The 144,179-nt window shown below is 35.2% G+C and overlaps 2 protein-coding genes across 2 annotated transcripts; one reads left to right on the plus strand and one right to left on the minus strand.

Annotated features, from left to right (window-relative positions):
- Window positions 1-42,185: 42,185 nt before the first annotated feature.
- On the plus strand, window positions 42,186-82,702 carry LOC132560264 (gamma-aminobutyric acid type B receptor subunit 2-like). The gene is made up of 17 exons (XM_060224926.1): window positions 42,186-42,248; window positions 42,399-42,536; window positions 54,449-54,619; window positions 55,190-55,300; window positions 55,663-55,728; window positions 67,834-68,025; window positions 68,317-68,541; window positions 68,739-68,799; window positions 69,060-69,149; window positions 70,202-70,352; window positions 71,944-72,076; window positions 72,613-72,729; window positions 74,695-74,817; window positions 75,749-76,084; window positions 76,487-76,642; window positions 80,130-80,281; window positions 81,880-82,702. The coding sequence occupies exons 1-17, from the start codon at window positions 42,186-42,188 to the stop codon at window positions 82,700-82,702; spliced, it is 3,108 nt and encodes a 1,035-aa protein (XP_060080909.1).
- A 6,573-nt stretch (window positions 82,703-89,275) lies between these two features.
- On the minus strand, window positions 89,276-107,115 carry LOC132560277 (uncharacterized). Its single transcript, XM_060224939.1, has 19 exons — window positions 106,642-107,115; window positions 102,956-103,081; window positions 99,306-99,577; window positions 98,614-98,925; window positions 97,915-97,977; window positions 97,663-97,728; window positions 97,357-97,431; window positions 96,845-97,090; window positions 96,309-96,560; window positions 95,015-95,275; window positions 94,524-94,769; window positions 94,102-94,290; window positions 93,296-93,520; window positions 92,551-92,679; window positions 91,348-91,551; window positions 90,780-90,981; window positions 90,362-90,457; window positions 90,021-90,122; window positions 89,276-89,657 (listed from the first exon to the last, which is right to left on the minus strand). Exons 1-19 carry the CDS (start codon window positions 107,113-107,115, stop codon window positions 89,367-89,369), a joined length of 3,831 nt encoding a protein of 1,276 aa, XP_060080922.1. The 3' UTR covers window positions 89,276-89,366.
- Between the last annotated feature and the right edge of the window lie 37,064 nt (window positions 107,116-144,179).

A 144,179-nucleotide genomic window follows, 5' to 3' on the forward strand; every position in this document is an offset into this window, starting at 1 on the left:
CTCATTTCACGACAGGTTCTTCATTTCCGGTCTTATTTGAGGACAGGTTCTTCATTCCCGGTCTCAATTTAGGACACACTCTTCATTTCTGGTCTCATTTCACGATAGGTTCTTCATTCCCGGTTTCAATTGAGGACACACTCTTCAATTCCGGTCTCATTTTTAGGACACACTCTTCATTCCCGGTCTCATTTGAGGACACGCTCTTCATTTCCGGTCTCATTTAAGGACACGCTCTTCATTTCCGGTCTCATTTAAGGACACACTCTTCATTTCCGGTCTCATTTAAGGGCACACTCTTCATTTCCGGTCTCATTTAAGGACACACTCTTACAGGCCATTCTTTTTACTCTGTTGTCTGTGCCGCCTTCTAGTACAATCTAATACCTGGTGACGAACGAATGGTAGGTAAAACACTTTCTCTAGAGACTTGCATATGAGTTTAGGTAAGACATTTAAGACTGTAACCTTGTTTGGGATCTCCAATTCATTGTCTATATCATTGTAAGACATTTAAGTCTGTAACGTTGCTTGGAATCTTCAATTCATTGTCTATATCATTGTAAGACATTTCAGTCTGTAACGTTGCATAGAATCTCCAATTCATTGTCTATATCATTGTGAGACATTTAAGTCTGTAACGTTGCATAGAATCTCCAATTCATTGTCTATATCATTGTAAGACATTTAAGTCTGTAACGTTACATGGAATCTCCAATTCATTGTCTATATCATTGTAAGATATTTAAGTCTGTAACGTTGCATAGAATCTCCAATTCATTGTCTATATCATTGTGAGACATTTAAGTCTGTAACGTTGCATAGAATCTCCAATTCATTGTCTATATAATTGTAAGACATTTAAGTCTGTAACGTTACATGGAATCCCCAATTCATTGTCTATATCATTGTAAGATATTTAAGTCTGTAACGTTACATGGAATCTCCAATTCATTGTCTATATCATTGTAAGACATTTAAGTCTGTAACGTTGCTTGGAATCTTCATACTCTATATGTCAGCTTGTATGCCCTATCGTGTTTTCTAATACTGTAAATCATTTATATTTCGCGTGGGATTCGATTTCGCAATAATACGCGAGGGGAGACAATTGCGAATTAAAATATCTCGCTATTACTTTACGAAATCTCTGGATGGTATTCATGTTGATATGATTAGGGTTTTATAGCGTACAGGTCTCTAAAGGCTCATCATTTCCTGAATTTAAAATCATTTCTAGATCAGTGTTCGCAAATTCATGTTTTCGCGAAGATGTCTGAAGTATTTGCGAAATCTAGGTGTTTTACAGTAGTTACAATATCAGTTATACAGAGTGTTGCAAACAGCAAAATGAAATTATTTCCTAAACAAAGCTTATGACTCATTCGCCGGGATACTTACGCAATCGCTTCATATAAATAAAATGTGAAAAATGAAACTAGAAAAAAGAATATGTTGTTTAATTACATTTCCTTTTATCAAAAGAGGAAGTTGTGAGCATGTCTGATCCGATTTCCATCGACAGGAGCATTTAATTTAGCTATTATGTACATAATGAGCGTGCGGAAATATTTTGTAGGCGGATTTCGATGAGGAAATTTTTCTTTGCAATAACCGAAACAAGCATTTGTCATCACTGGTTACGAAATAAGAAGGAAACATCTGTGTCATACAATGAGCAACACGGAAGGAGCTAAACTAGTACGTTAAGGGAATAAGGTAACCGTAGGACGTAACAAGATAATATAAGCGGTATGACCAGCAGTGATAATTTACCACATAGTCTGGCAAGTATTGATGACTGGAATCGGAAAATATCTACACGTCTGTTGCCAGATTCCATCATACTAATACTGTACTTGGTGGTAGGGGTTCTAGGAAACTCTATTGTATTATATATATACATATTCCGCTTTAAAGAAAACAAAGAGGATCGCTTCTTCATACCAGCTCTGGCAGTGGTGGATTTGGTGACATGTATCGCAGGAACGTCGATGAGTATTTCTGTGAATATGCTTCCTGTTAAATACTACAATGATGAAGCGTGCAAGATTTCAAGCTTTCTATTGATGATCTTTACAATGGCGTCGATGTGTCTACTTTTGGTAATATCCTTTCACAGATATATGAAAATATGTAAACCTTTTAGCAAGCAGGTGACGTTGTATTGGAAAAAGGTTACTTTGATTCTAATCTCTGTTTTATCAGTGTTGATATCTTGGCCATGTCTCCTTTTCTATGGATCTAGAGAGATCATTAACGACAATACGAATGCGACTGGATATCGATGTACGAGTATTCAAGGTCCCGGCACATCTACAGAACCACTTATTTTTAAGTCGGTTGTTTTTGTTGTGAGTGTATCTATTCTACTCTCCCTAATAACATTCTACATCCTTATAGCAAAAACTGTCTCCAAACACATGAACAACCAGAGAAGCATGTGCACTAAATCTGCATCAAGTTGTTTGCCACAAAAGGTTACACAGAATACCTCCTCCATAATAGGAACCTCGGACAACCTATATTTGCCTGGACAAACATGTTCGTCAACAGAGGCTTATGCCAAAGCTACAAATGTGCGTTGCAGCCATCAGGGGGCTGGTCACAGAGCCGAGGTACGTTTAACACTCATATTCATGGTGATAACATTCATTTTTGTCGTCGGATTTGTTCCAAAGGCGATTTTAATGATTACTGAATCTCTAAATGAGAAATTTTGGATTGAGTTGAACGACGAAGAAATGGGAGGATACCGATTTCTGTACACGCTATTTTATGTTAACAACATTGTCAACCCGATCATCTACAGCTTTTTCGACAAAACCTTCCGTGAGAAGTTGAAGGAGTCTTTCCGTACCTGTACCGGAAAGCAAAAGTAACTACAGTGCAGTTAAACATTGATAACAATGACAGCTAACGCTATCAAAATTGTCTTTTAAATCTTTAGCAGCTACATGTTTTAGACCTGTTTAATACAAATAATAACAATTAAGAGATGACAAATATTTGAGTGATAGTTTTAATAGAAAAAAAAAAAAAAAAAAAAAAAAACAGAATAAAGCTTGGAAGGGTAATAATCGTAATCTCTAATTTACATCTACCATTACCAACAGAATGAGTTTTTGTTGGATTTTCAGTTTAGATTCTGTTAATCAGTGTATGTTATTTATCTATTGATGATGAGAATGAAACAAATCTGTGAAATATCCTTTATTTTTAGTATTGATTAGAAGGAAAATGATGTACGAAAACAAATTGCAGTGTAGTAATGAAAAGAATAAGAAAGATAAAGGTAAAAATGACACTGACATTGCAATTATCCATGATTCAGAAACAGTTAAAAATCATGAACAAATGTTAAACAGAATATCGTAGATGGCTGACACCTACCCTGAGTTGATCTCGTTTGAATGTCGCGTTATATAATCAGTTATGTCCAGCTGAGATATCAACTTTTGTCCGACACACTTAAGTCAAGGAAACATTGAATGTACGAGATAAGAAAAAACATACGACGTTCTGAGTCAGAAACGTCTTTATCTAAGATATGACGCGAGTGTATATCTTGATAATTTTAATAGCAACCAACTTGTTTCAAAATGGAGGTCAATAAAACAGTGAAGAAAATTCCGACATGTTTATGAATCGTAATCCAATCCCAAGTCTATAAAACTAGGTCAAAATATGGACAAAAGGAAAATTTACACAAAGACTTATTACGTAGGGGATATAGGTAAATGGTATTTCAGATAAATTTTCTTGTAATTCCATTCCAAGTCTAGTGATACCACTCGATGTGATATTTCTTTTTATTATAAGTCATTATTAAGTATTTGTAGATACAAAATTAAATTATGATTTATTTTGACAAAACACCTAAATATCTTATACACATTAATGAGAAAACTATTTCACATTAAAATTTACTTCTATTTCGTTATAATGGAATTAGTTGATATAATATAGAATTTAATATACATATATTAAATATTATCACTATATAATAGCACGAATATAAGTCATTTCAAGGCCATGGTTGTATACTGTTATATGAAGAAAGGGAGTGTTTCTACGTGACGAATGCGAAAGATCAGATATCTATTTAATTTTGTTTTAATTTTTTTTCCCGTTTATATCCCCACGATCTCTTTTTAGGCTAAACATACTCAGTACGTACAGCCTATTGCGACGGCCTTTCAGACAAAATTTACCGATCCTGGCCTTCTCCTTGGCTGAAATATCGAAAAGAGTTAGAGCCCTCAAGCGGCAATTTTCTGCATAAATAATGCCGCGATCTTTTAAATCGCTATTTTAAAAGCATCCACAATAAGTTTATTTTTTTAAATAACAATACGATTACTATATATTTTTTAAAAAAGAAGCACAGTGTGGTTGAACTATTGATAAATTTTGAACAATATATTTTACGGAATTTCAACAAAGCATCAGGACCCGACGGTATTAGTCACAAAATGCTAAAGTTACTATCTACTGAAATTTCTGTACCATTATCTATCATTTTCAATTATTCCTTATCATCTGGTATATGTCCACATGGCTGGAAAATTGCCCATGTTATGCCCGTATTTAAAGCTAATGATCCAAGTATTGTTTCAAACTATAGGCCTATTTCATTGTTAAGTTGTTTGGGTAAGCTATTTGAGCGTGTTGTTTATAAACACATATACAATCATTTAGTACAAAATGATCTTATCTATAAATACCAATAAGGTTTCTTACCCAACCATTCTACAACCCATCAACTCATTGAATTATATTACTCAATAATTACTTCTTTGGAAAAATATGAGCATACTGTTTTGATTTTTTGTGATTTCTCGAAGGCCTTCGACCGAGTGTGGCACAAAGGTCTTCTACACAAACTAGAGAAATATGGCATTTCTGGAAAACTTCTTCTTTGGATACGTAACTATCTCTATGAAAGAAAACAGGCAGTTTTTTATAAAAGATGCACTTTCTTCGTACAAACCTATAAATGCCGGTGTACCCCAAGGTTCAGTCCTTGGGCCACTCTTCTTCTTAATGTACATAAATGATATTTCTTGCGAACTTATCTCCCTATCTAGACTTTTCGCTGATGATACATCCCTCTCTTATTCCTCTAGTAATTTAAATCAAATTGAATCCGCGTCAAGATCTGATCTCAGAAAACTTGAAACTTGGTCTAAAGATTGGCTGATGTCCTTCAATCCCATAAAAACCGAAGCCCTTATCATTTCAAATCTTCAACTTCCTTTTGTCCCCTCTTTCATTTTCGACAACAAACCTATCAAAATCACCAATCAGCATAAACACTTAGGTGTTATTATTTCTAACGACGGTAAATGGAACCTACATGTAGATTATATTGTTAGTAAAATCTCAAAATATATTGCAACCCTACGTAAATTAAAACTCATATTGAATAGACATAATTTAAAGAAATTATTCTTAACTTATATCCGACCACTTCTTGAATATGCATGTGAGGTATGGTGCAACTGTAGTGAAACAAATTCCCTGTCATTAGAAAAAATCCAATTAGAAGCTGCCAGAATAGTCACAGGTTTACCTATTTACACAAAAATAGATTTTCTTTATAGAGAAACAGGATGGTTACCTCTTTCAAAAAGAAGAGAAGCTAGGAAGCTCTCCCTCTTTTACTCTATAGTTAACAACTTGGCACCTGATTTCCTTATTGATTTATTACCTGATATTGTTGGTAACTTAGTTCCCTATAATTTAAGACGAGCCCATTTAATGAGAGATCAACAATTCCGTTTACAAATATCTCATAATTCTTTTTTTCCTTCTGCAACTAATCTTTGGAACAACCTGAACAATGATATTAGAAATTCACCCACTTTAAATTCTTTCAAGCTAAATCTTTAAAAATCTATGTATGTGAATAGTACTCTCCACAAGCAATTTATTAGTTATGGCTCCAGAAAATTAAATATCATCCACTGTCGTCTCCGAAACCGTGCAAGTCCACTCAATTATGATCTTTTTTATGGCAACTCTTGTAAATTCACCAGAGTGTCAATGTGGGCACCCGTGTGAAGATTCTTATCATCTTTTTTTAATTGTCCTTTATATGCTGATCAACGTAGAGCACTATACTAAGAATTAATATGGTATGACGGTATTGCTAATGTAAATATTCTTTGCAATGGTGACTCTAATATCTCTGTGGATGATAACCTTAAAATGGCCAAATCGGTCCAAACATTCCTAGGAAGGTCAGGAAGATTCACTTAAATTCTCTCTCCTCCTCCCCCCCCCTTTTTTCTCTTTCTCTCTCTCTCCCCCATGCTACTTCCCTCTTTCTATCTCTCTTTCCCTATGCCACACCCTGTTCTTATCTCTCTGCCTGTTTCTTCATTTTTTGTCCACTTATACATTTTACATAAAAAGACTATGATAATAGTTTCATGTCACCACGTGACCATATTTATGTAAATGTTTATGTGTATGTTGTAGGAGAAGTAATTTATAAGTTGGTAAAACTTACTGACTAATCCTATTGTCAATGTCATTGTCAATAAAATATGTTTAAACTAAACTACGGAATTTGCTCACGGACATCTCCGACCTGTGCTGTTGAAGAAGATCGAGCTGACGTGATTCTTATCGCCTGCTGTGAATATTCCTAGAAAACAACCATATTAACCGTAAGCAGAGATAAGTCTCTGCCGTAAGTAAGCGAAAAAAATGGTTTCTTGTATCTTCAAAGTTTATTGTAACTGCGTGACTTGATTTATAGTTTATTTACTGTATGGCGGCTTATGAATCCTTCTCGACATGACGTAAGCGTACAGAACACTGTACGTGCGAGTTGGCGCTATGATAAGAAGCTAGTCTGGGGGCTTGGTTTGAATTATTAACTAACAACACTTATAAACAAACAAAACTTACAAACAGAACATCAATTTTGCTTTAATCCTTGTCGTTGTGGCAAGATCGTCTTAATATATAACATCATTTTACCTCATTAGACGTCACAAAATTGGACTGTTCGTCCCACGCGCTTACCCGCCGATATGACATTTTTTTCAGGTTTTTCACACCCACCGCCATGACACTTTTTCAAATTTTTGCAGATAAAAAGTTTGCGCTTCGTAGGCAAGGTACAATTGGTGCTCACGATTTATAACTAATATATTTTTAATACTGTTGACTTTGTTATAACTTATATTTTTTGTCTTTTAGTTTTATTTGATAAAGGTTGATTGTGCTGATTTCTCTAGGTTTGTTAATGTGTATCAAAGTTCCTTGAAATGAAAATATTCCTTCAAACAAAACGCGTATAAAAAAAACAAAATATTCATGTCTATAATTATCAATTAACTAGGACGAAATATTTCCATAACATATTTATTCATTGCGTGTCATGGTGACATTACCTTATGCATTGGAGATCAGAAATAGTAGTAGCTATAGTGAAAATATCGTAAATTTTGTATATATATTGAAGTCTACTTTAATCTCATAGAACTATGCCTTTATAGACATAATTACTGGAATAAAAATCTAACCATGATACTTCAAGGAAGATAGGCATGTAAATACATTTAATGTAATTATTTACACTTTTATCTATCTGAAATGCTGTGTACACCTTATATACTTTCCTCAACTACAAATTTAATTATAATAAGTAAGGACTATTACTTTGCAATACATTTAAAATAGAGAAGTAGGTATAAAGTCCTTTCGATTTGTCTAAATCCTCATATTGATAGGATAGTAATTGCAACATCTTGGGGATTTCAAACGTTTTATTTAGTCAACTTCATCATAGAGCTATTTATCATTTGGCTTGTTGGCGATAAATATATGGTTGTGTTTATTTTGTTATTATATTCTTTTACCTATTTTGATTTGTTCACATTATTGTCGTCAATTTGAAATATGAATTAAAGAAGATATAAAATCGCTTAAAATTAAGGAAAATAGCCTCTGGTTCTCTTATTTTAGTAATTTTTGCATTCCAAAGTGTACGAGTATGGGGAAAGTAGTATATATTAGCGGTTATTTGTGAACATTTTTTCAATACGTTTAGCCTCTGGGTACTTTCAGTACTTTGATTGTTTATGTCATGGTTCTCAAGTACGATGAGTACAGTTGTTTAATAGAGAAGCAGGTGTAAAGTTGGGCAATTATAATGGCTATCTTTCCAGTTATTCATAAAATCGATTCAGCTGTCAAGTTATTATCAACAAATGATAATGTGATGAACAGAACTTCACAAGTAGACATCGTAGACATAAATAAATCATACTTGCGATGACAGGACGTTTTTGATGAGTTTATATAAATGTATACCACGGTCGTCCTGGAATGGCGTTTATGGTAGGAAATAAATGACAGACCATTTCAGTCAAACAACATATCCTCACTATGTATCGTACCTTAAATTAAAACATCTTGGTTAGTTTATACCGCTGAATTACTATCAATCTATGAGGAAGTTACACATGTATGTTAATGAGCTGACACTCTACTTACTGACATTATATGTCAAAAGTACGTCAATCCTTATATTGTTATGTGTTTTCATGTTTCCTTTTAAACATTATATTTGCAGTTGCATTTTTATGACTTAAACACTACATTTATGATCCACTATTCCATGAAAATGTTGAAAATGGCCTTTAATCGTTTACATAAAAAAGTATTGTAAAGCAAAGTTAATTTTTTCTTTCCGATCAATATTTTTATTCATTAATCGTTAAACCTTCATTAGACAGTAAATATAAAGCATGAGGAAGCAAACTGAATATACATGTACAATCAATGTTTTTATTCATAAAAATAAGTTAAACTTTTATTCATAAGGAAACATTAAGTAAACACCCTGAACACTTCTGTACAATCAGAGTTTTTCATTGAAAAATAGTTAATACTTTATTGTTCATTATATATAAAGCAATATAAAGCATGCATACATAACCTTACGGTTTACTTGATATGCCAAAATTTTAACTTTATGCTGTATACTCCTACCTCCATCACATTTGAACGGACAATCAAAAGTACTGAACACAGCAAACGCAAGACAAACAATGCAAACTGTTTTGCTTTAACGGATACTGAACTTACAAAAAATGCGTAGAGGACGAACCAAATAAATTTGAAAGTATAAGATAAATAAAGTAAAATAACACTTATCATTATTTTCTGTTAATCAGATTACACATATCGTAATCGACATAAAAGCACGTTTTACTGTCGAGTGCTGATGTGCTAAAAGTACATACCCACATGGTTAACGACTCCCGCTGTTTCTGAACGCATACCTAGAGAGCATTGTCTAGCTAGACAGGTAAAGTAAGATGTATCATCGATATAATGCTGAGTTATTAGCTTATATTTCATTTGGGATTGATGTTTTGGCCTCCTTAAATCTGATGGAAGCTGGTGAGGCTTACTTTAAAATCACTCCTCGTTTTTAAATGTGAAATGCAACCAGGGGCCAGTTTCAATTCATATGCATAACATACAAGTGTAGACAAATGTTTCTCTCAAGCTGAATGATAAATCTGCTTCGTCTATTCTTTCCTGAACTCTCTTGACTCGTTCTGATGTATATATGGATCCGCCTGTACGCTTTTTGGAACTGTAACTTAACTTGTCGTAAGAATCTTCCATCTGCAAATAGAAACCTGATTTCTGCCGAGTTAGTCGATATCGTGTTACTGTTAAGTAGTTGATGCTGACAATACCAATTCTTTAAAGAGTAGAGATGCAGCCAAACAAATGTTAACACCTCGAGTGATACCTTTTATTTATTCACCATGGTGGTCGGATGGTGCAGTGGTAACGCACTCTCCTTTCACCTAGCTGTCCGGGGTTCGATTCCCGGAACGGACGTGAAAAGGTAAGAGGTCACCTGCCCGACCACGCTTACACTTGGGCCAACAAGAGTGATGAGCATAAGTTAAAATAACCTGTTTCGCAATTGTTGTAAAATAAATAACGTTTATATTGGTATATTTACAAGAAGCAACATGTTCAGGACTATGATGAATTTATCAAAGTTTTAAATATATAATGTGTGTACTTCATCTTATCTAAAATTGCTAAACATCCCCAACTACTTTGACATAACTGTCTTCATTTAGTATGCCACGAAGACCACTTACGGAATCTTCCCTCTAACCTTGGTATCATTAGTGTATCTAACTAAATTATCAACAACTGTCTCGGCAGATTTGTATTGTCAATGTATTTGTTACAAATACTGCATTATCGATTTGATGTTGCAGAATAAGTAAGATCTCAAACAGTCAGTCTGTTTGGATTTCAGTCAGATCTGTTGATGTCTACCTGATCATTATCTTTATCAGTATCACTACACGAATCAATGTCTCTGGACATATATGTTTCTTAACATATCTAAGATAATGTCTTGCACATAGACATGGGCGATTATTTTCTGCCTTACCTATCACTTCAGACACAGAAATATCATTTCACCCAATCTTGGGAACGACGGACATATTTTCCAGTACCTAGTTTATCATATACATATATCTCACACTGTAACCCAGACAAATGCAAGAATATTCCAGTCTTGATAGTTAAGATAAACAATAACAAAAACAAATTATGTTATATAATGGTTCCGCCAAACACAATTTCAACAAAAAAATAAAACTTTTACTAACAATAAGAATTGTAAAAAAACTCACAGCCAATTTTTATCAGCGGAAGCAATTGTAACATTCTGGTGACGACAGGACAGCTTCACCAGCATATACAAAAGTTCGAATGTGTTGTCTATGTAGTCATGTTTTGTCATTTTGTGTAATATTCATGAAGGGATTTCTCAAATCAATATATTACAAGAAGTTGGTCAAGGGGATTTCTTTGATAATAAATACATATGTTTATCAGAACATAAAATTTGACGTTTGATCAAACCATGATTTGTCCCCCTTCCTATACTTAGATTCATAGTTATCTTCCAGAACAACTAATTGTTCAGAGAGGAAGTGCAAGGGTATGTCAGATCTTGTCACAACGTTATCTACTGAAGGTTGATAACTTATCGCTCGGTGACACGTCGCCAAATTAAATAGAAATATTTCAGATATCAGTCTTTAGGATATTCTTTATATTGCCATTCATAGATATTAAAAGAATATTTAAAACAACTTGTTCTTCAATTTTTTTTATTTGTTTACTTAAGCGACATGAACGCAATTTTTGACGTCGTTGTCTCTGTGTACAGGTACAATGAACAGTGTTTTAAAATCAATCAGTGACCACATTTTCAACGTAAATCCCTTGTTAATCACTGAACAGTTTTTCTTTCGTAATGTTAGCAATGATTTTATCAGACTTATTCTTACAATAAAAGATCAATGGAAATTCATACTTAAGCATCTTATTTATTCAAGTATTTCACAATACAATATTTAGGTTATGATTTCTAAAAATAAGATTACTTTTATACAAGGATCAACAAAGAAAATACCGACATGTTAATCTTATTCCAAATCCAAATTCAGTGACATTAGGGCAAAATGAGAGCAAGAGAGATTAAAAGATTCTTGAAAAAGTAAAAAAAAAAAAAAATCCCCCCCCAAAAAAAAAAAAACAAACAATCCGGTAGGAGTCTTCTGGTTCATCGACAACACCCACCATATCATGTTCCCAAATGTGACCTAAGTATACAACAACGGAGTCAACAGGCAAATCGGACTTCCCGGGGAACCCCACGTGGTCAGGCAGGTGAGCCCATAACTATTCACATCCGTTCCGGAAATCGAACCCCGGACGTGGAATACGCAATCCGGCCAACCAATACTCAACATGTTTTATTATCTACATTACCAACTCTTGAGAGGATCCTTTCAATGGAACAGGCTGCTTAACTTATGATGTCCATTTTACTATGTTTAGGTCCAGTGGGAATTAAATAAATCGTCGTTCATGTTACTAACATATTTTCTGAACTGATATAAAGTTATGTTAATTTTCATGTCTCTATTAACTTTAAAAACAAAGTGCAGTGGTGTTCGGCACCTGCAAAAAACTCCTAGTTAAGACTTTCTCTCACAATGACGAAATGTGGCCATCACCTCTCATCAGAACCGCCGCTTTTAGATTCCATAGATGATTGGATTGATGATGGTGTTAACGTAGACAAGAATATACATAAATCGATGTCCAGTTATCGCAGGGTAATCAAGATGTATCCATGAAGTCTCGTTTAGAAATTCATACAACAATATTACCATCCGTAAAAGGTAGCACTTCGGATCTTTGATCGGCTGCAGCATCCACAGCAATAGCTGTGGGTAAATATTTCCTTTTTGCGGTTGATTTATTTTTAAGACACCTGTCGATTTCCATTTTTTCTCTGATGACGATTAAGCATTTGTGTCACCATCACCAATTGTATTTTTCTTAGCAAAGACAGAATTTGATTTCATCAATATGTGTTGCACACATCTGTGTCATTGAAGGGTCGCTATGCACTATCGTTATTGTCATTGGGAATCTAAGTACCAAACACTTCATGGCAGTCCTAGAATACGGCCTGTTCATATCAGTTTTCATATTCCGTTTTTTTAAATGTTAATCATGTTTTTGTATTTTTACACTTGATTAAGTTATTTCTTTCATTATACAAATGCTATCCACTTATAACATCACACCAGTTAGAAAACCCACCCTTGTCCCATTTAACATCAGCTCTTTTACTAATATATATATGCTCTACCAATTAAAATGATATTTTTTGTATACAGATACTTCAGAGCCATCCCTTATTAAAGATGATTGAGTATTAAATCTACAATACTGCTATGGGTTGAAGAATTCTAAAATTTACAAATGACATAAAATATTCGTCGTTTCAGAATAAAATAGATGAATAAAAGTAAATGCGCAAATAGGAATATCGTGAACAGGAAAAATATTTTTAACGCATTTGAATCCGTTCTCCAACTTTTAGAAGTATACCGATAACAACATATTACGGAGTAAGGAGAGGTGTCTATAGGAAGGACTGGCAGTAATTTTCTATATTAGTTTATTTTTAGTGCATAAATGCATGATATATCTATTAATTCGACCTGATCGGTATGTGAACTTTGAAACGCTCGCCTTTGAAACACGTTTGATATGATTATATTTCAGGGTTGTCTCGAAGAGATAAGCTCATAAAATTAAATTGAAAATAGTAAAGTGTATGCATGCATCTACATCAAGTTAAAGCACCTGTTTGTTAACGATATACCATGCAGAACAACCATTTGTGTAACATTTAATATAATTGCCTTCTTCTTCTGTCTAGCATTGTACATACTAGAGACATTTATGAGTTTCGTCATCTCATCACACTGGCGTGATGATTCTAAGCAGATGCTTCTTATTGAAGGTATTTAAAGGTAATCGGAGACTTCCTCGTATCGCTAAAATGTGTATCTCAATCAACATAATTATAACACATATATAAAGGTCTGGGAAATTATGGGACGTATTTGACAGGTTCCACGTTGAGGGCGCATTTGCATGTCCCCCACAATTACATTCACATAAACTGAACTGAAATTGCACAAAAAAAAAAAAAAAAAAATATTCCTGAATGAGGTCACTATATGTACGGTCACTGAACCCAATGTTTCAAACCTGGTAGCAATTTTGATTTCGATTTTTGATTTTATTTCGATTTCAAAATAAATACAGTGGTTATGAATCAATCGCCTTACTAAAACAGATAATTAAAAACGATTTATCAATTACTGCATCCAACAAGGTTTGATACAATACTGACCATTCATATTAAGTATACCGAAAACTTATTGTTCAAATGTAATGTTATAGAAGAACGATATCAAGAAGGTCATAGTCTTTTGAATGTAAGTTTCGCTCAATATCGCTTATGAAGCAGTGTATGGATGATGAAACACTGATGTAGTGTCTAGGTGATGGAACATTGATGTAGTGTCTAAATGATGGAATATCGATTTTTTGTAGTTTGTGCTTATGAGAGAAAACTTTGATGAAGTGTCTTAGTGGAGGAGTATTGATGAAGTGTCTTAGTGGAGGAGTATTAATTAAGCGTCTTAGTGGTGGAGTATTGATGAAGTTTCTTAGTGGAGGAGTATTGATGAAGTGTCTTAGTTGTGGAGTGTTAATGAAGTGTCTTATGGTGAAGCATTGATGAAGTGTCTTAGTGATGGAATATTTAGTTTGTAGTGTGTGTGTGGATGGAGAATGGGATGGGGGACATTGATGTAGTGTCTAGGTGATGGAACATTGATGTAGTGTCTAAATGATGGAATATTGATTTTGTAGCTTTTGCTTAATTTGGGGGACTTTGATGAAGTGTCTTAGTGGTGGAGTATTGATGAAGTGTCTTAGTGGTGGAATAATAAGTTTTTAGGGTGTGTGTGTGGTTGGTAATTGGTTGGGGGATATTGAAGTAGTGTCTAGGTGATGAAACATTGATGTAGTGTCTAAGTGATGGAATATTGATTTTGTAGCTTGTGTGTATGGAAGTGGACACTGATGTCACGGCTAGAGGCTGAAACACTGATAGAGTGTCGGGTCGCTTCCACATTGATCATGTATTGTCTGGGCCATGAAATCACAAATAAATATCTGATTGATTGAACATTGATTATGTAGTGAGTGAGTGATCGTATATAGATGTATGTCTGGATAATGTAACATTGTAGACACAATATCAATGTTCCATCACCTAGACACTACATCAATATTCCATCACCATGACACTACATCAATGTTACATCACCATGACACTACATCAATGTTACATATGTAGTGACACTACATCAATGTTCCATGATGTGACACTACATCAATGTTACATCACCATGACACTACATCAATGTTCCATCACCTAGACACTTCATCAATGTTCCATCACCTAGACACTACATCAATGTTACATCACCCAGACACTACATCAATGTTCCATCACCAAGACACTACATCAATGTTACATCACCATGACACTACATCAATGTTCCATCACCAAGACACTACATCAATGTTACACCACCCAGACACTACATCAATGTTACATCACCATGACACTACATCAATGTTCCATCACCATGACACTACATCAATGTTACATCACCCTGACACTACATCAATGTTACATCACCAAGACACTACATCAATGTTACATCACCCAGACACTACATCAATGTTACATCACCATGACACTACATCAATGTTACATCACCATGACACTACATCAATGTTACATCACCAAGACACTACATCAATGTTACATCACCAAGACACTACATCAATGTTACATCACCCAGACACTACATCAATGTTCCATCACCAAGACACTACATCAATGTTACACAACCCAGACACTACATCAATGTTCCATCACCATGACACTACATCAATGTTCCATCACCAAGACACAACATCAATGTTACATCACCAAGACACAACATCAATGTTCCATCACCAAGACACTACATCCATGTTCCATCACCCAGACACTACATCAATGTTCCATCACCTAGACACTACATCAATGTTCCATCACCAAGACACAACATCAATGTTTCACCAACCAGACTCTGCATCAATGTTACACCACCCAGACACCGCATCAATGTTACACCACACAGACACCGCATCAATGTTTCACCACCCAGACACTGCATCAATGTTACACCACCCAGACACCACATCAATGTTTCACCACCCAGACACCACATCAATGTTACACCACTCAGACACTGCATCAATGTTACACCACCCAGACACCGCATCAATGTTACACCACCCAGACACCGCATCAATGTTTCACCACCCAGACACTGCATCAATGTTACACCAACCAGACACTGCATCAATGTTACACCACCCAGACACCGCATCAATGTTTCACCACCCAGACACTGCATCAATGTTACACCAACCAGACACTACATCAATGTGGTGTAATATTGATGTAGTGTCTGGGTAGTGTAACATTGATGCGGTGTCTGGGTGGTGAAACATTGATGTAGTGTCTGAGTGGTGTAACATTGATATAGTGTCTGGGTGGTTAAAAATTGATGTAGTGTCTGAGTGGTGTAACATTGATGCGGTGTCTGGGTGGTGAAACATTGATGTAGTGTCTGAGTGGTGTAACATTGATGTAGTGTCTGGGTGGTGTAACATTAATGTAGTGTCTTGGTGATGGAACATTGATGCGGTGTGTGGGTTTTGGGAAACATTGATGCAGTGTCTCGGTGGTTAACATTGATGTAGTGTCTGGGTTGCACAACATTACATGTAGTGTGTGAGTGATGGACATTTTTATTATGTTTGGGTGATGGAACATGGTGGAGGTGCTTAAGTGGTGTAATATTCATGTAACATCTTGGTAATTGGGCATTGATGTAATATCTGATAATGGGGTATTGGTGTTATGATCGGGTTATTGAATAATGATGTGGTGAATTGGTGATATTCAGATTGATGTAGTGTCTCAGGGAATAGATAATTGATATGGTGTTGTAGTACATCTAAGCGATGATGTATTGATACAATGGATCGGTCAAATGCAAATGGAACATTGATGTAAATACCGTTAATCTTGATCTCTAGTTAATGAGCCATTGTTTATGTTTCCTTGATGTATTTGCAATGATTAAATACTTTGGAATAAGGCCATCGAAGTGAAGCTTTGTAAGTGATTATACTGTTTGTAATTACGAAGAAAGGATACTGGGAAATGATACATTGTCTGGGGCAGAACCAGCGACGTGATGTCTCGGGTGTGCGGAAGCATTTGATATAAATTTACTTGAGACCATTTCTTAAAAAGGGGTTTTAGCTGCATTGGGAAGGAGGCGAATCCACCTTAGAAATAGCATCATCTCTAATTGATAAATAAACAAAACGACCATTCACTAAAACACACGAATAACACACGTAAAGGGTGTAGTCACAATACAACTTACAATAACAACAGGTCATTATCTAACGATGCACTCACTATATGAGTGTTGTTTTTATTGATTCAGTTTTTAATTCTATCATCTTGAACACTTTGGTCCTCTAGAAGCTCTTGAAGTACCCCTTACAGTGCTAGGGCTTTCGGAAGGCAAATTATATGATGATTTCACGACCTATCCGGAAATACTACGTGGGGTAGCATGCAATATCGTTACAGTATACACTAGAACGTTCAATATACGTCTACACCAGTTCAATATCTAGACACTCGTTCTCTGCTTATACTTCATACAGGAGGCTAGGAAATGGAGTTATCATGTACGTGCCTGGCACTGTTTTCTCTGTAAATGATACCAGTTACGAAAATTACATTCAATCTCCAATTTTTTCCCATTTTTATCACATTTCGATATCATGGCTACTGGCCAGATATTTTGATATAAACCATATCCTAGTCAATCCATTCTCAATTATAGTCTTAATAGTTCAGGTCTAACGCATAGGATAAGTGAAGATTACAACGTCAGCATTCCACAGGCAATCGTTTTTGTTATGGTCCTCAGCAATCAGTGACCGTCGGGATTTCCAGTGATATGTTTTGCTTAGAGTTGTTTAAAATCAGTAGCGACATTTCTCCTATAGCATCTGTTGTGTTCAATTCCCGCCAGTAATAACATCGAGTGTTATCGTCTGCTAGATGACACGTGCTACAAGTTACACACGAGCACCCAATGGGTGTTATAACTCAGAGTAGTTCGATCTTGTGGGTTTGGATATTTGGTCAAATGGCCATACGTTCTTAGTGGATGTGTAAATATATCAAACTAAAAAAGTTGAAGGATATCACTTTGTGAACAATACATCATGGCTTGACATATTTGTTGGAATCGTGAAGCGATGAAAACTTTGGAAGTAGCGTTATTAGGTATTTGTATTTGGATTCGGAATTCTATTACAAAGAATGGTCGTTGCGCCAACACGGTTGATTGTATTCGGCGTTTTGTTGTCAATGGAATTAGGCAATTTACACGCGAATGATATGACTGGCGAGTCTTCCGGTAATTTCTCAGATTCGTCCTGGGATTTCTACATATCCACAGAGATTGCATCAACAACTGAAAGTGAAAAACTTATTTTACAGGTAGCAGACATAAAAACTACCAGCGTAACCATTACTGGTAATAACACAAATGTGACATTGGACTCAAGGTCCTGTCCACAACAGCCCACTAATAAACACATGCAGGAACACAATATGCAACTGACAAGAAATATAACAGATAATGTGTTATATATTGGTGGACTGTTTGACATCCGGGGATCAAGGGCTTCCTGGATGGGGAATAGTGAACTTAAAGCGGCAGAAGCTGCAATACGAAACATTAACGAATTAAAATTCCTTGATGGATTTAGTTTGCAGCTCTTGGAGAATGATACTCAGGTAGGTTGATGTAAGATATATATATATATATGTACTCGAGTAAAATCATTCTATCATTGTTGCTCACTTTGATTGAATTTCAAAGCTTTAGCTTAAATTTGTTATGAATGCCAAGTCCGAAAGCTTGACGATGCGTTAAAGTAATATTTCCAAAAGACTGAATCGATCGATTTTATTTTTGATGGTCGTTAGTTTGTCTGCTGGTTCTGTTATTGTACACCTCGCTCTCCATTGAGAACGTGATATTACTTACTTGGATTGGTCAAAATTTACATGGCAGGTGTCGTCTATGAAGACGCTTACTCTTCTGGAACGCTTGGTCTTATCCTCATTATACTTTTGATATTTTCTTGTTGTTTTGTGGTAGTTGGATATTTTCGTGGTAAAATGATTTGATGACAGTTATTCCAGTGGTAATTTAATTGTTTTTAGACATTTTCCAGGTAGCTACATATTGTTGTGATAATGCACTTCAATGGGAACAAGAAATTGAAGATATTGTAACGGTAAAATATTTCAATGGTAGCTTGGCTTAGTTGTGATAAGATATTTGATAGTATCTATATATTTTGTTGTAGTTATATATTTACTAATATTGACGTGGTAAAATATATCAACGCTTGCGTGCTGTAAGCTATGTTTCAATAAGCTGTTTTCATGGCTTAGTTATGGTAAGATATTTTATGTCACTATATACTGATGAGCAAATTATCTTAATCTCTAAAAGGAATGTATTAAAATGTTTTACTGGTAGCTAGGTATTGTTGTAGTGAGACATTTTAATGGTAGCTAGGTATTGTTGTAGTGAGATTTTTATTGATTGCTAGGTATTGTCGTAGTGATATTTTTTAATGGTATCTAGGTATTGTCCTATGGTGAAATGATTTAATGGTAGATAAGAATTGTCGTAGAGAAATGTTTTAATGGTAGCTAGATATTGTCGTATGGTGAAATGTTTTAATGGTAGCTAGGTATTGTCGTAGTGAGATGTTTACTAGTAGCTTGGTATTGTCGTAATGAGATGTTTTAATGGTAGCTAGGTATGGTCGTAGTGAGATGTTTTAATGGTAGCTAGGTATTGTTGTAGTGAGATTTTTTAATGGTATCTAAGTATTGTCCTATGGTGAAATGATTTAATGGTAGGTAGGTATTGTCGTAGCGAGATGTTTTAATGATAGCTAGATATTGTCGTAGTGCAATGTTTTAATGATAGCTAGATATTGTCGTAGTGCAATGATTTAATGGTAGCTAGGTATTATCGTAGTGAGATGTTTTAATGGTAGCTAGGTATTGTCGTGTGGTGAAATGTTTTAATGGTAGCTAGGTATTGTCGAAGTGAAATGTTTTAATGGCAGCTAGGTATTGTCGTAGTGAAATGTTTTAATGGTAGCTAGGTATTGTCGTATGATGAGATGATTAAATGGTAGCTAGGTATTGTCATATGGTGAAATGTTTTGATGGCAGCTAGGTATTGTATAGTGAAATGATTTAATGGTAGCTAGGTATTGTCGTAGCGAGATGTTTTAATGATAGCTAGATATTGTCGTAGTGCAATGATTTAATGGTAGCTAGGTATTGTCGTAGTGAAATAATTAAATGGTATCTAGGTATTGTCCTATGGTGAAATGATTTAATGGTAGATAAGAATTGTCGTAGAGAAATGTTTTAAGGGTAGCTAGGTATTGTCGTGTGGTGAAATATTTTAATGGTAGCTAGGTATTGTCGCAGTGAGATGTTTTAATGGTAGCTAAGTATTGTCGTAGTGAGATGTTTTAAGGGTAGCTAGGTATTGTCGTGTGGTGAAATGTTTTAATGGTAGCTAGGTATTGTCGTATGGTGGAATGTTTTAATGGTAGCTAGGTATTGTCGTAGTGAGATGTTTTAAGGGTAGCTAGGTATTGTCATAGTGAGATTTTTATTGATTGTTAGGTATTGTCGTAGTGAGATGTTTTAATGGTATCTAAGTATTGTCGTAGTGAGATTTTTTAATGGTATCTAGGTATTGTCGTAGTGCAATGATTTAATGGTAGCTAGGTATTGTCGTAGTGAGATTTTTTAATGGTATCTAGGTATTGTCCTATGGTGAAATGATTTAATGGTAGATAGGTATTGTCGTAGAGAAATGATTTAATGGTACCTAGGTATTGTCGTATGATGAAATGTTTTAATGGTAGCTAGGTATTGTCGTAGTGAGATGTTTAATAGTAGCTTGGTATTGTCGTAATGCGTAATGAAATGTTTTAATGGTATCTAGGTATTGTCATATGGTGAAATGTTTTAATGGTAGCTAGATATTGTCGTAGTGAAATGCTTTAATGGTAGCTAGGTATTATCGTAATGAGATGTTTTGATGGTATTTAGGTATTGTCGTAGTGAGGTGTTTTAATGGTATTTAGGTATTGTCGTAGTGAAATAATTAAATGATAGCTAAGTATTTTAGCAGTGAGACATTTGAATGGTAGCTAGGTAATGTCGTAGTGAAATGTTTTAATGGTAGCTAGGTATTGTCGCAGTGAGATGTTTTAATGGTAGCTAGGTATTGTCGTTGTGAGGTGATTTAATGGTAGCTAGGTATTGTCGTAGAGAGATGTTTTAATGGTAGCTAGGTATTGTCGTAGTGAGATGTTTTAATGGTAGCTAGCTATTGTCGTATGGTGAAATGTTTCTATGGTAGCTAGGTATTGTCGTAGTGAGATGTTTTAATGGTAGCTAGGTATTGTCGTAGTGAGATATTTAATGGTAGCTAGATAGTGTCGCAGTGAGATGTTTTAATGGTAGCTAGGTATTGTTGTAGTGAGATTTTTATTGATTGCTAGGTATTGTCGTAGCGAGATGTTTTAATGGTATCTAGGTATTATCGTTGTGTTTTTCTGTTATGTAATTATTGTGGCCAAATGCTATCATGAGAGCTAAATATTGTAATGATCACACAATGATTATGCTTATTAAGTTGTGTGATATCTATGAATGCACACCGGATATTATTTATAATCATAAACATCGGTAGCAATATTGTGTTGTCGCAGGCTATTTAATGGTAGATGGAGAGTCTTGTGGCGCAGTGGTAACGAGGTCGCATTTCACATAGCCACCCACGGTTCGATTCTCTGGTGGATGTAGAAAGGTATGGGGTCACGTGCCTAACCACGTGGGTTTTTCATTGAGTGTTCTTGTATCGTCTTCAGTAAGACCCCAATCTTTATCAGTTAGAAACTAAGATTTCAGACCGAGGTTGTGTATGTTCAATAGTAGCACGAGTGATTGCTCAAAATTAACAGCAGTATAAAAAAATAAATCATATTTCCGTTTATCATCATTTGATATAACGAGAAATGCGCTGATTACTTAGGCGTACCATACAAGAAATAATCCAACTGACCTAGTAAGTTTATGATAACTATACTTCTCCTTTGTCCTCTGACTTGTGTATGGAATCGAATGCCGTCATACGTATATTATACAGTCATTGAAGTTTAGCTAACCGACAACTAAGTAAACAATATCATACAGATGTATCATCCTTTAATCTCCATAACTACTTATTTCAATGAGAAAACCAGCATACGGCAGGTATAAAGAAAATGATGAATTTCCCCTAAAATGATAATATAAACACAAATAGCCAGCTAACAGCTGTTTATAAGTAATATATAGGTAGCATTTCCTACCTATTGGCAGTTCAAACAAGGACATCATCAACCTTTCTGACCGAATCCTCTATGATACTATAATATTTGGAGCTAATGAGACGTAACTCTGAATGATTCAATCTCGACATTTGATCAAGCTATGTGTATAATTGATGACTGTCAATGTCAGGATCACACACCACAGGTAGCACTGACTCATGAAGTGATGATAAGAGAGCAATATCTGTCCAGCCACAGTATCGTACACAATAACGAATGTATGCATGACGACGTATTTCATCAGAAGACGTTTTATCTACATAGATATTCTTATTAATGATAAATGTAATTCTGCCTTCGCTGTAGGAATATCAAAATCGAGCATATATAGTAAGAATGACAGTGAAATTGATGGTGAAGATAACATCACGTGAGGGAGAGGCCATCTGGATACATTGTATACACTGCCTTTTCACGAAGCTGGTCATGGTGGCTCTCTAGATACATTGTATACACTGCCTTTTCACGAAGCTGGTCATGGTGGCGTTCTAGATACATTGTATACACTGCCTTTTCACGAAGCTGGTCATGGTGGCGTTCTAGATACATTGTATACACTGCCGCCTTTTCACGAAGCTGGTCATGGTGGCGTTCTAGATACATTGTATACACTGCCTTTTCACGAAGCTGGTCATGGTGGCTCTCTAGATACATTGTATACACTGCCTTTTCACGAAGCTGGTCATGGTGGCTCTCTAGATACATTGTATACACTGCCTTTTCACGAGCTGGTCAGCTGGTCATGGTGGCGTTCTAGATGCATTGTATACACTGCCTTTTCACGAAGCTGGTCATGGTGGCGTTCTAGATACATTGTATACACTGCCGCCTTTTCACGAAGCTGGTCATGGTGGCGTTCTAGATACATTGTATACACTGCCTTTTCACGAAGCTGGTCATGGTGGCTCTCTAGATACATTGTATACACTGCCTTTTCACGAAGCTGGTCATGGTGGCTCTCTAGATACATTGTATACACTGCCTTTTCACGAAGCTGGTCATGGTGGCTCTCTAGATACATTGTATACACTGCCTTTTCACGAAGCTGGTCATGGTGGCGTTCTAGATGCATTGTATACACTGCCTTTTCACGAAGCTGGTCATGGTGGCGTTCTAGATACATTGTATACACTGCCGCCTTTTCACGAAGCTGGTCATGGTGGCGTTCTAGATACATTGTATACACTGCCTTTTCACGAAGCTGGTCATGGTGGCTCTCTAGATACATTGTATACACTGCCTTTTCACGAAGCTGGTCATGGTGGCGTGGCTCTCTAGATACATTGTATACACTGCCTTTTCACGAAGCTGGTCATGGTGGCTCTCTAGATACATTGTATACACTGCCTTTTCACGAAGCTGGTCATGGTGGCTATCTAGATACATTGTATACACTGCCTTTTCACGAAGCTGGTCATGGTGGCTCTCTAGATGCATTGTATACACTGCCTTTTCACGAAGCTGGTCATGGTGGCGTTCTAGATGCATTGTATACACTGCCTTTTCACGAAGCTGGTCATGGTGGCGTTCTAGATACACTGTATACACTGCCTTTTCACGAAGCTGGTCATGGTGGCGTTCTAGATACATTGTATACACTGCCTTTTCACGAAGCTGGTCATGGTGGCTCTCTAGATACATTGTATACACTGCCTTTTCACGAAGCTGGTCATGGTGGCTCTCTAGATACATTGTATACACTGCCTTTTCACGAAGCTGGTCATGATGGCTCTCTAGATACATTGTATACACTGTCTTTTCCCGAAGCTGGTCATGGTGGCGTTCTAGATACATTGTATACACTGCCTTTTCACGAAGCTGGTCATGGTGGCTTTCTACTTTTTGATAATAACCGGTGGTACCAACGTTGTATACTGGACCATGGAAACGACCAACCAATTTTCGGAAGCTAAGAATCATTACCAATGAAAAGGATATCTGTAAGCAAATTCACAATGTGATCTCTTGATAAATGAACCGACAACGAATAATCAAGTAAAGGGTTATTAATTGTTTAATCGATGCAGAAAGTCAACTAAATCTTTCTTTGTTGGAAACGTAGGACAATCAGTAGATATATTTAGTATTGATGCATTTACACTATTGATAAAGTGAAAAAAGGTTCTGATATAACTAAAAATATTCAATTATGTATGTTCTTTTGATTCGAATTTAGGGGCTGGACCTTTATTTTTCGGTGATATTTTCGGCTGCCCATTATCAAGACATTCGCCTAATTCAAGAAGTTGCATAATCTTTTACACTATATTACATCTGCTTCTGTTACTTTTGTTTCCACATAATGGTCATTGTCTGCTGTTTGATATGAAAGAAAAAAAAATGCAATAATATTTAGACTACAGTTATGTTTAGAGAATACTTTATTGTTTATATTTAAGTTACATCCATGCACAAGTGGCATTGAGATGTATCTAGTAATGGAGACATCTAAAACATGAAACAGTTGATACGATAATTGTGATGTCAAGTACAATGGGACGCGTGTCAGTTATGCTATCATAGTTTCATTGCCTTCCTAGTACTAGTGTAATAGGACGGTGGCGGGCAAATATAAATATCAATACAAATGAACAAAATAAATATTCATGCAAGGTTTATAGACCAAGGTGTTTCTGGTGTCATTTCATCTACGTCTTATTTGTGAATTTTGATATTAACCACGATCCTTTACAGTTCATGATCATACACTTGACCAACATTTGCAAGGAGGAAATCAGGGAGGAAACAGAAAGCGTTAACTTTCCCGGAACACCTGGTCTTATCATATTTGTTCTTTGACGATGACATTCATGTTAATAATTCATTTTCTTTGTACGGAAGTTTCGAATGAAACGCTGCATTAGTGGAAAGACAGTCGGAATGATTAATATACCCCACTGAGTTCAAGCGTCACGGTTGTTTCAATATCATGTCTTGTTCTCAATTCCGAGACTTCCGTACAAATTATTGATATCTGACAGGTAAACTTCTAAGACAATGTTTTGAGAGATGCATGTTGGTGACCTCATTGAGAAATGTTCTATATTCATTTGCGATATGGAGATGGACATGTTCGATGCTCGTTAGTATGTAAGGTAATTCTAATGTGTTAATCTTAGTCTCATGTGGGAACGTAATATTACTTTCTTATATAGACCAAACTTTATATATAGGAAGCTGACGATGAAGCAGAAGACTCTACCCGTTCGGAAACCCCTAGAATTATACTACTCGTACGTTTACAGGAGTCTCCGTGTTAACCTGTGTTTTGTCCGTATTTTGTTTTACGGTTATATACTTTGATTTGAGTTAAAATTTTGTTGACATGTGGGAATTTCTTAGTTGTTTCTGGTGATTTAAAGACGATTATTGGACATGTTCCCGAACTGAACTAGTATGTAAATTCTGTGTTCTCATTTACCGATTTAACAATTAAATTACTTATTAGGTCTTATTTAATACATTAAAGTACAGATAACTTTGTTATAAACTACCCAGTTTAACCTGAAGCGGAATAACTTTGTTTATAAACTCATAAAACGCTCAAAAGCGTTGATGATAAGACCTGAGAGTTTATTTTTCTATCACAGACACGACCCGGTAAATGGATTTCGAAGTTGTTTGTAATCGGACATAACACTCGAGTTGGAACGGTGTAACAGAAGCACGCCAAACAGACATTTTTTCAACGAGCATCATAAATATACCACAGAATATAATGATGGGTCATGGAAATTTAACACTTACTGATAGCCCGTTCTTAACACTAACCTAATACCCAATATGTACGGTTGTCACGGAAACTTTATTGTTTGAAATTTACACGTAACTTAAAGAGGTCTGCACAGAACCGCACTGCGGCAGTCATTTTTTTTTTATCCCGCAACAATTTCATAAATTTGTTATAGATTTGAATTTTTGTACTTCAAAAAAGGAAAAATAACAAAAAACCAAAAACAAAAAAGCACAAACGACAATGCTTATGATAAGACGGCCTATCAAACTCATACGAAAAATATTCACTTCATTCTGAAGACAAAGCAAACTCTCGGACAACACTATCCATATCGGCAATAAAAATATATCATATCTGATCGGGACCATACTATCTGTACTGTTTTGTGGGCAAGGAATGAATTGCAGTATATTGGATAGACTACAGTATAAGGTTTAGTATGTAGTATTATGGAAACGACTACAATATTTCGTATGGACTATAGCGTAATGAATGGACAACAATATAAAGTATGGCCTGTTTTTTATTGGATGGATTAGGCATGGCATTGCTATCTGAAATACAAATATGAGTTTTTGTTGCATTTACTTGTGGTTTATTTAGGTTTTACTGCTTGTGCACGAAAAAAAAGAAATGGTTAAAGTGACTAAGCACAAGGAATGTTCGTGAAATGATTGTTAAAATGAAAAATTACTTCACGTGTGTTTGACATAATGGCCATATTACATTGCGGTCCGTACATTGTAGACAAATCTGTTTTTCGTTCATAAAATTCCCGTTCAGATATTAAAACCTTGTGAACACATTATTGGCAATACTTGTTTGACATGATTCGGTTCGATTTGGAATTGACACAAAAAGCAATAAGTTTTGATACGCCATGGGTCTGAGATAGCATTCAACACAAGTCAGGCATGTAGTTTTTTTTTTTTTTTTTTTTTGGACATTGTAAATTTCCACTTTTTTCTTGTGTAATCCACAAAGCATGTTTATTTGAGCTTTTCACTGCTTTTAATTGGCATTCACAAGCTATGAAAAAATGAAAGACAAATTCGCATTCAATGAAGCGCATTGGTGCTCCATGTTGAATTTGCATTGATCCTGTTGGCATTCATAGTCCATGAATGCCAACTGAAAACAGTTCAGTTATCGTTTTATCTTATCATATCATAGACTTGTACACAGTAAGAACTGGAGTGAGTTCTTGGTAGAAGTCGATTTCTTCGGCAGTACTTATTCACGAAGTCAATCGTCCCCGATTTGTTTAAAGCATATATTTGAGCCATTTGAAAAATATATGATTTTAATGTATGGTCGTAATTGCTCACTTTGTCTTTGTATCGTGTATCGACCTGCTATTTTTGACTAGTCCGGGATTATTGGTCGCCTATTGCGTGTGATGAAAGCTGAATGACATTCGCCGCGAGTGCACATTTCCTCAGCACCGTAGTGTAGGGATTCTATATCGAGCTGTCCGTTAATTCTTCGCTGGCGTTATCCATCAGCTCGAACGATTAATATAGACACTTTAAAGGTGGCAATGCCAAAATCGAGTTTCAACCCGACCATACATCACACATCGCCATACACGGCTTTTTTGTACAGTTTGGCCATTATATTCAAGTCGATTGAAGTATAGCACCAACTGTATTGAAAATGTCTTACGCAACCGTCATAGAATGAAACGAAAACTACTAAAAGTGTTAGAAAATCATTATTCCTCATCAGTCCTTTGTCGAGACTAGTTAACACCAGATAACCAAAGTGAATTGAATTGATTACATGGATGGAATTAGTGAGAGAGGCTCAATATAGCGGCCTGCTAGGATCTGAGTGCAAGCTGTTGCAATATGATGCCACATATGATTGTATAGTAGATGACAAAACAGCATTGGTAACCGCCAGCCATATAATTGGCAAGATCAATCACGGTTTCATGTGTTTATATTGTACGGTCAGACAATCAAATCTAAAGTTCTTTCTCTGCTTAGAGGTTTTAAATCTAACCAGACTTTGATGAAAACGTCATCCCTGATAGGAACATACATATTACGGGAAGACTTTACTTTGCTTAATTTATGATCCTCCCTAGTCTATACAAAAACATGAATTCACTCCCGTCTAGACTGTCATATAAAATGTTCTCGGACAGAAAAGGTTCGTTGTCTCCCACGGGGAGCATCGCTAATTTACTGATCAAGCTTGATGAGGAAGTACAGTTCTATATCACAGACACGTACCTTTAGTAGATTGACATATATTTTGGCTATAACATAATGCTTTTATATAGATTGTTGATATACATCTGACAATAAACAGAATGGGAAAAAATAGGTACGTACGCAAATGGGATGAGACGTCGACATTGATAAGTGTTTGTGGATTCTACTTTATATAACTTATTACGTCCTTTTGTCAATATCCTTATGTTATGTTATGTTATGTTATCCTTTATGTCAATGCCTTTTTGTCAATGTCTTTATGTCAATGTCCTTATGTCAATGTCTTTATGTCAATGTCCTTATGTCAATGTTTTTTTATGTCAATGTCCTTATGTTAACGTCATGATGCAAACGTCATTATTCAACGTCCTTATGTAAAATTCTTTATTCAACTTTCTTATATAAACATCCTTACTTGACGTCCTTATCTTAACGCCCTGATGTTAATGCCCTTGTGTAAACGTCATTATTTAACGTCCTTATATAAACATCCTTACTTGACGTGCTTATGCTAACATCCTTATATATACATCCTTATTCAACGTCCTTATATTAACGTCCTTATATCAACATCCTTATTTAACGTCCTTATATAAACATCCTTACTTGACGTCCTTATCTTAACGTCCTTATGTTAACGTCCTTATATAAACATCCTTATTTGACGTCCATATATAAACGTCATTATTTGACATCCTTATATATACATCATTATTTGACGTTCTTATCTTAACGTCCTTATGTTAACGTCCTTATATAAACATCCTTATTTAACGTCCTTATATAAACATCCTTATGTAAACGTCCTTATATATTATTTAACGTCTTATTTTATATATATACATCCTTATTTAACGTCCTTATTTGACGTCCTTATATAAACATCCTTTTTTATCGTCCTTATATAAACATCCTTATTCAACGTCCTTATATACATCCTTATTTAATGTCCTTTTTTAACGTCCTTACATAAACATCCTTATTTGACGTCCTCCATGACGTATTCCATGATAAAATTGATTAAATTAGAAATAATCATGTACATGGTTATCAACTTGCTACACGTATCAGAAATATATTTTCGTGTAACATCTGTACAGAATCCAATTTGAACGTGTGCAACCATAAAGCTATTGGTTGATGTAGAATCTAAGGGAGTCCGTTTAACAAGTATGATGCCTGTTAGTAATAAGACCCCGTGCATTCTGTTTTTATCCCGGTTGAAATGGTGATAATTTAGACAGACATAATATCGATTTATCAGCAATTGAACACGTTAACTCTCCAGATGTAGATATATCCCTGAGGTATGCAGACTAATTAGGATACATGCCAGCATGACACGCACGTAATGTAAATCCAAACACATTAAGCAGAAGTTTATATAAAATAGTTGTGAAAAATGATATGCTTCTCTTTCAATAACTGTCAATTTGCAGATCCAACTTCGCATTTTTTTCCGTAAACATTGATAACGATATGGATAAAATAATTTCTGTCGTCTATCCTTTTTTCTCGACGGAGATAGTTTAGCCAAATAAATATGTAAGTGCTTTAGAAGATTTTGAATCTTCCATACACAATGATAATTTTCATGTTGCTGTAGTTAGATAGGTTGAGGAGGCATGTAGTCAGAAGTTGTGAATATTTATCATTTTACAACTATGAAGTATATCAGTGATAAACGCTGTTATTTTACAAACGGATACTCCTACTTACTGTCTTACAAGCAATCGAAACTCACTGGTATTTTTATCTGCTTTTTCCTGTTTCGAAATTATTTCTTCATATGAAGCTGTTTGGTAATAACCTGTTTTGAATGATTGCTGACTGACCCTGAAGCTATTGTTGGTATACAATAATATTGCAGAAGGACAAAGTTGAAGGCCATATTATTAAATACGCAGTTTTTTTTTAAATATGTACAGATAACTTCATACAATCATCAACTCTTTGTTGGTAAATACGAGGCTTTGTCGACCTGAGAAAGTTGATAATTCCCTTGGCCACAGGACACGGCATTTAAGATGCATTAAAAAAACCCAGAAAAGGTCTTCTCATTTGTTAAAAGTATGTCGTGTCAAGGAAATTCTCTATTTTTTGACTGGGTTATAAATTTGCGATGTTACCTCTTGTGCAGGAATTCGACGGCGTCAGGATTACATTACATTTCGTTGAAACCTGTGGGTGGCCTCAGAGCCAATCATGGGAGAAGGATTTTCTGAGTCATGTAACAAACATCATTATGGGTTGTGCAAAAAGTTATACAAATGGGCGGTGCCTTTCAAAACTTTGCAAAAGCTGAAATCAGGAAGGAGATCATATTTTTAGTAAACAAATTTCTTGTCGAGTTTAGTGGTAAAATCTCCCAAGAGACTATAGGTATACTCTCTGTGTCTCTCAGCAGACTTGTGATATTTGCAATTTCCGTTAAGTGAATATACCATTTGTAGATAGCAACATTCATGTTTCTCTGGCGTATGGTGTTAACATGTAGCACATGGTTCGATATTCAATAATCTGTATCACTATTTTCACGATTTTCGTTATCGATAGATAAACTTCTTCTAAGACTCGTAAGTGATACTAAAGGCTTAACGTGTGGAAACTTTGAAGGCGTGTAAATAAGACACAAATTGATCGCAAACTATCGAAACTCAAATGGGAAGTTGGAGGAACCCCAGTGAAATCAATGGACACGACGAAGGAAGATATGATGATCCATTAATTTACAAAGAAAGTAGATGTTCACTTATTGATAAGGCAGTGTAAACACTGACGTACCACTACCTGATCATTGCTTCCGCTGCCATAACTCGACTAAGAACCGGAAATGACCGAGAACATCGGTAAATCAATAAAACGGATTAATATTCGATGGATATAGAAACGAAATTAATTGAAAAGTGGAAAGAAACGTGAACTGGCCATGGGTAACATTTTCCCCTAATCCTATTTCCGAATGGATTCTTTGTGGATTGTGACAATGAGATATTCATTAAGAGAATTGTAAGGTTATCGCGTTAGTAAATGGAATTCGGGGATTTCGGGAATGAGGTTTTCTCATCCGTCACTTTGATATTGACCGCCAGCTGGAGATCATTGTTTGGACGTTGTACTTTATTAGACGGTGTTTTCTCGACTATTTGGACATTATTACTTTGGTATAATAAATTTCTATTTCTTGCAGCAATATCGCGATTGAAATTAGCTAAAGGGAACATTCCAGCATGATCCAGCGCCTACTGGTATAGGCATTGTATTTCTTAACAATATAAAGTGCACGAGACCAAAGACAAAACAAGCTTTAAAATTGCATGTCGAAGTAACTTTATGTAACACACAGCCATTGAACGATGTAATACCGATGTTGAAATATATGTGATTTATTCAACGATGGCAAAATGTTTACTTCTTAATGTTGATAAAAGTTTTGATAAATTCTGCAAACGTTATGTTATAATTCTAGGTCTTTTCATTAAACACGTAAATGAGTTTCTTTAATGATATAACATTTCCAATTTCCCAAAATATATCTACCTATGTTATCATAGAATATCTATCAAAATTATTCAGTATTTTCGGTATTGATATTGTAGCCGTTTTTTTGTTTTTGTTTGTTTTTTTTGTTGATAAATTCCAATTTCCAATTGATAGTCGTCAATTTTTCACATGTTTTAACTGATAGTTGGTTAAACAAACCAAAACTACCAAATACCAACATGTCAACATAATCGTACTCAAAACTTAAATTCAATAAAACTGGAACAAAATACGAACAGAAGAAGTTTCACCCTTGTAAACCTGGGGGAAACAAGGTATGCAACAACGGGACGAATAGGTAAATTAACAAGCATCAAACACGTCTAGCTTCATATCGCACAAAGTAGTAAAATATTTCTTAATGAGTTTGTCCGTCAGTTGACAACCTTTACGATAAACGTTATAACGGGAATAAACTCTTGGATATCGAGTGAACTGCGACCTGTAAACCGTATGTAAACACCACAGGTTGGAAATGCATGAGTGTTGCTGTCCAGAAAAAGAAAATTCATAATAGGGAAATTGAAATCATAACAGCTTGGTGGAAAGCTGTCCATGGTAGTTTCGTAGTAATGATATGATCGGGATAACCGGCTGGGTAGAAGAGTGGAAGAGATATTCTATCATCTCAATATCAAGGAGTTAAACGTCTCTTCTGTAATCCTGTTGACTTTCAGAAATGCGTGTTTCTGTTTTCAATATTTTGCATGATTGCTGTGACGTGATACGTACGAAAAGGGAAATACCCCACCTAAAATTAGAATGAGATAAGGGAATCTCACAGCTATAGGGTTGAGATTTGTTGAGTTGTCTTTTCGAGCTTTGTGTACTAATGGCAATATAACCAGAGAGATTCAATGTAGCTTTACCTTATGGTCTTGTACAGTAGATAGATACAAAATCGACTGGTTCATTCCCGACAACGTCCAGATATAGCATTATAAGATTGGATTCAACATGATCACATTAAGAGTGATATGACGTAACACATTATTTTGAGACCCTAGATATAGATTGTATGATGTATTGGCTAGTCTCACTCAGTTTGGGAATGTCGTGTTCATCATTCACTTCGTAGAGGCTAGGAATAAGAACAAGAGATCTTGTTGTCAGCCATGATGGATAGCTGGGGAAGTAAGACTATGTCATTGAGCCACAAGGGGACGTGAGAGTCAAATTAGCCTAGATAAACCACGGACATTATTTTCACCTTTAGTATAAAAAGTTGTGAAAAATATACGAAATTGGAAAATGTCATTGACCTCAGAGAAACCAGAGGACAGACGTACTAAGGCTATCGTAACAGAATGATACTTACGTTATATATGTATCAACTGCAACGGTCAGGATGCTTATAATATTAATACTTTACAGTGAACACCATGCATTGCTTGGTGTTACTATATCAAACTTCAGGCTGAAATAATAAAAGATAAAAATAAATAAATGGAAACACCGTTTTAATGTAGCATGTACCACATTTTATCTTAGGAAAACAACTGTTTTGTAATAATCTTTGAACTATGGTTTCAATATTTTGAGGTCAGTGTAATAGAAACATTTATGAATTACTATCAGTATGGAAAATCATATCAGTAGTGTTACATACTGATTTGCACTATGGCATATGTATTACTGTACTAGTGCAATATGTTTATTCTAAAGCCTAAGAATAACCCATGTATTTATGTCACAAACATGACACTATAGCCAAACACTTATGTGTTATCATACGAATAGTTATAACACTTTCATTATAGTCAAACGTGCACTATCTCGATAACCAACATATAACATTTCACTCCTACATTAAATACACTGCCAGGCATAATACCCACGAACGTTCAAAATATTTCAAAATTAAGTCATTGCAATGTGTATGTATTATTAAAATATGGAAATTCTTCAATTGGACATTTTTGCTATGTTGCATTTTGTTAGAAAATATTCTGTAAACTGACAAGAATTTTACACTGAAGCTGAAGCAAATGTTTTTCGAGTCATCATTTTCATCAGTGTCATTTTATATCGCAACAGTAAGAGATTAGTTTGATAGAACGTTTTTAGAAAATACACATACTATTTTCAAAACTCTCAAGAGTAATATTTTCAGAAGTTAGAATCATATCAAGAGGTTGTTTTATGCACATAAGTAAAAAAAATATGTTGTTTGATCATGTTATAAGGTCAATGTTCGGCTCGCATGGTATAATTAAAAAAATGCATTAATGAAGAGTTTGTATAATTATTTAACACACAATCCACCTGTTATCCAGGGAATGGTTTTGCGTGTATGTCTCCAGTGTGATATACCCTGGAGCATTTTTCATTGGTTTAGCCAGTCAGGAATCGATTTTGATGTCATATTACGGACAGTGCTGTAACGCCACGAATTGGAAATGACGCAAATAAAATGGCGGTCTCCATGTGATTTTTTCATCCACATTTTTACTGTCGAAGTATACGTTTATGCGTTATGTGGGAAAAAGGCAAGAAAATATTAACATGGCAACACAATTACATCTCAAATTAAATGAAATTAGTTAAATATGAATCTGGTGTTCCGGAAGAGTACGCGTCTTTCTGCTTCATCGACGACTCCCATCATGGTCAATCTAAGTGAGTGATGTCAGTTTCGCAAACGACAATAAGGTATACACAACGGAATCAACAGAAAAACGAACGAGCATCAACCACGTCAGCTTCATATTGTACAAAAACAAGAATATTTCTAAATGAGATCGCTATCACGACCGTAAAACTTCCCCATAATTTTCATTAATCTGCATCTTTTGAAACGCTGCATTACCAGATTGTCCGTCAGTTGACGACTTCTTGCACGCAAATCGTAATAATAGGAACAGGCCGTCGCATATCGAATTGACTATTTAATTTTTATATTTTTTTAAGTGAGACACTTCTTGAAATTTTAATAATTGCTTGGAAAGAGTTGGAAAAAAAAAAAAAAAAAAAAATTCCGAGTCGTTTTACAAAATTTCATAAGAAATGAAAACCCGCATAATATCTTATATATATGTGGTGTTATTTTGGCAAAAGGCTGACTTTTTAAAACAATCCCATACTAAAAACTACAGTTGTTTGCATGTATTTACTCGGCTTTGACGGTGAATGTATACTATACCTATTGCTAAAACCACTTGGGTAAAACATGATAGATCAGCTCCTCTAGCATGCTATATATCATTTCCAAGTATTACCTTTCATAAAGACGTCCGTGATTCGATTCCCTGCGTGGACGTGTAAATGGACAATGCCACCTGGAAGTTCCCTGGGTTCTGCTGATAGTTTGGTAGCAATCGTCAATAAACAGATAGTGTTTATATAATTCAACAATAAACACCTAAACAGTAATACAGTATTGTTAAATGATCACATACTTTGGGTTCATGTTTTACTATATATATCAACAAGTTGGTATGAGGGTGTTATAATAATATTATACGGTCTCATATATATCCGCTATGAGGAGAAGTTGGAAACAATACATCAGGTTGGAAGTCGATGAGGAAAGAACCCATACATGAATCATATCTAGGACTTTAAATTCTGTCTGAAGCGTTTTCCTAAGAATTTGGTTATGTTGATGGCGTGTAGATGGTTGTTATTTTGAAGTGTTAATGATAAGTCCCGAGGGTACATTCCGTCCAATATGTTGTATGTATAAGGAGCCATTTACGGTTCCAAATGCAAAATACCTACCAACAAAGTCGATAACTGGATCACGTGATCGGAGGTAGGTAATAGTTATTGAAGCGGCCGTCCTCTTCATTGTGTCTATACATTCACAATATAGCATGAGTCCTTAACATGTAGTATATTGTGTGCAGTTGACTGAATTAAAAATGATATACGGTAAGTTCCAGTAAACACGAACTAGCTGATACCGATATGTTAAGTAGGTAAGTCAGCAAACACAGATATAGAATAGTTTTGAGCCCCACTTGTTTTTAATTTTGAGACATATGTCGGTCAACCTGTGTTAGCTGATCAATGATTAAGAGAAATTCTTACGGCCAAAGTTTGTTCATTATCATGTTAAGAATTTGATCTCCATTGCCTACAAGTATATATGCTGAGGTTCTCCTATATTGGCTCACAGTGGAGTTAACTCGTCCTCTACTTATTCGGCATTACGTCTAAAGCTATATTTGTTACGTATGACCGCATCTAAACCAGCAGTGCTTTTTACAGCTCATCAAAAATGAAATTTATTACAGTGGTCAATAGGACAGTTCTAACATTAACAACACAGATGTGTGCAGTTGTTAAAACAGTTACGTAACAAGGTGTCATTGTTCAGTCAAGTTAAAAACAACCCCGTTATGTTTCGTGTTTGATGTCTATGCATATTTCATTACCTAGACACGTAATATTTCACTTGCCGCCAATTAAATTTTACATGCAAGAATAGAATGTTTTAATTAGAAACACTCTAAAATCTGCAGAGAAGTATATCATCGGCTGTTACCTGTTTATCAAGGCCAAACATTTCAAAACCAAAGCTGTGGTTTGTTTGGGGTTTGCTTTGACAAATGAGAAAACAATGAAATATGCATACTACTCCCTTGAGAATGTTTTTGCTCTATAGAAACTAGGCTGCGTTAGTTTCTGAATATTTGATGTGAAATGGTCCCTTGGAGGTATTTAATGGCATGGAGAAAATGCAAATGATAGCATGTTGCAAATTAGAAGCGCTCGTTTTAATATCTTTATGACACATTTGGTATTCGTTCCTTAAATATAAAGATTTGGTCCAAGATAAAAACAGATCCATGCTTTGAGATTCATGCTTTCATAATTAGGATTGTATAGTGTTGATTTAGAAAAGTGTGACAGATCATTGCCTTACTTTCAGCTATATTTGTGATTACCTAGACAAAAAGTATTTTTATACAATTTAAAGAAATCAGATTTGTGCCAGAGAATTGTTTTTCTCGCTAGCCAAACACCTGTAATTTGGCATCTGACACATGACGTAGTTATAGGTTTTTTGATTGCAGACTTTTTCGATATTTTGAATGAGACAGCAAATGGCTGACGGGCTTGCAGGTAGGACGTTTAAATTCTATCCGATGTCCAATTTTGCATGGACACCAGCGGCGATCAATTTTGGTATCTTTGAATTATTTTCACTTTTCCAAATAATTTTCGTCCTCCCCTATCAGTGTTGAGAGTACGTCCCAACGAGGAATAATGAGGGTTTTGTTGCTGATAAAGATAAGATATATATCGTCTTCTTGAGACTTCGGCTGTTGTGAGAATCTTAAACACTGCACAAAGATATAATGCCTTATGCATGGCATTCGGCTTTAAATAAATTGAGACTAAGGACTGGTTAACCAGTTATCAACATGTGGTTTTATAGAATGTCGCAGTGATCATGTTTGGCAACGTGGAGTCACTTTAAGTGTATCCATAACTGGTCCTCCATAGTATCTTAAAGCCTTAGGCACCGTCTTTATATAACCATGGCTATCGCACATCCCCTTCCATAAAAAACATTCTCAACAGCCAATTAGGTGTCTTCATTAGTGACAAATATATATTCGTCGGCTGCTTAGTAATAAAACTAGGGGTTTTTCATCACTGAAACAACGCGCAGGGATAGCATTAGGTCTTTTTCAAAGGGCATTTGTCTTCTACGTTTTCAAGGACAGCAGCAACGTTACATAAACATAGGCAAACTCAAGTATTATCACATATTAGGAACAGTTTTATCGCAATTGGGATAACGTAGAGATGTTGCCGAGAAAGATACATGAGTTCCTCTTTGATATTGATATCTACTGAAGCTTGCAATATTGAAACATTCATAATTCGTTCCATAAATATCCAATCTCATGTGTGATAATCAAAGGCCATCAAAACAATAACAGCATTCAATATACAATACATATCCCTACGCCAACACAAATAAAAGGCATTGGGCGTTAATCTAGTTCTGATTAGAATACAGTGTTATTAATAGAAGATTAGCTTATGTAAAACGTATGATTTCATTTGATCATGAGACACGTACAGTCTATACTCAGAACACAATATTGCTTAATCAGGTAAAAACATGCCACTTGATGCTGTCAGTACTATAAAATATTGTACTCACCAGGTTTGTAGATAGTGGGCGTGTTGCTTCTATGATCTGAAGTAAACGTATTCAAAGCAATGACAAGAAATTGCCAAGGATGCCAAAACAATGAAATTAAATCTATTTCAAATTTAGTTCACAAATGACTCAGGTATACCAAGATATTTAATCGGTTGATAATAATCTATACCAGTAAGAAAATAAATAGAAATGGTACCAATAGCTCATGTGTTTCATGTACATTACTGTAAGCCGTTTTAAAAACGACGCAATATGGTTTACATTAAGTTATAGCAAGCCATTTTAGTTTCAAAAGTAAGTCCCTTAGCATCACTGACTATTTCCTAGAAGAACAAAAGGACGAAACAGCTTTATGATACAGTACAATTTATTGCCTGGTCTAATGTATCAAAATTTTATCAATATGTACTATCATTGTTTTTAGCAATCTTAGTTAAGGTTTCCGACTCAAGGTACACATGTGTTACCTTATGTGCTTCAATGTCAATAACCAGCGTTTGTGAATCAGTATTCGACTATCCTGTCTATTGCAGTGTGTCGATACTTATTACTTCGATTTATACTGATAGTTCCTAAAAATATATTCAAGAATGATAATCAGATATATTTAATTGATGATTTCAAAGTATGATAGCAAATACGCCATTACTTAGTCTTTCTAGAATCGATAGTCAGTACTTCATATCCCCCATTTTCTCCGACATGATAAATCTACCAAAGGATATGCAATAAAGCAATTTTCACTTCCACAACTCTCAAAAATAAAACACGTTTGCTGTTATCACAAGTTTTCCCTCCAATCTCTTCGCTGATATGGATATTGACATGCAACTTAATTGGCCCTTTTCGTGACATGTCCATCCGTCAGTATCACTTGACGACACGTGACGTGCACGATAGCACATTGCATCAAAATTGCATGATGCTTCCCCGTATTCCTGGCTCATAAATCCTCGCACTCCTTTTGGAAATTATGCAATATATTGCTTGTATCTTATAATTAAACATACGAAGTAAATCAATATAATATCAGTATATAAATGAGATATAAAGATTCTTGGGGTATTGTTAAAAATAAAAATAACATTTACATGGAGTATCTTTACTATCCTATAAAATAGAGGTGACAGTGTGCAGACTCTACAGGGTATAATTATTGAGAATATAATGATGCAATGACGCCGTATCAGTATTTACATGGAATACGGGGGTAATTTAGTCATAGCGAGTGTCTGATCGATCGATGGGCATTGTGGGTAATGAATAACATTAGTTTTAGGCTTAATAGATAACCTAGGACATCCCACTTACATATCATCAATGGAAGCCGAAATACCAGCTAATCGTACTCCAATTTTATAATATCGCAAAGTACCAGTAAAGGTTGAAAATACGGACCTTTCTCGTTTATAATGGATTATTAAGTTGAACTAGAATTCATATTATCATCATTCGATTAATAGCTCGTCAAGTTGTTTAACCGTGACAGTATCCTAGCACCTTACTGTCATTCTAAGAACTATCAAATCGATGATACATCGTACAGTCCTAATGTTGCTTACTTATAATACATGGATTTTGAAAAACTTTACTAGTCTTGAACATACTCCCCTAAAAAATATTCCTATACACTTGTATAAGAACATTTGATTTTTCTGTCACTACACTAAAATCTACCATTTCCCATTCCAAACAAAAAGAATACTTTCCTTTTTCGGTTACGAGCTATTTTTTCAGAGAAAGATGAACAACGACACGAAGACCTACATGTAAACTATTATGGGATGTATTTTGTGAAAAATACACCGATTACGAGTTCCATGGTAAGATCTTGGTATAACCTTGGTGACACCCACCACCTCGTTCAATACCTTCGATCTGCTCTGATCAACAGTATGGCATGTGTTAGATCTGTTTTACAGATCTCACCTTTGTTCTCTGATGAAAAATGTAGGTACGTCAGATCTTGTAGATCTCACTTTGATCTCGATGAACAATGCAGGATATGTCTGTTTAGTTTAAGCATGTTTTTCTAATTAAAAAAATGGACACGTTATAACAACTTCGAACGTCATTTTCCATCAACAATTAAACGGTGGAATCATTTAAAATTATTAACAATGTAAGTATGTTCCATTTTACCTCCCATCTCAGAGTCATGTTAGATATTGTAATGGATACATAGAACCCATGAGAACCTTCCATATCACGTCCCTATGAGAGTTTCACCCGTCTTAATCTCATTATTTGGCAGTGATTGGAAACAGGATAGCCTCTGGGCAAAGATGTTACGAAGAGAAAACTTCGATTCCTTTAAATCCATTGATGGCAACTTCAATTAATTTAAATGTATTGATTAATTTGTACATTTAGCAAACCACATCTCACTGATGTAGGCCCGACCTCGGGTTGAAGTTGACATAAAGTAGGTTGCAATACATCAGTACCTTAGAGAAGAGGGGGAGACAAATTCCGAAATACACGTACCTGCAATTAATACAAGAGTAACAGAGTGCAACGTTTAGAAAAAAAACCCGTTAAATCCCAACTCAAGACCCCCATGTGTTCTATTATCGACATCAAGTATGATACTTATGAATAATATATCTACTACATGTCTTGTATAGTGATGGATTGTTATCCACAGAAGTATGTTATTTATCAGCTTGTGTAATTATCCCGAGGTTTAGAGCTGGCACTTTACGGAGGACCCTCCTACAGGACAGGGAGATGCCAAAAGAGGTTTACTTGATGAAATTTATCATGTTATTGGGAAAATCGAAGTTAACTTATCACATCATGTTTTTTCTGGTGTTAAAAGTGTGAGCAATATCCAGGTATTAAAGAAACACAGGTGATCATATGGTGAAATATCTTCATCCGATGTCACCGAGTCTGTGGAGATTTCCTTAATTATAAAGTATCATGGTTATGCTGGAAGCAATACTGGCGCATCTCATAAAGCTTAGCAATGTCTGCATGTCAGCGTCAATTTCATGACTATTCACTTTAGTCGGTCTTAATTTCAGGTAAACTCTGGACTGAAGACTACATGCCCTGTGGTCTACTGTCCATTCAGGTAAACTGTGGGCTGATGACTACATGCCCTGTGGTCTACTGTCCATTCAGGTAAACTGTGGGCTGAAGATTACATGCCCTGCAGGCTGCTGTCCATTTAGGTAAACCCTGGACTGAAGATTACATGCCCTGCAGGCTGCTGTCCATTAAGGTTATCTCTGGACTGATGACTACATTCCCTGTGGTCTGCTGTCCATTCAGGTTAGCTCTGGGCTGATGACTACATGCCCTGTAGTCTGCTGTCCATTCAGGTTAACTCTGAGCTGATGACTACATGCCCTGTAGTCTGCTGTCCATTCAGGTTAACTCTGAGCTGATGACTACATTCCCTGTGGTCTGCTGTCCATTCAGGTTAGCTCTGGGCTGATGACTACATGCCCTGTAGTCTGCTGTCCATTCAGGTTAACTCTGAGCTGATGACTACATTCCCTGTAGTCTGCTGTCCGTTCAGGTTAACTCTGGGCTGATGACTACATGCCCTGTGGTCTGACGGGGGATGGTTATTGTTTAAAGTTCTTACAATCTTAATATTAAAACGATACTTGTAGTTTTTATGCTTCCTGCTGAAAATACATAAGAGTTTAAGAATTGAGGAATAGGAATTGTTAAAACTAAAAATTTAGAACGAAGTCTGTAAGTAATAAACTTAGTGAGTTGCCTTTTTTACGCCAAATAGTTTTAAAGTAACTGGAACAGTTTCACCGACAAACCTTAAAACATTAACAATGTTTACAGTACCACCACAATCTTGGACGTAACGAGTACCATGCTGTACGTTGCAGAGCGTGTATATGAAAACCAATGATTACTAAATACCAAAATAATATAGAAAGACACAAATTTGCACTTTCATTTTTTGTAATTATTAATTAAGATATTGTCAATGAAAAAAGGAAAAAAATAAGATTTTCTAATTATCTTACCAAACATGATTTCCTAACAATGATGTGTGGACGTAGGCACCTTGTTTACAATATAGCCTAACGTCTACCACACTGCTCCAGAAATATTCATCAGGTCTCTCACATTTAAGGTTCTAGATCACGGATATTCCGTGATACCAGAGCACCTCATTAAAGTGAATAATTACAGCATGGTACACATATCTAATTTGTATGAATGACTCTCAAAAACATTCATGTTTGTTACGGAACCGTCCGCCTATTCCACTTTCCTTTCCCGGCTTCTACAGAGTTCAACAACAGAGTACCTACTAAGTATCATGTAATTTTATATCTAAATTGCGCATCATGTTAATGTATTATCGATCGATACAATACCAATCCAAATTGTTGCAAAAATCTAAAATAAAACTGATTGTACTGTAATCATCTGGTCGTGAGTTTTAACAGATAAGTTCAATAAAAATCTAAGCATCGTTAAAATGTTACTTAGGTTTAGTCCTTTACAGTTTACCATCTCTAAGATCGCCATTAAGTCTGTTCATGTATGTATATCCTATATAATAATAATAACAGTTCACTTGTGTCATTTTATCAGCAGATATCAAAACTTAGTAGATAATTAATACTGCCACTTATATACTAATTCATAAAGAATGTTAATTTTATCATTTTTTTATGGTTTCTGTTTTCAGTGTGATCCCGGCGTGGGGACCGATGCCTTTTATGACCTGATATATAGACGTCCCAGAATATTGATGGTAATTGGCAGCGCCTGCTCGGAGGTTACTGAAACCCTCGCCGAAATTGTGCCTTACTGGAACCTAATTCTTGTAAGTTATTCGCATAAAGGCGCTAAACATATTTAAAATAATTATCTATTCATGTCACCTCATCCGCACTCAGAATTGTTCATACATCTTACTTAATAGTCTTTGTACAATGTATATGATCCATCAATTAAGTACGGCAATCCGCAATATCTTCGTCAATATTAACAATCCGCGAAATCTTAGTCAATAAAGCAATCCGCGATATCTTAGTCAATAAAACAATCCGCGATATCTTAGTCGATAAAAAAAATCCGCGATATCTTAGTCAATATTAACAATCCGCGATATCTTAGTGAATAAAACAATCCGCGATATCTTAGTCAATATAACAATCCGCGATATCTTAGTGAATAAAATAATCCGCGATATCTTAGTCAATATAACAATCCGCGATATCTTAGTCAATATAACAATCCGCGATATCTTAGTCAATAAAACAATCCGCGATATCTTAGTCAATATAACAATCCGCGATATCTTAGTGAATAAAATAATCCGCGATATCTTAGTCAATATAACAATCCGCGATATCTTAGTGAATAAAATAATCCGCGATATCTTAGTCAATATAACAATCCGCGATATCTTAGTGAATAAAATAATCCGCGATATCTTAGTGAATAAAATAATCCGCGATATCTTAGTCAATAAAACAATCCGCGATATCTTAGTCAATAAAACAATCCGCGATATCTTAGTCAATAAAGTAATCCGCGATATCTTAGTCAATAAAACAATCCGCGATATCTTAGTCAATAAAACAATCCGCGATAGCTTAGTCAATAAAACAATCCGCGATATCTTAGTCAAAAAAATAATCCGCCGTATCTTAGTCAATAAAGTAATCCGCGATATCTTAGTCAATAAAGTAATCCGCGATATCTTAGTCAATAAAGTAATCCGCGATGTCTTAGTCAATAAAACAATCCGCGATATCTTAGTCAATAAAGTAATCCGCGATATCTTAGTCAATAAAACAATCCGCGATATCTTAGTCAATAAAGTAATCCGCGATATCTTAGTCAATAAAGTAATCCGCGATATCTTAGTCAATAAAACAATCCACGATATCTTAGTCAATAAAGCAATCCGCGATATCTTAGTCAATAAAGTAATCCGCGATATCTTAGTCAATAAAACAATCCACGATATCTTAGTCAATAAAGCAATCCGCGATATCTTAGTCAATAAAGTAATCCGCGATATCTTAGTCAATAAAACAATCCGCGATATCTTAGTCAATAAAGCAATCCGCGATATCTTAGTCAATAAAACAATCCGCGATATCTTAGTCAATATTAACAATCCGCGATATCTTAGTCGATAAAAAAAATCCGCGATATCTTAGTCAATTAAACAATCTGCGATATCTTAGTCAATAAAACAATCCGCGATATTTTAGTCAATAAAAACAATCCGCGATATCTTAGTCAATAAAGCAATCCGCGATATCTTAGTCAATAAAACAATCCTAGAACTACGGTTCTATCTCTACTCGAATGGTAATATATCAGATTAATGAAACGTCAGGTAACAATTCTAGATATCTATATATACCCACTCGTATGGTAAAACATTGGACTATATAACATCAGATAACACTCCAAGACCTATGGTTCTATGCTTATTTGGAAGGATTTTGTTCCTATGGGTGCTGAGTTACGGACTGTCTTTTTTGTTGTCTTGATTACAATATGCATGTTTTCGGTGAGAAACTGCACCCCAGTTGCTCTTTATCAGATGCGGCAGGTCTTCTGCACGATGTTCCGTAAGGTAGACACAAAAAAGTCATGGCTGCTCAATGTTCAGTGAATCCAGCAAACAAGTATGTTCGGGTTAGAAATCAGTTTTATTTATTTTACGAAGCCTCAATTATGGAGTCCCTGTAGTTGAAAGTGTTGCGACGTTTTCCGCCTTTTTTTCTATCACACATTTGAGAAGAAAAGACTTATTGATCTGCCCACAATTGCCTATTTCATTGTTAAAGTGTGACCCTAGCGCTTTGGTCTTATTCTAGATATGTTGAGAGGAAATCAAACGCCAAACTAAAGAAAATGAAAACCTTATAAATAGAAAGCTTAAAATCTGTGGTACATTGCATTTGTAATGATGTTTATATTTAGTCATGGGGCATGTGTAGAATTCACATAATCCAAACAATTACACATCGGAGAAAGGAAATGGCTTTTCTTTTCTGGCACCCCTACTTACATTGCACATCATGTTCACTCCTTTAAACACGCGAGAAATAAACATACATTGTGTATTTGGATTAGTGTTGAGTAATAGATGTTAAAAACAGGATAGAATTAAACATGTCTATTGATTCTGGCAGAACACAGCCATTCACTAATACTTTCCGTGAAAGAACATCACACAACAACAGTTCGTTTTTTTTTATTAGATAAAAGACATCTCTCTACATTCGCGTGTCCCGTATTAAAGGTTTGTGAGAAGTAAGATTTATTTATACTTCTGTACATTTTGCGGGCTTTAAATGAATTCTATTTCCCGGTGATTCAGTTAAACAAACATGGAATAAATTTTCAAAGAATTGTGAGGTATCTGATGTAGAAATAAATACATTTGAAAGTTAATTAAGTGAAAGTAAGCGTGTTTGGTACACGGTGTACATTTCTTACTGTAAAGGATAACAGTTAGTGAGAAATTTATATCGGAAAAGGGTCATTGGAAGTGGGACTTATATGGTAGAGTAGGGTCACTGGTAGTGGGACTTATATGGTAGAGTAGGGTCATTGGTAGTGGGACTTATATGTTAGAGCAGGGTCACTTGTAGTGGGACTTATATGGTAGAGCAGGGTCACTGGTAGTGGGACTTATATGGTAGAGCAGGGTCACTGGTAGTGGGACTTATATGGTATAGCAGGGTCACTGGTAGTGGGACTTATATGGTAGAGTAGGGTCACTGGTAGTGGGACTTATATGGTATAGCAGGGTCACTGGTAGTGGGACTTACCTGGTATAGCAGGGTCACTGGTAGTGGGACGTATATGGTATAGCAGGGTCACTGGTAGTGGCACTTCTATGGTAGAGCAGGGTCACTGGTAGTGGGACTTATATGGTAGAGCAGGGTCACTGGTAGTGGGACTTATATGGTAGAGCGGGGTCACTGGTAGTGGGACTTATATAACAGAACATAATAGAGCATGGTCATCAGAGCTTAATAAGATCAGGAAGGATTTTGGTGAAGGAGCAAAACTGGTGCTGTCTTGACCGACATTATTGGGTTACAATACAATTAATGTATAATAATGTAATTATACCGTTATGCATGAACACACTATAACATGGCCATTAACTGTCCCTGATAGACTACAGAATCGTGACCAAGAGTATGGCGTATTCCCCGCTATATTTCCGAGCAGAAATACACCACGTGACGTAATTCTCCATCCAAATACGATTTGCATACCGGTTTGATCAAAACGTAATGTGATCCGTCTATCTCAAACATTGTTGTTAATTAGAAACGTATTAAAAATAGAATATTTGCATCAAATATTTGAAATGGAATTGAAGAACGTATTCGACGCACTGCTATAAAAATGTATTCAAACAAAAACACATGATCCAGATTTAAATATGGGATTTAGATAAAATTTAAAATCAATTTTTCTATATCAAGCTACATTCTGCTATTAGATAATTCTTGATTTCACAGCGATATGACCACTTAACACGGCATGATGTTCTGGGATGATTATGTGTGCCTCGTAAACACGTTCGCACTCGTCTATCTTGAAGTGTTTATTTGCTGTAATGAAATACCGAGAACATTCCTTATCTGTTCTCAGCACATCCTAAATACCTTCTCAGCCGTCCATCACGTCTACATAATTTAATATCATTTACTGCAATAATAATCTAAATAATTAAATCGATACACTCTCCTTAATACGAAGGAAATTTGAAATATTGCTTGTACTGTACCAAGTTGACAATTATCATTTAGATGATTTGACAAATTGCGTCAGCATCCAAAGCTATTTTAGGGAACGGAACATTGGATTTATTATCTTTACCTAAAGCAACTATTTAGTAATGCTATTACTCTGATCATCCAATCGTTTCCGTTAGCATAACATCGGTTTTGGCCATCAGGGCAACTGTATTTGCCTGTGGCGTCCTTCATGTTTTGGTTTTATGGTAGATTTTGCTCGGTAACTTAAAGGTGTATTACCTTTAGTTTATTCGTAAGTCTGAATGATGATTAATTTACAAGTATTGCTGATAGCTATAGGGACCGACAACTTTTCGTTCGATTTATCGAAATTTGTGTCTTTAGAAAACAAGTCATTCAGTACTAAATACCGTTGTTAACAAACAGGGAGATGTCAGTTTATGAGAAGCCAGAATACTGTGGAAAAACACCAAGCGACCAAGCTAATATCCGTTATTTCATAAAGAATAAACTTCTTTTACTTTTATTTTCACTCTTGATGACGCGAGTGGAAGCCGTGAGGGGTCTTACTGTTATAGGAAACCTGAATACCGGCAAAAATCCTGTCTTCCCTTTAAAGAATCGTTTTAGTTTATCAAAGGCATTTCAAAAGCGACACGATAATACCGGAAATTTAACAAATTATGAACAAAGGAAAGACTGATCAGGAGGATAGAAAAACTACATGGAGAATAAGACCTGTTGTTCTGAATTTACTCACCATGTAAATTAAGGTTTGTCACAGAACTTATGCATAGGCTTTGATATTACTATCAGTAACAGATAAATGGATCAAAAACAAATTCTAGCAACTTATGAACTCCTCTCCATGAGTAAATTACAAATAATTGATATACTGCACGTGACGCATATTTATATTATAAACATGGAAATATACTGAAAGGATAAAGAAACGCAGGGTAATATTTATTCCGATATTTTGAAAACGCGTTCTCCAAATAAAGTGAAACTTTGTGAATTGAATAATTAGGTCATATTACACCTTGTCATGTATCAAAAATTTAGTCACGGTACAGTGCGCAGCTCTGGTAAATGGAGGAAGGAAAAACCAAGAATCTCGTGCACCGTGTTGTTCTGGTCTCGTGCAGCGTTGGTCAAGTCACTCTTCGCTAGTCTTTATACAGTCCAACTGCTTCCCTAAATTAATTGAGAATTTGATTCGTTTTAAGAATGGCACGACTCACAGAAGTTCAGAGGGGTCAGGCCATTCAGATGCTGATGCAAGGACAGCTGCAAAATCAGGTTGCTAGGCACTTTGGTGTTAATGTTTCCACCATAGAATGTCTTGTAAGACGTCTTCGGGAAACTGGGCGAATGGACCTAGGTCAGGATGTCCGCGCGTAACGTCACGACGTCAGGATCGCTATATCGGATGTCCGCGCGTTGAGAGTGCACTTTATGTTCGTGGAAATCATGGGTGTCCTATAAGTTCAAAAACTGTAAGGAATCGATTATGAGAAGTTGGTGTAAGAGCACGTCGCCCCTACGTAGGTCCACACCTTACCCCTGCTCGACGTCCTCGTATGGCCTGGGTCGCTGCACATGCTCCACGACGGTTTCCACTGAGGCAGTGGAGACAAGTTTTCTTCACGGAAGAGTCTCGATTCTGTCTTTATCGATCTGACGGCCGTCAACGTGTCTACCGACGTCGTGGCGAACGTTTTACAGACGCTTGCGTTGTAGAGAGGGATAGGTTTGGGGGCGGTTCAGTAATGGTGCGGGAAGGAATCTCACACTGGTTAAAATCACAATTGGTTGTTATTGATGGCAATTTAACAGCAGCTAAGTATAGAGATGGGATCCTCCGACCCCATGTTATCCCTTTCTTACAGCAGCATAATCTAACCCTCCAGCAGGATAATGCTAGGCCCCACGTAGCAAGGATTTACCAAGTCTTTCTGGCCAACAACAACATTCAACCACTAGATTGGCCGCCATATAGCCCTGATTTGTCCCCGATCGAGCATCTTTGGGACTAGTTGGATAGACAGGTTCGAAAGCGCCAGCCACCCTCTGCTACTCGAGAGCAGTTGACCAGATCTATGATTGAAGAGTGGGACAACATCCCCATAAGACGGATTAACGCTTTAAAGAACTCTATGACCAGAAGAATAAGGGCCGTGACCACAGCAAACGGCGGACACACAAGATATTGACGACTCATTTCAATTTCAATTTCAAAATCCTACGAGTCCATTCAATTTAATCGTTAGTACCTCTAAACCAATTGTCAGATGCAAAATACAGACTTTGGACATTTTTAAGCTTTAATTTATCTGTAAGTATACAAAATTTCGTTTTAAATGAAGCCCGATATCATACTTAATTTCTGGTTTAAAGTTCACCCTGCGTTTCTTTACCCTTTTAGTATATATATTTCGTAGACGTACAATTGTAAGTTTGAATCATTTCATCGATGAGATTATAGAAAGAACAGAAGAAAAAAGATATTATATAGACTTCTATCAATTCAGTGCCGACTACAAACAGTTCAGCATCAGGTAGTAATACAGCGCTTTGTTTGTTATATAAACTTTTGAACAGATCTGACAATATTACGATACGTTTCATATAAATAAACATCACTGTCGCCTCATAAGGTAGTTTCTATATTAAAATCTACGTCTAAATCATACAAAGTATCAAACAATATGCGTTTATAATTAGAAAATAATGAACATGTAATGAAACAGTGACTTGCGTCTTCAATACCCTCACCACGACAATTCGGGGATTGGCAAATGCCAACCCTATATAAATCTGAACGCAAGCCACTACATTGATGTCTAATGCGGCCATGTATAACAAAAAGTATATCGATTACTGGAATGTAAATAATCATGAACTGAAGAATGTATGCGGGGAAGTTTGGTTCTAAATGTTTTAGTGATACAGCCGATTTAGTAGAATTGTCTAAATTATCCCACAAATTTATAGACGACGGAACAAAAGACCTTTTCATAATATCCAGACGACTTCAGGGGACTTGATAGTTGTCTGGATTCCTTAACTCCATGTTTAAGTCACGCCTATTAGGGGGTATATAAGTACAGACGGACGTTTTGGTTATACATTTTGTAGAATGTAGTAAGCTTTGATTCCCCTCTTCTCTGTCTGAGTGGATTTCAACCTGTTTTAGTATACAACAACTCGCGAGAAGCCATGGATGTTAGACCAGAGACAATTCTAGCTGCTTCTAACTGAACTTTTTTCTAGGGAGTCGGACAAGTGTTTCAAACATCCATCCCAAACACACGAGGCATATTCCAGCACATGCCGTATACATGTTACATGTATGATATTGACAGTAGACTTACAAACTTTGGTTTATGCGGTTTCCTATTTGCAATCATAACTAAGAGTTACTACTAAATAAAGATTTGAGTCGTTGATCTCCATCGCCTCTCCATTGCACACCAAATTTGGCATATCTAGGATGTGTTTAGAGGAGAAGATAACTGTCTCTTTCTTAGCAGGATTGAACTGCATAAGACATTGACCACACCAAGTTTGAAGACGGTGCAAATCCTGAATCAATGTTCGCTCAATTAAAAATTGAATCAGGTTAACGCACTTTGCAATATTCTTCTTTCCAATTCCATTAAATATTGGACCAAGTCAACGCACTTTAAAATAAAAGTGGATTATGTATTACATAAAACTATTAATTCTGAGCACATGAACTTAGTGTCTTAAACAATAAGCTCAATAGTAACTATTCTTCACTCTGACAAACCTTGGTTTGATACGGTTTTACGTAAACGCTGTCGTGGCGTGTATCGAAGACTTAAAAAAAGCATTACGCTCTAAACGCCCTGAACATTGGTCAGTATAAAAAGTTTGAGAAAAGTGTAAATAATATGAAAAAGAAAACTATGGCTGACTTCTCCAATAATCCCGAATCACATATCTATACATTGAAAAATGAAAAGAATTAAAAGTTTGAGAAACAGAGTAAATAATATGAAAAAAGAAAACCATGACTGACTTCTCTAATAATTCCGAATTACATATCCATACAACAAAAAATGAAAATCCTGTTGCTTTCTGCCAAATTCTTAAAAAGTTTTTTCTCATTTCCTGTTCGTTCTATTCCTCCTTTAGAATATATCATTTATGGCTTTCTAAAAGGGGCATATAGTGACCAAGAAAAGGTTGAAGTCCTGAATACTTACTTCACTTCTCTTTCATTTACCGACGATTCCAATGCCACTTTACCAAACGGCCTAAGAAAATGCCCAAACTCTCCAGCTTTGGCAAACACGAAAACGAAGATATTTTATCCAGTCTTGATAAAGGAAAGGCTGTTGGTACAGGCAAGATTAGCCGTCGTAGGCTGAAAGCAACGCATGGACAATTTCTAAGCCTCTTATTATGTTGTTTAACAGGTCTGGTAGAGATGCTGTTTACCCCTCGGGGAGGAAAAGGCTCATCTTGTACCATTATTCAAAGAGGGAGATTATCATAATCCTTCTAAATATAAACCAAGTTCTTTATTGTGTTGTCTGTCTAAAATTATACAAAGATGCGTGTTTAAGCATATTTTAATTTTGGTAGAGACAATGATACTTTTTATTAGTATCAATCTGGATTCCTTCCATGTCACTAAATAGTCTACCAGTTAATAGAACTGTATCATAATATTGTCTCGGCTGTTGAAAATTAGGATTACTCTTGTGTCGAGTTTTGTGACTTGTCATAAGCTTTTGGGAATGTCTGGAAAACAGGTATTTTGTTCAAGCTTCGTCAGTTCGGAACTGAAGGAAAGGTACTATCCTGACTGAAATTTCTTTTAAGCAACAGGCAACAACCTAATGTGTATGGGTATAACGGTTCTTCCTTAGCATGTCACAGCAGGGGTTCCCCAGGGTTCTGATCCGGGGCCCTTGTTGTTCCTGTTTTATATCCATGACTAAGCTGATTCCATGCAAACATTAAGTTTATTTGCTGACGAGATCCCCTCTTCAAAAGTCGCCTGGCAATGTATACACACGTAATTCGAAATTATTGGAGAAGTCAGCCATAGTTTTTTTTTCATATTATTTACACTTTTCTCAAACTTTTTATACTGACCAATGTTCAGGGCGTTTAGAGCGTAATGCCTTTTGTTTAAGTCTTCGATACACGCCACGACAGCGTTTACGTAAAACCGTATCAAACCAAGGTTTGTCAGAGTGACGTTTAGTTACTATTGAGCTTATTGTTTAAGACACTAAGTTCATGTGCTCAGGATTAATAGTTTCATGTGATACATAATCCACTTTCATTTTAAAATGCGTTTACTTGGTCCAACTTTTAATGGAATTTGGAAGAAGAATATTGCCAAGTGCGTTGACTTAGCCAAAATTTTGACGAGGGTTAGAAATGAAAAATTCAACGTGCTTTGATCTTTTCCTAAAAAATAACATTATCTGAAAACAAAAAAAAATCTGATTGCGAACTTTTTCAAATTTGGTTATAAAACGCGTTCTGTTGATACAAACCCTCGTAATCTTTATGACGTCGCTCTGTCTTTATCTACAGGGAACCAGTACAAAGTACACTTTACACCAACAACCAATCCCGACGATGTGGCACTTGACGAGTCCAGATAAATGATGCATTTGTATTCCACGTATAAATGATTGTAAATTAATCTATCAGGGGAATAGCGTCAAACTGTACAGTAAACATCAAAATGGCGCCAAAATCACGAATTCTATTGTACATTTTGTTTGTTCCTTTCGGAAGTACGTTACATGCATCAATAATACTTATAATACAATTTTTGGAGATTATGTAAATGATACACATAGGAATAGCACATTCAAATATGATTTTAGAAATTATAACAGTATACAGACAATTCTAGTTACAAGTTTGATGTACTTAACTATATGCACTGGATAGGAAATATTGCATTTGGAATATGAATAACATACCTTGTTACGGCCTTTAAACATAATAGTCCTATATATCAGAATTCCTTCACAACATGCCATAGTTTAAACACATATACTTACGAATTGAAACAAAGTAAACTGAAAGTTTGTTGAATGTGAAGTAATTGATAAAATCCATCACACCAAGTGTCGCATCTAAATTAGCAGTGGGGGACAAAGCAAGTATTACTAACCGAATTTACATGTTTAGAAATTACCACAAGAGATGTAAATAGATCATGGCGTGAAGTTATGCATTCATATTTCATTATCGGTCTAGTGGTTACGTGTCTAGGATATGATATCAATGTAATAATCCCGCGAACAATTGGACGCAAAAATAAACAATTGTTTGTTTGTATCCGAACGACAAGGCATGCATCGGCATAACTCTGTGATCATATAATCCCGCCAATTCACAAGGACTGACGCAAGAATTCATCTTTGTTATATCAATTTATACCCTTTCGTCAGAATCAACAAAGGGATGCGAGGTGTGAGCTGTTTATCTATTCAGACTCTCTTTCTCTACTACAATGTCTTAGCAATAGAAATATCGAAAATATTCTCATTCGTAGTACATTAATACTATATCATGAACTTGCCTTACCCTTAGATTTCATGGCACGTTGGAATATCAGGCAATGAAAAAGCAGATCGTGCCGCAAAGGCAGCTTTCTGGCTACCACCTGTTGTTTTTAAACTTCATTTTACCGATTTTAAACCATTTATCAAACAATTCTTAACAGCTCAGTGGCAGGAGGAATGAAATCAATATACCGATAATAAATTGCACTCCGTAAAACCTATCATCGGTGAATGGTCTCCATGCTATAAAGACAAACGCCGAGACGAAGTTGTCCTTGTCAGTCTTCGGATGGGCCATACATACCTTACGCATTCGTATATATTGAAAGGCGAAGATAACCCTCGGTGCATAGATGTTATGAGCCATTCACCGTTAAAGTTTTTTTTTATTGGACTGCATTGACCTTCTGTCTACTCGAGCATTTGTCTTTTACCTTTCAGTTTGTTTGATGTTATGTCCTTTTTGGATCGCTGTGTGTTTCATCGGTTGATGGCCCTAATGACTGTTTATGTGTTGACAGGCCGTTAATATTGTTATAACAATGAGAATAATAATAATGATAACGTCCGGTTCACTAGACACTAGTCGTGACACAATCTGATGAGATTAAAGCTATTAATCAGACAGGTTGTGATGCAGTTCATTGATATGACAACATTTTGGCCTATATCTTTTCAGAAGACATTGAACATAGCATTTTTTTGGCCTATATCTTTTCAGAAGACATTGAACATAGCATCTTTTTAAAATCCCATTTCGAATTTACACAGCAATTGCAGTTTGAATTCAAAATTACCAACATGAGTGCAAAGTAACTTTGATTTTTTTTCTGGTTTCCCGGTCAAGTATTACATGACCTCCATTAATTAATACCCCGTTAACACCGGCAACTGCTAAGGCAGTTTCTGGTCATTTAAGTCTAGAGCGGTGTGTTAAATAAATCAGATAGATAAATGCGTTGCGTCACATTCTCTTATGTGAAATATATATGACCAAGTGTTTATCCAAGCGTAGCCGAATTGACTACAATGTATTGCTGCCATCTTGAGTATTTTTTTGGTCTATAATCTGTTTACCATCTCGTCACATTATTTTCATAGGATTATAGTACAGCTGAAAAAGTTGGTAGATTCTTTACCATCTCGGACAATGTACATCAGTGCTTGTACGCTTCACCCTGGTCATTTGTCTGTTGAGGGAGACTGTGTAGTCATCGATACGTCATATTCGAGTTATACAAGCAATGAACACTAAATTGTCTTAAACAAATATGTTGAATTATTGTAAAGAGCAGTTAGAAAGACATCGACCTGACACTTATTATTTGTATTTGCGAGTCATTTGCAATGGTGGATATTAGAATTAAACATTAATTTCCGTTATAAGTCATTGATAAACAGGAATATTTTCTTTTCGAAAGGTGTCCTATGCATCTACGTCACCTGCCTTAAGTGAGAGAGAAAAATACAAAACGTTCTTTAGGCTGGCACCGACGGACGCTGCCAACAATCCTGCGCGCGCACTCTTCTTACAGCACTTCCGATGGAATACTGTGGCAACTTTGTATGAAAATAAGGAAGAATTTTATTTGGTGAGTATTAGATTTATCCTTGTATCTGTGTTAAAACATCTAATATATAAAATTTGCTATAATTACATGTGTAACATATAGTGGAGCTGTAAATTTTGGCTTCAGTTGTGACGTCACCATTTATTTTCGTAGTATGCTTTGTGACGTCACCAAAGAATGAGACAATGATGCCTATGATGTTGTGATAGTGGTATAAATGCTGATTTTGTGACATCTTACAAAAATATTGAGATGGAGTAAAAAACTAGGCCGTCCGTGTTTTAGGGAATTTTTGAAGCTTCTTACAAAGTTTTTATTTTTATTTTTTTGACCTCGCCAGAGGTTTTGGAAATTTTCTAGATTCGCATCATGGTTTCTTTATCGTGTACTTTATAGCGATATTTACGTCTAGGTTTTTAAAACTGGAAAGAGTTAAATGTTTTCTTCGAAACAAACACTTCCGTTTTTATATATCATACGTTTATAATTCATTCTATGAACACTTACTGGTATTTCTATTCTATAACAATTCTTTCTCATTGGAAGCATGTTACACGGCGTGGAGATAATGTTGATGATTCTCATTTGTAGGCAATGGCAGAACTTACCCCATTCTTGGAACAGCATAACATATCGGTGAAGGCAACAGAGTCGTTTGGAACAAAAGAAGGAGAAATTACAACAAAGATGAAATCCCTTAAAGTGAGTTATTTATCATTAAGTAGCACCATTAAAACACGTTCTGTATCGCAACATTTTAATAACTGGATAATCATCACACGTTTAGAACAAACATATATTTTACCCATAAATGGTGCAGATCTTATTCACAATTTATTCCTCTCATTGCCTTAAAACACCATTAAGATAAAAAGCTGAAAGTAATTTATCACAAATGGGTTATGTTAATATGGTAAAACTTTTTTTTAAAACAAACAAATAACTTATTTCCTGGAAACAAACAATAAGAATTAGTAGAATGGCACTTGTCTCCATTATCATAGAATGAGACATATTCTAATTGATAAAAAAAGTTTATATGATTTTTTTAAAATTTTGGACAGGATTCGGACGCCAGAATAATTATCGGAGCTTTCTCAGAGCCTGCTGCGAGGCAAGTGGTGTGTGAGGTTTGTTTTTCTCCTTCCCGGTGCTTTTATTTATTTCCAGAATCTGGTAAATGTTTATATTTGCATTGTATGTTTTTTATATTCATATCTATCTAAATTTGCATATTCAACTGATGTGATATTTTATGTACAACGTGTTCAAGGTAAAGTGTCTCCGCCCACATTGCATTCTGTCTCTGTAATATGTGACAATTTCTAAAACTTAACTAACCAACGGAATCGTATTCAAACAGAGAGAATTGATAGGAAAAAAATATATATAAGAATATGAACAAAGAAAGATTCACATGGAATTCAACAGAATGTACAATGAGAATAAAGCCATGTGTTCCTTGAAGATAACTAAATACAGTGCGATTGACGATACATTGTTGTAATGTAAGTCAATCAGAATGTTAGGCTCTCATAAAAAAACCAACCAGGCACAATAAGGAGTATGAGGAATATTAAAGACTGCCTGGTATTCAAACGAGTATGATGCATACTAAGGAGTATGAGCATACTAACGAGTACAGGGCACACTCTCGAGTATCAGGCATATTAACTAGTTCATGACACACTCTCGAGTATCAGGCATACTGACGAGTACAGGGCACACTTTCGAGTATCAGGCATATTAACGAGTACAGGGCACACTCTCAAGTATCAGGCATATTAACGAGTACATGGCACACTCTCAAGTATCAGGCATACTAACGAGTACAGGGCACACTTTCGAATATCAGGCATACTAACGAATACAGCGCACACTCTCGAGTATTAGGCATACTAATGAGTACAGGGCACACTCTCGAGTGTCAGGAATATTAACTAGTTCATGTCACACTCTCAAGTATCAGGCATACTAACGAGTACAGGGCACACTCTCGAGTATTAGGCATACTAACGAGTACAGGGCACACTCTCGAGTATCAGGCATACTAACGAGTACAGGGCACACTCTCGAGTATCAGGCATACTAACGAGTACAGGGCACACTCTCGAGTATCAGGAATATTAACTAGTTCATGTCACACTCTCAAGTATCAGGCATACTAACGAGTACAGGGCACACTCTCGAGTATCAGGCATATTAACGAGTACAGGGCACACTCTCGAGTATCAGGAATATTAACTAGTTCATGTCACACTCTCAAGTATCAGGCATATTAACGAGTATATGGCACACTCTCAAGTATCAGGCATACTAACGAGTACAGGGCACACTCTCGAGTATCAGGCATACTAACGAGTACAGGGCACACTCTCGAGTATCAGACATACTAACGAATACAGGGCACACTCTCGAGTATCAGGCATACTAACGAGTACAGGGCACACTCTCGAGTATCAGGCATACTAACGAGTACAGGGCACACTCTCGAGTATCAGGCATACTAACGAATACAGGGCACACTCTCGAGTATTAGGCATACTAACGAGTACAGGATACACTCTCGAGTATTAGGTATACTAAGGAGTACAGGGCACACTCTCGAGTATCAGACATACTAACGAACACAGGGCATACTCTCGAGTATCAGACATACTAATGAGTACCAGGCATATTAACGAGTAGAAGGCATACTAACGAACCAGGTATATTAAACGCGCACATTTAACTGCATTTCGCACATGGAACTAAATTTATTTTCAAAAAGATAATGAAATTTCCCATAGTCTTCCTCAACCTTCAGCTCCCCAAATCCTTTCTTTTAAGGTAATATTTACCATGAAATATACAAATGAACTACGCTCCCCTCGTAATATCAATGAACTACGTTCTCCTCCTACGCTCCCCTCGTAATATCAATGAACTACGCTCTCCTCGTTATATCAATTAACTACGCTCTCCTCATTATATCAATGAACTACGCTCTCCTCGTAATATCAATGAACTACGCTCTCATCGTAATATCAATTAACTACGCTTTCCTCATTATATCAATGAACTACGCTCTCCTCGTAATATCAATGAACTACGCTCTCCTCGTAATATCAATGAACTACGCTCTCCTCGTTATATCAATGAACTACGCTCTCCTCGTAATATCAATGAACTACGCTCTCCTCGTAATATCAATGAACTACGCTCTCCTCGTGATATCAATGAACTACGCTCTCCTCGTTATATCAATGAACTACGCTTTCCTCGTTATATCAATGAACTACGCTCTCCTCGTAATATCAATGAACTACGTTCTCCTCCTACGCTCCCCTCGTAATATCAATGAACTACGCTCTCCTCGTAATATCAATGAACTACGCTCTCCTCGTAATATCAATGAACTACGCTCTCCTCGTAATATCAATGAACTACGCTCTCCTCGTTATATCAATGAACTACGCTCTCATCGTAATATCAATTAACTACGCTCTCCTCGTTATATCAATGAACTACTCTCTCTCCTGTAATATCAATGAACTACGCTCTCCTCGTTATATCAATGAACTACGCTCTCCTCGTTATATCAATGAACTACGCTTTCCTCGTTATATCAATGAACTACGCTCTCCTCGTAATATCAATGAACTACGTTCTCCTCCTACGCTCCCCTCGTAATATCAATGAACTACGCTCTCCTCGTGATATCAATGAACTACGCTCTCCTCGTAATATCAATGAACTACGCTCTCCTCGTTATATCAATGAACTACGCTCTCATCGTAATATCAATGAACTACGCTCTCCTCGTAATATCAATGAACTACGCTCTCCTCGTTATATCAATGAACTACGCTCTCCTCGTAATATCAATGAACTACGCTCTCCTCGTTATATCAATGAACTACGCTCTCCTCGTAATATCAATGAACTACGCTCTCCTCGTTATATCAATGAACTACGCTCTCCTCGTAATATAATAACTACGCTCTCCTCGTTATATCAATGAACTACGCTCTCCTCGTAATATCAATGAACTACGCTCTCCTCGTTATATCAATGAACTACGCTCTCCTCGTAATATCAATGAACTACGCTCTCCTCGTTATATCAATGAACTACGCTCTCCTCGTAATATCAATGAACTACGCTCTCCTCGTTATATCAATGAACTACGCTCTCCTCGTAATATCAATGAACTACGCTCTCCTCGTTATATCAATGAACTACGCTCTCCTCGTAATATCAATGAACTACGCTCTCCTCGTTATATCAATGAACTACGCTCTCCTCGTAATATCAATGAACTACGCTCTCCTCGTTATATCAATGAACTACGCTCTCCTCGTTATATCAATGAACTACGCTCTCCTCGTTATATCAATGAACTACGCTTTCCTCGTAATATCAATGAACTACGTTCTCCTCCTACGCTCCCCTCGTAATATCAATGAACTACGTTCTCCTCCTACGCTCCCCTCGTAATATCAATGAACTACGCTCTCCTCGTAATATCAATTAACTACGTTCTCCTCCTACGCTCCCCTCGTAATATCAATGAACTACGCTCTCCTCGTAATATCAATTAACTACGTTCTCCTCCTACGCTCTCCTCGTTATATCAATGAACTACGCTCTCCTCGTTATATCAATGAACTACGCTCCCCTCGTAATATCAATGAACTACGTTCTCCTCCTACGCTCCCCTCGTGATATCAATGAACTACGCTCTCCTCGTTATATCAATGAACTACGCTCTCCTCGTAATATCAATGAACTACGCTCTCCTCATGATATCAATGAACTACGCTCTCCTCGTAATATCAATGAACTACGCTCTCCTCGTGATATCAATGAACTACGCTCTCCTCATGATATCAATGAACTACGCTCTCCTCCTACGCTCTCCTCGTAATATCAATTATCTACGTTCTCCTCGTATAGACATATTTAGATAAGTATAGAAAGCTTATTACAATTGATAAATAACTTGGGAAAGTGCACACAGCGCACTAACGGGTAAGTCTATGATCTACTGTGAATGGTATTTCAATATAAACCCGTTAACACAAGGCAGGAATTGTAAGGTTTCCAGTCTAACAAGGTTTCCAATGCCTTTACGACATAACATTCGGATGCGATAAAGTACAAGAGAAAGAGGCAATCCTTCAGTAACAGAATCCCCAAATTACATGAATAGTGATGGAGACTTTAAATGTATAAAAATGCTGAGACTGAACAAATGTTTTGTCACGTGATCCACAAGTACTCATGAACTGCTCACTGTCATCGGTAGCCCCTTTTATCTAGATTATATATTCGCTTGGAATTATTAAATCAATCCTATTAAACTCGTCAGTTTTAATCCTCGAGCTTGCTGTTCAGTATTGATTAAACAGTTATTCACGATTAATTATATACTGTAACAACAAAATCCTTCATACTCTTTTCAAAATCAATAATTAATAAACATTATCATTGATGATTCAACACCAAACTCGTGAAAAGTGCATTAAATAGAAAAAAATATCAATTTGCGTTAAAGTCGAAATTTTATTCTCTGGAATGGCTTGCAAAACTTGGACTTTTGGTAATGCTGGAATAAATACCGAGATGTTTGTGGTGTTACATTCTACAGAGCTAGTAGTGCCAGTGTGAGAACTTAGTCGGGAAGCGTTTGCCAATTGATGCAATTCTAATTGTACCTATAGGACAGTTTAATTACAGCGTTTTTTTCTGTTACAACACATCGCGTTGTTTAATCGCATGGCAGGTCTGTAAAATCCCAGGCTAGCATTGCATTATCGTCGTTTTATTGGCTTAGAACGAGGTACGTCACAGGTCAAGTTTTATTTGTTTTCATCGACAGATTGATTTTGTTTGTACAGTTCATTTTCGTCTTCCCCTTTAAATATTGTATAGGTAGCACGCCAACGTCTCGTCATGACTTTGTTAAGAAACATTGATTGAAAACTGTAGTAAGTTATCTTTACTCTAAAAAAATAAAATCTTGATTGCGTCATGTATTTTTAAAATGCATTTGAACAGTCGAGGAAATTACGACCAACCACATGCTATCTCAACTCAGTAACACGACAAATATACGACAAGAAATGCTCAAAGGAATCGACGTGACACCGCACGTAACTGCAATTTACTCTAAATATGTTGTTGATCGATAAGAAATGTTTACATCTGTGATATAATGTTAAATTGTAATTTGCACAAGGTATGGTGGTTACAGGTGTGGTGCCATGTTAAATTGTAATTTTCTCCAGGTATGAAGTTTACAGGTGTGGTGCCATGTTAAATTGTAATTTTCTCCAGGTATGAAGTTTACAGGTGTGGTGCCATGTTAAATTGTAATTTGCACAAGGTATGGTGGTTACAGGTATGTTGCCATGTTAAATTGTAATTTGCTTCAGGTATGAAGTTTACAGGTGTGTTGCCATGTTAAATTGTAATTTGCTTCAGTAATTTGCTCCAGGTATGAAGTTTACAGGTGTGTTGCCATGTTAAATTGTAATTTGCTTCAGGTATGAAGTTTATAGGTGTGATGGCATGTTAAATTGTAATTTGCTCCAGGTATGAAGTTTACAGGTGTGATGCCATGTTAAATTGTAATTTGCTCCAGGTATGAAGTTTACAGGTGTGTTGCCATGTTAAATTGTAATTTGCTTCATTTATGAAGTTTATAGGTGTGATGGCATGTTAAATTGTAATTTGCTCCAGGTATGAAGTTTATAGGTGTGATGGCATGTTAAATTGTAATTTGCTCCAGGTATGAAGTTTACAGGTGTGTTGCCATGTTAAACTGTAATTTGCTTCAGGTATGAAGTTAACAGGTTTGATGCCATGTTAAATTGTAATTTGCTCCAGGTATGAAGTTTACAGGTGTGTTGCCATGTTAAACTGTAATTTGCTTCAGGTATAAAGTTAACAGGTTTGATGCCATGTTAAATTGTAATTTGCTCCAGTAATTTGCTCCAGGTATGAAGGTTACAGGTGTGAGGCCATGTTCAATTGTAATTTACTCGAGGTATAACGTTTACAGGTGTGGTGCCATGTTAAATTGTAATTTGCTTCATTTTTGAAGTTTACAGGTGTGACATCATGTTAAATTGTAATTCATTTCAGAAATTTGCTCCAGTTACGAAGTTTAAAGGTGTTATGGCATGTTAAATTGTAATTTGCTCCAGGTATGAAGTTTATAGGTGTTTTGCCAAGTTAAATTGTAATTTGATAAAAGGTATAAAGTTTACAGGTGTGGTGCCATGTTAAATTGTAATTTGCTTCAGGTATGAAGTTTACAGGTGTGTTGCCATGTTAAATTGTAATTTTCTTCAGGTATGAAGTTTACAGGTGTGGTGCCATGTTAAATTGTAATTTGCTTCATTTATGAAGTTAACAGGTTTGATGCCATGTTAAATTGTAATTCATTCCAGTAATTTGCTTAAAGTATGAAGTTTACAGGTGTGACATCATGTTAATTTGTAATTTTCTCCAGGTATGAAGGTTACAGGTGTGAGGCCATGTTCAATTGAAATTTACTCGAGGTATAAAGTTTACAGGTGTGGTGCCATGTTAAATTGTAATTTGCTTCATTTATGAAGTTTACAGGTGTGACATCATGTTAAATTGTAATTTGCTTCAGGTATAAAGTTTACAGGTGTGGTGCCATGTTAAATTGTAATTTGCTTCATTTATGAAGTTTACAGGTGTGACATCATGTTAAATTGTAATTTGCTTCAGGTATGAAATTAACAGGTTTAGTGCCATGTTAAATTGTAGTTTGCTTCAGGTATGAAGTTTACAGGTGTGACATCATGTTAAATTGTAATTTGCTTCAGGTATGAAGTTAACAGGTTTGATGCCATGTTAAATTGTAATTTGCTCCAGGTATGAAGTTTACAGGTGTGTTGCCATGTTAAACTGTAATTTGCTTCAGGTATAAAGTTAACAGGTTTGATGCCATGTTAAATTGTAATTTGCTCCAGTAATTTGCTCCAGGTATGAAGGTTACAGGTGTGAGGCCATGTTCAATTGTAATTTACTCGAGGTATAAAGTTTACAGGTGTGGTGCCATGTTAAATTGTAATTTGCTTCATTTTTGAAGTTTACAGGTGTGACATCATGTTAAATTGTAATTCATTTCAGAAATTTGCTCCAGTTGAAGTTTAAAGGTGTTATGGCATGTTAAATTGTAATTTGCTCCAGGTATGAAGTTTATAGGTGTTTTGCCAAGTTAAATTGTAATTTGATAAAAGGTATAAAGTTTACAGGTGTGGTGCCATGTTAAATTGTAATTTGCTTCAGGTATGAAGTTTACAGGTGTGTTGCCATGTTAAATTGTAATTTTCTTCAGGTATGAAGTTTACAGGTGTGGTGCCATGTTAAATTGTAATTTGCTTCATTTATGAAGTTAACAGGTTTGATGCCATGTTAAATTGTAATTCATTCCAGTAATTTGCTTAAAGTATGAAGTTTACAGGTGTGACATCATGTTAATTTGTAATTTTCTCCAGGTATGAAGGTTACAGGTGTGAGGCCATGTTCAATTGAAATTTACTCGAGGTATAAAGTTTACAGGTGTGGTGCCATGTTAAATTGTAATTTGCTTCATTTATGAAGTTTACAGGTGTGACATCATGGTAATTTGCTTCAGGTATAAAGTTTACAGGTGTGGTGCCATGTTAAATTGTAATTTGCTTCATTTATGAAGTTTACAGGTGTGACATCATGTTAAATTGTAATTTGCTTCAGGTATGAAATTAACAGGTTTAGTGCCATGTTAAATTGTAGTTTGCTTCAGGTATGAAGTTAACAGGTTTGGTGCCATGTTAAATTGTAATTTGCTTCAGTAATTTGCTCCAGTTATGAAGTTTACAGGTGTGTTGCCATGTTAAATTGTAATTTGCTTCATTTATGAAGTTTAAAGATGTGACATCATGTTAAATTGTAATTCATTCCAGTAATTTGCTCCAGGTATGAAGTTTACAGTTGTGATGGCATGTTAAATTGTAATTTGCTCCAGGTATGAAGTTTACAGGTGTGACATCATGTTAAATGGTAATTCATTCCAGTAATTTGCTCCAGGTATGAAGGTTACAGGTGTGAGGCCATGTTCAATTGAAATTTACTCAGGTATAAAGTTTACAGGTGTGGTGCCATGTTAAATTGTAATTTGCTTCATTTATGAAGTTTACAGGTGTGACATCATGTTAAATTGTAATTTGCTTCAGGTATGAAGTTAACAGGTTTGGTGCCATGTTAAATTGTAATTTGCTTCAGTAATTTGCTCCAGTTATGAAGTTTACAGGTGTGTTGCCATGTTAAATTGTAATTTGCTTCATTTATGAAGTTTAAGGATGTGACATCATGTTAAATTGTAATTCATTCAAGTAATTTGCTCCAGGTATGAAGTTTACAGTTGTGATGGCATGTTAAATTGTAATTTGCTTCATTGATGATGTTTACAGGTGTGACATCATGTTAAATGGTAATTCATTCCAGTAATTTGCTCCAGGTATGAAGGTTACAGGTGTGAGGCCATGTTCAATTGAAATTTACTCGAGGTATAAAGTTTACAGGTGTGGTGCCATGTTAAATTGTAATTTGCTTCATTTATGAAGTTTACAGGTGTGACATCATGTTAAATTGTAATTTGCTTCAGGTATGAAGTTAACAGGTTTGGTGCCATGTTAAATTGTAATTTGCTTCAGTAATTTGCTCCAGTTATGAAGTTTACAGGTGTGATGGCATGTTAAATTGTAATTTGCTCCAGGTATGAAGTTTACAGGTGTGTTGACATGTTAAATTGTAATTTGATCCAGGTATGAAGTTTACAGGTGTGATGGCATGTTAAATTGTAATTTGATTCATTTATGAAGTTTACAGGTGTGACATCATGTTAAATTGTAATTTGCTTCAGGTATGAAATTAACAGGTGTGTTGCCATGTTAAATTGTAATTTGCTTCATTTATGATATTTACAGGTATGACATCATGTTAAATTATAATTCATTCCAGTAATTTGCTTAAAGTATGAAGTTTACAGGTGTGACATCATGTTAATTTGTAATTTTCTCCAGGTATGAAGGTTACAGGTGTGATGGCATGTTGAATTGTAATTTGCTTCAGGTATGAAGTTAACAGGTTTGGTGCCATGTTAAATTGTAATTTGCTTCAGTAATTTGCTCCAGGTATGAAGTTTACAGGTGTGTTGCCATGTTAAATTGTAATTTGCTTTAGTAATTTGCTCCAGGTATGAAGTTTACAGGTGTGTTGCCATGTTAAATTGTAATTTGCTTCATTTATGAAGTTTAAAGGTGTGACATCATGTTAAATTGTAATTCATTCCAGTAATTTGCTCCAGGTATGAAGTTTACAAATGTGATGGCATGTTAAATTGTAATTTGCTGCAGATATTAAGTTAACAGGTGTGATGCCATGTAAAATTGTAATTTGCTTAAGGTATGAAGTTTACAGGTGTGACATCATGTTAAATTGTAATTTGCTTCAGGTATGAAGTTAGCAGGTGTGATGCCATGTTAAATTGTAATTCATTCCAGTAATTTGCTCCAGGTATGAAGTTTACAGGTGTGACATCATGTTAAATTTTAAAATTTAGCAGGTGTGATGCCATGTTAAGTGTAATTTGCTCCAGATATTAAGTGAACAGGTGTGATTCCATGCTCAATTGTAATTTACTCGAGGTATGAAGTTTACTGGTGTGACATCATGTTAAATTTAAATCTTCTCTAGGTATGAAGTTTACAGGTGTGTTGCCATGTTAAATTGTAATTTGCTCCAGATATTAAGTTAACAGGTGTGATGCCATGTTTAATTGTAATTTGCTCCAGGTATGAAGTTTACAGGTGTGACATCATGTTAAATTTAAATCTTCTCTAGGTATGAAGTTAACAGGTGTGATGCCATGTTAAATTGTAATTTGCTCCAGATATTAAGTTAACAGGTGTGATGCCATGTAAAATTGTAATTTGCTTAAGGTATGAAGTTTACAGGTGTGACATCATGTTAAATTTAAATCTTCTCTAGGTATGAAGTTAACAGGTGTGATGCCATGTTTAAGTGTAATTTGCTTACGGTATGAAGTTTACAAGTGTACTACCATGTTTAATTCCTTTATTTTTAAAAAAATATATATTTTCCCTCGTATCAAGTTTTTATCGATTTGAAAACATGTAAAGTTGTAATGTATTCCAGGTATAAAACTTCCTCGATGTGAGACCACGTTTAATTTTACTTTACTCTAGATGTTGAGATTTGTACTATACTGTTTGATGTTTCACCCCGAAGACTATAGTATCCCATGACACGTAGGCACCACAATGACATTTTACGGTTTGTCTGGTGGAATCAAAAGACGATTAACTTCTATCCTAGGTTAATGATGAAATAGATATTGGTTGTGTGTTTACAGGGATAGTCATTGTACAGTTACGTCGATAATGGCAAATACTACCCACAGCCTGTATTTACTTTTGATATCTTTAATGGTACCACCTAGCTATGCATTTCCAATCGATGTGATAACACAAAAGTACATTGATTAATTATTCTACATTGATGGTGATATAACGCACTTTTTGATTGGGACATTTTCATGATTAAACCACCAGTATACGTTGTCATGGCGATCATTCTGGCGCATTCCAAAACATAGCGGCCATCTTATTTGTTCATGCATGTGATAGACGTTGAAATTTATGATAACGGTATGGCATATTTTGACATCAAATTGCCCGGCAGGGAGAACGATCATGACTCTCTTAGTGAAACATTTGGATATACTTATCTCCCATTTCAACCAGGCTAATCATGTGTCGGCAAATAAGCATAGATAATGATGATTAAATTCCATTTAAAACAAGCGAGATGCCAACTTCCACCCTCTTCTAATCGGTTGTAAACTCCGAAGTGTCGCCATGAGGTCCACTGTTTTTATCGACCTGCGTTAACGATAGGCTGCTCATAGAACGACATGAATAGTTTCAGAAACAATACGGATTGATATAACCAAACATTTTCAAAGATAATCCACACAGAGACACTTTTAAAGCATGTACATCGTCCTGCATTCTGACCCGAATCTAATAACAACAAGGTTTGAATGTAGGCAAAACATCTACGTCATCAACGGTTGACGCGAGTGTGCAGTTTCGAACGTAATAAGATTTTAGATGTCACGTTTTGTTGACCTTTGTTTTTACGCATCCAGTGGAAAGTGTCCTCGATGAAACAGAAGACGTTTACTCTTCAGTAACACGTGGTCTTATTCTCATTGTACTTTTTCAGGAGTATCCGTGTAAATCTTTCTTTTTGTTCATATTTTGCTCTAGTTATCGAGTATTTGAGTTTGGATTATGATTATGTTGACATATTAGTATTCATCGTGACCAATAGTCTCCAGAAGATACATGCACAAACAAACATACTATTTCCTAGATTGGAAGCTCTCATCTGAAAACATACAAAAATTCTTCTGCACTATTTTTTCAACGCTATGCACTACCATACTCCATTTCCACCTGATGGAACGTGTTCAACATCTTTGTAGTAATTTTATAATAATTTCAAAACTAAAGACAAAGTAAATGTAATCAATTTTCATGTAGAAAATAGTAAATTGATTAACACAAGAATCTCATAGATAAATTGTTGCTAATAAAGTTAAACAACAGAGACAATCAATGACACGGAAAATCAGGTTTCAGTCTATTCAGTTACATCAACTGACCAAAGATAATTTAATATTTACCTTCAAATTAATTTCACATATCAAGATATAAAACAGTGCTGTTGAATGTCCTTGAAAATAGGTAACAAAGTTACGGCTATCATTTTACATCCAGAATGGGTAAACGATATCATGGCGCATTTGTAGATATCATAATGTGTTCAAAATTGTTTTATTGGTATCTGTATGTTTGACACATGAATGTAATACACCTGTATGTAGGACACCTTTATGTTTGACATTTGTATATAGGACACCGTTATGTTTGACACCTGTATGTAGGGCACCCGTATGTTTGACACCTGTATGTAGGACACCTTTATGTTTGATACCTGTATGTTGGACACCTGTATGTTTGACACTTGTATGTAGGATACCTTTATGTTTGACACGTGTATGTATTACTCTTGTATGGGTGACACTGTATATTTGACACCTATATGTTTGACAGCTGGATGTATGACACCTGTATGTTTGACAGGCATATCACTTGAAAATGTACGGTGCCCGATATGTGTGGCTGATCATTGGAGACTTTGTAGAGAAATGGTGGACAATGGTAAATGATACAGATTGTTCACAGGAAGAAATACGTTCTGTTGCTGAGGGCTATTTTACTGTGGCCAGTTTCAATACGTTTAAGTATGGGAAAGGAATGTCCGTAGCTAATATAGTAAGTTGACATTGCATGTATCTGTTTAGCACATGTCTATAGTTTACTGGTTTAGTTTGTGTAAAGTTTTCGTCTATTAAAGGCTATCATTTATAAAATTGATAAAACCGATCGAAATCAAATATTATAACTGTATCTTATTAAATGAAATTAAATTGATAATACTCGTAATCAATTCTCCTATGTTCGTGGATTGCAAAATTGTTATTTTATTACATCTTAGAATCAAACAAACCAGCTTGACAATTCTAACGAAACCTATATCTTTTGTTTTATGGTGATGCTATGCAGACATTTGACGATTTCCAAAAAGACTATTTGGCACTAAATGGTACGACACCCATGAGTCCATACGCAACAAGCGCGTACGACACAGTATGGACTGTGGCCCTAACTCTCCGGAACCTTCTACGGAAGTCGGACATCCAGTTGAACACTGTAGCCTATGACGATGCAGAGGGTTTGGTTAGAGAGATGATGAAAACGCTAGAAGACCTCACTTTTGATGGTTTATCAGTAAGTCCAAAAAAAAAAAAAAAAAAAATTAAAATACTGATATAGAGCACGTTCAACTTAACTAACAATTCCTTGTTTGCATGTTTTCTGTAAGAAATAAACGATAACTAAAAACATATTCTGGAAGTACATATACACTTCTAACTGAAACCGAAGTTCACACGAATTAACATTGCTTGGTTAATTTTACCTTACAGGGACCAGTCTCATTCCAGGGACCTGACCGCAGAGGATTAGCAGTGGTCAAGCAAAACCAGGGTACACAATGACTTTTCAACATTACAGCTGTGTTAAACAGTCAATATGTAAATAAATCTCACATACAATTGCCAGAATTTCCTTCCTAATGATGCTTTTGTTTACTTCAGTAATCAAAAGGAAGCTATCTCGATTTCCGGCTATGAATTGAAGAACCACATAAGCATTATGTAATGAGAGATCAACATCACTTGAATTTTTCTACAGCATAAGGTATTATTGTATGCACCACAAATATCAGCTTTATTGCTTTATCGTAGGTGGGCATATGGCGACAGTCGCAATGTACGAGCTGGACAAGGAAATTTTGAACTTCCGGTGTCTTGAATGTGTCGCTGTCGATTGGACAGGTAAGTCTACCAAAAGTAGCTAACCTTATCTATATAAATCAAGAACAAATTACATGACAAATGCCAAATGACTACCAAGGACAGTAACAATTCTGTATAATGTGAACGTAGAGGTTCATATCACAGCATTGAAATGCGCTTTGTGTCATTTATCGTTGATGAATACGGTATAGATTTTTTCGCTCTAGTCAGACAAATAGTCAATAAATCGTACACACACCTCAATATCTTTGCATTTAAGAGAAAGTTACCAGAATTTATAGTCCTGGGAGTCCGTACTGGGTTAAAGACAAATTGAATAACGCGCTTGTTATGGATTTCGTCATAGCCGATATAAATTAATTATACTGTTATAGACCTTGACCTTTAGTAGAAATGATGTGCCAGGTGAGGGACGGGGGCTATGATTAAGAATAACGACGTTCGATGGTTAATTAATCGTGGTATTTCCATCAACTCAGAAAGAAAGAGAAGGCAAAGTCGTGATCATACTTCAAGAAACGTGAGGAATTACCATACCAGCAAGAAGTGACAAAGTCGTCAGAATCCTCCTACATGACAAATTGTAAATTGTATTCCAACAAAAGGAAATTGGAGATTAGAAGATGAGAACTATGAGCCCGACAGGGCGTTTGGTCCCCGCGTATATAGGATCAAATAAAGATTAAATACAGATGAATCTATTCATTTATCAATTCAGTTGTTTCATTATCTTCTAAGCATGGATACACATTAAGTGTTACACATCGGCCTTGTTTTTATTTATTTGCCGTCACAACATCAAAATTTAAACATTGAACTGGTTTCAATTGGCATTCAAAAACATATAAAAGGATAAGGGAAATTTCAACATAATTTCTTAAATTAAATATTATTTTAAAGAGGGGTTGCCCCAGTTTGTTTACATTATGCCATATTCTTACGTTACTTCTTGACAAATCATGAGCTGGTAAAACACCACAGTGTTGTAAGGACATACTGCAGTAACGTCATACAATCGTAAACATAAACTTGTTTACAATGTTCTGATCATGTTTGTATAAAATTTTCAGATGGAAAAATACCAAAAGACAAAGTTCTTATCGTTATGCATAAAAAAATGATAGATGATGGTGTGTTTTACGTCATAACCTCCTGTTGTGCTGTGGGAATAATTGCTGCGACGTGTTTTTTGTGCTTCAACCTTTGTAAACGTAAATCAAGGTAAACATTTTTGAAAATCACATAATTAGTCTCATTAATTCATTACTGTTTTACATTGTATATCGTTATCAATATTAACATGTGTGTGTTGTGGAATGTTACCTTGTTTGAACCTTGGGTACCAGTATTTCACTTTCACTTTTGAATTAATTAATAGCAAAGCAATCAACATATCCACCCCTTTCTCAATAAAGCAAGCTTCTTAGCTTTGCAGTACCGTAGATATTTCAGACTAGGTGACGACATATATTGTCTTAATAAAGGCAAAACAGAAGTGAATATATTCAATCGTGTTCCCATACATGTGTGATAAATTTACTTCATTAAGAAGGCTTTGCTTCTATGTAGCCATCACCCCCAACCCCCCAACCCCCCACACAGACGTGATGTTTATATGTACATTAATGCGGTTAAGAGAAAAAAACTTAGCTTAATTTAAAAAAAAAATGTTCTTAAAACATGAATATATTATCTGTAATTATAACTTTTTCATGAATTAGATAATTCCTGGTGATTTCCTTATGAAAAACAAACTGCAATGAAAATCCATCGGCACTTTTCTAATAGAAATCAAATACAATACTCATTAAGATGGAAACACATCAATCATACAGGCAGACCATGTCCTACTTGTTATAATGAGTCAATCTGTAGCATAAACGACTGTATCGTGTAATTGACGGCAACGTCAAACGCGCACTGTGTGAGTGACAAGTAAGGTCCTTGTTATCTGATTGATTTTATAAACTAGATATCTTCCCATTTTCTTCATCAGATCAACAGCTAACATCCTATCATTAGACAAAATCGTTATCGATGACGTCAAATGAAAGTTAGATATATAACCTTCCAGTCGAATTAAAATGACAATTGTTTTTCTCTGAGCTTAGTCTTTTGAACGCCGTTTAGTTATATTTGTTTAGCTTCACTAACAAGAGAAACTAACACGTCATATTCAGATTACAAAATACAAAATAAATAAAAAAAAGTTATATTAAGAAGAAAATATTGACATGTTTTCATGTGAAGAACAATGTAACGTATAGTAAAATATTGTTATAGAACAACAAGTAAGAAGGAAAATGTTAAAAAAGACATAATCACGCAATTATGACCAATGTTAAATGATGTTGTTTATATTCTAAAAATAGATCATGTAGAATAGGATATAGAGAGGACAATTACTGCGAGCATTCTAATGTTTTATTTATTGAAGGTCACTCCTTCACTAAATTAGTTTGTAAGCATTTCGTGTTTAACTTTATCTGAAATTAAAAAAAAAATGAAAAGAAAAACTAGTCCTTTCTTATTCTAAGAACTAAGTTCATTCGGCTATAAATTTCGTCAACACCATGAACTTTGTACAAAGTACATACAACTAAATAACACCCTTTAAAGTAAAAATCACAGGTAGACACAGTAGAGTAAAACAATGGATCAAATATCACCATTGAATTGTTTTGTTCTTTAAGAACTCGTCATTGATTGAAAGAGCCTATATTTTGAAATCTACGAGGCGAAAGAAATATAATCTTGATAGGGAGGTGCACTAGCTCAATGATTCAACTAATATTGTTATATCTGTCCATAGGTACATCAAGCTGTCCAGCCCTACACTAAACAATGTAGCGGTTGGTGGATGTATATTGGTATATGGTGGTGTCATGCTTCTGGGATTTGACGACAGACGTATCAAACAAGACCAATATCCTGTGTTTTGTACGGTAAGTTATCATTTTTCTGGTACTCTTTTATAATGTGACAAACTCCTTAACAGGGATCAAGTCCAAGTTAGTCCTCACCAACTTTGTTGTTATTTTCCGGATCGGTCCGATATCCATATTCCAGTTTCTGGCAAGAGCAAAAATTAAAAAGTTCCATTCAGCTGAAACATGTCTGCATTGATCTTGAGATAATCCTGAGCAAGAGTTGTTATTATTCGGATCGGTCAGAAATCCAGCTTCAGATTTGCGATATGAATCCATTTCTAAGTGTTATCTCGGATAGCTTGCTTTAATTGTTTTTATACAAGTCTACCGGAACAATTCTTGTCTTCAGCAAGAGTTTGATTTTTCACATATCCGATGAATTGAAAAGTCCGACAAAATTGTCTATGGCAATTTCTAGATATCAAGTTGATATAAAATCACGAAAGACTTAGTAATAAAGCACATTTCCAATCCCACAATAGTTAATTTATAAAGCGAACTAAATCAGTTTAAAATCGCGCTTTACATGTGCACTTAACTTTACATTTCAGACACGAGCGTTTTTCTTCGCTGCTGGGTTTTCCTTGGCATTCGGCTCCATGTTCACTAAAACCTATCGGGTTCATCAAATATTCACAAGGGCAAACCGTGGTCTAATAAAGAACAAGGTGAGAACATGTGATTCGCTGGAAAATATTTATAAGTGATTGGTAAGATAAATCAAACATCGATATCCGGTGCCAACAAACCCCTTAAATACCTATTCATGCTTTCACGACTTATTGGAATTCACACGTTTCCTACCAGCCATCGGATGGTATAAAAAACTGACACGCAAAACAAACGTAACCTCAAGTAAAAGCTAGTATTTTAATTTGTATTTGGATTTATTGTATCTGATTTTAACACACTATAAACATTTTCTTTTAAATACATGTTTGATTGAACTCCGTCACGCTACCTGTTCTCGTGTTCACGAGACATACCCCGATACCCCGATTTGCACGTGCACGGATACACATGGTAGCATTTTATGACTGTTCTACCTCTATGTCAACCTCCAGTTGTCTGGTAAGAAATATCCAATATTGAATATCATTTGTCTTCACATGAGCAATGCCTAGGCAGTAACTATTAGGCGGAAACACTCAAAATGTTGTAGCAAGAGTACTGAATGTTTCCTACAGCACAGTAAGTCCACTTTATAGTCGCCTTGAATTGACCGGCACAACTGCCGACCATCCTCGGACCGACAGACCGAAGGTTACAACGCCGCGCCAGGACCGATCCATGAGTTTCCAGCACTTGCGCAATCGTTTCTGAATTGCACAGAAAACTGCAAACGTGACACTAGACACACCTTATCCAAGAATCAGTCGTGACACTGTTTTAAGGCACTTACGCTCATTTGGCATAAAACCTTGTCGTGTTGCTGTTGGAATGCCACTAAATCGACGTCGACTACAGTGATTGCGACGAAACTGTCCAAATGTGTTTCCCATGCAAAGACAGCGCCGTGTAATCTTCTCTGATGATATTTATACTGTACCGATCAGATGGACGTCGGCGTGTTGTTCGCCGTCGTGGAGAACGGTATAGTGAAAGCTGCATGGTGGAATGCGACAGATTTGGCGGTGGCAGTGTTATTGTGTGGGGCGGTATTTGTAGTGGCTGCAAAACTCCTTTGGTAGTCGTAGAAGGCAAGTTGACAGCTCAACGGTACATAGACTCTGTATTGCAACCTGTCGTTGTGCCCTCTCTTCACCAATACAACCTGTTTTTTCAACAAGACAATGCCAGGTGCATTGTAGCGCGACGAGCAATCGATTTTCTTCGGAAGAACGGCAGAACATCCTATGAAAGAAGTAAACCATTTGATAATCTCTATGCATGGCATAATTCCAGCCACAACGAATGCAAATAGTATTGAGACTGGGGAATCTTTAACGACTTACCCCTCTCGAACCTTGACATGTTTTGTCGCATTGGTGATAACTTAACGCTAAATTGAGTGTGTTACCCAGTAAAATGAATCTTAATCCTCGATTAGTTGAAAATCGTAAATGACATATTTGAATGAAATAGTAAAATTGTTGAAAATATGAAGCGGTTGCGTTTCTTTTGTGTGTCAGTTTATCAAGATACTACATTGATGTTTATAATTATGGATATTACTATCGTGGACTGTATCAGAAAATTTCGCTATGACACAACAATGTTAGAATTTTGTCAGTGAAGTTTTATTATACATTTTTATGCTTTTTTACGTTTGCCCAATCAAAACCGTTATAAAACATTTAAAAGAAGAAATGAATGATACACAAAATATTGACTTATCATTAACAATGGTGTTTGAAATGCTTAGAGAGTTGTCATTTCGTTGTATTTCTAAATAGTTTTGAAAGAATGTAGGCTTACCTTTCATTGTTTTGACATTTAAGTTCCATGGAAATATTCATTGTATATGTCTTTATCTAAAACCAGTGTAACTTAAAAGTCTCTGATTTTACATTGTAGTGCTAATCTATATGAGATTTTGTAGAAAAAAACTGTTTGCTGTACAGACACAATGTATATTGTTTTTTTCTACGGTATCAATGGTGGTAATGATAACAGTTGTTTGAATTGTACAGCTACTGAAGGACAAACAACTGCTGTTTATTATCGGTGCTCTACTCGTGATCGACTCTTCCATTTTAATCGTGTGGATCTTTGTCGACCCTATGCATAGACAGATCGCCAACTTGACTGTTGGGGTAAGAACTAGTTATCTTAACGATAAAGGCAACTGATCTCCAATCGTACGTCCCAATATAAAGAGAAGGCAAGACAATCAAAGTTATGATTCACTAACTCTTACTTCAAAATATTCTTATTTCTTCTTCCATCTATTACGACCATGAACTTGTCAACAGAAGTTGACAACACAAATCGAAAAAGAAACACATAGAATCCACTCAACAATGCATCTACGTAAATCGTTATATATACACATACTGTGTTCTGTATATGATGCTATATACTAATTTGCACGTGACAGTTTAGTAAATAAATGTTATTGCATGCTATACATCTGAAGAGCAAGGGAATCTTTAATGATTACCACGGAAATCCGATTTCGAAAACGCAATACGAACTTGATTAGGATTCAATTTTACAACTTTTCTGGTTCTTTTAAGATGAGCATGGGACTAGTTTGTAGTTTGGAAATACTAATAAAAAGCCTCAAAACAATGAGTCATTACTAGCTCGGCTAGCTTTTCAACAAAATGTATATCTAAACGTGTTACCATACCATTATATGTACATGTACAGCATAATTCCTGGTCTTTGGAAAACCGGTTCGAACTTTCTTGAACTTTGAAGATTTTACTAAAGACACACAAATGAACTTCAACTCAAAAAATTCTTTTATCATCCGTGATGTACGGGGACACTATAAATCGAACTTTTATAATGGAGTGTCAATTTGGTTTTCATTAGTAACATATCAGAATAACATATTTCTAACATATTTGAACATACTTTGTAACTTATCCATCATACATCCGGATGTTCTAACTCTCAGAAGAGAATTGCTTGGAATATTCCAAAAATTAAAACAGATGAAATAAGCATTGATTGGTGACAGAAATACGTGTTTAACATGATGTCATATATACTGATACTGTACCTATTACATTGTAGCCTTCAGACAACGATATAGATGTGTGGTATATATCACAAATTTCAACCTGTCATTCCAACCACATACAGAAATGGCTCGGTGCTTTCTACGCCTTCAAAGGACTTCTACTCGTCTTTGGTGTGTATATGGCGTGGGAGACAAGGAACGTAAAGATTCCCGTGCTGAATGACTCCCAATATATCGGTCTAAATGTTTACAACGTTGTATTGATGAGCAGTATCGTTGTGGTGTTGTCGAACATACTGTCCGATCAACCAACAATGGCGTATGTTTTGGAATCTGCCTTTGTCCTCCTGTCTACTTCCGTCACATTGTGCTTGCTCTTCGTGCCAAAGGTAAGACAAAGCATTATATATACAGATAACTCCTCTTCATATTAATGTATCTTCATTATTTGTGGCGTTAGTGTGTTGGTGGTTTTCCGTCTACCTTGATATAAAGTAATGCAATGAAATATGTTATATGTACATTTATCACACCAGTCACAAATCGAATTTGCTGGCATAATAAGGATATTGGTTTTAGGTCATTAATTTGGAAAAAAAACTGCCTCTGTTTGATTTTAGTCATCTTCATTTTTACTTAAATTCTGTAAAAATATAACTTTTCGTAGCTAAGGTATCAAAAATATCTACAATTTGTTTTCACTTCTTATGTTATTTTGATGAAATTTGTTTGATAATTCAAAGACTTGTTTCTTAAAATTTTTGTAAGCGTAATATTGTATAAATTGATAGATATATGCCATATTGACGTGTAAGGGCGACCCAGTAGTGGTGTCTTCGGGAATTGTTGTGGAGGACAAGACCAGACGTTTCGTGGTAGACGAAAAGCGAGATTTATACTACAGAGCTGAGGTGCAGAATCGGGTATACAAACGGGAGATAGTTGAGGTACGTAAAAAGATGTGTATATAATATGTGATCGTAATTTGGAGATGATATTAAGAAAATGAAGATAACGAGACATTGTAGTACAAGTTGTATTTAGCTGTGAATCACGGCAGTGTACATCATATTTTTACATAGTGGATTTACATGGTGAGGTATGGTAGTTTACGGTATACTTATATATCATACCTTTTAGTTTGTTTGATGTTATTTCCTTTTTGGACCGCTGTGTGTTCACCTTTTATGTGTTGACGGGCCGTTGATAATGTAATGATGATAATAAAATAATTATAAGTGATATATTTAGGACATACATGTACGGGGCGGAGCATGATAATGTACGCTTTAGTTACATAAGTGAGTGTACGTAGTCGATGTTCGTATAAAGTCGTCACGGTTGCGTAAGTAGTCGTATTAAGTGAATGCACGTGGTAAGGCATGGTACTGTTCGTTATAGTTATACATAGTGATTGTACGTGGTAAGGCATGATACTGTTCGTTATACATAGTGATTGTACGTGGTAAGGCATGATACTGTTCGTTATACATAGTGATTGTACGTGGTCAGGCATGATACCGTTCGTTATACATAGTGATTGTACGTGGTAAGGCATGATACTGTTCGTTATAGTTATACATAGTGATTGTACGTGGTAAGGCATGATACTGTTCGTTATACATAGTGATTGTACGTGGTAAGGCATGGTACTGTTCGTTATAGATATACATAGTGATTGTACGTGGTAAGGCATGATACTGTTCGTTATAGTTATACATAGTGATTGTACGTGGTAAGGCATGATACTGTTCGTTATACATAGTGATTGTACGTGGTAAGGCATGATACTGTTCGTTATAGTTATACATAGTGATTGTACGTGGTAAGGCATGATACTGTTCGTTATACATAGTGATTGTACGTGGTAAGGCATGATACTGTTCGTTATAGATATACATAGTGATTGTACGTGGTAAGGCATGATACTGTTCGTTATACATAGTGATTGTACGTGGTAAGGCATGGTACTGTTCGTTATACATAGTGATTGTACGTAGTAAGGCATGATACTGTTCGTTATACATAGTGATTGTACGTGGTGAGGCATGGTACTGTTCGTTATAGTTATACATAGTGATTGTACGTGGTAAGGCATGATACTGTTCGTTATACATAGTGATTGTACGTGGTAAGGCATGATACTGTTCGTTATAGTTATACATAGTGATTGTACGTGGTAAGGCATGGTACTGTTCGTTATAGTTATACATAGTGATTGTACGTGGTAAGGCATGATACTGTTCGTTATACATAGTGATTGTACGTGGTAAGGCATGATACTGTTCGTTATACATAGTGATTGTACGTGGTAAGGCATGATACTGTTCGTTATACATAGTGATTGTACGTGGTAAGGCATGATACTGTTCGTTATAGATATACATAGTGATTGTACGTGGTAAGGCATGATACTGTTCGTTATACATAGTGATTGTACGTGGTAAGGCATGATACTGTTCGTTATACATAGTGATTGTACGTGGTAAGGCATGATACTGTTCGTTATACATAGTGATTGTACGTGGTAAGGCATGATACTGTTCGTTATAGATATACATAGTGATTGTACGTGGTAAGGCATGATACTGTTCGTTATACATAGTGATTGTACGTGGTAAGGCATGGTACTGTTCGTTATACATAGTGATTGTACGTAGTAAGGCATGATACTGTTCGTTATACATAGTGATTGTACGTGGTGAGGCATGGTACTGTTCGTTATAGTTATACATAGTGATTGTACGTGGTAAGGCATGATACTGTTCGTTATACATAGTGATTGTACGTGGTAAGGCATGATACTGTTCGTTATACATAGTGATTGTACGTGGTAAGGCATGATACTGTTCGTTATACATAGTGATTGTACGTAGTAAGGCATGGTACTGTTCGTTATACATAGTGATTGTACGTGGTGAGGCATGGTACTGTTCGTTATAGTTATACATAGTGATTGTACGTGGTAAGGCATGGTACTGTTCGTTATAGTTATACATAGTGATTGTACGTGGTAAGGCAAGATACTGTTCGTTATAGTTATACATAGTGATTGTACGTGGTAAGGCATGATACTGTTCGTTATAGTTATACATAGTGATTGTACGTGGTAATTGATGGTACTGTTCGTTATAGATATACATAGTGATTGTACGTGGTAAGGCATGATACTGTTCGTTATAGTTATACATAGTGATTGTACGTGGTAATTGATGGTTCTGTTCGTTATAGATATATATAGTGATTGTATGTGGTAAGGCATGGTACTGTTCGTTATAGTTATACGCAGTGGTTATACGTGTAATGTTTAAACGATAGTGTACATCTATACGATAAGGATTACTATGTAATTCGTAAGAAACGGGGAATCGTGACTATGTACCCTTATTAATGATTATAGTCATAATACAGTTATATTTCCTTGTACAATGCGAAGTATGATAAGCTCGAGTCTCGTTAGTATACCTGTTGGGTTTTCGTGGTCATACGTTCATTATCTAAAGACCATCACACGTTCTCTTCAGAAAATATAAGCACGAATAAATGGACCAAGAATTCCACGGCGGGTGAAACTGATGAAGTAGAAAACGTTTACTCATTTCCTTTGTAAATATTTACCCATCGTCACACATGTTTTAAATTGGGATTAAAATGTTCTAAATATTTAAGTCAGTTTTCCTCTACCATGTCGTTATCTATATGAATTGCCGTTTAAATGACTGTTTTGATTACAACAATCGCGTCATGATGCCGTAAATGAATCGACAGGGCCGGCAATAGTTCCGTTTAAATCATCTATGCCGGCGGTTCCAACTGAGACATCCCGCTGTAGGTAATGAATTTAGTTAAAGCGAAATAAGTCGTTGCACAGGACGGCACAACGTGCAAGAAATGTAAATATTAGTTGCTGGCATTCACGATATATTGCATCCCCATCACGTAATAGAAATAGCTGACAAATATGTCTTTATTGACAATATATTTATTAGCAAGGCATTTCAATGCTTTAGTGAACAAAGATATCTGTGAACACATTTCAGCGACGTATATACATCGTTTGTTCTGATAAAATAAGTTTTATTCTAAAGATTCAAGATAAACGCGATCTGAAGCCGTTAATGAAAAAAGTGAAGTCTTACGGTCATAATCATATATATGGGAACTATTTGATGAAGCCGACATCGCATACTCTTCCGGAACTCCTTATATTGCCCTTTATTTTGCTAGGAGTCTCCACATCAGTTTGTCCTTTGTTCTCATTATCCCTTGTTTCCATCGATGTCATTCTGTTGACATGTCGGTATCTTTTAATTGGTTTTGCAATCGAAACTCCAAATTCATTTTTCTCCGCACTTTAACTCTGAAAAAAATATGTTTTCTAACGGAATAAAATTATTCATCGAGATATAGTCACTGATTTGGCTTTATTTACAGTTGGACCAGGAAATCTGTAGGTTGGAGCGTATGTTAGAATTGCCACTCCAGCCATTTCCTAAGCTGACGGACGATATTCTTCACTTACTTCCGGAATCCCGCGTTGATCCCTCCCCTGCCATTAAGCGCCGTAGATTACAGGAACAAGAAAGGTACATGTCATGTAATGAAAATCAAACAAACGAGCTCAACTTAAGTGAAACCTTACCATACTTCACTTCATTTAATTTGACTCATTGGTCATTTTTGTTCGTTCAAGACATTATCGTATTTTTTATTGCCAATATATCTTCAGTTATCTTGGTTTTTCTATTTGTTTTTTACGTACAATGTCTCTCCTCCCACGTTTGATTCCGATCTCTTCCAGAATGTCGTTAGATAACAGTCATAACATACCTTTGTAAACGGCTCACGGACTACAAATATTAGACATGGCGGTAAAGGTCAAAGCTTGACGCCGGGCAAAAATATGGCGGCATCACTGACGAAACCAGCGAAGGAAACACATATATATTGTTTTTCATGCCATCGATCAGCTCTGGCAATATCATTTATGCTTTCGGGGAAAATCAGCCAATATTATAGGCAAATAACCATCAGTTATCACCGATGTCACAGTATATGAACCTGTACCTCGAGAACAACTCGGTAGTTGAAAAGTAAAAGTAACGTTTGTGACTGTTACCATTACTGTCGAGATGTAATCAATGATGCGTTTTGTCATATAAAGTATTTTAATCATTTTCCAGATAAACAAGCATTTATTCTAATAATAATGGTACACACAACATAACAGAAAGATAATAAACTACTTTTTAATTTGACACAAATACGTTTCCATATAATCCTGAAATGGCGTGAGCCGTTTACAGGGGTGTCATGTTTGGTATCGCAATGCATTCTGAGAGAAATGATTTCGGTTATTGTCTTTTTGTATTTTCTGTTGATTAAATATTTCTTGTTGTTTAGGTTATGTTAATCAAGAATAAATTCATTGTCGTTAATGATATGTTATATAGTAATGGTTATGCAAGAATCGATAACGTTTGTTGTTCAAAACGACGCTGTATGTAGTCACACTTTTGTTGAAATAATTTACAATAATATTCGTCATTTCACATATATAACTTCATGTCTTGAGTGATTCAAGTAACTTTAACATTAGGTTAATAAAAGTTTAACGTACATTAAAAATATGAGAATTACATAAAAATAAGACAGTTACATTAGCAGAGACTATTAATAGACATAATACCTAAAACACCAACGGGTGTAGTTCTATAGATGAAAATACCAAACAGACTTAAAAAAAAAAAAAAAAAATCAAAACTGCAATCTAAATGAATATACACTGAGTGGAAAATAGAAATCATCGTAAGAGTATGTATCATTGCTACGAAACCGTCACCGAAATGTCAATAGGGGCATAATGCCTTTGATAAAATATATTTTCCCTTTTAAATAGTGATTAAACCCAATTGCATTTCTAATCCGGCATTAAATATTCCTATACCATTTGCCCTTGTTTCATCGACTTTCAGGATTGAATGAAAATTCTATTTTTATGTCGGTACTCTTTATTTCAATAGACTTTATATAAAGTTTTCTTGTTTTTAAATACAGTTGGATTATATTCGTGTCTCACGGCGTAGAACATCATCATAACAATAGGCGTTTGTTATTAGTCATTATCAAGTAATATACACATATTATACTATTATAATACTGAAGTGTGTGTTTATGTTTCCAGGTGCAACTCTATTTCTGATGGAGGCGAGGTTTGCTTTGGTCTTTCCTCTGAAACATCCGGTGACGATTTTGTACTTCCGGTACAAAATTCCCTACATCCAAACACAAAACCTGTCAGGAGGATGAGCATACGAGAAGCAGCATCAGCTACAGCCAAAAAACTTTCCGAATTGCGACGGAGTTTAAGCTTTAGAGCACCATCCCGCAAGGGGGGATTTTCAGCTAGTGAAATGTCAAGGGACTCTCATGCCTCTAAAAGCGAGTTTTCACTGAGACGTTATTTTAATGATATCGATATTGTTACAGATGATGCGTTTTGTAATACAGACTTATCCTCGATAAGTCGAAAATGGAACACAGATTCAACAATTTGTGAACGTTCTCGAGAGTGCCAAAGTAACAGAAAACCAAATCGAATGGACGATTCAAGGCACGGAAGCAAAAAATGTCGTCGGAAATCGAACGTTTTTGATCTACAAGTGAAAATAACGCCCTGCTCTGACGATGAAAGTTCCGTTGAAAGTACAGCCTTTTGTGAAACTAAGAAAGGCAACACCAAAGTATGTATATCAAAAGACATACATCGAGGAGATTGCATGAGACCGTGTAAGTCCACTGGTGACATGAGTTATCTCCCCCTTTGTCGGGTAACAGACGTAGATAAAGATAGAGAGGGTAAAACGGTGTCCAAACTTCAGAATATTGAACATTTGATCGCAAGGGAGAGACGCCGACGTATCATCAAACTGCAAAGTGACCTTGTGAAAATACAGCACGAGCTCAAGGCTCTTAGCGATTTAGAATATGAAGTGTCAGATGTATGACGAACGTGTGCATTAGTTAGCCATTAAAGATATAATCACACTTCACACGATGTATCCGCGTTTTTCAGGACTAAATAAATGCAATTTTGTGACTGGGTATATACATTCCATTACAGTTTTTCTTCCTCAAATGTTATGATAAACAATACATAAATTGGTCGCACGAGCTTCCATTGCGCCGTAACTGTAACCCAATGACATTCGAGGTTTATCAGCTGAATCTTCAAAATAAAATACCTTATGTCAGTTATTGAAATGTGGAAATCAAAAAGTATATTTGCAAATATATATGAATCATGGAAACCATGACATGTTGGCTCAATCAGTTGTTGTTTTCTTTTATTCTAGTTAACATATTTACTTCGTGTATTTGGAATGTGCCACTTCTAAAAGTGACTATATAAATACCGACACAGTTTGTCTTATTAGATTGTTTAGTTGTTTCGTAGGGTTGTCGTTGTTACCATAGAAGTACCTTTTCTTTTACATTTGATTTCGTTGTCAATTAGTTCTCACGTAAGTCATCAGTGATAAATGGAGGTTATCAAACGATTTGCTGTGGTACATAATATATTTTTCACTCCAGTTTGTTATTTTTACAAAGAAACGTAAGTTTTAGCGAGTGCTTTGTAACATTTGGAAATTACCAACGCTTATGAAAGAAATATGAAATATACCATTAATTTGTATGGCCCGTTTCTGCACATTGGTATAACACGGATGTTTATAACCAAACACCCACCTATTGTGGTGGAATATGTATCCCCATTGGTATAACACGGATGTTTATAACCAAACACCCACCTATTGTGGTGGAATATGTGTCCCCATTGGTATAACACGGATGTTTATAACCAAACACCCACCTATTGTGGTGGAATATGTATCCCCATTGGTATAACACGGATGTTTATAACCAAACACCCACCTATTGTGGTGGAATATGTATCAACATTGGTATAACACGGATGTTTATAACCAAACACCCACCTATTGTGGTGGAATATGTATCAACATTGGTATAACACGGATGTTTATAACCAAACACCCACCTATTGTGGTGGAATATGTATCAACATTGGTATAACACGGATGTTTATAACCAAACACCCACCTATTGTGGTGGAATATGTGTCCCCATTGGTATAACACGGATGTTTATAACCAAACACCCACATATTGTGGTGGAATATGCATCCCCATTGGTATAACACGGATGTTTATAACCAAACACCCACCTATTGTGGTGGAATATGTATCAACATTGGTATAACATGGATGTTTTTACAACTAACACCCACCTATTGTGGTGGAATATGTATCAACATTGGTATAACACGGATGTTTATAACCAAACACCCACCTATTGTGGTGGAATATGTATCAACATTGGTATAACACGGATGTTTTTACAACAAACACCCACCTATTGTGGTGGAATATGTATCAACATTGGTATAACACGAGTATTTATAACCAAACACCCACCTATTATGGTGGAATATGTATCAACATTGGTATAACACGGATGTTTTTACAACAAACACCCACCTATTGTGTTGGAATATGTATCAACATTGGTATAACACGAGTATTTATAACCAAACACCCACCTATTGTGTTGGAATATGTATCAAACATTGGTATAACACGAGTATTTATAACCAAACACCCACCTATTGTGTTGGAATATGTATCAAACATTGGTATAACACGAGTATTTATAACCAAACACCCACCTATTGTGTTGGAATATGTATCAACATTGGTATAACACGAGTATTTATAACCAAACACCCACCTATTGTGTTGGAATATGTATCAAACATTGGTATAACACGGATGTTTATGCAACAAACACCCACCTATTGTGGTGGAATATGTATCAACATTGGTATAACACGGATGTTTTTACAACTAACACCCACCTATTGTGGTGGAATATGTATCAACATTGGTATAACACGGATGTTTTTACAACTAACACCCACCTATTATGGTGAAATATGTATCCACATTGATATAACACGGATGTTTATTCAACAAACCAGGAAACTGACAGACATGCTCTAGACATAGAGACGAAGGATGGACGAGATTATGGGGTTTGACAGTCGTCATCATGACCTCATTGGGAAATGCCCTATTTCCTTATGCAGTATGAAGTCGGACGTGTTTGTTAGTTTGCCTGTTGGCTGCGTTGTCGGTTGTGTGCCTTGTTCTCATTTGGTAATGTGATATTACTTACTCGGATTGACTACGATTTACATTGGGATGTCGTCGATGAAGCAGAAGACGGTTACTCTTCAGGAACACCTCTCCTTATTCTCCTTGTACTTCTTCAGTAGGCCATATATAATTCTTTCTTTTTATATTTTGTCCTAGTTTTATCAAGGAGTTAGAATTTAGACGTTGATTCTGTTAACAGTTGGTTTGACCTAGTTTCATCGAATTTGAGTTTGCGTTAAGATTCAGTTGAAATTTTGGTATTTTTTTTTTGTTTCCATTGATAAACAGTGTCATAGAAAATAACGAAAATCAATTGTAAACTGTAATTGTAAAAATTAAAAACTCTAACGGGCGTTTACTGTTATTACCTTTGGTACGAAGCACTTGAAAATTTTTTATAAAGTAAAAGAAATATATGCCATATGAAAAAGGTATCACAGTATAAATAGTTGGGTTCACCGAGACGGAAATATGATCGCAAAATGTAGTTTCTTCTTAGACTGTCCATTCAAAACTACGACATAAATAAGAACTATTGTATTCTATAGCCTTGACAAAGTTATTCCATTCAAACGGTAATCATATCTATGAAAAAACAAGTATGACTTACATTTGTGATTAATGGCTGAATTTAACTTCTGTTTTGTATGTGTAGAAAAAACGAATTGGGTGCAGCTTTATATATGCCACAGGACTGTCGACTATAACTTTAGGCAATAACCGTAATACCAACACTGTGTTAGGACGTCGCAACATAAACCTCAATCTGACATATCTGGAGCCATGCTAAGCTCCCTCAGAATGCTGCCAATTGTGAAGGGTCATCGACATACACCGCGAATGGAATACCTATCAAAAATACAATTAATAGAGAAAATAGAGTTGAAGACACCCATTCGTTCGCTGACCTAACCTTTATTTTTCTAGGATATATGTACCGGTAGGAATCAGGCTAGAGAGAAGAAGAGTTGTAATCTTAACATTTCGACCAATACGTCTCCACTGTTGTCATTTTCTGACAGCTCGTAAATTGGGCTGGCGAGAGCTGTGTGCCGAGTACGAACAAAGTTTACTGAGGGAAAACAGGATCTTTCATTATCAGATTAAATGGGATAAGAAAGAAACTACTGACAGAACAAAATAGGACTTTCAATATGAATGAGTTTTTGGCATTATAATAAATGTTATATCCGTATCTGATCATTTAAATTGTTCATCGGATTTATCAACGGGATTTTGTAATATCCTGACATTGACATCAAAATTATAGACTGTTTTAAGACGTTTTCTAAACCTCGGAAAACATTATATTTTCTGAAAATACACATAATAGGATATGTTGAAAAAACAGAGTTAAGGAATAAGGAAGATATCGAACTACATAATGTAATTAAAATGTAACTACAGGTATCGAGAACTGTAAAATTTGATGGCAGAATTCAGGCTTACAGTTGGTTTACTAAAACTGATTGTGGCAATGGTAGATATTAAGTTTGGATGGCTATGTGCAATCCAGTAGTGTGAGCTCAGTAATGAAAATGTTAAGCTGCCATGCTATTTGTATATCACAACTATAATATGATGCTCAATTACCCTTGACAAGAGGAAGGACACATTGTTACATATACTAACATACTACGAGTCAGAATCAGTTTCAAATTATGTTTAATCTGTATGTGACCGGAAACTTTTTTCAGTACTTAGTGGTTTCAGTTTCATATGAATTTTTAAGTAATATTTTGAAAATAATAGCGAGAATTGCTTTACTCTTTTGGAATACATTCATATATTTACGATGTGACTGTAAGCTTCTACAAATTAGACTGAAATAGTGTGCACTTTGAAAAAAAAATCATCATGAAGTAAAATGTTTCTCTTAAAAAGACCCAATGGTTAGACATTCATCTCAAAACTGATAAAAAATCATTATAACAATTAAATACCTATCAAAAATTGTGTACTTTTGGTTAATGATAATATTTCAAAGATTGCATAAGGATTTTATCAACAACGACAAAAATTGAAATAAAATAGGAGCGACCAAACACTAATTCATATTATTATCATTCGGAGAGTGTAAATAATGTCATTGCGCATGCAATTTTAGATTTAAGATTAATTTTAATTCATTTATTTCGCTCTGTCACGCGTATTGCGTGAAACAAAGGGTCATTTTACAAAGTAAGAATTGAAACATTGCTGCCAATGAAAATGAGGTTCCGAAAGGCCACGTGATGAATTCAGCTGTCTCCGTTCAAAACAGCGATATGTTATCGACACAACAACGAACATCGACTATCTTTAATTTGAAGCTGATAATCAATTTCTCTAATTCTAAGTATTACAATGTTTGCCCGAAATCAAACACGTTGATAGAAATAACGAAATCTAATAATTTCGTCCCTTTAATCAATACATTTTCAAAAATATTGTACTTGAACACGTATCTGGAATTTGTTTAAATTGTCGTGTATCTGAATTCTTTAATTCTCATGTGAAGATTCAAACATGTTTCTGTCATTTTAATGAGTTGACGGATTGACTTGTGATCATGAGACAAATTCAATGAAATGTGTAAAAATCATTCAGAATTTATCAATTCTTACATAAGCTGCTTTATCGGGATATTTTCATACATGGAAACCAACATGGAAAGCTTTCCAATAAACTGTTGCCTGATTATTTCAATTTCCCTATTTATGAATTTTTTATTTCTGGATAGCAACATTGCTACGTCCTCAACCTAGGAAACTCACATGTCACAGATTATCCGATACTCAAAAGCATGTTCCAATTATTACGGTCTTGGTGCAAGAAATTGTAAAATGACAAGGTTTCAAATACTGACATGTTGATACAAAAGTAATGGGGAAGTTTTACGAACATCATAGAATTAATAATTACAAGAAAGCATTATTTAGCAATTTAAACACTTGAGTAGAAATTGAAATAGTAAGTAATTACGACCTCATAGCCTGAATGTATTTAGATAAGAAATGATATATTCTATCATTTGTGTTTCTGTTTTAATCACTAGAAACTGTCATGATGTACTCCAATGCTAGAATGGGACACTTATAATATGAGAACTTTACCTAATGCTACGAACAGGTAATTGAGTACGTTTGCTACAACTATTTATGGATGCTATGAAAGTAGCATTATCAATGAAACATTTTAACATTATCATGATTCAGTTTTCGAATATAAATAAAAAAGACACAAAATCCAGTATGTGAACAATAAATCTTTAATAGAATGAAAGACATATTAACATGGCTGGACGGATAACGATTTATGTTTGATTTAAAATTAATGACGTGGGCGATATCCTGTCTGTATGAAAATGTACATAGACGTGTCTTTTCGATGTTTTGTTGTAACGACAGTACGATCCTCTTTAAACACAAATATCATTTGTTAGGATCAGATATTAAAAGAACAAATATTGTGCATGTGTGATACAATGGTCCCTTGATACATCGGCCGCCTACCCCAATGTTTTCTTGTAACCAACAGGGAAAGGGACTTATCCGTTTGACAAGTGCGATGATCTGAATATTTTTATAGTGACTTCTCAATCTACAAATAATGCATCCTTGATATTCTAAATTGTCGTGGTTGCATGCCGTAATCGAATAATTGAACTCGGGTGGGTGTGAATTCAATATCAACGTCAACAAGACGATAAGATTAATAAAACTTGGTTCAGAGAAATGCAATACAATGTTGAATAACTTAAAGTTTTATGACAGTTATTGTGATTTCATCGGACAATAATAGTCTAAAATGAATCATGAATTTCGATGGTCGGTAGTAAGTATGGTTGGTTACTAGAAACTTTCCGCAAGTTATATGTCAACATCTAAGCACAGATCGTGAAGGCATGAAATTCGTCAGCCAATCGAAATCGGCAACAGAATATTGAAAATCTGATACAACCCACATAATCTAATGAAATATTGTCTGATTTAGTTAGATATTAAATAACATACAATGTCACATGCACCAATTTCGAACAATAGATGAATACAGTGGAAAATAATTACAATAAAAGGTTATATTCGACTTTGAAATAATATTGATAGATGTTTGGCATGGTATGATGGATATAGCAAGTAACTTGATAATAATCTATTTTGGAAATGCAGTTGATGTTTTAGGGGTCATGCTACTAATGTCAGCGGAACAGGCTACATTTGTATGTACGTTGTCATTCATAACTAACATCTTTTACAAACACATGGTCATTGCGTAGCTGACATTTACACAAAGAGATTCTGAATAAGTTCTCTGAGTATCAATTTGGTCTATGAATACGAATCGACATACAGGTGCATAGATAATAGTTTCACTTAAACATGGCACAATACACTTAGTAAAACATAATGTGTAATCTCATTGAAGCGTGCTGAACAGGGTTCTTCTGTTAAATCTATTCCAGTTGGCGCCTAGTTTGTACAACGCCTTTACACAGTACCGCGCCTTGTTTTGTGAGGTGGAGTGTCGGCCAAACCACAAAGTCCACCACTGTGCCCATCCGCGTGTAATGCTTATGTCTGGTTCCATCAAACGGGTCACCTGATTCAACGTCTTTGGCCATATAAACAGGAGGGTTTTGGACGTTCATTAACCAACACAGAGTTACACATTTGTTGATGTATGGCTCACACGCATCGACTTGCTGTTTGGTCCATTTTGTATCACGGGTACCATTAATGAAAAGCTGCAATATTTCAAATATAGCATTCGGTAATATTTTTCTTTCAGAAAATTATCATAAACAACGAAGCAAAACTAAAGAATAAAATGCAAATTAAAGTCTTGTCGTATATTAAAATAGATGGATATTATCCTGTAACTCTCTTTGAATTAAAAATTCAGCACGATGGTGGTTGTAATTTCAGTTTTTAGACCCAAGACACCATTTGTAAGCCATAGAGGGACGATGCAGTTTCCTTCAGTATTTGGCCTATATTGTATCTATTTCAATATTTTTATCGCGAAGTGATATTAGCTTCTGTGTCATTTGGGCTGACCGTTTAAAATGATGAAACATTTAAACTATAAAATAAACTCTACACTCTACCTGGGCTACTGTGTCAGTTGCCTGTGGAGCACACCACTTTCGGAGCTCTCTGATTTGTTTGCTATCCACTGTTGACAGTTGCTGCGTCTTTTCCTCAACCTTCTGAACATATTTATTCAGAACAATAAACATATTGCAGAAGTCTCGCTAAATAACGACAGAATATGTAGATTCCCTTTCATAATTAGTTCGAGCTTTCAAAGAAATTTACACATTTCCAGTCAAAGTTGTGTATGACTTACGAATAATGAAATTTTCGCCTTTTCAGGTATCGTTTAACGGTAAAACAAGATTGACTGATTAGATATTGTAAAAGAAGTATAAACTACTTGTAAACTTACGGCATTAGATGTCTCCGATTGATGCAACATGAATAAAACCTTATGAATGTCTGTCATCTGCGTCCGTGCAGTTACATCACAGAACGAGAAACTTCCCTGTGAGAAAGGAACCTCAAATATTGTTTACTTTGTAGAAATTACATCAAACTTTGCGTAGTTAATCAGATAGTTTATTTGATATCAACAAAGCTTAGGATTAATATCGACTTTCAGACGACTGTTCATGATATATTGGTATTCCTCTAAATGTCTTCAGCAATGAATTGAGAAAAAATATTGAGCCGCTCACATTTCTGTAAAAAATGTGAAATTATGATATTGCATAATATCTTTTTTATCTCCTGACGCTAACATCAAAAATTTGCTGGAGACATCAAGCTATGAGCAAAAATTAACTAAATATACGTGATTCAATTACCATGACAACAGAGAGCAGTTGTTGTATCGCTTCCGTCTCTTCTAGAGAGAACTGGTTCATTAAGGTCTCGTAGGCGTTTGTCCATTCATCATCATACAGTCTAGAAAACATCTCTGCCAGTTTAGATGGCCTAAAGGGGTCACTAAGGTCAATGATAGATGGATTATCGTCGGTTAGTCTTGCACCAGCCATAACGCTCAACCTGTGATTAAGATTAAAAGAATACGAAATATGGGTCATGGACATGGATATCGAGTGAATGAGTTTGATTGGTTAGAATCCCAGCCAAACTGACACGAGGTTTAGGATACACCTGTTTACGGAAGATCAATAAATGATTTTTCTCGCATTTTTTACAAATGAAAGGTTAACGTTTACCGTTTACATCGCGCCATTATGAATGACCCATGAACTGTATGTCAAGTCCTTTTAATGTTATTGAATATCAATGATAGTTATTACTGTAAAATTATATTTTTTCTTAATATCGATATAATATTGATATAATTAAAAATAGTTTTCAATGCGATGTCTTTGAAAGAATAAGTAAATTATAAATAATCCACACCTCGTCAAAAGGTTGTACTTTTCCTTCATTGCCTCGTTCAGGTTTTTCTCAGCAATATCCAACCTTCTCTGGACATCATCGATCTTGTTTCTCAGATATACCTTTTCCTCGTCAGACGCAGAAAGTGTAGACTTAAATCGGTCATTCACTTCTAATTGTAGACGAGAAATTTCTGTTTTATCATGTTCTGCTTCTTCACGTAACCTAGTGGCATCATGGAGTCAGATTATTGATGACAGGTTAAGAATACAAAAATATCAGCATATAAGCATGAAAAAATAACATGTCAACATAATCAAAATCCAAGTTCAAATTCAATAAAACTAGGAAAAAACACGAAGACTCCCGACAACGTAGTAAAATAAGACCATGGCCCGTATTTCTGAAACCATTCTCATGCTCAAGCATAGATTTTGTGCTCAAGCAAACTTTTTTGTAATTCACCTAAATCATATGAAATAATACAAATGTCAAATTTAAACCTTGAATATATAACTTTCAGCTGAAGTCCTTTCCAATTTAAAAAAAAAAATTTTTTTGGCAAAATCAGTCTTATTCTTTTAATTTTTAACTTAAACAAAACATAAGGCTAAAGCACAAAACTCATGCTTGAGCATGAGAACGGTTTCATCCACGGTGTCTATCGACAACATCCACAATGTAATTCTTGATCAATCCCAAATGAATCCGATATATTGTAATCATTCGACTGTATGTACATTCGAATTGCCCTCCAAGTGCTCTCTGATACATGAGCTTTATTTGACAATCTAACTTTGACAGTCACCAAGTGATTACCTACATTAACTACGAAATGCTTTTTTGCATACGGATAATCTTGAAACTGCATAGATTCAATTGAGGATATAAGATAACGGATGCATTCAAATGAAGCTATAAATTTTCTTGGTGCAGTTCATTTTTCTGGGTAAAAGATAAGGTTTTATTTTCTCATTTTCATGAGTTACTCAAATCTATATATATAGGTCTAGCTCATAAAAGTTCATCCCCACTTGCATCAACATGAACACTTCGCCATTTCGTGGCTGTCGTTTTGATAACTACATTTAAGTAGGTAGGTTAAAGAATTTCAATATGAAAGAACTGCACATTCACTGTCATGATTCTAGCACTATATAACGTTTGTGATTGCGATGACATTGATAACTATATCATTGAAAGATTTGATCGGTATAGTTGTACCTTTTGACCTCCGATTGCTGGTCTTTGAGTTCCTGCTCTCGGACTGTGATCTGCATATTCAACTTCATCATCTGGTCTTTTGCATCGGACTGAGACGAAGAGGCATGTTTCTCTAGGTCATTGAGAGCACTGTAGCATAATTATTACATACCAGGTATGTATTATATATTTTCATATTGAATACAATATACTCCATTCCTTTGACAGCGTTATTTATCTAATAGTTAGTGGAAGCATAGTTTAAAATAAAATGGATTTAGTATGTGGAATTGGATTAAATGCACTTCACACCGAACCCGATAGACAAAACGTAAGATAAAATTTCATTAGTATGTTTGTATAAGTAGTAATCTAACTATATAATTCAATGTATACATTTGTCAACTTTTTACAGGAAATGGTACTGAGTATTTGTTAGATGAATAGTAATATTAATTAGGATTAGATGCTGATAGCACACACGTGAAAACCACGTCTACATCAGTGTAAAAGGAAGGTCCGAAAGTGATTTGGACTATAACTTTATTAAACAGGATACAACAAGTACATTAAAATTCAGAATTACAAGCAAAGCATCCATATTGAATCGCTGAACATTAAGCAAAAACTGGAAAATGTGCCGGTGTTTGTACAAATGTACCATTAAATGACAATATTTAGAGCGAAGCATCGAACTGTCGAAAATTAAATATAAACTGACCCAGTTTGTATTTGTAATTTTTTCATTGTTTCTTTCTTCACTCACATTTGTAATGCTGCCTTCATACTACGTATAACGTTGAATCGCTCATGAACGGTGATTAGTTGCTTTGTGGCATCGTGGAATTTACCGACTTTTGATTTATCTGGTGAATCCATTGTCTTTTCTTCATCGGATTCCAAAGATTCAATGCCATAGTCCGTGAACAGATACAATTTGTGTACCTCCGCCATAAGTTTATTGGAGTCTTTGTGTAATTCCTCTACACCCCTGGTTAACGGGTAAGTAAATAGTGCACACGATGATTAGTATCAATATATTTAGTTAAGTGTTAGTACCATTTATAAACAATGTTTAACATTTTTAAAGTGCATTCACAAACACAACAATTGTGCAGATGTAGTTAAATATAAAGAGCACACACACTATAAAGACATTTAATCTAACAGCACAAGTATCGCCAAATTAGGGCAAACGTCTTAAAATATACCCAAAAGAAAAAAAAAGACGGTTACTATAATGATTTGCCGACATATATAACAGAAAGCGTCTATGACAATATAACAAGACCTAGTCTAGTTAAGTTTGAAATATAACTGCATGAAGGCAGTGCGTAATATATCAGTATACTAACAAAAGTCACACCGTTATCATCTAGATTATTCACTACTAATACAGTGATCCTAGTGAAATATTCAATGTCATCACATTGTTAATGTTATCTACATACAATGCTGAACCCTCAGGGATGATGTATTAACGAGATATCAAGTAGATTGTGCTGCTGATAGATAAGTGGTGGGAAGCAATTAAAAGTGCAACAATTACGAAACATATATACAAACAAATACCTTAATCTTTCCGATTCCTGATCTTTCAATTTTCTCAGTGCAACGCGACATTCGGTAAGGTTGCATTTCACTTTTACGCCTGCATTGCCACTGTCCTTTATGGCGACTTGGAGATGACGACATAACTCCTCAGTTTCCAGTACAACATCAGCAAGTACTTTGTCATTATTCTGAAACTCTCTGAGCTGCCTAATATAAAGTATATAGCATTTCAGCAGAAGTTGTTTTAACAAAGACATAGAAAAACCAATATAAAGGATACACATTCCAGAATATATTCTTACGACGAGTAAATGACTTCCTAATTGACATTTTTGTAAAATATAATACGTATGAAACTTTTTGGTGTTGTGTTATCTTATATCATTTCAATTTTATACGACTGTGAGACTCAATTAAACACCTTCATCAAGAAAACTTACTCTCTCAGTTTATTATGTTCATTTAACGACAATCGCAGTCCTTTGTCAACTCGGATGACCTTACGAATGACATCCTGGTTAGACTCGGAAACCGAGTTGACGTCAGCTAACTCTGTTGTAGTAAAGTCGGGCAATTTCATCGTCTCAGTGGATACTACTGCATCATGTAGGTGGTCAATTTGCCTTTGTATGACCTTCATATCGTTTGCATGATCCTTCATTCCTTTGCCATTTTGTTCCATCAAGCTGTATGAAAACTAATCTTAGTTTTACTTTGTTCACAACAAGCACATCAAAGCATTGTTAATCTAAACAGCAAGCGAAGGGGAATAACTCAAAGAAATATTTAGGTATTTATAAAAATTGAAACCATAAACATCAAATAAGTTATCTTATATAACTTTTTCAATCGATATTTACTAAAAATATAGGAAATAGTATGTCAATATAAACACTAAATATTTTTATTTTCAATCCAAATAAATCCATACCTATCATACTTTTTTGTCCGTACAGCGAGCTCATTTACTCGCACCATAGCTAAATCATACAATTTTGACTCATCATCCAGTTCCGATTTCTCTGACAGTGATGATAACTCGACTCCACTTCTGCGATCCCGTTGTGACGACGGGATTGTGTTTGTGTCGTCGGAGAGGTTACTATCACTATATACTCTGTCGACAGAATCGATCAGCTTAACAAGTCTAGCTTTGTTCAGGTCCAGTTCCTGATGTGACTGCCGCAGTGATCTATGATGCACATAAAATATGATATTCATCTTTTAGTTTAGTTTGTTTTCAGAAATTAAACTCTTTGGTTTAGGATAAACGAAATTTAGCTTAGGTATTTTATTTTTACTAGGAAAATTTTAAGGTTGAATCTACTCGTGGAAGAAATACACATTTAAATATTTATACATTAATTAACTGTATGTTGTATTCAGTAAATGCAAATTGTAGCTAGCCTGTTTACCACATTTAAGTCCTTTCGTTAAGATATTATTATGCAGTGACTTGAAACACTGAAGTTGTATTTTTGTTTAATATGATGGGATTTATGAAATCTTGCTAGATGTATGAAAAACATACATAAACGTTACAGAACGCACAATTCAACACCTGAGGATATCAAACATATGAACTTAACACGCGTTCCCTTTAGAAATTGAATTTTTATTCAGAGAGTTTTTAGAAATACATCATTTACGAACAGAAAAAAATATCACCCCACAACGATTTTAGATAAATTATAAATGGTTCATATTTTCACGACGAATGGTATGTTCGGTATATATAAAAACATCTCCATTCTTAAATTTCAGAATGAAACTGCTCTCACTCATAGTTATATAATGTTGCGTTTATCCTGTTGACGTTCACAATTTTCCTCAGTGTCATCCTAAATCAGTACAGTACTTATAGTCATCATTTACAAGTAATTTTTCACTATTCAGGAAGGAAAACTCAATTTGTTTAAATTGCTTGCAATATCCATACACCATTGGCTGGATATGAACTAGTAATACACAAATACCTTTGGTAAGATTATGCAGTAGATAAATCATGCAGTGGTAAAGATATCACCATATTGATTATGTAAAGTGCTTCGAATGTTGTCATTGTTACTAATATTTACTTTCATATAACTTATTCTAACCTCCATTTCTAATAAACGTGCGGACCTTTTTATAAATCAAAGCACACTACATGTATCATTGATTTGTGTTTAATGTAGAATGTAATAAAGACACAGAAGCTCAAAACGCTTCGAGACAATACTTACCTCTCGGCACCTTCCAGCTTTTTGCGCCTGTTGAGATACAGTGTATGTAACTTCTTGAGTTTAAGTTTGGACGCTTGTGAGTTGGAGCTGGAATCTTGTGTTAACTTCCTACGTAGATTTTCATTTCCGCCTGTGAGATCTGATTCCCTTTCCATAGCTGACAAATCGGATACGGCATCATTGTAAAATGTCTCCAGCTCTCTCTCAATTTCTCCGAACTTCGATTCCCAACCATCTACTTCCTGAACGTGCCTACACACACAAAAATAATTCAACAGAATACCTTCGATGATTAAATTAAAAAAAAAAAAAACAAACAACAAAAAAAAAAAAAAAAAAAAACAAACAAAAAACAAAAAACAAAAAAAACACAATCAACAAAACGTTACACTAAATTAGGACGAAATCCTTTGATAGCGATGCACATGTATAGATGTATGTATTGATAACACTTGTTCATTACGGTTTGCTCCAAAATCAGCATTTGTTACAAATAATCGCAAATGATAATGATTCAAGTATAAGATCTGAAGTACCTTTGTAGAGCAGCTTTAGAATCCTTCAATCCTTGCATTTCGTTGCGAATGACAGCCATTTTGTGTAACATTTCGGCAATTTCGTAGCTTGTGTCCTCTTCAGATAATTTCAATCCTGTCCGGCCTTTCCTTGGAGTAAACCCATCATGATATGACGGATCAGCTAGCCTATGAAGCTTTTCGATTTCTACTTTCAGTCTATATAGCTCCTGCTTGGTTTCCTCGATTTGATCATTTTCTCGTGTCCTGTAATGTTAACGACAGGTGCGTACTTGCAATACAGTTTGTGATCATGGCGTTATACCATTGTATATACTATATATCAGGTATTACGTACAGGTTAAATGACTTGTTGCCTATTTCGTCTCTACATACGAACAAAGATCAGAGATAATGTACCAACTCTACAGATCAATATGAATATATATATAAGCTCTTTAATTAAGTATTTCAGTCGTTTACAAATGACAATTTATCAATGATAACATAAGAACAATTTTATGCATACTTACACTTCGAGGTTTCTTTTGATGTTTTTCTCTAGTGCTTGAAGTTTCTCCTCTATATCTTTCTTTTCAGTCATATGCCTGAATATATATACCCACATTATAAACGATGTGACATTAAAATCAACACACACACATATATACATACAATTAGACTACATATTGTGTTGACCTTCATAACCGTTCATATAACTGAATTTGGTTGTAATTTGTATCAGTATGTATGAAGAGCGTTGAAAACCCCTAAATCCTACTTGATTTACTTGCTGTCTCAATTGTGACAGAACCCGATGGATGAAGATCTATATTTACCTTTCCTCTAGTAGTTCTACGTGTTTCCCCTTTGCCTTGTTCGCTATCATGTGAGTTCCCCGAATTCTAAAACAGCAGTGTACACAATATATTTCAATTACATTTAATACAAAAGTAGTAAAATAATTCAATGGTTTTATATTTACTCCAGTTAGCTTCTATTCTTCTATTCTTTCGGATATTTAGTTAACATTTATTTTCTTTGGATATTTAACGAAGGGAACTATAACACTAAAATGAAATAATGCATACCGTTGAAGCTGTCCGTTTTGTTCTTTCAGCTGTGATTTCAATTTTTGGAGCTCTGACTGCAACCTTGATGATTCAAACCATATAAGGTGAATTAATTACTGAAGTTTTGAATATCTACTTAATGCCTTAAATCTTCGTGTCTTGAAAACTATGTGTATATACAAAACACAAACTAATGGGCATCAAACACGTCCAGTTTCACATCGAAGAAAATGGTATATTTCTCAGAGAAGTCACTATGACGACTGAAAAACCTCGTTATGTTTAGGATTCTACGAGCTGACTGATTAAAACAAGAGTGCTGACGCATCAGTAAAGAAGTTAATTCAACTTGACAGCAACCATCAACTGAGGAAAATATACTCATAACGGAAACTCTTACAAGCAAACAAACATCTTAATGTTCGAAAGGGGTATTTTGTTTATTCATATATCGACGGCAATCGATATGTTAATGCAAACGTTAACATAGATATTAAAAAAAAAAAACGAAAAAAACTTACAGTATATCAGGATACCAAATAAACAAATAGGAGGACTAACAATAACTCTGTATCAACAAAGTACTGTTTACTTCTGTGTCTCATATAGGATCGTTTAATATACAGTTTTACTCAATTAGTTGATTACATTGTATGTAGTTCGTTGTGCTATGTTTAACATTTATTTGAATTTTCATATATAAATTAAAGTCCTTACGTTTGGATTTCCTCGTGTTCCTGCGTCCGTTTCCGTTGCAGTTCTTGTTCAAAGAGTTTAAGTTTGTTTATGAGTTCCTGTAAATCGTCCACGTCACGTTTAGAGCTACCTTTTTGTGCTTTCCCTGCGACTGCTAATCCCTGACCAGTTGATACCGGCTTCTGTTGCGATTTTACCGGTTGTTGACCTTTGACCGGCGGTGAATCCGTCACGCCCGGTTTATCAATTGCAAGATGATTGAACAGTTTGGATATGGTCTTGTTTAGTGATAAGATATCTTGATGGTTCACCAATTTCCCATCCTTGTCCTTTCTGAAAGACGTGTTTTAAAAACATTTAAGATGACGCTGTAAATAGATATGTCTGTGATGTTAAAGGTTTCTGTAAAATTTGGTTTTAAAATTAATCTTGTTTAGTAAAATTCGATGAACAGAAATGATGTCTAACGAATTGCAGGTTGGACAACTCGAACTTAAGAGGAGGTTTAACTTGTTTAGGTAATTTGAAAACTGCTGTTACATTAAGTATATCATAGTTGATCTGATAAAAGTATGTCCTGAAATGTCAGGTCACAGATACATTGGAAAATCATCCCAAATACCCATCTGTTTTGAATTGTTTCGGTCAAATCAGGCTAAAGGTATATATTGCTACGAACAAGGGGATTAGGAATGAGTGACCTCTCGACTTACGATTCCAATGCTGGTGTCTTTGTTTGTATAGTTCTAGGCGAAAGACTGGTAGCCTCCTCTTTTATAACCGGTCTCTGTATGCTGGGCATAGTTTGACGCTTTCCGCGGTCTCTCTGTTGTGATAATGTCACAGTTGTCGCCCGTGGAGCAGGTTTTTTACTCGGCTTTGGTGACGTTGCTGGTACCGAGTCCCGCGATTTGACAGGGACTTTAGTAGGTGACGTCAAAATGGTTGGTGGTTTATCCGTGACATACTCCTGTCGTTCTACGACCTGCAATATATTTCTGACAGATAAATTTCCTAAAAAACATTGCCTTTTGTATTTTTCGTCATTATGTTAACTTCAATTCAATTCCCATGGCAAGTAATATGCATGTTGATATTGATGACATAATTTGAATATACAATGTAAAGTTAAATGTAGCAAACAGCAGATGAACGTATTTGATCGTTTAATTCAATAAATGACGCAGTATATCACTTAACACAGTTGTTCCACGTTGCATTATTTGATTTAGCATTTATACCTTAATTAATAAAACCGGCGTCTGTTCGATAAACAAATTGCATATCTCTGTAAACAAAAATTGAAAAGGATGACCTCAATGCCTTGCACAGAATGCAGTCATATATCGTGTATGGTTGTCAAACAAGCCATACATCAAAATGACAACTATCAGCGGGACACACAAACGCATTTAATTCAAGGTCAGACTTCAATTTATTTATTGGACAAAGTCAAATTCTAATGATTTAAATGGAGTTAGTAAATCTATTGAGTATTTACCAACAATGCTAGGGTACAAGGTCTAGCCGAGAAAAATTGCATTCGCCTGGTCGTTTTCGTTATCTGTGCTCTAATGTGTTTATATGAGACAAAAACGAAGATCATAGATTTTTTCACTATTGTCGTGTTTAATGTTCCTTATAGACTTATAAATGTACTGGTCACGGTTCATTTGGTGTACTTTAATAATAAATCGGCTGAATGAGTGGAATGTCTCACCCATGATATGAAGATTAATAAATACACATCTACTTATATAGTTACAGTAATGTTTGAGGTGCTGAATGATATATTATTTGTTATGCTCAGCTGTGTCTATGGAGTAAAATGCAAAATATAAAGCAGTAACTTACTTCTGATCTATAAGAGACATTCACTCTAGACTTGATGCCATTTAATGATTTATGTTTGGTACTCGACTCATTCAACTTTCCTTTTTCTATGACAATAACACACCACTTCTTAATTTGATCTCATTCAATATACCATTTTATCTCATGTTTTCATGCTTTTCGGTGAATATATCCAAGTCATGATTTTATTATGTTGCTTATTGTAACGTTACTTTAAGATCAAATGACGTCACACATTCACATACTGCAATTTGACGTAACAATAAACAACATTTATATAGAGCGAACATGATTTGAAGGCTCACGTAGAAATGTTGTTTTAATCCAGATCTTGATGAAATGGATCTTCAATTCGATGCCATTTGCTATATGATTTATAAAATTCGTTACGAATTTCATCTCCTTTCAGCTCGCAAAATGGGAAAGAAAATTCATAGATTCGTTTATCAAATGGAAATTCATCTAAAATCCTACATATAGTGGTAAAACAAAAATGGGCTATACAACAATTACTTGTCCTCAAATGTTGATTAATTATGCATACAACTTGAACCGTTTTGATAAATAAAATATGAAGTAAGAGTGACATAAAACAAGGTCTATACTTTGAATATCTAGACAGACGAATGTGAATAAATCACCTTGACAGTAAACAAATTCCAATTCCTGTCAGAGCATTGATAACAGTTAATATAAAAATATGCATGGTTTCTAGTGACAGCATGGCACACTACATTTGTTCCACTAAAGATATTTCAAATACGAAACAATAAGTTTGATTTATTAAACATGTATTGAAGTCATCGATCAGATGAAGCAATAAAATGGTAGCACTGCAGATTCGAAATGAATGTGGGACCTCAGCAATTACAGGGAAATCGATCGCTTGTGCTTTCATGAAATTTGAAATACGATATATAATACATGTCCATGAAATTCAATACGATACTACAATATAAAGTGTACCACGGCATCAACACAGAGACAAAGACTGGCGTGAAATTTAAATACAAAGTTTAATAGATACAAATGGGTGGTTTTAACAAAAGTGAATACGACGGAAACCGCAATATATTAAAACAAATGACAAACAGATGGATAAATAAAAAATTGGAAGACGTCGTCATGAACATAAACAACACAAGAAAGATAATGCGGACATGTTAGGTACATGGACACACTTTTCCTGCATTTGAAAAGTATCAACGGAATACGCCAAAGCGAATGTTAGCATTTTCATGAAGAAGTTATCGGACTAGTGCAAGCAGTTTCAATATTTCTTTAGATGATGTTTGATTTTCGTCTGGTTTCTAGGTTTCAAAATTTCTAAAAGTACAAAACAGTTGTACAATTCAGTTTACTTTATAATTTCACATTACTGTATTTAATTCTAGATTTTTATCAAACAAGTTTTAAAAAAGTTTAGTTTATTAAAAGATTGCGTTATGCTATTCATTTATCCATATGGTTGTAGCAGAAACAGAATGTAGACAACAAAGGGTAAAATATTCATATTGTTAGGTCGGTATGTGTTATAAGACTATAAGTAATGATTTATAAAAGGTATGAAGAAATGCTTATTACCCTGCGATATTTATCTTCGAGAGTGAGATAAGATAGGAATTTATGTCTGGGTTTGTCTCGAAAAGTTTTTATCAGGCAATTTTTCAAAAAAATAAAAAAAAAAAATAAATAAATTAGCATGATACAAAGCTACAGAAACAGTATACAAATAAACAATATTTACAAATACTCGAATCACCACAGAGTGAGATTATACATAAAATAAGCAATTTTCTCAAAACCAAACAATATATAGTTGAAACTCGAACGCGCCTAACTATTTAGGACCTGGGAATGATTTTCGGTGAGCCTACTGGGTCGTTTAGTTTATTGGATGATATTCAGCGAGCACCGTGTTATCATATAGGGTTTGTGACTATAGAATCAAGTATCAAAGGTGTATAAGAATAACAACGTCTAACGTTTTATGAAAAATTAGAAAATATATTTTATATACATAAAAAATATAAATGAGTACGTAATGCGGGTTCTCGGTGTATACAAACTTCAAAGTTGCATTTTGCTTTATTGTTGGCGATAACGTCTGATGTAACATTGGACAAGTGAAGTAAATGTATATAATTAAATATATATATATATATATGAACAAAAAACAGAAACAAAAGCTACAAGGAAAGTAGAGACAACACGTGTTTGAAAAATAAATCGATGTGTAGCTTATTTCCTTAACTGCTTCGTGTTGATATCGTGCCGATTGTTAAAGTGCTAAGGTGTTCGATAAAAACACATCTTTAAATTTATACTTCTTCGTAAAATAGATATCTAATGGGATGAACCAAAAAATCCACAATAGGAGCACCATTTTATTAATCTGAGATTCCTAAATAACAATAGGTGCATGAATAAGTTTCCACTAATAAAACTCATTTGTGTGTAAAGAAAAGGACAGGGAATAGATGGAGTGGAATAAAACATAGTGACTTACCTCTGTTATTTCTAACTTTATAGACTCAAATCCTCCTTTGACATTTTTGTAGGCGCCTTCACTTTTCAGTGAACCTTCAAGACGACGAATCGCCGGTTTTATGTCTGCAGGTTGTCTGTTTCGAATCTAAAATAGAGCAACATATTGTTGAAATAGCTGACGATAATTGACCAATATGCTTTCGATTCGTTGATAAATTATGTTTTCTGCATCTTTAAAAACATGAAAAGTGTTTCCCAGTTGAACGTTGGTTTGTGTATATAACGGAAAACATTAACATGTATATAACGTGGTACTCTCTTATATGTTCTAATCAAAATGTCATTTTTATATGCCTGAGACGAAACCTACGTTGTGTGTAAAATATATCGACATCAATGATTATGAAGCTGGAGACTACTTTTAATACAATAGATAAAAAGTAAAGAAGACAAGTTGGAAAGGCCTCCTTTCTTGCAAAATAAAACAATAATACAATAGAAGATAATATTCATCTTTAAAGGATGTTGTATGATATAAATTCGATGACGTGAACATCCTTTTAAACACCCCACCTTAAAAACAAGAAAATACCAAGATGTTCACCTTATCATAATCAAAACTCAAATTCAATAAAAACAACAAGAAAATACCAAAATGACAACATAATCATAATACAAACTCAAATGCAATAAAACTAGAGCAAAATATTAACAAAAGAAAGATTGATACGGAGAAGAAAATAAGACCAGGCGTTTTCTGCTTCATCAACGACACACGCCATGTAAACCGTGGTCAATACAAGTAAGTAATGTCACGTTCTCAAATGAGAACAAGGTAAAAAACAACGGAACCAACAAGCAAACTAACGAGCATCAAACACACCTAGCTTCATATCACACAAAGAAAAGAATATTTTTCACTATGACAACCGTACAACTTTCCCATAATTTTCATCAACCTGCATCTTTATGATCTCGATCTGTTAGAAAAACTGTATTGCAAGTATATGCCGTAGTGAGACACAGGAAGATAATGGGGTTTGTTTGAAGATTGCACAAAAGTCAGATAAGTGAATAGTACCTTTTTTCATATAAATAGATAATAAGACACAATAGAGTTTGATAATTAAACTACACCACACAACTTATTCATCCTTGTAGGGCTCGCCATTCCGCTAATGGTGTAAATGGGTAAAATCTAAGTGGTAACTGGAGAAAATCGAAAGTGGTAAAAATTAATCACCCTGAACCAGCGGTACTGGTGCACCAGCATCGAAATTCATTAAATAAAATAAATCGCATTATTGCATTATTTCAAAACAACGTCAAATACATGTAGTCAATCCTGAAAATAAATGGACTGTGTCTATATCTAGTTACAGAATAACAAGAAACAATCTAGCCAAACCGAGAGACAGAGATTGAACATACCATAAAGAACTGTTCTAGTAAGGTATTCGCTTCTACCTGTCTTAAAAAAGATTGGCATGGAAATAATTACATAGAACACCCTTTACTCTGATATTATAACATTAGAGTTTACAAAATGCAAAAAAGGTGAATCATTATGTAAATATTCCGTATCAGCATCTGGAATATGATTTCAATAGGGAAATTAGATAAAGTAATTTACAAATTACAAATATGCGTTTCGTATACCAGTTGCTTTCATGATACTCCTATATATGATTGTTTATTGTTAGCATTATATCTAATGACAACATTTGAAAACACACCGTTCGAAGTGTTTCTAATATGTCAACAGAGAATGTGCTATCAAATGCAAACAAACAAAATCAAACCTTTATTTACGTTTGGTACAACCATAGTATGTAAAAATTAAAGGCACATCAATCATTTACTGGGGTGGGTGGTGGGTAGGTAATTGGCGATTTCTGTTGGTAAACAATACGCGTGGGAGTTACTTTCGGGATCAAATTTCATTCTATCACGTCTATAAAATTTAAGCACCTTACAAAATATTTCCCGCTTGGTAAATTATCGCGATCTAACGACCTTCGCATAATTAGCGTAAATTTCCCCTCGCGTAAATTTCCAAGTTTAAAGGCAATGTTTCCATCGCAAAAAGTGATAAAATAAAACAACCGCTAATATATATATGTACAACAGCAGTTAGGCACTTGATACCTTTTCATCAAAATAAAAAGAACACGATTTATCGATATCATAAACCGTCACACTATTTTGATTTCCTCATGTTTTGGTGTAAAAGAAAAAATAAGTTTTTTTTACTTGTTACCATAGATATCCTTTTTTTCAGTTATATGTTTCTTTTTATTAATCATCAATATAAATATCAATGAATACTTTCAGATAAATGAAAGTGTCAGATCTTTTAGTTAAATAGCACATACGGGAAATGTTCACAGCAATATTTGCTTCCAACTTATCAGTTACTTGTAGGAAAAAGGATGAATTATAAGCTACATTGTTGCTTTAAAAATCAAGTTTAGCATATGTATGCTTTTTAAATTATCTAATATGTTACAGCTGCTTGGTATTTGACTTGGTTATTCTCTATTCATCTATACACTTACAGATCTTTCATAAAACGTACAAACCCGCCAAGGTTGCGGATATATGGCTGTTATGTAAATTAGTATACAAATTAAGAATTTATTGCAAAATTGATGCAATTTCAAAACATACAAGGGCGCATCTGAGCGCAGTGTCACTATTTATCGTATGAAGAACCTGAGGCTTTGAAGTGATGTTATCACTTCTATGATCTACGCATGCATGTTGTGTAAAGAACGTATTCTTTGCCACATAATATATTTTTAAACATACTTTTTCTTTAAATATCAAGCATAAGATTCGTCATCAGTTGCATTTGATAATATACATTGAAGCAGTATACGTCGATCCTGGCGACATCGACATTGCCCCTTATATTAACATCAATATTTCCTTGGGCACCGATTCCTATCTCGACACGTGAGGCACACATTCAATCTCTTTGAAAGTGCTTATATCCTAAGGCGTAGATCAATCTTAACAAGCCAAAGAGAAGAGTGAAGTGCCATTCTAGGATGAGAAATACTCATGTACTTACATCTCTGATAAATTATTCTGTGTCTAGGTTGTCTGACCCTATTGTATATATAAAACTAACAAAGAAAAGATACTGCTATGAAATGTATAACTTAAGACAATATACAGAAGGCATTTGATATTTTTTCCGGACTCGCTTTTCACCTTTTCACTTTGTATGTTTTTAACATTACTGATTACTGCTATACACTATATGCAGATATGAATGGAACTAGTGTTAATAAAACAACTGTATATAACATAGATATATTGCTTAAAGTAGTAGTCCTTTTATAATTATATGTTAAGATAGTGTCATTTTATAACTGCTCGATGATCCAAATATTGTTATTGTTATCCTAAGTTGACAAAAAGCAGGATGAGATAATTGTCTGACCGATTCTGCAATCAGACGAGGTGAGAGGCGTTCCATCCTCTCTTGTGTCATCAACATGCAAAATTTAATCAGTACAAATCCGTAAAAGACAACAATGATGTTATCGGTTATGAGATACGGGAACGTTTTGTGTAACCAACAATGAGAGGATCAAGTGAATAGACAGATTTCTCTATTGGCATGAAACTTATGTACGTTCTTGAAGAAGCTAATGTAAAGTCATATGAAAATTAAAATATAAGCGGTATATTTACCTTTGTCACTTGCGTCTGGAAATTCTTGAAAGACTCGGCAACTATTTTGGAGTTGAGAACTTTCTTCTCTGTCAGTAACTTTTCCAGTCTTTCCTGGATCTCAAATAATCGTTGTGAATTGATGGTCATCTGAAATTGACAAACACGACATGTGAGTATATCAGGATTTTTTCTGTCGGTCCTAACAATGTAAGAATCCTTTCGAAGATGACGGGAGGTCGATGTAAATATTTCCGTTGAGGTTTGTTTTTGGAAAGTTGCTTTAGATATACTTCCAGTTGAATTTTGTCTTTTGATTTCCTGTCGCTTTGAACTGGTATCATTGAATGTCATTTCATTAGCAGACTTGGATACCACCAGCTGTTTCTTTTTATAACACGAAGAGGCTGATGTATCCATTGATGTTTGCCTCTTTATAACTTTAGAACAATTAAGTTCGATAGAACTCTGTCTTATATTCATTGTCATACTCATACTCGATAATAGCCCGATGGACAGAGTTGAATTGTCTTTGCGGGCCTTTACAGAAAGACCAGTGCTCACAGTTTCCCTATAGATATCAGCTTGCTGTAACATATGCATGTGACCGATGTTACCTTGTTCATAAACAACAATGCTTGCATTATTTATAAGTGTGCGCTGAGCTTTTGATGTGATTGAGAGGAAAGCCTATTACCCCAGGGTTTTAAATTATAAACAGGTTATCGATTCAGATTGATGATGTAGGTTTTGATAACTTAATCAGGTATATATTTCGTTGTGACTTATATGGTTCGGTCCGTCTGCTGTCTCGTAATGACCAGTCAGTTTTCTCTATCAATGTTTCAAAGCAGTTATATAGCCGAATGAAGGCCAAGGCGATGGAAAATATGTCTATATATCTTATTTAGTAAGATACTCAACAAAAACATGATACATATTATAACAACAAAAAAGATGAAGCTAGATATTCCGATAGCATAATTGGTATTTCACGTTGTCAAGCTTACCATGCATTTTGACTCCATGTTATGAGCATGTACATTACGTGACTAATACTACATAGGTACGTATATACATAGAGGTCTCTTAGTGATGCTGAATGTAGTAAAGAACAACAAAAGCAGTCAACTATTTATAATGCTGGATTTTGTTCTTTTATGTTTTATTGCTATCAATTTCTTTTATCATTGCGGAAATGTTTTATACTTTTCTATCAATTTAAATATTTGAAGTTATCCTTATCCTGATATCGTTATCCTTTTATGGTCGCCATAGTGATCTCATAGAGAAATATTCTTTTTCTTTGTACAACAGGAAGCTGGATGTATTTGATGCTCAATAATTTGTCTGTTGGCATACCTTGTTCTCATTTAATAACGTGACATTAATTATTTGGATTGACCAAGGTTTACATGGTGGATGAAGCAAAAGACGCTTATTTTTCCGGAACTCCTGGACTTATTCTCCTTACACTTTTTCAGGAGTCGACGTGTAAATATTTCTTTTTCATATTTTGCCCCAGTTTTATGCAATTTGATTTTGAATTATGATTATGTTGCAATGTTGGTATTTTCTTGATGATTGTCTAAATGTAATTATATATTAATGGAAAAGTAATGGAAAAAAAAAAAAAAAAAACAATCATGTTGAAGTATATTGTATATTGCAAGTTTTACATTTCTACACTGCCACATCATTCGTAGCAAAGATAACACAAACCACCAATTTATTTTCTAATTGGTTTGTCGTAAGCTAACATATTAGACTAGATATACATTAGAATATTGGTTTCTGGCGTCTTTGATACAGGCGTTGTACCCTTGACCTGTGTAAGTGTGTATATTGACATCCGGTGTCAGAGAGTTAGGTAGGACCATGCGGATGAACAAGCGGTCAGATATAACTTATCAATAATTAATTACAAATCGATAATGATCAGTCGTGGAACTCGTGTCTAAATGGACAAACACCAGATATCGAAGTGATATTATTCATAATGCATTGACATTTAACGCAACCAGAGATCTATGTTCACCAGAAGAAAATTTTCTTGTATATCTTACATAATTTTGTTCCAAAAACCTCTTCTGAAACATTTACTAAAAAATGTCTTTGTGCGAAAAAAAAAAAAGATATCCACAGGCAACAGCATAACATGCAATTATACACTCCACAGCAACAGCGTGTAGGCAGTTTATCTGTTATTCACAATAGGTTAAATTAATGGGATTAAAGTTTAAATAAGTAATTATTCTAACGCTTTTCCTTATTTATTTCGTATTTGTGTACTGTTCAGTGTACGTTTTTATAATGTGCTTGGCATGTTTCAATATCTTCCATTCTTTTCGCTGTACCATAAATAACGCCAGTTAATTCAATATTGTGGAAACACCATGGGTCTGTGTAAGGAAACTAAAGCGTCATGTTATCACTGGTGATTCGATTATACAGCTGCTAGAAATTGATATGGGTTTCATATTCATTCGTTTGACTTCGCCCACAGCAGGTTAATAATCACATACTGTATCCAATATTTTCATGCCCGGAGTTCAGAACTAAATAACCTCCGATTTTTGCTCATAAACCAAAGGTGAAGATAAGAATTATTTATGATGAATTAAATTAATGTTTTCTTACATTTGTTTCGTTTCAGCATTTAATATAACCTTTTACAGGTGAGTGTTAATAAACAAAATGTGTTCAGTGAGATGTAAGCTGTAATACAAACATGTATTGAAATTACCTTATTAGCTGACGGTATAACCAATCAAGTACAATTTGACGTCACAGACAGACAGAAAAAGACAGAAAATATCATCTATGGAAATCAAAGCTAAACAAGAAATCACCAGCGGGTCCGATAATTCTATTTAGATTAATTTTAAGTGCAGTGTCAATATTATAGTGAAAGAAAATCAATGAAAGCCGCATTGTCTGTGTGATAATTGGCTCCATGATGTTGTAAGGTGATTTATGTGGCAGATATTGGTGTCCGATATTCAATGGTACAAGTCTGCTCAGCCTTTCGCTGGTTCCAGCGCTTATTGAACAAGGCTGGCGATGGATATATTTACAATGGAAAGATGTACCTATTTGCTTTGGCTTAAGTGATACAAACCTATGACGCACTGTCTGAGGAAATTCGTGTAGTGTAATCGGTATTTTCATGACAGTAAAATGTAAATTACGTCACGTCTTGAATATTTTTACAAGTTCGCGATAGGATAAGATAGCGTAGGCAGACACATTTCTTTTGATTTTTCATTAATCTATGAGATATTTCCTCAAAAGAGGTTATGACTTTTAAATGTGCTGATCTCGGGTTAACGTTTTATTGTTGACAATCGGAAATAGTATCTACAATATCGACATTTTCACTGCAGCTTATTTTCTAACAACAATATCAGATTAATAAAACAACATTATGAAAACTGTTAGAAACAATCAAAAGATTCATCATCCAAAATGGTTAAAGTTACCTTTCATATCCACAACATAGCAACAACGAGACATCTTTTAGTATCTTTCTGACGTGGTTTGAAGGAATACAGGTTTATCGTAAACAATGTGCACATAAAAAATGCCTAAAGAGAGGACAATTAAGTTTGAACCTACCTTTTTAAAAAGTGTTACCCCGGTAAATGGTCTACTGAATATCCTCGTTCAGAACGTCTGTGTCGGAATCCATTGATAAGTCCAACGGCCTAAGTATGCTTGAATACTCCAACGGTATTGTGTAGACATTCAAAGTATCGAGATCCACTATCCTTCACTACAAATACATATTTATGTATTAGAATATTTTCATTTTTACTTGATAATTTTTTTTTTTTAGAAAAGATTGCCTGTGAAAACTTAACAGTGTATTTTATGGAAACTTGTATCCCTGTTAATTTATCTCAAACGCCTGTAATTCGTAGACATGTATTTCGAGTGTTAAATAAATGGTTTGCATTGTAACACCGGAGATGAAAGCTTTAGGACGGAAACACAATGTAAAATAACTTCACAACGAGACCACGCAACTGTTGAGACCTGCAATATCACTTTACTGTATCCAACACTAATTCAAGGTCAAATATATTTGAGAATTGATACACATGGCCTCTTCAATCAATATCTGTGGAACTCTTATTTACCAGCATGAACACGTCACATGACTCTGCCACATTCAGCCTGCATGCCCCCGGAGGAGTCATGGAACATCTAATCACCCTTATTTGGTATGTGTCGTGACAGTGGAGATATGTTTACCTAACCAGTCTGGTGGAAGGTTAGTTACCGGGCATGTCCTACACTTACAGCCCTACATCATTTCATTTGAGACATTTTCGTGTTATATCCACATTGATTCCACTGCATGATTTATATGTAGATAAGGTTTTATGTTACGAAAGTACCATAAATATATACCTCACGCTCTTGATCACTAACACGTAGGTAACGTGTCCGAAGTGATGCACTTCATCCGAACCCTATACAGAACATTGACATGCAGACGTATAAGCTGGCTTAGTAGGCTTAAATTTTAAACAGACAATCTTTGTAAAGAAACTAGTAACATTTAATAGGTCAACCATTGACGACTGCTTTGCAGTTTATATTATGAAGATTTACAGCTTTACTTGTATATATTCAAACGTAGTAATAGTTTCGAACACTGTATACTTCTCAAGTCTTATGGAATTATCTTATTTTATCAAAGTGGATGAGATTCTTCAACAACTAACATGTGTTGTGAGAGAAACAGATAGGTGTATATATGTATATCAAAAATACCCATGTACGCATTCAATGTATTTCCTAACTACACATAACAAACATGTTCCATTAGTATCAAAATGATAAACAAGAGATGATAGAAAAGTGAAATTCGTTTTTTGTCTTTAATTTTAAAACATCTCTCTTAACTGTCTTCGTAATGTAATGTCAATTATGTACTGATTACACTGCTGTGTAAATATGTGAAGTTAAATACAATACCCTTTCTCAAAATCAAACATCGTCGCCTGGTAGGTTATATTTGAAGATCACAAAACCTTTACACTGAATACACATTGCCTTATACTAGTCTTACTGTACCAATGAAAACACCTGTTATTAAACACTTCAATAGGAATCGGTTAGGGATCGTGTTACAAATGCAATATTAGGTCATATGACACGTGTAAAAGGACTTTGAACCATTTATCATGTGTTCAATTTATATTGAAAGATTATATATTTAAGATACAAAGATGATGAAGCTGTTTAGTGTCATTCATAGACCTCATATGTATGAAAACAAACTATGACAGTGACTACTTAAACACACATATTAAAGGTAATTTTTCTCATACATAGAATATGTGCCTGAAATACTTGAATGATAATAAAGTAAAACCAGTTCTAATAATGCTGTTGATAAACACAATTTTTATGCGAGAAAGAGGCGACGAGAACAGTTTGACTGAGGCAGAAACCACAAATCTGACATTTCTAGTCGGACCTAATATCTAACCGAATTTGTCACTCGGAATTATGTACAATTTTAGACTAATTCAACTTATCTAAAGAAAATATCATTAATATCACAAATCAGATTAATGATTTATCTACAATTAAGTGTTCTCCAACACGTTTTGTTATTGTTTAAAATCAAGAAAAATATCTCGATCACCGACTGCTAAAATGAAAACATTTTATAAGGCTGATGACTGATGTCTGCCTTAAAATGCAGTGAAATGTTCAATATATTAGTACTAACCTTACATCAATCCTGCCTGTTTAGTTCACTGTATTCCGATATCACCTCACCTGGATACCTAACAAGACCTCATGCGTTCCCTGGTTGACCACTTCCAATTATATCGCCATTTATACGGCATTAGGGAGGCAGTATTTATATCGCGGTACAAGTGGGATATTAAAGTGGGCCAATAGATCGATCCCCGGACGTGTTTTAGCTATCTAGTCCAGCTGCTAGGCTAAAACATCTCATATTTCCTATTCGATGTCATCAGCAATCTGAGTAATTGTAAAGCTATGAAAAAGGATTCATCGTTACAATATGAACACATTGGCTTCACGAGTAACAGAAACCACTACCTTATTTACAACTGGCAGCGACACTTTACAAACGTGCAAGCGTTATGTACATTATAACCATCAATAAAATATAGCGTACGGCAAGAGACAAGCATTATAATAAATTTAAATGCCAAAGTATGGAGGAAGCCCAACGTTAGTGACAACTAGCAGTCACATTTAGCGTGTACAAGGAGACAAACGTTATCTATACTTTTGGAACATTTTCTTCGTTTGTTTTGTCTGATGAAGGTGACCGTGAAGTCATCGAGAGTCACACTCTAATCTTGTACTGGTTCTTCTTTTCTACAAACGTTATCAATATATAACTATGAGGGATACTTAATGTAAATTAGGTGGTAAACGCCCTGTTAATTGCAATTGACAATCAAGAAACACATGATAAAAATCCGTTACAACAAATCTGACAATGCATGCTGCTTGTTAAACGTTACTGATGTAGGGTACGAGGGAGATAGAAGCACAAGTGTCATTAAGGTATAACATAACTGGGATACATTTCGTTTAGCTAAACTATATGTGATTTAATGCAGATCAAGACACAGAATTCGGGTACAGCATGACATGTAACGTAAACTTAGAAACAATCTTCCAGTACGAATGTCTGTGTCTTTTCATATACTATAGCTACATTATACAGAAATGAATTATCGAAGTTTGAGAAAAAGAATTGCAATCCGAAATTTAATTGATTAAACCAAGTGAAAAATATAAGTAGACTTGAAAACATATATGAAATAAAGTATTTCGGTAGGATGTATAATTGTACAGTTGCATATTTGAACCAAGTGACTGTTTTAAGTGTTTCGCACCTTAACAAAGGGAAAACACAAAACAATAATATAAATGGGGAGCTTGGCAGAATAGACTTCAGTAATACGTGGAAATGAGGAATATCGTCGATTCATAGATGCAAGTGACAGACAGAGTAGTGGGTAAGTCAGATTGTAGTAAACCACGACTACCGGGGACATGTACCGGTAATCTGTGTGATTCATTAATACCAGTGACAGACAGGGTAGTCGGTAAGTCAGATTGTAGTAAACCACGACTACCGGGGACATGTACCGGTAATCTGTGTGATTCATTGATACCAGTGACAGACAGAGTAGTGGGTAAGTCAGATTGTAGTAAACCACGACTACCGGGGACATGTACCGGTAATCTGTGTGATTCATTAATATCAGTGACAGACAGTGTTGTGGGTAAGTCAGATTGTAGTAAACGATTAACGGGAAAAATTACTGCACGGACAGGACAATAAGGAAAATGATTCGTCATGAGAAACCATAACATTCTATCGTTGTACAGAATATTCGAACATTTATCATTTCGAGTAGATTATAAAACGCTCGATAACCCAGATTAAACGCTTTAAAAGGTGTATGTACAACATTTGAAGTAATTTATAGACATGTAAATATATAATATGCATGATCATACTGCTCAAATACATGTTCACAATGTCAAGTCACTTGAAGAGAGAGCATAGTCACGTAATTGGACTGCCGATATAACATCAAAGTGAGTGACGCAGTACTTGTATTATACATTATCCCGATTAAATGCCAATATCACATACATGTTTCTATGGAGCACATGAGTAATAAGCAAATTTGTGATTTTAACATGCAATTTACATATACGTCCATGTTGAGTTTATATATTTTCATCATAAGTCAGGCACGTGATATACAAAAGTGAAAGACTTTATGATGAGTAATTTTGTCTGATAGGAAATGTCTAAATACATATATATATTAATATTGTAATTTTACCGGTATGTTAGAACCATGGTAGAGACGAAATCGAAGCCATTCAGTTAAAACATTGTTTCCACAATCGTCTTGTTTTGTAAACAACATCGACCGGTACAGCAGTAATAAGTAGAGAGAAAATGAAAATATCGGACTCAATTCGATGATTTAAATGATAATGACAGCAAAAGATATTAGATAACTGGCAAATGTAACTCCTGTATGGTACATCTCATTTAATTTAAAAGCATTCATGTAACATGCTGATCACGTATAGTTTTCGAAAGTGGACGAAATATATAATTCATGTCAACATTAATTCCCGTGGGAAAAGCCACTTCAATTAGATATTAAATGTAATTAATATATCTATTATATTATCATAAAATATAAACTTTTTCGCTGTCATAAGTCTTACAGTATACCCGAATATTTTCGCCCTTCTACCATTTACACGAATTCGCATCGTATTCATTTCGCCCTCTGATGATTATTTAAAAAATGTACCAAATTTTCGCCCACATTTTTAATTCACTCTTCCTGTTAATGGACGAAAGGGGCGAAAGTTAAACATGAGCAAAGATTTCCCGGTATTTGTGTCAAGAAGGCATTGGTTAATATAAAAAAATAAAATTTTCTTAAATGGCATCTACAGATTAGAAAATATATAGTGCATTTAGCAACAACATTATGCAATGTAACCTATTAAGACGTCAAAAATTACAGTTGGTTCCAATCACCTGCAAAGTATATATATTATCCAGTTTTTCTTTCGGCAATCACCATCTTTCATATTGTAAAAGAATAATAAAGAAGTAGATGGAAGCAGGCATTTTACTATCAAGGTAAGGGAAATTCGTGTTAAGGTTTTGGATTTATTAACTAACCATATCCTACCGGTAAGTGGAAATCGTTCTGTTTTGGTGACACTGTAAGTAACGGTATGATAAATGGCTTGGCATTTCTTACTAATACATTATATCATTGTTATATAAAAACGGAATTGAAGTGCTTTTAAAAAAATCCTTTTTAGTTTTCTCTAATATTTTTTACATCATTTCAAAATCAAAAGAAATCGGCACAGAGAGGTACACACGAATAAACATGTAAGAATGTAAAATCTGAAAAAATGCCTTTATTCTAAAACGAACGGGAAACTTTTCGTGACATTGCTGGATACATATACTGATTCTGCAAGACTTAGTTTTCCCAGGTACTCTAATGTGTACTCCGTATTGACCTGACGCGCAATGTATCAGGTCACGAAAATATTGGTAAGGTATTATAATGTTAAGCCGCGGTGTCTAGAGTTTTGCATGTCTTATGGCGTGTTAATTCTTATTAAACGATTATGATAAAACGTATTACTACACCTACCTGTAAAGCTAAAATCTTTTGATCCCGAACACGTTTAGATATTTTGCTTCTGAGTACCTTTCAAATGATTGACGACTTTTGTTTTAACTTTACAGAGCTGGTTGTCTCGTTACCAATTTACCTATAAGTTGCCTTGTTTTATCCTTAAAAATGATAATATTTACAGAAGCTTATGTGATTACAGCATGAATAGTTTTACCGACAAAATGATATTTGATTTTTGATTTTGACAGAAAAGTCAGGGGAAATGGATCAAGTTTCCACTTTACTGAGATTATTCAGAAGAGGTCACGTGTCAATATAAACCTGGCAATGTCTCTCAATATAGTTTTACTGTATCAGAGAATCATGTATCCCGGTAACTGCGAACATTTCATGCCATTAAACATATACGTATGGTTAAACAATTGCTTTGCTGTATTAACTAGAAAAAAATCAACACTGACTCAGCACTTAGTTTTTTAGTTGTAAGGAACTAAATTACGTAAACAAGGAAAGTCCGTTCAGTGCGAGATAACGTAATGTTTGTTGAGCTGTTAATGCTCAAGATTTTAATGCGTGTGCCGGGCGAAAGGAAAAGGGGGAGGGGCGCTAATAACAACTATCAACACTATAACATCTCCAATACATGAGGAACCTTACGCAATTAACACACAGTAGGATACTTTCATTTATAACAGATAACTTGCTTAAGTGATAATATTGGTAGCTACGTTGGCTCAAAAGATGTAATGTGTAAATTTTGTTTCTCGAAGGAGATAAAAAGAAATTTTACCAATTTGATTTGGCAAACAGCTAAGTTGATCCACATACACACCCCTCCCCCTCCGCTTCCTACGTGTATTAACTTTATTGGGCATTATCCCATTGAGTATCTAAGGGTTAAAATATCAATCATTGTGACGATAAAAACACTCCAGACACATTGTGCAATTTAACATGCCATGTAAATAAATTCCATTTTTAGCATTTACGTGTGAAATTACATTCTCTTTACATTATCATTTAAATACAGCCGGTCCTTAATTGAAATGCACAGAGTTTGTATTCTTATGCGAATCAACAGCTATTGATGTTATTGTAGTTGTCGTTGGTAAATATAAAAGTGCTAGGCACCTGTTGGAAATTATAGGTAAACGATAGTTTATGTCACGGGCTGCTTTTCTTTTCACCTGTCAAGTTATCGCTTAATTGGATTTTGATAGCATTATTCAGAATAATGGGTAACAGCAAACAAGAAAATTAATTTCAGTTTAAACATTTTAATTTTCAAGACTGAACCCGGAACGAAAGATCAATCACAAAGCTTAAGTGTTCAGAGTGGCACTGATTTCCAAACTTATGTACCACAGGATTGAGAATTTGTACAAATCACCACCTGTGTGTTACAAACGTACATGTGTAGCTAGCTTTGCAAGTGCCAAACAATCATTTACAATAAATAGCAGATAACACATTTCAGTCTGTATCCTTTATATATGATCCAACTCATATAAGGATAAGGAACAGTATTAAATATTTCAAAGGGACAAATGCACGTGTATGTTCAACAATGTCAACAGCTGACTTTATCTACGTACACAATGTTTTCATCATACATATTGTTTTCTTTTAAGCAATAACCACCTATTTTCTAACATGTTTTATTTGCGCATGACCTTACAATAAACATAATATCATAGATTGTACACAAACTTTATATAAATACTGTGTAGCTAATATATTTCAACTGTGATTACTTTTACAGTGTAATGCTATTGTCATGTTTACACGAACACTATATGTACAACTAACCATTGTTGACATAGGTAAATGTACTTCAGGTAATTTACAACACAAAACAAACGGGCTATTGTGATTATCAGGTATAGATGAAAGTACGGTTTAACTTAGAATACGACAGCAGATACAATATCCTAGTCATTGTATAACCATATTTGTTACTCAAATCAAGTAAAAATATCTTACCTTGATAGCCACTAGGCATCAGTTATTATCCAGGACACATTTTCTATTTAATGGTATCGATCGCCGTGTGAAATCGAAATGACGCACATATACCTCGATAAGTTAGCAATACCTCCACTGTACATAAAGATAAGCAATAAACAGACGTTATGGCTGACGGTGAAGTTTGTAACGCTTCGTTGTACTGTTGAGTACTCGGTCCCTGTCAGTAAATACACATATTCCTCTATATATAGACAAACTTTCTACCTCCGTGCTTAGCCTTGATCTGGCCAGAAACCATGGGACACAGTACGGACTAGGTGTTGTGTATTCGTGTCGTGGATTTAAATGCTTCACCCGTTATATGTTTGTGTATGTCACGGTATCGGATACCTTATCATATAGAGCAGTTTAAATGTTAAAGTGGATGGAAAGTGTTTTATAGATAAAAAAGTTAAACAATTAATCTTTTATGTCTGTCCGGCAGGATTCTGATAGAAAACATTATCGTCCATATTTACTCTGTATGTTTCACGTATGACCGTTTACAAGTCAAATCAACACATTTGTAGTGTATTAAATACCAATGTATTACCAAGAATGAGCTCGCAAACCAAGTATTATTGGCAAACAGGAGAACTGTTAGGTAGTTACGGTCTGACAGTGGGAGGTACATGTACTCATAGGTCATCTAAAATCGCTATTTAAAGTCAATATCGATAATACGAAATGTATCTAAAGCTTACGGATAGATCGCGTCTAATAACAGATCTTATTTAACTAATAACTGTATTTTTTGTTTTTGTTTTGTTTTGTTTTTATAAATGTGGAGCTCTTGTTGAAGGCAATTATCACTTACTCTGTGTTTATGCAGATCAGGGAATAATACAGCTCCGTAAATTGTATGATTACAACACTTCTTGTCTGCAGATACAACGACATATCTGTTATATAAATCGTAAGTGTGGATTTGATATCAGGCTCTAGGAATAAAGACGTCATTTTTCAAAGACATTTATATATTAAGATAAGATATATTTCCAATAAAGTCACTATAGATTATATATTGTGTGTGTCATTATAATCAGACGTTTGACAGACCTTAAACTTCATAAATGCATTGTAATATATTCTGTTGTAAATTGAGTAAAAAGGATGTGTTCAACCGCTATCAAAACCAATCCATCACTCGAAATACTACTCTACCATAGCCAAAAGTATCAATGACGTCATTAAATCACCCCGTCAGTCGAATTACGTACTCCACCAAAGCCAAAACATCAATGGCGTCGTTAAAATCAACCCATCAGTCAAATTACTACGCCATCTTAGATACAGAAATGGTAAGTAAACAAAAACGATGACGTCATAAACTCCAATGATGATGTTGTGAGTCTGGATGGGCCTTTGGTTGGGGTTGCTAAGGACGCCATCTTGAAATCGAAGATGACGTAACTGGAATTTCCTTAACAACGAACCCCTAGCCCCGACACCCATTATCAGCAGATACATGTTCATATTATTTTACTAATTTTTGCCTCATGGCCATTCAGCGTTGTGTTGTGGTATAGAGAAGTAAAATAATGCCCCTTTGATGGTTAATTTACGTCGCGTAAGGGCACAGATAATTTTACTTATGCTCGCTTTATGGTTACTCTGCGTCGTGTTAGGATACAGATAAATTAATTGATGCCCTTTTGATGGTGATTCTGCGTTGTAGTACGGTACAACTGTTAGCTCACTGCTACTTTGTCATGAAAATACTTGGTTGGCCCTCTCTTTTTTGTGGTAGTAGACAACAAGCTGACCTAATATCCACTGCAGGTTGCAAACTTCAAGTAAGATTCTAATAACCCACCATCGGTTCTTCTCGTATAATACATGCATGTTCAGAGAACGATATAACCACGGGTGTCCCCTTAGGGGCCTCATTTATGATGCGTGCAAACGAACGATCGCTTTTAAAACTTACAAGGTAATCTGGTGGCGTCTCTGTACAGATTTCGATAGGAATTCATACATGGCTTTTGTGAGTGTGTATTTAAATTAACAAATTGTGACAAGTCAAATAAACAGTGAATACACACATACCATCAACCAAATATATAGAAAACGTCACCCTTGACTTGTCGGCAATAAAATCTAGCTTTCATGGTATATCTAGCTACCGGACTTGGACCATGCTGTGATTTCTCTGTAGAGAAAGCCATGTCGCCCAACATATTTCAAAATCAAATTAAATTTTAACATATTCATAGAAAAATCATAAACCAGACAAGCCAGTTTAATTGGTTTTCTGATCTCTGAACGCCTATTAAATACACGAATTAAATAATAAGTTATCGATTTAGGCACATTTGATGTGCCTTTTTTGCATAAAGATGTTTTTGTTCATTTCAGAGAAATATTTTTCACGGAGTTGATAGAGGTCTACATTCAAGCGTGTTCTTATATCCATATTTCTAGTGTGCACGAATAAACGCGAATAGTATACATTCAAACTATCACGCAGCGCATTATGTCTTGTTAGTAATCAGAAGTAAGCTCTCCCCACTGTATAATGGTGTATTAGTTATATATGGTGTCTTCAACAATAACACGACAACCCATCGTATGAATCATTTCCATCACATGTACACAACGTATGCTGTATTGTTGAAAACTTGTTACTGCATCATAACCAACTAGAAGATGTGTGCTATCTGGATGAATACGATGTCCTATACGATTATACTAAAGTCGGAAAGTACTATTATTTCATTACGATCTCGCTCACGGTTTCCCTCGGTATAAATACGCTTCACGCCGGTCATTTGTTTACTAAAGGTGAGAGCGTAGTCATCGAAACGTCACACAAAGTTTTCTAATTGATTTTCAGATAAGAAAAGTATTAAATCTACTCGATGAAATTTCCGAGATATTTATTTAATACGTCTATAAGTTTTATCTATTATTTATTATTTTTTAGTTTTTTTGTTTCATAACGTGATGAATTGATCTGTGTTTACCCGACGTTGGCGTTACGCTGAATTTTGCCTAATGCCGGACGAAAAAATAATTGATCCGCGCGGAAACATAGTTCCAAACTTCATCGGATATAACATCGATTTTGTAATTTTTCATAAAACAACTTGTGCATTGCAACATGGAAAATCGCTTATTTAAACAATTGTTTATATTTCTAAACGTAATATTTAAGTAAATTTAGAGGGTAATTCGACAGAATTACCGTACGTGCTAAAAATACAGCTGTTTTCTGTCACTGCCGAATACAGCAAAATAAATATGGTAGGTGTTTTCCGACAATGGCGGTGCCAGTTGCAGGATAAAAGAAAGTATACCCTTAACTTTTTGAATTTGTGTAGTTTGTGTGTTATTGTGAAAAAAAAGTCTGTCACACAATCAAATCAATAACTCACAGAGTAAAAAATCACTATGATCTAATTCATTAGTACGTTACAACGATATCAATATCAGTGTATATTGACAGGAAGTAACAACGCTATTAAAGAGGGATTTTTTTATTTCTGAAAACTGAAATGTTTATAGGATATTCACTATCGACAGTAGAGGATGTAAATGATAATGATACTAATGATAAGAAGCATAGACAGAAAAGACCAGCGTAATGTATTTCAGGAAGATAATGGGTTACAGATCAATGATTCTATTACAGATACATCTCTCAATGGTGACAAGTCTGAGGGATCAAACATTCATAACGAATCTATCACCATATAATCCAGCATGGTTCGTTCAACAATGAAAACACGAAGGGAACAAAATAAGGATTTAACTAAACAATTTGGAAAAGTTTTTTTTACTCAGGTGGTTGTCTTCATTGAGAGACCAAGGACTGGGTGTCTTAAACTATCTTCTTGGTGGGTTCAGTGCCTTATACGGTCTTATTGAAGGAAGGAATGTCTCATACTGTCTTGTTGAAGGGATAAGTGTCTCATACTGTCTCATTGGGGGATCAGTGCCTTATACAATATTTTTCTCGATAGTATTGTAAGAGTAGTCTCCCATCATACAGGATGTCCATAGACAAAGTGCCACTCTACATTATATCGCAGTCAACACACCCAGAAACGTCCTACTTTATATAACTGTATCATGGACCTGCCGCCTGACATTTCAACGAAAACAATACAAAAGGCACACATTTGAATAACACCTTTTGATATAACTTAATAATTAGATACAGTAGAGCAGAACGGTAAATTAAATTGTACCTAACAGCTATTTCGTCCTTCTAGGACTCATCACTGATGCTATAGGGTCTTAATATTGACGTCCAGGAGGTGACTGAGGAAAATTGAAAGTGATCTAAAAGGAATAGTTTAAATATAGATTATCTTTGTCAAGGACGTATTTAACGAGTTATCAGTCGTATAAACAATGATTTGAATGACATTTAAGAACAAACCTGTTTAACACGATCTAATAATAGTAAGACGTTATTGTAGTAATTTCACTTAAAATAAATTTCTGTCGTTCCTATGTTTATTTACAACTGTACTTACTATTAATACCACAAAAAATGCAAGTAATGAAAAGTAGTATCGAGACTATTTCCGCACTGGACGGAATAGAACGAGTTATCTTTCTTCGCATATCATAGCCCAAAAAGGCGAGATAAACGTGTTTTTTTCGGATATTTCAGTACATTTCAGACATTTCAAGATTCAAGCATTGGCAGATTATACCAGTAGACCTTTTTCTGTTGACTACGTATCAATATTAAATCTAGACTGAAGTGCAAGCCCCAGTTACTCGAATATGCCTTAACTTAATGAAGTCTTAACTACCACAGATAACATTTCCTCAACTTATATAATGCTTTTCTACTGGCAATTTAGATTTCAGGAAATATCCGTAAGTTAAGGGAGATTCTGGAAACTTGGGCCAGATAATATAAGCATGTGAGTATCATGTTCATTTCTGGAGGAAATAGTGTTCATACCGACATCATACACGTTTGTCTTCATTTAGAATCATTCTTATTTTAATTCCGTGTGCATATTGCATGCATCCATACTGCACACTATACAACTGACAAACTGTGAGACTTATCTATGATATAGGTTTGCAGGAAATATGCACGAGAAGATGTAATGCTGGAGGGATTTCTGATATTGCTGCATACAAACCTGATGTCACGAAAACGCATCATGTGTGTAAGCACGCGGGGATAGGTGAATAAATTTATCCGATCATTATATTTATGTAGATGTACCAGAGAGACGTCGTCGGAAACTTAAGAGGCTCTGTTTTATACAAAAAGAGCATGTCTCATGGGTTTCCGACGGTACAAATCACTTGGTAACTCGTGCTGCGCGTTGGGAAATAGCTCACGATTTAAAATACGATCAGCAGGACGGATGGGCAGAGATGACGATGACGGATAGTGTTAGGACACTGTTTTCTTTAATGACAGGTTTGTGTTGACGGACTTTATAAATTACTGCATCATCCTTTTTAAACAGTTATATGGCGACCTTGGTAGTCACCATATCCGTCGTTTTATCAGACGTTTCCTGATAACATTTTAAACACTTTTAAATAAAAGTCTTGAGAGTATTCAAAATAAAGAGAACAGAAGTGAAATAAATTATTAGAACTTCAGTATAAATTGCCGAAGCAGTTCTATATTTCCAGAAGAAAGATAAGCGAACGTTGGATGACAACTAATACGATTTTCAGGGCTGCAGTGAGAGGTCTTTTCTTTTTCCGTCCTACATCATGGTGACGGGTGGTTAGCTATAGGGATAGTGCATGCAATTTATTTTCCCGAACGACAGTTATTTTACTGGAAACCCAGTGCCTTGCACTAGTGTACGAGGAATTCTAACTGTTTTGGTAACACTGATTGACAGTTCCAAGGGTGTTGATTCATGACCAAGTGTGACAATTATATTACGGTTTATTCATTCCTCCTTGAGAAAGCAGTAGGATCGCTTATCCATTTTCTCTTACGAAAATTCAGGAACCATTTATTCTGTTTTTGAAAGTCCAAGTGAATGCTTTTGGTCATGCGTTTCACGAAAAATAAAAATGAAATAACAAAATAAAAATAAAAAACTAAAAAAAAAAAAAAAATAAAATAATTAAAAAAAAGTTAAAAAAAAAAAAACAAAAAAACCAAACCCCGAACACGATGATTCATTATTCTAAGAACGTCTATAAAACAAAATTATTAACAAATACTTCCTTCTCTCATCGCAATATGAACGTTTACCACCAGACACTTAGATATCATTGACCGAGATATATCTACTATGTATAAGTATGAAATATTCTTCCAACATATTGTGATAAATATATGTTATTATGTAAGTGATGTATAAATGTCTGTCTAATTGAAATATTTAAGTATTATATGCGTTATAAATTACCTCAACACCACCAAATAAAGGACGAGAAAGCTGTATAATATAGTTGTATTCATTGTTCGGCTCTACAGTATCTAATTTAAATTGGTATCCATTGGTATTATTCACATGTGTGTCTTTTATAAAATCTTTGAACAATGGGTATTTTTTTTAGCAAAGTTTGCCTCTATCCACACACAAGTATCATTGGTCACTTGTTAGAACTGATAAAGATTATGTCAGTGGTAGCAAAGTAAATTATTATGTAAGAAACACACCAGACAACACGACTTGGCGATGATGAGGCAGAGCTCATGAACCAAATCAATGTTGTCAGGCTTACTGTCAGAGGAGATTATTGTAAAGTTAGATTATATGACTTTCTCACGTGTATGTCAGATAGTGATATATTCCACCCGAGGGTCACTAAATATGGCGAAACCCGAGACTTCCTCAGGAGTTTAGGTGTGGAAAGAGGGTGTGGGGCGAGCTTATACACTTTTCAATTTTGACTGAATGCTGTGACATTGTTGAAATGAAGATGGCAGATGACAGCTGACAGAGCAATAGAGCAGGGAACATGTTTCCCCTGAACGCAAATTACTCCGCGCGTGTGAAAACCTGTATAAGACAGAATAGCCTTATATAGCTATCTTACATTAGCAAACTCTGTTAAAATGGCGGGATATGAGAGGAATGGAATAAGATAGGACACTATCGAATGTCACATACAATGTATCACATGTCACTGGTAAGTGGCTACACCCCTTAATGACGATAGTGAAATATGGTTCTTTCAACGCTTCACGAAACATTATGCATTGTCAAATCCACTAACGACACTGAAGTAGAGTAACATATGATATGTGGATACAACAGAAACGCTCTGATATCATCAATCACTTACAGAATCATTTCTGTCAACGTCATACCAAAACGTCTAGAGGTTAAATACGAACCTTTAATAAAACGGCGTCCTTATTAGATTTCTGATTCAAATGGTTCAATATATTATGTTTAAAAGATCAACGACGTAGCATTCTAGCTAGATGACCAGAAAATCAAGTCAGCAATGTTAAAGATATTAAATATCAGCAGTTATCATTCGTCACCGCAGACATATTGGATATCCAGGTAAGTTATTAAGGTTTGAAGAGTAAATACTATACATTATACAGGTAACAGTCAACAAAGACAATTGTGTAAATGAAGTCCGACTTTTTAAAATCAAAATTAATGACAAATCACTTAGTTGGTGTAATCCTTATCATTCTAAAACAGAGCACCATGTTACTCTCCATCATTTTCAATTTATTTACAAAAAACCCATTGTCACAATAATTTTTTAGTAGACTGCATTGGGAAGATATAGCTTAAGTTTTCACAACATTTTCACCCAATGTAATAGGTGCAAGTGTTTGCCCAAACGTCATCATGTTCTTTTTTCTTATTCTAAAAGGATTAAAAACTAGAATTTTCTTCTTTGTCATGTACAACATATCACGCAAAATCAATATGTACAAGTTTGATATTTTTAAGACCTTCTTTCCACACAAAACTTTCATTTTTAAAACGTATAAATGGCGCTTCATCTTTGCTGATGCACATGGTTGAAATTTGATAAAAAATATTCAAATCCATAAACATAAACACAGAAATGATAACCCTTTTCAGGCCACTTTGTCTTTTATTGGTTATATATGAAAAATATCTGTTTATTGAAAAATCTAAAATAGTTTTTTTTAGAAAAAACGATTACTGCATAACGATCGTACTGACGCACGTCATTAATCAGGTTAACTCCCCTCTATTAGGTCTACCATTAGTAAGGGTACTCCTGTTTGCCACCTTACCTCCTTACCATCCATTCCCTTAACATGCTCGCTTCGTCCTTTGTTAGAGTTTGCTTTCTATGTTTGCATCGTATATAGATCGGTAGGAGCAATATTGAACTGACGGTGGAAGTTGGACTGGTATAGATGATAATGCTTCTTAATGGAAGATGTTGTTAATGCTTATACGTGTACTGGAAATCCGCTTTAATTAGTTTTCACCCTGGCGTTGCTCTTTAATTAATATATTTGCTCCTAAAATATATATATATGAGAAAAACACGTGTTTACTGGTTAAGGTTGGTATTTTTTGTCATTTACAGCTAGTAGAAACCATATATAGTCTCTATAAAGACGTTTAATCAGAGATGCATTGACATATATGTTAGGTAAACGAGAAGGTCCCCTTAAGGCAAAATACGCCTATGGTTTGTTGACATTAACCTTCAAATGTCTGCTAAAAGAAATTGTATATAGAAAAAAAATCAAATTTAAAGGGATGGTTAATTTGTTCATATTACGTGTTTCCCGATTGACGAAAGAAGCCAGTATTTGTATGTGATTACCATCAGACAGACAGTCCAGACACAATATGATCATTTACAGCAGCGACCATGCGTACGAATTATTTGATCACGAATCTCTGAACAGGTCGCTGTCCGTTCCGCGGTCAGTATTTAGGTACCGAAGTATTTTATGGCGGTCTAGACTGGCCGGGTCAGTCCTAACGCAATGATTTCACTTACACATCCTAGTCTCATCTCAAATTAGATCTTATTACGATTGTAAGACATCTGATGGACACGCCACAACGCGAAAGGGCACATGTACACTGTCAAGGTCACGAAAGTTTCCAGACATCTTTAGAAATTGCATATCAAGGCTATATGACCCCTTAAAGTGGCGCCATCATCTCTGAACTGGTATGGCGCCTGCGATTGGACAGATTGCCCATTGTCTCTACAGAAAATCAATCATCTCTTTTGTTTAACATATCAATTTGAGAAGCAAGTTTGAATTCTCTTATGAGACATCACATGTGCTGAACACAGTATGTTTTGTAAATAAACAAATATAAATGCTGTCATGCACATAAACTGTCTTATACCAACTCAACTCAAAACAGGAGGAAAAATCCTTGGTGTTACAGACAGACAGCCTGACGGACGGACGGACAGACAGACAGACAGACTCTTTACTTTCTTTATGCAAAGGTCTAAATACATAACTTAGCGTAAACGTGGTCACTTCCACACATGTTATTTAGTATTCAAAGTTCATGTTGGAGAATGGCAGATAAAAGGTCTACGAAAACAACCATTAAATTTTCCAATACACATTCGCAATCAGTCGTTCATCAGACGCACACAACATGAATATCTAAAAGAGAATGTGTTTGATGTATGTTGTATATAATTTCCTCTGATCATGTACTGATAATACCAGGGAAAGTCTTTTTCTATAGGATTAGTATCTAGTTTCCTGTCTTTCAACACCTCGGGAATCGTTCTCATGAATGTTAAAGCTTCTTCTGTTTGGGTTAAAGAAAACTAAAATGAAAGAAAACTGTCAATTTTTCATATTACGAGCTTTCTGAATGACAAGGATGTTCATATTTACATGGACCTAATAAGAAGATGATGGTTTTTCGTCTCCGTTGACCCTTTGCGTTACTTGGTATTGTCCAAGTCGATTCTCTGACGACGTGAGAGGGGTGTGTCCCTCAAGATTGGATCTAATGCCAGGTGGGTTTTATATATAGCTACAGTGTGATCTGTATGACAGACCACTTGAAAGATTCACTGCTCGTACCACGGTCAGTATTCTAGTGCTTGAATATCTTATAACGCCTAGACAGTGTGGGTGAGGTTTAATGCCATTGTTTCACCTACAGTCGGATATTATCATAGATACGATGACATTACGATCATTAGAAAGCTGATGGCCACACCAGCGCCTGATGAGGTACATGGAGATTGTACCGAGGTCATAAAAGTTTCCAGACTTCTGATAACAATATTTTTCGATGCAATGACCACTGTCTCTGAATGACGTCAGAGATTAGACAGAATTTCAATTGTCACTGTAGTACGTCTATTATCTCAGCCCACACCCAAAAAAATATGTCAGCGCATAATTGGATTTCAAATCACTTGGACAAAATGGCAGATACAACGTAGCCTTACATCGTAAATACAAGACAGTAATAATAAAAAAAAACACCTTCACCAGATGTTCCTGTATGAAGGTCTGCTGCTTTATCGCTGACAGTGACCAACAGACAGCACAACAGCATAGCGAAAACAAAAACAACAAACACCAAAGATTTAAAACAGTTTCAAGTTGGTTGATTATTGCTTAACGTTCATTGTCTGATAACAGCTAGGGTCATATAAGGTCAGAACCCTTGTGTGTACGAAATAAGTACATGTGTTGAATGTATGTGATATTCATAGAAGTCTCCTTGTAATAGTGCGGAACTAAAGGATTTTTGAAGTGCTATCACACTGAACTATATTATCGAAGAGCACCAGAAGGACATCCCCTCGGTCATAGTACACTGACAACAGATGAACCAGCCATAACATAACCATAGTGTTAAACTTTCAGCAGGGAGTAGACGCTATCTGTTTTAAAGGCGTAAAATGCTATAAGGAAGTATCCAGGAAGTCATTAAATGAAGAAAAGTCTTTAGAAGGGAGAACACACCAAGCTTACGATCATATAATCGTGGAGGCAAGTACAATTCATATGCTTACAAAACAGAGCTGAAACAGGTTCAAATGAATGTTACACAAAGGAAGGACACGATTTAAAGGATGTTGTGAACTTGACATTCAACATTCTTGATATTAGGATTTTGATAATGAAATACTCAACTAAATTCATGATGAACGTTATACAATTGGTCATGAAACATACAACCATGGTGAGTTGGTGATTAACTTTGGACTCCTAAAAAATGAACACAGGACACATCAATACATAATGTTTGAGATATCCTTGAACTAACCTTCTTAATGAAAAAAAATATTTCACTCCTTATTCCTGTGGGTCATTGTGTTTCAATGTACAACTCATTAAAGAATATTCACAGAACATGTTTCGAACACATGTTGCCAGTAATATCAACGCGTGGAAATTCGTTGTTAGTTGTATTTACATAGATAAGGATTTAAGCCTATGGTCGAATGTGTAATCCTGCTGTGTTCGATTGATAGTAATCGAGGTTCAGTCTTTGAACAAATAGAATAAAATGAGTGAAATGCATTTTTAGATGTTTTCAAAGCCATTTTAGATATACAAGTATTAGTTGTGATTTGCTGTGATGTACTTATATGGATGTTTAATATACCCTACGTTCATGTGCAAAGAAATTTAAATGCATTTGAATATGTTTTTCCAATGAAGTGACAAAACACTTCATATCACCACTGAATGTGCTTCATACAGTCTAGTAATTTGAATGCATGGTTACTTAAAACAATTAATTATTGTACATCAATAAGTAAGATGGAAATATAATGTGTCCCTTTAATGAAAATAGCAAGCAATAAAAAATGAACATATTATCATTATAATCACATTCTGAACGGCTCGTTAACACATAAAAGGTCATAAGGGCCATCGACCGGTAAAACACACAGCGATCCAAAAGGAAATAACATTAAACAATGTGTTTTGTTCATAGAAAGGTTATCTAGAATGTCCGGAAACACGTAACAACAGCAGTGTTGCTGTATGACGTTGGCATTTCTGTCTGCATTACGTCAGTTACTGACATGTCATGAGAGATAAGTAGACGAGTAGAGTGAACGTCCTGATAATGTATAGCAATGGGAGAATCGTCGCAACAAGTAACCTTATCATCACAAAGTTGGTAATATTTCCACTAACAACAGATAAGCATGGTCAGGTCAGCGTCTAGTCTGTGTCTCTGACACTAGAACTAATATCGACCAGAATATATCAGTGTCCATGAAAGCAGTCTAATCTTATATACATAACATACTTCCTTCTGACTCATACATTGATAAAGGACCTTGATATTTGAAAATCACTATTGTTTCACAAATAATGATCAGCTTAGGTTTCACACTGATAACGTTACATTGCGTCACATGATCATACGTATGTCGGTAGTGTTGGTTGATACGATGGAATATACTGTGTTCGTAGGAAATCTGGGGATTCGTATTGATTAGCTTGGCTGCCGTAACAGGAATCCTAAGATAGACATACAGACAACTGGCTGTAAGAGGTCTCGGCCATTGACGAGAAAGCCACAAAAGTCATCAGTGATTGTCCTGTCCTGAAGTAATTTGGGATGCTGATAAAACACATAATGACCTCTAGTCATAGCTTCTAGAACTTCGTAACTGACATACAAGTCTACATGTAAAGATACCTCAAAATGCGGTGCCATTATCATTTAGCCTACTGTTGAGCGTCAGTAAAACGAAACCAACTATGTGATAGTAAACATAGATGTGATTTGGAATTGATGTGCAGATGATGTATATTTCCCAGCAGTGAACAGGCTTTCACACTTTTCTTTTGGGATGTATAGATACTGAATATAAATGACATGATTCATTTAGTTGTTTTTATTGTTTTTCAGTTTTTCAAGCTAACTTCGATCTGACGTTTTTGAAGTCAGGCTTTCCTGAAATAATGGAACCCATGTGCACAACCACAAAATGCCCGAAGATTTTATATGTTAGAAGCTGGAAATTGTAACATAAACTCTATTTGATTTATTTAAGATGTATACAGACATTATATTGACCGCAAGCATATACACTTGATGAACCAATATTAAGGTTTGCCAGTTGTTGAAGGACACTCTCACGATATCGGAAAACAGGACATGATAAACTCTTTGATATCGACAGCTTTTCTCAATCTTTTATTAAAAAGAAACAAATAGTGAACTCAATCTAAAAATCTTTATGCTATGAGTGTTGATTGTGACTTACACATGTGGAATGTTCCATTTCTTGACAGTAACATTCCTGCTTCAACAACCTATAGCGTTTACACGTTGCAGTTTATAATATTTTTTCAAGGGTTCTTTATGTTATGATCTTGTGACAAATTTTCGTCATTTGACAGATCAAGTTACCACACAGGGATTCGAAAGATGACGACAATGGGAAATGTGGTCGTCACCATGATTTCATTGAGAAACATTCGATATTTTAAGCCTGGTGATTTCATTTTTAAATCCATGTTAGCTTTGGTTTTTCATTTTGTATTGGTAAATGTGACATATTTTACTTTATATGGTTTGTGAAGCAGAAAAACCTTACCCTTTTCGGAACACCTGATCTTATTCCTTGAACTTTTTCAATAGGTCCTATAGGCCATTTTCGTGTGGCCATAGTGCCTGTATCGAAATATTATCTTTATCATCCAATGCGAATCTTATTATATTTTGTACTAAGCTTTGTTCGTTTCATCACTGTTATATCGCTGTATTATGTCCTTATTGGTTTTATTTAAGAAAATCAAGAGTTGTTACTAACAAAATGCTTTATGAAAACTTCAGACATAATTGTAAAAGTTGTGGTTGGTATATACTTGCTAAAGTTGTTTATTAACCCTTTGTTTACGTTTATGAACAATTTATAGTGTGCTCCATTGGATTTATCATATCATAAAATAAACAAAATTTAAAAAATAAAAAGATGAATATTTTATTTACAATATTTTCACTATATAATTTCAACACTATTTAAAGAGTCCGCTACTATATCTACGTTATGTCATGTACGTTTAAAATGATTTCGACGTTTCTTATTGGTTATAAATGAGAAATAGCTATTCAAAAGGAGCCATTGACTAGAAGCTAAACTTAAAGAAAGAAGCTCCTTTAATTGAATAATTTTATTCACATTAAATATTCATAATTTACTTATTATATCATTTTTATAATTATTTTCAGCAGGTAATGGACTAAATAACTGTTTATCATATATATAATGACACTGCGGTATTGGGAGTAAATAAAAAGTAGAAAATACTATTGACTGCCGACGTATGAGGTTGATGCAGAACTGGTGCACTCGTTCACATTATTTACTCAAGTTATTGAGCAACAGAATGAGGTGATCACACCTAAATAATTGATAAAGAAACAGTGGCAATTGTAAATATTAATGAATAACTAATAGCAATGTGCCTTGATCAGATAAAAGGGCACACTGAAAATGTTTGGAACATTTTCTTCAGATTGGTAATATCAATAGAAAAGAAGTTCTGATAACACGGCCAGTAGAATTGTGACGTTTCGGTGGCTACACAATCACCTTCATCATGCAAATGACCAGTGTGGAGCGTACTAGCAATGACGTACGTAGTGTACGAGATGGTAAGGACTAACTGTTTCGGCTATACTATAATCATATGCACACTAAGGTCGAATATAGTATGACGAGATAGTAAACAGATTAAATACCAAAAATACACAAAATGGTAACAATGTACGGAAGTCAATTCCGCTATGCTTTGTTTAACACTTGGTCATAGATGTCTGAGAGTCTGTGACACCATCGTCCCTCTATAATACTGCGGCATATCCAGGTGACTTCCTTCACCATTTATGCGAGTTTATTTCCTTAAACGTTTTGGATTTTTTACCGCCTTCGGACCAATTTTGGTATCCCAAAATTATATGACAGCGCATGTTGATATTTCCCTTGTTTGAGTATGAGGGCGAGGAGGAATGATAGAACATAGGCGTGCTGACAGTGCTCATCTGTACTTTTATAAGTTGAATCTGATCTAGCATGCAGTGTAAAAATAAGACTGACTTATGATTCGTTACATGGAATTGCTCTCTGCTTAAACGAAGCAATTAGACTTTTTAATAATTTATTATGATTAAAACAGGATTCGCCACGATCTCCCTGTTAAATCTCAAGATTTTAATTAATTGTAAACTATGACCCAAAATTTACTGACAGAATCAATTAATTCCACTGTAAGAAATTAATACGTTGTTCGCATTCCATTAATCATTAGAACCACGATTTAGTCTGATTCTATAAAAATGCTCTGACAGACACTCCCGTATAAGGACTTCCTTTAATTGCGCTCTACGCCTATATTAAGACACTCCTTTCAGTGCTTGCTTCCTAACAAGTAGGGGATTAGCTGCTTCATGAATTTAGTTACAGACATCACTCTTAATACACATACACCTGTGGCCTTACAAAACACTAGAAGTCAAGTCTGGATGGTAGCGAAATCACACATTTTCTTTTGATACTTACAATTAGTATCCGTGCTGTCTATGACACTTCCCCAATTACACGTAACCCTAACTAATGGCCGTTTAGGAATTATCAGGGGAGAGAGAGAAAAAGATAGACAGCACTGCAATATCATCATTTTTGTCTTTCATACGTATGTATTTACACTGTACGCAAATTGATGTAACCTTGAAGCAGGTGGCATACAAAGATTGAACGCAATAACTTGTGATGTACATGGGCTGAGTAAGTGTGTTCGAGCATTCAATAACAACATAAAAAATGCCAGCATGTGAAGAGAATCCTGATGGCAAGTGAAAATCAATGAAACTAGAGCAACATATAAAGAAAGAAATATTTACACGGAGACTCATAAAAAATGGAAAAGAAAAATAAGACCAGGTGATCCAGAAGAACATCTTTTTCCTTATTGACGACAGCCGCCATGTTATTGGTGGTCAATCCAAGTAAGTAATATCACGTTCCTAAATGGAACAAGGTATACACGTATAGAATCATCGGGCTTATTAACAAACATCAAATACATCGAATTGATAGCGAACAAAGAAAAAGTATATATTTTCCCAATGTAAATTTCGACATTTATTTCATTCTGGGCCCGCTGCACCTTCCATTTTAGATTTTGGCTTTTCTTAAGACCACTTTGAATTTTTCTAAGTCGCCTCCGTGGGTTCAAAATGTATGCCATTATCGTCACCGAGGAGTCCTATAAGGACTGTATGGTGAAGTTTAATTCATTCACTGTATATTATCAAAATGAGGTATTTACGTGCATGTCTTTTTACAGTTTTTGCTTTACCGGATCAAATGCTAACTTTGTATCGAGCAATGTGATTCAGTGGTGCGGCTTTAGTACAATCCTTCAGTTAACCGTGCAGGTATTGTTACGAATTTATCTATCTATTTGATAGTCTAACTGCCATACTGGGGTTTGGAATATATCGCTTGACATTCAGTATACATTTCTTGATTTTTCATTTAAAATGTTTAATGGTTTAGACTCTTTGATGTATAGGCAATGAAACGTGGACGACTGATCGTGTTAAAGTGCGGTTAACATTACAAAATACTACATCTACATAAAAAACCTGCTTTTCGTCTTTTAATTAATTAAGATAGTGACATTTCTTCAACTTTGCATTGAGAATAACAAGAATGAGCTGACTGACTAATTGATGTGAGCTCGTAACATCTCAAACGCCTCCCTCCCTCCCTTCGTTCGAAAATGGCAGATAGATGCCCCACTCTGAACCCCAGAGAGCAAAGTGCAATTCATCACAATAGACGGGAACCATATCCTTACATTTGTACCTTCAGGCCTTGCTCTTAGGAACCCAAACGTTTTCCCCAAACAGCTCAGAAGGAGTACTCTTCACTATGGAATTGACACCATCCATATCGGCCACACCTTAGACCATGAGCATCGTACCGTAGAGGTTAGTATCCTCTAATCCTATTTACAAACCCAGGACTTTCGCAAATTCTTACTTCCCTTCGTTTTACGGTGAAGCGGCAGATAGAACATAAGGGTTTCTCCTTTACAACTGGGCGCTAAACAATAGCCGGTAGTCCGCCAGGCGGCCATAGCTTTTGAGTAGCATGTCCCGCGTTGCGTAAAGACCCAGACGTATTGTCACTTACGGTCGACTTGTAGTAGGGTAAACTAAAGCAGCGCCGAAAGCATCCGCCAGCACAAGTGCTTCAGCATCCCACACGACAAATGCCTGCCTATTACAGTAGAAGCGTTCTTGTGCTAAGCATCCATGAGCCCATTATATGACATGAAGCCAATAAGGTCATTCTCTTACCTGACAGGCCCCACAAAAAAAAAAAAAAAAAAATGTGCCCATTGGTCAGCCCACAGACTTGACTCCTTAAAGCCCGGGGGACGAAAAAGGCAGGACCCTATCAGGCGCACCGTAAACTTAGTTGATCCCAAATGTGGGATACTGAATACATTTGGCAAAGTCAGTAGCCCAAGTGGACACACCGACTTTAGCCTCTCTCTACTCCAAAACCCTAAAATTTACTGCCGTTTATCGCCAATAAATAGTAGCCAACCTGTGTACTCTATCAACACTGTTTTTACCTAAACCTCAGTAATTCATTACATCTTTTTCCTTCGACCTTTCCTTAGTCATTGGCAGCAAACGGGTTAGGGTTGATGATGAATGAATGATTTAGCCAAACCAAAAGGTGAAGGTTAATGGGACCTTTGCTGCTGTAAGAGACCTTATGACTCTTCCTATAAAATCAGACGGATCATGAACGGGCACGTAAACAGACATATAAGGGATGCCTCTGAGACAAGACTACTTGATGAATTATTTCAAGAAGATTTTCTTTCTATTTCAGCATCAGTTCCAATTAACTCATCGTCCGTTCGCTAGGGTCTGCCTACCCACCGATCACTAACAAACATTGTGGTCCGCGAACTTGTGTTTATCAAACATCCGATAAGAAATCAGTACGCTAAGTATTATCAATACATTGCTTAGTTGGCAGTGCTAACCATGCATTTAACAATAAGAGTTCCCCAGGCTAAACGTGGCTATCGATGCTTATCGCCCCATGTAACGTCATGCGCTTAGCGATAATAATTATTTAGGCTCCACACCAATATTATGATGATTCGAAATGAGAATTTATGATTATATACAGGAAGTCTACATTAGCCGTGAACGACAGATGTAGTGTAATATCTAGTAATGTTCTGTCGCCCATCATATTCGGAGCGAGTTGATATGAACCAATTTACTAATGGCAGGCGGCTCGTCACCAGCACTCAAAATAATTGTTTTTGAAAGCGAGTACTAACTGTTGTGATACGTATATGAAGAAAATGTGGCAGAATTTTCTCAGTGTTGAAAATAACTAATCTTAAATGTACAGAAAGAAATATGTTATTTTTGCTGGTTTTCTTTGAGTAGATATATGGGGCTGTGCCATGTTCTGCAAAAGTGTGTACAGCTGGTTGTATTAACACTTTCAATCATGGTTTACAGTTAAGTAGTTTCGTGTGACGAAAATCAGAGCATTTATACTCTTTAAAATTCGAAGTCCTACAATTGTTTATAAAATATAAATTACAAATTATAACATTGATAACATTAACATATTATTTCAGTATCAATCATCGAACCACTCAACATACATATATGATATATCTATTTCAATCGATTAAAAGACGACTATACGAAATTTTAATACATATCATTACATATGTGATGTAGAACACATAGATATCTTTATTGCGTGAATGGCGTGTAATGGTAAATTATGTATTTTAACTTTGAAATACATTGTATAAAAGTATTGACTAACAAACAGTAGTATATATCTTTCTGAGTATAGAAATACATCGCAGTATGTACTATCGTGTTTCGAAGTAAATGAACCGATCGCATCATACAGATGTACTTTCATATAAGGGAGGTAACTCTAACAGAAAATAGTAATTTGGTATAGAGTCATTCGTTCATGCTTATACACAGTAAGCAAATGTTCCGCTCTTTTAAACGCATCGCTATCTACATATTAGAAATAAGAGGCAATTACAATAGATTTGTAAGTGATATGTACAAGAGGAGAGTATATCACATGATTTTAGGAAAAAAAAACAAAAAAAAAAAAAAAAAAACACACAGAAAAAAAAAAAAAAAAACCCCAAAAAATAGATAAGAATACCTGAAATGCAATTAAAGGTTATAAAACTCCATAAATACATATACCACACTTAATGAATCCAATACCACTATTCAAGAAGATTTTTACAAGAGTATCTTTTTTCTCTGGTCAGATTTTCTCCATTAGATGCATTGAAACATCTAATGTATTATAAAGTTAAATTTTCTTCTTCCTATTCTTCCTACTGAGCTCTTAAACTGCATCAGTTTACTGTCAGAGAGTGGACGTCTTCTGGATCGTTCATTTCATTTGTATCCGGCTTTGTTGCTAGATTCCGTTAAGGTTTTCGCAATTCATTTCATCTCCAGCCTAAGAAGGATATATATTCTTACAGGATCACAAAATACTTACTACATAAATAGTACTTTCAGATTAAATGACGATATTTACGCTTGCGTTGCACAGTCTGTGGAGAATGTTTAAAATATCTACTTATCGTTATTTACGATTCGCGATTACGCATGCCAATGATTTAACGATCGTGTGATTCCTTATAACGGTTGTAAATGCGTGATATTTACTCACATCCCTGAAGTTTAGATAAACTTGATTTATATGTAAAGTGACACGTAACAAATGTAGATGCAATGGTTCCTGGCGAATGTTTAAGCAAAAGTAAATCATAACGTCTTATCTATTCATTTGTTTCGGGAACTCTTTTGTTGCTGTTCGCGTTAGTAATGGTGTCAATTGATTTATGGAAATCTATGGTTATCAAATGTAAATATTTGTTTTATGTTTTTGTACCGAAGTATATTTACAGTAGGGTAACTTCATATTTTTTCTTCGTAGGCCCGGACCATAGAAATTTCAAAATGACTACTAACTTATGAAATACATTTTTTAAAAGTAAAGACACACATGAACTTTGTATTGAACGGTTCTATGCGCTTGTGTATTTATGGTAAAACCTTACTATCGATGAACAATTAAATAACACGCGACATATGCCATAAACGTTTATCTGTTTTAATCAAATATCCTCCAGTAGTATCTATTTTGAAAAAGCATGACTGCACAATTCATCGTAAACACAGACATCATTAAAAGTCACTGATATGGATGAGAAATGATAAAGTTTGTTTAAGACTTTCATTTCCAAAACACGACAATATTTATACCGAGAAATTTTATAGATGATGGAAAATGCTCCCTGTTAAAGCCATGGCTTATATGCATTGACCTATTTAAAGTTTACTTCTCTAGTTCTCGTTTTATGAATAATTTCCAGACATGTTAAGAAAGTGTCAACTGTATCCTTTCATTTCATGTGACATTTCCTTCCGTCAGTAATATAATTCCCATATTACAACTGAAATGGCGCTGTTGTGAAATAAGGTTTCTAATTGCAAATCCTAAATGTCAGGAAGCTTAAACTTACTGTCGTTCATGTGTCGTTGTCTTTTTTTCTTTCCTGTGACATTTCACCTAGTTCTGTTGTCAACTCATCTGCACATCTTGCTCGTTATCAACGCTACTGGTGTCAGAAAGTTTAATAAAATCTATAATGTATATATGTAACATAAAAACAATAAGAGGATGTCGGATCACAAAGTCTTAGTAAATAAAACTGTGCGATCGATCAAAATGATAATCAATCCATCCAAAAATGTGAAAAATCAGTTAAAAACAGAAAGTCTTTCTCAGTCTTAGTTATAAACTTTCCGTTATGTGACGCAACTCGTGCTATGTGTCACAAGGCATTCCGATTCCTGGCTGTAAAGTGAATCATACAGTTCAAATTCAGGTCACGATGAGAGGTGTAGCAACTCCCTTGTTAGAAATAACGGATATGTTGATTGCTCGACTTTCTTAAATATTTTATCTTAACTCAATTGTTGAACATTTCAGGAATTATGCTTGTAGTTATATGTGTAAAAACAAAAAAAGGTTCAGTATTCAGACACCATTCATTGTTGGATTGTCTTTAAGATGATGGAGAAATTAACATTGTTTCGTTATCATTGAATTTGATGCCTTGAACAGATGTCGAACAATCATGTTTGAGATCAGTTCTTCCGGAAATTCTTTACAATTATTGTATTGTTTTAATGACTTATCTGATAAAGACGATTTCCTGCTGTATACTATTGTAAGTAACATATCATGCTATTACTTATTGTCGAATTCTTTTCTGTCTCCTTGCCATATTTTTTCTTTCTTTTCCGCATTGTGATGTATATCATTATAACATGCAAAAGGTTTAATCAGAGCTGAAGGACACGTCTCTACAATGCGGCTGACACCGGAAGTACGTCACTATAGTCTTAAGTACAGAATGACATTGTCCCTCACTAGATATAATGCTGGGGTCGTCAAAATCTCGCCTGAATGGATCGAGAGGTGATGAAGTGGCAGGTGACATGAAAACATCAATGACAATATGGTGTACTATGTCTTATCCTTGTATCCTACATCTATTACCATGGTGATTTGGGGTCAACACTGTATACTTGATGTTGTCTAACTCAGTTTGATGGATAATCGGCCTACTTGTCTGTGTGTCCTATTGGGAATACAAAACATTAAATTACGGTTGTTTTTCCTTCTCATCATTTTGCTCATCTGGGATTCAGAATGAACAACCATGTTTTTTTTTATTATAAATTGGTTCCCCTTCATGATATAATAAAGCCACATGAACAGGTATGACTAGCTTTGATAGTTATTGTTATTCGCGTGTTTTATAGAAATCGTTAGATCCAAATGATGAAACGTCGAGTAATGCCATCGAGGCTACAACTTGAACAAATTTAATTCAATTCAAATCTTAATTAACCTTATCTGCCATATATGTTACAGTAGGGAACTTTTTACACTTGGCTCTAGGTCATTTCTCCGTCGGTTACATTGTAATCAAAATAGGGTTCCATCAAGGATAATTGACGACACATGCTCCCCAAATCGTATCTACAATGTACATTGCGAATGGCTCGGGGAAATGATTCACTTACTTAATACGATAATACCCATAAGCTGAATCTAATGAGGACAGGGAGACACCGGAAGACGCGGGATCAAAAGTTCTTCTGGAGTTTCTGATATAGCCTGATACACAGACAATGGTAATCAATTTGTACTCCGGTTATAAGAACTGAAGCACACGGAAAAAGGGCGACATCAGTCTTAAATGCATGGAAACAAATTATTGTAGGTCATATAAAAAAATAAGTTTGCATTGTGTTAGAGTCCATGTAGGAAAATCTTCTATCTACCAACTTACACTCGTCTGTTATTTTTTATAACAACAATTAAAAATATAAATCTATAAATGTCATTTTCGAGAAAAGGTTTTGGACAGTCGATATAATTTTCTCGGAGCAATCGATTTTTTTCTCCAAATATACAAAGATTTATTGATTGTTTTGTCATCGGTTATTGATATCAATCACGTTTATTGGTCAGCTAGGAAATTTCAATTTCCTCGACCGATTCCATGAAGGAGAAATAGTTTTGATTTTGAAGCTGTTCCCTGCCAAAAGGTTTATTCTTAACTGTATTGGACGATCGCCTGAGCTGGGGAACACTTTCCTAAAAACAACACGATCTCAAGCATTACATGCATTTAGGGTAGTAACGCTGTGTATCGAAAACGAGTCTATATCAACAAAACGGAGAATCAATTTTATCGTAAATGTTGAAAAGCATTATGGGATTCGAGGAGTGCATATGCATAAAATAGCTGCCTGATTGACATGTCTGACTAACAACAAGGTATTACCAACTTCAACATAATCAGTCTCCAGAAAACGTACAAGGATGATAAGATTAGGTGATCTGGAATAGTAATCATCTTCTGCTTCACCGACAACGCCCGCCATATAAACCATATAAATCCAAGTCTGTAATGTCACATTCTGAAATGAGAACAAGGTATTAAACAACGGAACTAACAGGTAAATTAATGAACATCTAATGCATCCATGTTTATAACGCAAAAAGAACATTTCTAAATGAGATCACTATGGCGACCGTAAAAGCCTCTTACAATTTTCATCAACATGCATCTTTTGCGACCCTGTGTTACGAGTGCGTCTGTCAGTTGTCGACTTCTTGCACGGAAATAATTGGAACAGGCCATTTTGTATAGAATCAATATTGACATTTAAACACCATGGGTTGACGATGCAGGGTAGTTGATATCCAGAAATGGAATATTCACGATATGAAAATTAAATCATCACACTTATACATAATGGTAGAACGTTTTCCATGTTGGTTTCGTTGTAGGAAAAGATTAAGACAATCGGCTGATGTAGAAGAGTGAGTCTGACCTGTCTTTGATTTCCAATTCGATCGGATGATTACCCTCCTTACTTTTTTAATTAGGCATTTTTTTCGGAATTCAGTGGAAGATATAAGTCAATAAGGGATAAAGACGATTTCAAATTACTGCGTTCTTGAGTTTTATTGGAAAAAAGTGAAGTCCTTCAGCGTTGACGACTTTTCATACGTTCATCAAAATATACAGCGTTTGTATCGTTATTGTCAATCGTTTGGGGATATTATTAATATCATATAAGTTAACGGGATGTAAGAAGACGACATTTAAGTTTAAGGTTGTCATGATATTTCTCGGAATTCTTTCTGATCACGTTGTGATTACTTCAGTCTCCTCCTCTTTGGCTTCAATGCCTAGGCCCTTAGCATCGCTGACGCATACGAGAAGGACGAAACAGTTGTAGAATGCAGTTTATTCAACTGTTTGACTCTCCTACATTTATTTCTGATTTGTTTTGTATCAAAAGGTGTTGTTCACTGTTGTGTCTTTTGTACAACCTTCTATTAATTTGAGTAGTATTAAGATATATCACTTTCATTTATATATTTGAAAATGTCTTTAAAACTCCCGTTCTTATCTACAGTACATGGTGTTATTTGACATTAACACAGACTGAAGAAGATGTCTTCATTGCTGAAACAAAAGACGTACACCCATCAAAACATCTACAGTTATTCAACATATACTATTTATATGGCTTTTAATTGGACGTTATTCAAATGCTGCTCTTTGACGCCTTGTATAATGGATTTTGGTACGATTTATGTTTTTGTTTACATGAAGCTGATCTGTTTACCTTACCAAACTACGTCATCATTGGTTGTGGTTTATGTTCCGACTCTATCCTTGTTATCGACATTCTACGTGAATGAAGGTTGTTGACAAGTGCGTGCTTTCCTATAAGTGCAGTGTGATGTCGAAATCCAATCCAGCTAGCACGTATAAGCAAATTCCACCGAACTTGTTCATAGTAACAAGTTTCTAATCGAATTGGCGCGTTGATTTGAGGCCGTGCTTCTGTCATTTTACTGGGTAAGAAAACGATTAATGTGTTGTAGTCGTTAGCTGCAGTAATGAACCGTAATATAAATCTCGTTTTTCTTGAACACAACAAAGTACATGTATGCACGTGCATTTTTTATTGGAATTAACAGTGAATAACAATAACGTACCGTGATGTATGAGCCTCTAGAGGAGAACGAATTGATCACCTCGTTACAAATAGGTCAAATTCAGAATCGCATTCCCCCTCCAACCCCCACCCCCACCCAGTTGAGGGTCACTGTGGCATCCCTTGCCTGTGTGACCAGTGTAAATTACTCTGCCTATAAACTAAGAGAGATGACATTGTGTCCTGGTACGTTACTGTTGTGCATGAGCTAATTTACTACGTTTCTTTCACCATTGCATTTCATTTCATTGAATTTCGTTTGTTTTATTGGTAAGATGTGGTCCTGTTCCTGCTAACATACACCATGTAATACACTCATCACTGCAAACCTAATACCAATTGAGTTGAACTCGTTCAATTTGATTTCAACATTGAGTTGATTTAACCTAGTTCCGGTAAAGGTTGAAAAAAAGTCGGATTTTTTTACACGTTGCTCGTTTAACTATCATAAAAATGGATTTTGTTGATAACAAGATTGTACAAAAGACACCCGAGCTAGATTCATTAGATGCATTACATATACTTCAATTCTGACGTCATTTGGCATCAAGCTGTAAGTCAAATACGATTGGAAACACAATGACAGCTGCTCACACGTCTAGTCAGGCCAACAGTAAATTGTTTTAAAAACACGTCTTAGTAAAGTGGGAAACAGATGAAATTGTCCATGGAAGCCAGCTATGGGTTTATTAACATGAAGCCAGAAACCATATATAATCAACCAAAGTACACATTTATTTGCCAACTCGAATGAGCAAGAATGATATAATTCTACAAATTACGATATCTTTTTCGAAAGATTCAGAAGATGAGTGAGCATACTCTCTTTATTACTGTAAAAAAATAATATATATGTTTAACAGGTTAAAATGAAAGTCTTATTCTAAAATAATGATTATGTAACGTATTCTTGTAGGATAGTTTTATGATCTAATCCCGGGTATAAATTTCCAAGTCGTTGTCATGACAGTCTTTCTGGCGCTTGCCGAAATATGGCGATCGTCCTTCATGTTGGATAAAGGCAGATGTTGAACTTCATCATTGGGGGATGATGATGACATGTTAACAGTACAATGATGATATTTTTAGTGAAATATTCCGATTAAGTTTTCTCCACCTAAAGTGAGTCTGTCGGTAATGACTTAATATCAATAAAGACGATAATCGATAAAATAGGTCACGTTCTCAATCTTGGTATCAACTGCAGTTGTAATATATAGCTCTGCTAAAACAGCATTAGGTGACCTGCATTGTCTCCTGTCTTATCAGAATACTTCTATAAAGAGTGTATTCATGATTGAATCTCAAGATCCTTTTAAAAGAAACGCGCAAACAAGTTCGACGATTAATTTCGGGTATTTACACTAATCATTAACATAACTAACAATTTAGAGAGATAATTCACGCAAGGCAAATATTTCAAACTCACGTGTATCTTCCTACATCTTGACCCTAATTTACTGACAAATTAACAGGAACGTGGGCAAAGCTTCTGCGTTATCAGTTGTTGAAAGAGTCGTTTTGATTGGCTAATAAATATTAGGGACCATTTCAAACAAAATTGTGAATATATTCGTTTTTGTTAATATTGAGGTACCTAAGCAGCCTTTTGAGTCAAATTGTTTTAAAGTGCGGATATTTTATTTGTTTTTATGCATAAACGGCAGTTAAGATAATGAAAAAAAAAAAAAAAAAAAATCTAAATTCATTACCCAGTAGATGATACTCTGAATAAAACCCAACATATGTCAACGGTAACGAG

The sequence above is a fragment of the Ylistrum balloti genome, unplaced genomic scaffold (assembly GCF_031769215.1).
Source record: "Ylistrum balloti isolate Yb309-2 unplaced genomic scaffold, AGI_CSIRO_Ybal_v1 Utg371040, whole genome shotgun sequence".
Classification (NCBI taxonomy): domain Eukaryota; kingdom Metazoa; phylum Mollusca; class Bivalvia; order Pectinida; family Pectinidae; genus Ylistrum; species Ylistrum balloti.

Excerpts from the sequence above, each read along its gene's own strand:
- LOC132560264 (XM_060224926.1), top strand. The coding sequence starts at position 42,186 with ATGTTACTTAGGTTTAGTCCTTTACAGTTTACCATCTCTAAGATCGCC. Across the intron at positions 42,537-54,448 it reads CTTACTGGAACCTAATTCTT|GTGTCCTATGCATCTACGTC; the intron begins GTAAGTTATTCG and ends TCTTTTCGAAAG. Across the intron at positions 68,026-68,316 it reads GAATGTCCGTAGCTAATATA|ACATTTGACGATTTCCAAAA; the intron begins GTAAGTTGACAT and ends GATGCTATGCAG.
- LOC132560277 (XM_060224939.1), bottom strand. The coding sequence starts at position 107,115 with ATGAGTATGACAATGAATATAAGACAGAGTTCTATCGAACTTAATTGT. Across the intron at positions 90,458-90,779 it reads AACTGCTCTCTGTTGTCATG|GGAAGTTTCTCGTTCTGTGA; the intron begins GTAATTGAATCA and ends CCTTTCTCACAG. Across the intron at positions 90,123-90,361 it reads AATCGGAGACATCTAATGCC|AAGGTTGAGGAAAAGACGCA; the intron begins GTAAGTTTACAA and ends AAATATGTTCAG.